Source organism: Solea senegalensis, linkage group LG4, assembly GCF_019176455.1.
Source record: "Solea senegalensis isolate Sse05_10M linkage group LG4, IFAPA_SoseM_1, whole genome shotgun sequence".
NCBI classification, from domain to species: domain Eukaryota; kingdom Metazoa; phylum Chordata; class Actinopteri; order Pleuronectiformes; family Soleidae; genus Solea; species Solea senegalensis.
Genome location: NC_058024.1, coordinates 22,913,519 through 23,033,256, shown reverse-complemented (window position 1 = coordinate 23,033,256; position 119,738 = coordinate 22,913,519). Strand labels below are relative to the sequence as shown.

At 41.6% G+C, this 119,738-nt stretch overlaps 2 protein-coding genes across 3 annotated transcripts; both read right to left on the bottom strand.

The window, feature by feature from the left end:
* Nucleotides 1–34,555: 34,555 nt before the first annotated feature.
* park7 (parkinson protein 7) lies at nt 34,556–40,609 on the bottom strand. Its single transcript, XM_044025113.1, has 6 exons — nt 40,393–40,609; nt 39,745–39,846; nt 38,129–38,188; nt 37,010–37,079; nt 35,364–35,450; nt 34,556–35,018 (listed from the first exon to the last, which is right to left on the bottom strand). Exons 1-6 carry the CDS (start codon nt 40,480–40,482, stop codon nt 34,858–34,860), a joined length of 570 nt encoding a protein of 189 aa, XP_043881048.1. The 5' UTR covers nt 40,483–40,609; the 3' UTR covers nt 34,556–34,857.
* A 20,806-nt stretch (nt 40,610–61,415) lies between these two features.
* pax7a (paired box 7a) lies at nt 61,416–107,948 on the bottom strand. Of its 2 annotated transcripts, none has more exons than XM_044024738.1 (9): nt 107,327–107,948; nt 105,956–106,191; nt 105,156–105,300; nt 104,667–104,795; nt 86,587–86,786; nt 78,634–78,799; nt 78,039–78,235; nt 65,778–66,027; nt 61,416–64,201 (listed from the first exon to the last, which is right to left on the bottom strand). In XM_044024738.1, exons 1-9 carry the CDS (start codon nt 107,412–107,414, stop codon nt 64,086–64,088), a joined length of 1,527 nt encoding a protein of 508 aa, XP_043880673.1. In that variant the 5' UTR covers nt 107,415–107,948; the 3' UTR covers nt 61,416–64,085. The 2 variants fall into 2 exon arrangements, with proteins under 2 accessions (XP_043880673.1, XP_043880674.1); XM_044024739.1 differs by having other exon boundaries at nt 105,171–105,300.
* Between the last annotated feature and the right edge of the window lie 11,790 nt (nt 107,949–119,738).

Genomic DNA, 119,738 nt, shown 5'->3' with positions numbered 1-119,738 from the left:
GTACTAGTTATTATTATTATTCTTATTATTCCCCCAAATGAATTGCCTTTTTGAGGCCTTTCCCATACCCCAAAACTCACAGATTTTTGTGACCGCATCAATCCTGGTGTAAATTTACGTCTGAAAAAGGTTCGGGGATTGTGCGTTGAAAATTGAATGTGGGAGGGGCCAATAAGTGCGGCGCCACCTGTCCAAATTCACCATGACCAACACAAATATCGCACATGCACGAAATTCGGTACACATGTGTAGTGGGTCAGGATGAAGAAAAAATTACATTATGACCATGATCAAAACCCAACAGGAATTCCGCCATCTTGGGTTGATTGGCCATTTTTTGGCGATTTTGGCGAATTCGCAGCAATGGTATTTGAACTAACTCCTCCTAGAGTTTTCGTGCGATCACCTTCAAACTTGGTGAGGTCCCTGTGGACCAGTTGAGGAGCTCACGGTATCAAAAGTTTTTTCAAATGTCACATGGTGCGCGAGATAGGGGGTGGCAAAGTTCGTGATGATTCTGATGTTTCGCATCAGAAAAACAAAACTCTTATAACTTTGCGATGGAAGGTCCGATCCAAACCAAACTTGCTATGATTGATGATGGGCCATGGCTGAAGACGTCTATGAAAAAACGGTGAAGTTTGAAAACAGCGCCTCCTTGTGGTGAAAGAAAATACACCAAAAAAAAGTTTTTTTACGATTTCGGGAATAACTTTTACACAGATAATCGTACTGCACTCAAAATTGGTGACAACAGTCAAAACACATGGTAGATGATGTGTGATCAATATGACGACGAATCGTTTAACGGTGTTGCCATGGCAACGACGCAAAGTCGGAATTTTGGGACAAAAAATCAAACTGCTACAACTTCGCGAATCCTGGTCCGATCTGAACCAAACTTGCTAGGATTGATGACAGTCCGGCCCTAAAGACGTCTATATGAAAATATTCAATTTCGAAAACAGCGCCACCTGGTGACAGCAGACAGTATGACAGCTTGTATTTCAATTATCTCCTCCTAGAGCTTTTGTGCGATCACCTTCAAACTTGGTGAGATCAATGTGGACGAGTTGAGCATCAAAAGTTATCAAAAGCTTTTTAAAATATTGTATGGCGTACGAGATAGGGGGCGCCAAAGTTGGAGATAATAATAATTTTTCACAACAGACAATGAAACTCTTATAACTTTTCGACGGAAGGTCTGATCCCAACCAAACTTGCTATAGTTGATGATGGTTAGTTGCTGAAGACGACTGTGTTGCTGAAACGGTACATTTTGAAAACAGCGCCTCCTGGTGGTGGTAGAAAATTCTAAAAAAACAAACTGTTACAACTTTGCCAATCCTGGTCCGATCTGAACCAAACTTGCAAGGATTGATGACAGTCCGGCCCTGAACACGTCTATATGAAAATATTAATTTTCAAATACAGCGCCCCCTGGTGACAGCAGACATAATTACATTTATAGTTTTTGATGCTGCTCCAACAGGGATTGTTGTATCCACTTGAAACTTAGTATGTGGGACCCCAGACCCTTCCTCAACATGTCCGTAAAAGGTCACTTCCCTACAGGAAGTGGAACGCCCGAAACAGGAAGTAAAGTCTTACATTGTCCGATTGACACGAAACTAGATATGTGAGTTACGGGACCTTCCCTGAACATGTTTACGGAGACGCCGTCGACCGAAAAGAAAGTCTGCCATTTTAAACAGGAAGTGCCCTATAACTTTGCCATACGTTGTCCAATTTGCACGAAACCTTATATGTGACACCAGGGACCTGTCCTGAGTATGTCTGTAAAAGGTCACCTCCCTACAGGAAGTGGAACGCCCGAAACAGGAAGTAAAGTCTTACATTGTCCGATTGACACAAAACTAGATATGGGAGTTACGGGACCTTCCCTGAACATGTTTCCGGAGACGAACAGGAAGTTGGCCATTTTAAACAGGAAGTGCCCGCTAACTTTGCCGTACGTTGTCCAATTTGCACGAAACCTTATATGTCACACCAGGGACCTGTCCTGAGCATGTCTGCAAAAGATGACCTCCCAACAGGAAGTGGAATGCCCGAAACAGGAAGTAAACTCTAAGATTGTCCGATCTGCACAAAACTTGATTTGTAAGACAAGGGAACTTCCCTGCACACGTTTACGGACGCGCATTTGACCGAACAGGAAGTCGGCCATTTTAAACAGGAAGTGCCCTATAACTTTGCCATACGTTGCCGATCCCCCCCGAAATTTGGATCAACATGTGCGGGGACGCCGCTGAAAATAACTAGTACTGAAAATAACTAGTACTGAAAATAACTAGTACTGAAAATAACTAGTACCGCGCGCGGTGAATGAACGGGTGAGAGCGCGAGGCGCGCGGGGAGCCGTGGCACACGGCGACTCGCGCGGGTCGGCTCGAACCCGTTCAGAACCGCGCGCGGTACTAGTTAGGGTTCGAGCAACTTGGTTGCAAGAACCCTATTGAAACTGTGATGTTTATTCTTATTATTATTATTATTTTTCCTCTAAATGAATCGCCTTTTTGAGGTCTTTCCCATACACGAAAACTCACCAACTTTTGCAAGTGCATCAAACCTGGTGTAAATTTACGTCTGAAAGTACTTCGGGGACACTGCGTACAAAATTGGAAGTGGGCGGGGCTTACGAAAATGAAAAACAGCTTTCATCAGGCCGATTTTTCTCTTGTTTCACGTACATGCACGAAAGTTGGTACACATGTTAAGCATGTCAGGACGGTCCAAAAAGTCCGTGCTGGCGCCTCTGTAAGTCCTACAGGAAGGCCGCCATTTTGGGTTGAACGGCCATTTTTGGCCTATTTTGGCCATTTCGCAGCAATGGTATGTGAACGAACTTGTCCTCGAGCTTTCATGGAATCACCTCTAAACTTGGTGAGGTCACTGTGGACAAGTTGAGGATCTTAAGTTATTAAAATGCTTCTTATAAGTATCATGGTTTTCAAGATAGGGGGCGCCAAATTTGGGGAAAATTACGAATTTCTCGCAACGCACAACAAAACTCTTATAACTTTGTGATGGAAGGTCCGATCTTAACCAAACTTGTGTCGATCGATGATGGGCCCTTGCTGAAGATGCCTATGCAAAAACTGTCAAGTTTGTAAACATCGCCTCCTGGTGGTGGCAGAAAATCTAAAAAAAAAAGTTACTTTTACAATTTCGGGAATAACTTTTACAGAAATTATTGTATCAAACTCAAAATTGGTTAAAAGACTCTAAACACAAGGTAGACTATGCGTGCTCAATATGATGGCGTATCGTTACATGATGTTGCCATGGTAATGATGCAAAGTCGGATTTTTGCGTCAAAAAAACACACTGCTACAACTTTGCGAATCCTAGTCCCATCTGAACCAAACTTGCTAGGATTGATGATAGTCCGGCCCAGAAGACGTCTATATGAAAATATTCAATTTCGGGAACACCGCCCCCTGGTGACAAAGACAATATGACCCTTGGTATTTGAATGAACTAGTCCTAGAGTTCTAGTGCGATCACCTTTAAACTTGGTCAGGTCACTGTGAACCAATTGAGGAGCTTAAGTTATCAAAAGTTTTTTAAAATGTCTCATGGTGTACGAGATAGGGGGAGCCAAAGTGGGTGTAAATTCCTATTTTTCACAACAAAAAGCAAAACTCTTATAACTTTGCGAAGGAAGATCCAATCCCAACCAAACTTCCTATGATTGATAATGGGTAGTTGCTGAAGGCGACTATATTGCTGAAAACAATACATTTTGAAAACAGCGCCTCCTGGTGGTGGTAGAAAATACAAAAAAAAAAAAACTGTTACAACTTTGCCAATCCTGGTCCAATCTGAACCAAACTTGCTGGGATTGTTGATAGTCTGGCCCTGAACAAACCTATGTGAAAATATTTCAAGTCAAAATCAGCGCCCCCTGGTGGAAGTGGACGGGCCAAAAACCTGCTCCACCCCCTAAAACTTGTGGTCCTGAGGAGCACGTTTAATGTACATGCACAAAACTTGGTACACGTGTTCCTTAGGTCGGGCCGGTCAAAAAAGTCAGCGTAGCCTATGCTCTAAAACTAACAGGAAAGCCGCCATCTTGGATTGAAAGTAAATGCTTTGCTGATTTTGGCCATTTCACACCAATGATATTTGAACAGATTTGTCCTAGATCTTTCATGGGATCACCTTCAAACTTGGTGAGGTCACTTTGGACAAGTTGAGGATCCAAAGGTATCAAAATCTTTTCAATAGGTATTATGGCGTAAGAGTAAGGGGCCGGCAAAGTTGGTAAAAATTTTAATGTTTCGCCACAGGCAACAAAACTCTTATAACTTTGCGATAGAAGGTCACATCCCAACCAAATTACCTAGGGTTGATGATGGACCATTGCTGAAGAAGTCTGTGAAAAAAACGTAAATTTTGAGCACAGTGCCTCCTTGTGGTAACAAAATATACAAAAAAAAACAATTTCGGTTATAACTTTTACAGAGTTATTCGTATCAAACTCAAAAATTGGGAAAACATTTAAAACACATGTTCGATGATGCGTGCTTAATATGATAACAAATCGTTCAACGGTGTTGCCACAGCAACACTGCAAAGTCAGATATTTGTGACAAAAAACAAACTGCTACAACTTTACGAATCCGAGTCCGATCTGAACCAAACTTGCTTGGATTGATGATAGTCTGGCCCTGAAGACGCCTATATGAAAATATTCACTTTCAAAAACAGCGCCCCCTGGTGACAGCAGACACTATGACACCTGATATTTGAATGAACTAATCCTAGAGTTTTTATGCGATCATCTTGAAAGTTGGTGAGGTCACTGTGAACAAGTTGCCGAGCATAAGTTCCTGAAAGCTTTTTAAAATGTCGCTCGGTGTACGAGATAGGGGGCGCCAAAGTTGGTGTTCATTCATATTTTTCACAACAAAAGGTGAAACTCTTACAACCCGTAAAACTTGTCCTCCTGAGGAGCACGTTGAATGTACATGCACTAAACTTGGTACTCACGCGTTCCTTAGGTCCAGACGGTCAAAAAAGTCAGTGTAGCCGAAGCTCTAAAACGAACAGGAAAGCCGCCATCTTGGATTGAAAGTACATTTTTGGCAGATTTTGGCCATTTCGCACCAATGGTATGTGAACGCACTTGTCATAGAGCTTTTATGGGATCACCTTCAAACTAGGTGAGGTCACTGTGGACAAGTTGAGGATCTAAAGTTATTAAAAGTTTTTCAAAATGTCGCATGGTTTTCGAGATAGGGGGCGCCAAAGTTGGTGTTCATTCATATTTTTCTCAACAAAAGGCTAAACTCTTATAACCCCAAAAACTTGTCCTCCTGAGGAGCACGTTGAATGTACATGCACTAAACCTGGTACTCACACGTTCCTTAGGTCGGGACGGTCAAAAAATTCAAAGCAGCCTATGCTCTAAAACTAACAGGAAAGCCGCCATCTTGGATTGAAAGTAAATGTATTGCAGATTTTGGCCATTTCGCATCAATGGTATGTGAACGCACTTGTCATAGAGCTTTAATGGGATCACCTTCAAACTTTGTGAGGTCACTGTGGACAAGTTGAGGATCCAAAGGTATCAAAATCTTTTCATTAAGTATCACGGCGAACAAGAAGAAGGGCAGCAAAGTTGGCGAAAATCACGATTCCTCGCAACACACATCAATTTCTTATAACTTTGCCATGGAAGGTCAGATATTGACCAAACTAGTGACAATCGATGATGGGCCCTTGCTAAAGATGTCTATGCAAAAACTGTAAATTTTGAAAACATCGCCTCCTGGTGGTGGCAAACAATAGGAAGTCTGGTATTTCGCAACACACAACAAACTCTTATAACTTTGCGATTGAAGGTCAGATCTTAACCAAACTTGTGATGATAGATGATGGGCTTTTGCTAAAGATGCCTAAGCAAAAACTGTAAATTTTGGAAACAGCGCCACCTGGTGGTAACAGAAAGTACAAGTTCACAATTTCCCTTATAACTTTAACAAATTTCCTTGTATCAAACTCAAAATTTGGGGAAACATTCAAAACACATGGTAGATGATGCGTGCCTAATATGATAACAAATTGTTCAACAGTGTTGCCATGACAACACTGCAAAGTCAGATATTTGCGACAAAAAACAAACTGCTCCCACTTTGCGAATACTATTCCAATCTGAACCAAACTTGCTAGGATTGATGATAGTCAATCCCTGAAGATGCCTATATAAAAATATTCACTTTCAAAAACAGTGCCCCCTGTTGACGGCAGACAATATGACGTCTGGTACTTCGCTACAACAACAAACTCTTATAACTTTGCTATGGAAGGTCAGATCTTAACCAAACTCTAGCGATCGATGATGGGATCTTGCTGAAGATGCTTATGCAAAAACTGTACATTTTGAAAACAGCGCCTTCTGGTGGTAACAGAAAATACAAGTTCACAATTTCCCTTATAACTTTAACAAATTTCATTGTATCATACTAAAAATGAATGAAAACATGTAAAACACATGGTAGATGATGCTTGCTGAATATGATAACAAATCGTTCAACGGTGTTGACATAAGAACACTGCACAGGACCCACTCTACTGAGTGGTTTGTCAGTGCAGTAACCTTTGTTCGCCACATGATGGAAGCATTTGCCTACAAATCTATCAAATCTAACATTTACAGTTTCTCATGCTGCTCTGAAAGGGAAAGATGGGGCAAAAGGTACTGCAAGAGGGGCCAAGGAAAAAAAACAGGGAAAATGGGAAGAGAGAAAAAGTAACAGAGGGAAAAAAGAGAAAATGCACCCTAAATTCTTATACCATCAGATGTTCTATCACAAAAATAACTAGTTATTTCTAAAAATCAGCTTCAATTCTGATACCATCAGTTGTTTTTCACAAAAATAACAACTTATAGACAAAATCACACTGTTGGACCTCAGACCTCAGACCGGCCCTGAACATGTCTGTAAAGGATGACCTCCTTACAGGAAGTACAACTCCCGAAACAGGAAGTAATGTCTGACATTCTCCGATCCACACGAAACTTATTATGTAAGTCAAGGTACCTTCCCTAAACATGTTTACTGACACGCCTTTCACCCAACAGGAAGACGGCCATTTTAAACGGACACGCCTGACATTGCGCGGGGATGCAGCTGAAAATAACCAGTACCACAAGCAGTGAATGAACGGAAGATGAGGAAGAGGACTCGCGCTGCAACGTGGACGCACGGGGACTCGCGAGCCGTCAAGCTCGAACCCGTTGATTACCGCTTGCGGTACTAGTTATTTTTATTATTATTATTCTTATTATTCCCCCAAATGAATCGCATTTTTGAGGCCTTTCCCATACCCCAAAACTCACAGATTTTTGTGACCGCATCAATCGTGGTGTAAATTTACGTCTGAAAAAGGTTCGGGGAATGTGCGTTGAAAATTGAATGTGGGAGGGGCCAATAAGTGCGGCGCCACCTGTCCAAATTCACCATGACCAACACAAATATCGCACATGCACGAAATTCGGTACACATGTGTAGTGGGTCAGGATGAAGAAAAAATTACATTATGACCATGATCCAAACACAACAGGAAATCCGCCATCTTGGGTTGATTGGCCATTTTTTGGCGATTTTGGCGAATTCGCAGCAATGGTATTTGAACTAACTCCTCCTAGAGTTTTCGTGCGATCACCTTCAAACTTGGTGAGGTCCCTGTGGACCAGTTGAGGAGCTCACGGTATCAAAAGTTTTTTCAAATGTCACATGGCGCGCGAGATAGGGGGCGGCAAAGTTCGTGATGATTCTGATGTTTCGCATCAGAAAAACAAAACTCTTATAACTTTGCGATGGAAGGTCCGATCCGAACCAAACTTGCTATGATTGATGATGGGCCATGGCTGAAGACGTCTATGAAAAAACGGTGAAGTTTGAAAACAGCGCCTCCTTGTGGTGAAAGAAAATACACAAAAAAAAGTTTTTTTTTACGATTTCGGGAATAACTTTTACACAGATAATCGTACCGCACTCAAAATTGGTGGCAACAGTCAAAACACATGGTAGATGATGCGTGATCAATATGACGACAAATCGTTTAACGGTGTTGCCATGGCAACGACGCAAAGTCGGATTTTTGGGACAAAAAGTCAAACTGCTACAACTTCGCAAATCCTGGTCCGATCTGAACCAAACTTGCTAGGATTGATGATAGTCCGGCCCTTAAGACGTCTATATGAAAATATTAAATTTCGAAAACAGCGCCCCCTGTTGACAGCAGACAGTATGACAGCTTGTATTTCAATTATCTCCTCCTAGAGCTTTTGTGCGATCACCTTCAAACTTGGTGAGATCAATGTGGACGAGTTGAGCATCAAAAGTTATCAAAAGCTTTTTAAAATATTGTATGGCGTACGAGATAGGGGGCGCCAAAGTTGGAGATAATAATAATTTTTCACAACAGACAATGAAACTCTTATAACTTTGCGATGGAAGGTCTGATCCCAACCAAACTTGCTATAGTTGATGATGGTTAGTTCCTGAAGACGACTGTGTTGCTGAAACGGTACATTTTGAAAACAGCGCCTCCTGGTGGTGGTAGAAAATTCTAAAAAAACAAACTGTTACAACTTTGCCAATCCTGGTCCGATCTGAACCAAACTTGCAAGGATTGATGACAGTCCGGCCCTGAACACGTCTATATGAAAATATTAATTTTCAAATACAGCGCCCCCTGGTGACAGCAGACAGAATTACATTTATAGTTTTTGATGCTGCTCCAACAGGGATTGTTGTATCCACTTGAAACTTAGTATGTGGGACCCCAGACCCTTCCTCAACATGTCCGTAAAAGGTCACCTCCCTACAGGAAGTGGAACGCCCAAAACAGGAAGTAAAGTCTTACATTGTCCGATTGACACGAAACTAGATATGTGAGTTACAGGACCTTCCCTGAACATGTTTCCGGAGACGAACAGGAAGTCGGCCATTTTAAACAGGAAGTGCCCTCTAACTTTGCCGTACGTTGTCCGATTTGCACGAAACCTTATATGTGAGTTACGGGACCTTCCCTGAACATGTTTACGGAGACGCCGTTGACCGAACAGGAAGTCGGCCATTTTAAACAGGAAGTGCCCTCTAACTTTGCAGTACATTGTCCGATCTGCACAAAACCTTATATGTGACACCAGGGACCTGTCCTGAGCATGTCTGTAAAAGGTCACCTCCCTACAGGAAGTGGAACGCCCGAAACAGGAAGTAAAGTCTTACATTGTCCGATTGACACAAAACTAGATATGTGAGTTACGGGACCTTCCCTGAACATGTTTCCGGAGACGAACAGGAAGTTGGCCATTTTAAACAGGAAGTGCCCGCTAACTTTGCCGTACGTTGTCGATCCCCCCCGAAATTTGGATCGACATGTGCGGGGACGCCGCTGAAAATAACTAGTACTGAAAATAACTAGTACTGAAAATAACTAGTACCGCGCGCGGTGAATGAACGGGTGAGAGCGCGAGGCGCGCGGGGAGCCGTGGCACACGGCGACTCGCGCGGGTCGGCTCGAACCCGTTCAGAACCGCGCGCGGTACTAGTTATTTTCAGTACTAGTTATTTTTTTTCTTTCTTCTTCTTTGAATGGGTCTTATTGTTTCTTCTCTATTTTTCTGTGTTGTTTGCATTGCTGGGTTTTTACTCATTTTTTATTGGGTGACTTTACTATTTATTCCATTTCACTGCTTCCTTTCCTTTATTTAAGCATGTAAAGCACTTTGAGGCAAAAGGGGTTGTTTTCAAATGTGCCATAAATAAATTTGACCTTGACCATGACTGTACACACTGTTCACAAGGTGATCAAACAGTAGATCACATCACAAAAATGTATTTCTGCATGGGTGTAATTAGGTAAGATTAAATGCGTGTAATTCATTGCGTCATATCATTTGAGGGCAGTTGAAATGTGAGCATGGTGAGTATGTAATGTATGGCTATTAATGACACAGTGCATGCACCCCAATGTGTGCATGATTTACACATAAGTATGGGCAATGTGAAATTGTCCATCTTCAATTGTAAAGTGTTAGAACAAATATGGATAACAAAGTAGGCATAGAATGGAAAATGTGCATGGAAATTAACAAAACCGTGTCATGTCTTTGCATAAACCATACATCCATCAACCCACCTGTAAATCATGCCAGGGGAGCCAGTCTGTCGGAGGGAGAGGCGAGCAGGGGAGTCTGTGGTAGATTCAGGATACATGGAGGCAGGAGGGAGGTGGACGTGGCCAGCCTGCCGGGGATGGTGTTCTTTGAACAGGACCACAGGTTACAGTCTGTCAATGACCAGAGGCTCTAGAAACAAACAGAGATAGGAACACATTTGTTACACAGCAAAGGGGGCTTTATTTCAGCAATAATACAACTCAAAATGTCACTGCACTTATTATACAACAGCTAGTTCCGACCAGTTGCAACCAAGTCATTTGATTGGACAAGTGGCACGAGTGTTGATATGGAGTATAACAGCACTTTTAAATGCTGTCACCACTTCACTGGTGTTCATAGTAATCACTAATTGCACCGACTGCCTACACTCTATTCCAAAATGATGGATATTTTTCCAGAAATAACATAAAATATCATAAAAGGGTCAGAGAAAACCAGAGGAGTGCAAAAGCCTTCTGTCTGCTGCCCAAGAAGGATGTAGCAGCATTGGACACCTTGTTGTAAACCAATGTCCCCCTGGGAATAAACCAGCTGTCCCAAATTTTATACGGGATGCGCATAGAGCCAAGGATACACACACACACACACACACACGTCTTAGCCCAATTACAGCCCGAGAGCCACAACGCTACAAAAACTGATGCAGGACTTGAGGCGAGGGAGATCATGGCAGTGAGCGTACACGGATGAGATACTTGATATAACACACAATGGAGCAAGATGATTCATAATGCACCGTGGTCACATAAAATAAATAAACGTTCTGTCTTGAGTGTTGGGTCAACCATTTTGAGGCACAATTATCTGCTGTGGAGGACTTTTCTGATCAGGAAGACAACATCTACACCAAGGACATCCACTGTAACACCGATGGAAGAAGCATGCTGAATAGAAAACCTTATTCGCTCAAATTCAACCATTGCATCATGGTCAGCCTATGAACCTTTCAGTCCACCCACGTAGTGTGCAGGATATGATGATCCCACGTGAGAATTACCTCATTTGAGAGAGATTACATTGTTGACAAGACTGAGGACCGCACAAACCCACGTACAGCTAAATGCAGAAGCAAGCTTGTTTTGCCACTCCCCGTTAAAATATTAAGCACATTTGATAACGATCAGCATGTCCCAGACAAGGTCAGGAGCATGAAAGAGGGTAATTAAACAGCAGCTCACTGAGCCTTTCACAAAACGGGGTGTACAGGCTCCATAATGACTAAACAACCCAGCCCATAGTCCTGGTGATAAGTTTAATGTCAAGAAGACTCACTCAAGCAAAGAGAAAAGAGGTTTTGGTAGGTAAATAGCAAGTGTTAAAAGGCAGTTCAATAACATCATAATAATAATAATAATAATAATAACAACAATAACAGATTATTATGTTTGTTTTTACTTTGTAATGTGGGAATGCTGCACCTAAACAGCAAAAGAAAAAGCAGTCAGGAGGTGAGGTGAGTTTCCTTCACATAAATTCTCCCGTGTAATCGCTGCTACATATATCTACCACTAGATGGAGTGATGTTCTCATTCTGAGACCCAGAGATGAGATGAATGAAAGAACCATCAGACCAATATAGCCTCTGTTGTTGTGTCTGCCCAAGAAACAGGCCACTGCAAGAGAGCTGGGCATCGATGAGGGTCAGGAAAAACACAGAGCAGCTGCCAATGACACCAAAGTAAAAGACCTTTAAGAGCCTTGGATGGAGGCACTGGTGGTGCCTCAGAACGGTTTACTGTATTGGATTGAATGAAATGAAATCGGCTGAGAGTGTGGCCCCCTCTCACCCTGACAAAGCTGAAAGCTGAGCAGCCCGTGCTATCCCAATTTCACCAATGGCTGCACTCATATGAGTCATGCCTCATAACTGACATGGTAGTGATAACATGAAGGTGACTTTCTCCTTCCATCAATTTCCCAGGCAGCCAGTATGGAGTGCCATGTTCCCAAGGTCCCATTTAACTCACCCTGCCTTTTCATTTCACCTATGCTACTGCTCATCCCTTTTACCAGGTGATGATGATGATGGCACGACCTCGAGAGGTGATGCATGACAGGAGATCGACAACAAATTCTCCTGGATCATTTGTCACACGTGGATCAGAGGACAATTTGCTTGTAGGATTTGATGTTAATCTGGACGGATAGAAATTGCATAGTTTCTGTGAGATTACTTTTGGCATTAGCCGGGATCTGTATGGCCTATTCAACTGTGAAAAGGTACAAATCTCAGCCAAATATGATTCCTGAATTCATGCCTCAGTATCTTTTTGCTACTCGTCTCTGTTTCATGTATTTGAACATGTTTAAAACAAAACAATAGGCTTGACTTAACAACAACCAAACAACAACTGACAGTTGTCAATTTACCACATTATATAGGGCTGCAACTAACTATTATTTTCAATATCAATAACTGTTGATTATTTTCTTGATCAATTGATTGGTTAAATTGTCCAAAAATATTGATCATTATTTACCAAAGCTTAAAATTATGTTTCAAAAAGCTTGTTTTACTTAAAAAAACACACACAAACCAATTAATTGATAAACTAAATAGTAATGGAAGATAATAATATGCGATTCACTTAAGTAATTGATGAATAATTGATGAATCAATTCATCGTTACAGCTCTAAATGACGATTCAGCTGCTTTGCCACCACTGCTGTACACCAAAGACAGAATACCAATCCAAATCAAAGGCACTGGTGACTTTAGCAAGCATCATTCAGCTTGTGACACATTGGGACAACTGCAGCAAACGTGTGGAACAACTGCTGTTTCTGATACTTTAGTTGTGAGCATGTATATAAATAATAATCATGCAAATATGCATTATATCAGGTAAACAACTTCGACTGGTCAACACCCAAAACTCTAATATATGGAAAACACGACATACCAAAAATACTACAGTGAATCACATTTGAAGAGAACAGACCTGTACTAACCACATGGTTGTATCAATTAGAAACGACACCACATGACACACAGTAGGTCTATTGAGTTCAAAGCACATGTTTACACCTGATCACTGACTGCTGTAGCATATTGTAAAGCAATGCACCAGTCTCACAGAGGTGCCTGTAGTGAGCTGCAGTTTCGGATGCTGCTGCTGCTGCTGCTGCTGCTGCTGCTGCTGCTGCAGCAATGCGGTATATTACAGACTCATCCAGGCTCAAGTTAGAGGCTCAGATTTACTGCACTAATGGGCCAAGGTGCACTTCACAGATTAAAACTGCAGACAGACAGAGAGAGAGACAGACGAAAGTGCAAAGAAAATGGAGGGAAAAGCGGTCACGTCTGAGTACAACCAGTCTGTGTCCAACCATTCGGACACAAACTACAAACTCTCAAAGAACAAAGCTCGTCATTATTACATTATAATTATTTTTTTCATGAAAAAAATGGAATTACTCGATTCTGAGATGCTTGTTGTCGTAATTGTGTAGTATTTCCTCTGACCAGTATGCTGAAGCAAGTAACAACACAACCTCTTTTGTTTAAATGTTTTTTGCCGATTTGAACATGGCCTCAATCATCAAGACTTGTAAAATGGTTATAATTCATTTTAAAATTAGTTTTGCTACATTACACCACAGTGGATATACAGGAATTATGATATAATCAGTGTGCTTAAAGAACATGCTAGGAAGATCTTTTGAACTTTTCTAAACACACAATACATGACATCCCAAGGAAAGTGACAATATAATTATAGCTATACATAGATATACATAACACAAAGTCACTTAATTGGTAGCTTGTGTAAAGCTCAGTAAATAATCATAAAACTAATACCCATAATATTTATTTTAAGGAATATGTTGCACACGGTTGGTGAAGTGGTTAGCACTCTTGCCTTTGCAGCAAGAAGAGCCGGGTTCGTGCCCCGGTCGGAACAAGGGCCTTTCTGCATGGAGTTTACATGTTCTCCCCGTGTGTTTGTGGGTTTTCTCTATGTGTGTGGCCCTGCGATGGACTGGTGAACTAAGCTCGGCACAGCACCCTCCGGTGGAGGATAAATCGGTAGATGGATGGATGGATGGATGGACGAATGGATGGACGAATGGATGGAAGGAATATGTTGCAAAAATAATATTGCATGTTCATTTCATTTGAACATTTCAAATTTGGGATATAATTACCTTCAGCTTCAAAGCATCAAAGGCGGATATAATATAATACAGCTATAATCACAGCTGGAGAGGGGCTTGATTGATTGAAAGGGAAAAATGGAGCCATGTTTTACCAGGCAAGATGAAGTCACGAAAAATTAGCATCGCTATAGCCTTTAAGCTTGTTTCATACACCATAGTCTAAAATGCTAAATTAAATCACAAAAAGCAGTTTTTCGTGCTCTCCATCCACAAATCCACCTACACACAGCCTGAGTGAATTCCCTCTTGAGACAGGGCTTACGTGATCAAGGCAGGCAGGCAGTCAGCGCTGGCCTGAAAAGCACAGCACCGTGCTGTGTAGTATGTTGGCAGCTGCAGAAAACACACACGGACTTGAGCAGATGGCTTTGGAAGAAGGGAGACAGTCTAACAGACGAGAACTGCTAGGGATATCCTACATGGGAGTTCAGTCAGGCAGAGAGAGAGAGAGAGAGAGAGACGGAAGAGCTAAGCGCGTTCTCCGTCAGGCTACAAAAAGGGAATCAGACGGAATCTCCTCGTCTTCTTCAATGACATTCATCAAAGAATGTAAGTCAGGAGGATGTACAGATGTGAATCTATGTCAGTGCATCACATTTACACTCAGACAGATTGTGATTTCAGAAATGGTTAAGCTGTGGACGGCCCCTTGATTACAGAGGCAGTGTAGGTCACTGGCTGCCAGCAGAGAAAAATAACCAACAGTAATTTACATAAATAGCCTATTTATGCAGCAAAGTTCTGATAAATCGCCCTCCCCCAGTTTAGAGCAATTAAAAGCACATCTGAGAGCTCTGCTGTCAGAAATCATTACATTCCAGAACAGTCACAGCTGATTTACACAGAGGTTCAACCATGTATTATAATCAAAGTTTAAGCTGTGCCCATCAGATCAGAATTTATCTGCAATGCGCTATAAAGTCAGGCAATATACATCAGAGAACCAACAGGATTAAGCCATAGGTCTGTACTTCATATTTTCATGTATATCATACGCTTGTACCTTAGTTGATCTGACATCAGTCAGGGCTTTAGAGTGCGACCACAAACCTTTCAAGTGTGAGTACATATTTTATTTCTTGCATTTGCATTTCATATATCTACGCCTTGGACTTTCATCCTCTGTAAGGTAATGGGAAGCCTGTGTTCTTCCAAAAACTCACACTCACACACTCAAGAATGACATTGTGGTCAAAACCAATCAAAGACAGAGAAGAGAAAAGCCTTTGCTTTTGATAGGCTCTAATCCAGATATTCCTGTACAATGCCCCCTCTGTGTGTGCGGCAGTCATGAGAACGGGGATGAACGAACGAGATGTGCAGGACGGTAATTCAAGACGAAGAGAAATAGGCCAATAGCAGAGGTGTAGTGTGCATGATACACGGGTATATGCCATTATGCAATTTGTTTTTGCAATCAAAAGGTTGGGATGTCAGTTATTTTAATTAGAAAACTAATTACATTAAATACAATTCACCACGTGCACTGTGTTTTTGTAGGTAGTTGCCCTGGTGATCTGCCAACCAATGCTGCTTTTACTGTGTGCACAGGGAAGAGTGGACTTACGCTTGACCTGCGCGACCATAGTGCTAATGCATCGCTGAATGAATGAAAAAGTTAGGTGCACCAGAGCAACCAATACAAAAATTGCTCAGGAGCCCTGTCAGTTAAGGGACATCTTTACCTTATCTGACCAATCTCCCACTTTAATAAAATAAATATAGTTGCAAGTTAAAGGGGTGACACTAGCAAGCCCACAAAACACTTCCAAATTCAACAATCCATACACGTGAGACATGGACTTAGGTGAGAACGTTCTTCCACACAGCTCTCCACCACACACCTCTGCATTCAGGCATCCTTGGTGTCTTATTATAGAAAGTACAAATAAAGAATCATTGAGTCTCAGTATCTCGATAAGCAGTACTGTATGAGATATATGGTCCTGGTCGCCTGTATCAATGACAGCATGAAGATGAATCAGCAATATGCGTGTCCTTGTTCAACATTTCCTTTAGGGCTTGTGTGCTGCTAACGTAGTGTCATTCCCCTACATTAAAACATGGTGCTACAGATGCTGCTAACAGAAACACAACCCGCTGCAGAGACAGCACCCTATGGAAATTCAAAACAAGCAAATTGAATATTACAGCTGTATAGATTGTACAGCTAATTTGGGCCTGTGGGGAGCTTTGCGAGCACTGCAGAGAGAGAACCAAGTTCCAAGTGCTGCAGTGAACCAGGAGCATGGAGCGGCACACACTGCAGCAGAAACATGAAACCATCTCACTTTTCCTTCAGCATAAAGAGAGACCCGTGTTATGTTGGGATATGTCTCTGTCTCTTTACGGTGTCACATTCTTCGATGATCTGCACCTGTCCATCAATCACGGACAAGGGCTGAGGAGCTAAATGTTGAGGCATAGTGTGTGACTTACATTTTCCTACGTGCGATAAACTAGACGTGTGTAATAAAACATTAATGCAATGTACCCCTTTAATGCTAATGCAAAGATGATCACTTACTGAAGAACATGGGGAAAGAGAAGACGGCAATATGTGCAAGGCAAGTTAACCTTGTTCTAATGCATAATTCAGGGATGTACTATCTTATAAAAAGAAGTCCTCAGATTTTGAAAAAGTACTGGAATGCCACACCTTGTTCTGCTGCCATATGCGTCACGTTTATGCAGACTCTAGTGCCTCAAAAGGCAGGGATGCTTCCATCTCTGACTACAGTTCTTTCTAAAGTATATGTACGAGTTTTAGAGAGGAACACTGTATAAATGGTTGAAAGTACCTTGTAGTGCAATGCACTTTGTGTGGCCATTAAGACTAGAAATGCATGTATACAAATGCAGTCCATTCAAAATAGGCTTTTGTTTTCCAGATGTGTCACAGAAGAAAAAGCACTTATGCTACTGATATTAAAGATGACTTTCAGTGCTGCAGTAAGACAAAACAGTATGAGACTGCATACCAGGACCAAGAAATGGAAACATCAATCAACACAATAGAATTAGCCATCCTTTATTTTATTTTTTACATCTGTGTACTAAGTTTTTGGTTCGGTCAGTGGAAACATTACTTACAGGGCAGAGAGAGAGAGGCTGAGTTTCAGGGGTAAATAATACATCTAAATCCAGTCAGACATTGGAGAGGATCAAGAGGGCAGCAATAGATTGTAAAATCATTACACCATCAGTTGTTTTACACAGCACTAAACTGTATCTCAGTCCCCCAGGAAATTGTTAAGCCCGGTGGCAAGTCACGTTTTAATTGGGGGCCGACGGCCAAGTGTCTTTTGTGAAGGGGTCCTGGCGCGAGCAAATGATGTGATAAGAGAATTATAGACGGAATCGCGAACTGCAACACAGATTGCAAAGGATACCACATAAAAATCACAACCTCCTCGTTTGCTTCCACTCTTTCACACGAGATGAAAACTAACTTTAGCCTGATTCCAGCCTCCAGTCTTCAAAAACACCTGCCGCCACCACAAGACTTCATCCCCAATCCAAATCTTGTATTTTGGTTCACTCGTTTAGCTTAAACAAAAAAGTTGACTGACTGACATAATAAATAACACTGATCTCAGACCTGCTTTTAAGTTTAGCTTTTATTTAACCACTAGAAGATGGCTGGTGAACTTCCTCACTTGAACAACTTATGAATAAATTTGTGCTGCCTTGGCCTGGCTGCGGGCCAAGTATCTGCATGTACACCCCTGATTCCTAAGTGCATCAGATACTTAACAAAACACTTAAACATTTAAGATATTTCTGCATCTACACAAAGAAGTTTTTATGGATAGAACTGTGGCTGGACATCTGATATTTTGGTACCGACTCAGTGCAACAGCCTTTCACAAAAACATAACCAGCACAAGTGGAGTAAGCTTACTCATCCCTCCACCTGACAGGAAGGGTCTGCTTCTACGGGAGGTTACTACGTTGACGCAACAGTAACCATAAACACAGACAATATAGCCGGTGGTGGCATTTAAGTCATCTGCCAGATATAGCTAAGGAGTCCGTGGTGTCTGCAGATGGCAGAGAGCCACTGCAGCATTGTGAGACTGGATATGTTGAACACTCAGCCCATGCTGCTGGTTTTTCTATTCATACAATTACACCAATAACTTAAATAGGTTGTTCAATAATTCACAAGGCTTTTTTGTCCTAATGTCTTCACTTTCAAACCACTTTTTGATAGCGTGGGTATTTCATTTACCAGCCACACAGGATTCAATCATCTCCCTCAGGGTGCTACCATGCTAATCTAACACATGCTGTCTCTAAATGACAGAGAAAACATTGCAAGTACGGTCCAGAGTTCCTAATGAAATCTGGCACGAATGCAGCAAGTGGCTGGCGGCTTTGACCAGAGGACGAGAGGCCCTGGGAGAAGCAGCCTGCAGCAGCAACTAGCAACCAAACAATTGCCTTCTAACAAGCGGGAGAGAAAGGAAAAGCAAGCAGAGGATAGAATATTTGAATGCAGTAGACATCGAGGAGAAAATGCTGAGGAGGCACTACAGAGCGGGCGGGTCCAGGGAGGACTTGCATGCAAAACTAAAGCTTTGCTATTCATCACTTTTTACAATGTAACCTCTTTTTAGTGGTCGTGTTTGAACATGACTAGAGAAAGGACGAGGCTATCAATCACCTACAAACATAGACATAGAACATCCAGTATTTTAGGCTTTTATCTGACACCATCACAGTGGCAGATAAAATGACTCTCATGTGAGGCCGGACTCTCACTGCACTGCTTGTCCCGCTTGTCCCGCTTGTCTGTCAGTCACATTTGTTCAAAACGTTGTCACGTACAATGTAGAACACAACAGTAGCTTTCACACACCACTTTTCAGATCCTTTGGTGTTATGATTGCCCGCTCAAGAGGACGGCATTATTATATTATATAATTTTTTGATTGATTTAGAGTGGATTTAAGGCCAAGCTGCACTCACAGCACCTTCTGCTAAACCTGGCAGTAATGCAAAGTCACTGATGACTGTGGAAGAAGGAAAGCAGGAACATGAGTCAGTACAGTTGTGCTGCACATTGCACAATAAAAATAAAAAAAGCAGCCCAATGTCTTAACTGTGATGTAGCCTAGCTTTTGTTTATCACGTGTTTCTATCTAAATTAACTGGTAATGGGGTGTCCTTGTGCCTGGATGTACAAGAAGCTTAGTGGGTGATCAAAAGATTTTTTTATTGTCCTCCTTCTATCACTATCCACACTTCCTTCCAGTACCTACGATGGGCCAAAAAATCCCCGACATATCCCATCACAGGGTTGATCATACCATGTTATTGCAGTATTCAAACTAGAGTAGCTACAGGAGTTGGTGTTAACTGTGTTATTTTTAAAATGGTCCATGGATTATAAAATCAATCAGTTACAGCTGCAACTGTCACACTGTATGTCAACACATCCCCCTGTTCTGGTCAGCTGTTTCCCACACAGTGGGATTGCTTAGAGATGCAGCTTTACAGCCAACCAGGAGCAACAGGCGGGGAGTCAGAGTTGGGCTGCAACTAACGATTCTTTTCATTATCTATTAATCTGTCAAATATTTTCTTGATTAAGTAATTGTTTGGAAAATGCTGATCAGTGTTTCCCAAACCTGGGAATGATGTTCTGTTTTTTGCAAACCAAAATGATTCTTAAACAACAAAATATTCACATTTAAGAAACTGAAAAATCTAGATTATAAGATCACAGTTGATGAATGAATGAATGAATGAATAAATCTTGAGGAAAGATGCAGCTACCAATAGGCACATTAAGAAACAGATCACAAGCACTGTATGCTGGTGAATTAGACAGGATTTCAAGTCACTCAGGTGGAATATTGATGTTTTTCTTCATTCATGATTAACACAATAATATAAATTCACCACAATCAATTTATTGTGAGTGCTGTGCACAGGAAATAAAACAGTCAACCTCACAAGGCTGTTGCCAAGTTTATTATAAAAGTTTTAAAGCCCCCTCAATAGAAAGGAGTCCACTGTTTAGAGTACAGCCTGCTCTCCACCACACCTCTGTCTTCAGACATCTTCAGCAACAGGTTATAAAAGCCCTTTTTTTATTAGTAACTGTCTGCACTATTAAAACCTCCTTTAGCCGTCATTGTTAACTCCATATTATATAAAATCCTCATGTATAAGCAGTTGCCATATTAGTGATTTTGTTGCTAGATTTAAATCACTTTTCAGATCCGCCTGTCTGCAAACCTGAGCTACTTTCCAAGGAGGAAAGTCACCAGTTCTGCTGCACGATTGAGCTGCATCTGGCTCTATTCACTGCGGGTGGAGAGCTGGTCTGACTGTAGACACAGAGACAGAGACAGACAGACAGAGAGAGAGAGAGACACTGACTGCACAGCGCAGATGTCACAAATATACTAATTACTGTATGACGTGTTCTGGCCACATCTAGCGACTTTTCCGGCTGGCTTTAACTACTTCCCGTTGAAAGTAGTTGGCAAACACTGGTGAGCATGAAGTGCACATGGCTTCCAGCTTCCTCCTGATCACATACATGTGTGCAGATCAGACTCACTCGTGGATGACTTGGCCGGGTCACATTCCATACATAGACATACACAACACCACCTCAGGACAATAGTGTAAAGTGCAGATTGAAAACATCCTTCACTGACCCTTTTTGACTCCAGCAACTAATCGCTTAATAAAAATAAATCTACAGCTAGTATTACTGAACAGGTCTTATAAACACGCAACTCCCTCGTTCTGATGTACAACAGGAAAAACGAAAAATCAAGTACTTAAGCAGGCATACAGTAGGATACACTGAGACTTCCATCAGAAGTAGGACAACGTAAATGGCTACGTGCAAGTGCCCACACAATGACTGTGTGGTAGTGTATGGATGCATCAAAGCATGCTTTAACATTGGGGCTTTTTGAGCATCTATGGGAAGACGGGAGGAAGATCTCCCTCTTTCTCTTTTACACAAACACACATGCATTCACATAACAACCTACACAGACCCTTAGCACATGTGTGGTCAAGCATGAGGCTAGTACCAGGTTTCCTGAGGCATTAATGTTAACAGCGTGCTATATATATATATGCAAGTGTTGGGCTTGCACATAGTCTGTGTCACATAAAATCACCGTAGAACTAATGTGGAGGTGTTTGTGTTTACAGATTGACATCCGTGTGCCCGAAGCAACAGCAGCTACGCTTTAAGAAGAGAGTGCTTCTACGAGTATTCGGGCGGTAGCGTTTGTTTTGATCCTGCATGGCGGTGCAATGCATCTACGCATTACGGTGAGTCAGTGTGCCAATCTATGCTGTTACAGTAACCGTTGTAAACTGTGATGCTAACAGCAGGCCATGTGTAAGACTGTGAAGATATGAAACACTGTGAGCAGCAGCGCTGCACCAACAATTACTATAGTAAATGTTTTGGTTTTTTTATTCTGGAATGTCTTGGAATGATTATTTTAACTAAAATATATTACTGTACTCAAGGGACGCAGCGGTTTGGGATTCGGTTTGGTTTTGACTGCCCATCGAATTTTGTTCTTTAGCATTTTATTTATGCTGATTAATAACTATTGGATACAACTCAGTGGGTGTTCTTATGTATTATGGTATTTCAATGATCCAAATGGTCCCAGCTGTGGCAGAGACTAACCTTGTAAAGGACCAGTAGTCCTCATTAGAACGTAGCCTGGTCCTAATGAGGATGAACCTCATGTACGAGGTCATGGTTGAGGTTAGACTGACCGAATGACTGAGGGTCAGTTCAGTGTCGCAGCTGCAGTGCAGGTGTGTGATTACCGAATCCTCATGTTTCACCATTTATGGCCCTGTGTGCACATTTAATTTAATTGGAACTGTATTTAAACTGTATTAAATCCCTCATAACATAATTTTAATCTTATGATTTGAACATAATACTCAATTGAGGCATCGGTTAAAAGCTGACACAATTATTTCCATTATACATTAATCTGTCAATCATTTTCTTGATTAATGGAATAGTTGTTTCATCCACAAAATGCAGATCATGGGGAAAAATATTGATCAGAATTTCAAAATCTCACTTACTCGAGCGTTTTGTTTTATCCACAAACCCAGGGTGTTGATTTTAGTGTCGCAGAGGAGCAAAAGCACCGGGGGGGGCAAGAAGAAGAAAGGTTTTCAGAGGACAAGTAGCATGCACGGTCAGTGATATAAAAACTTAAAAAACACACAGGTGTAAACACACAGGCTGAGAAGTTAAATCTCAAAGCCATGAATCATAGCAACTGTCTTGTAGACCTTACCTTTCACATTTGCCGCTATCCCTCCGCAATACATCACCCCCGACACTCATTTCCTCCCACCCCACCTTGCTTACTACTCTCTTAAACACCCAGGTATTTAAACTCAACCACTCTCACTACCTCTACTCCTTGCATCCTCGCCATTATCCCCTGACTCAGTGTCATTCACTCACACACACACACACACACACATACACACAGGTATTCTGTCTCACACACCTCCACCTCTCCAGGCTCTCTTCCACCTCCTCTCACTACAGATTACAATATCATCTGCAAACAACACAGTCCCTGGAGACTCGTGCCTGACCTCATCTATCAACCTGTCCATCACCATTGTTAAATATTCACTGTGTAATAGATGACAGATCAAAACACTGAATGACCAGTCTGGGGGATTTTGTGGCATCTAGACTTGGGGTGGAGACACATTTTCAACTTATGAAAACACCATTTTAAATATTGTATTCAAATTCTGTTGATAGAGCCTTTAAATTCACAAAATTGGCCTTTAACTATTATATACACAAATACAAACATTGAAAACTTAAAGACATGATAATAGTTTCCAACATGGATAGAACATAGAACCAACAAAAATAGAAAAAATACATTAAACCCTTTGGAATTACCGAAGTGTTGTTGTTTCAACTTCAACTAATAGTCCAACCCTAACGTCTTTTTTAGTCTACTAAATAAATAGTCTAATAATAATAATGATAATAATAATAATGTCCACCATTTGTACTAAATAAAGACATGACCCCAAATACCTGAGTCATCACAAACAGCACAATGACTCAGTCCGTGTTAAATTGTTACTCACACTTGCGATACTTGATACTACACAAATCACATCACTTAAACAGAGGCCATGAAAACAAACTAAAAAAAATGACAGGAGTAAACATAAATGTTGATAATCACACAGATGTGTGTGTGAGATCAGGGTTCATCACTGCTGCATGTCTATCTGCTCATCACCTACATGTATAATGTTAGTTTGAGGTTTGAGGGTCACGCTTCCGTTCTTGGAAGATTTTCTTGTGTTCTAAGCAGAGGTGAATCAGACACTTAACAACCTTAATGAAATAAAACATTCAGAGAAAATTTAAGTATTCTTCTTATTTACAGACTATCATTTCATGGTTAAAATGATCGCAAAGGTAAAAAGTAAGGCAGCAGCTCTTATAAAGTTTGTTTTCTTTATGGTGGATTATGAAACAGAAAATTATTTATTATTTATAATTAACTAATGTAGCTACATGGTTTTATTTTATGTATTGTCACTCATGCTGTACACATAAGCCACAGAAAATGTAACTAACTCACAGTTATTGTAGTTTAATCATTTAAAATAATAGAACAACAGTATTAATTGAATTAAAAAACATTTAAAATATGATATAGACAAAAATATTACACCAATATCTGTAAATGATAGAAGTGACCTACTAACCCATCATGATTGTTTCAAACTAATCGCACGTCATATGCTGTTCTCATCACTCAGACCAGTTAACGCTATTATCAACCAACCAGCACACTAATCAGCACAGTGTGGGAATATTTCTGTAGTAACCGTCTCCATAGCAGTGATTTAATTTATTAAGTTACGCACAATACACACACGTCATCTGCAACAGAGCAAAGGCATGACAGACCAAACAAAAACTAGATGAAATTAGCCGTTTTCACTGAAAGCTCTAGAATATGAACATACTTGTTTGCATGTTTGCATCAGCCAATAAAGTTATCACGTCTGTCATGGTTGTTATTGTGGAGATGACGAGCGGCAACGGCAGGTGGCAAAAGTCAATGACGGTGACTCGTTCAAAACATGTCTTTTTCTTTTTTTTTGCAGTTTAAAATGGTTCCACTTGCTTTACATTTCAATGCTCAAATTGCAGTCAGCTTGACATCAACACATTTGTGTTGGGGGAGAAAACGCCACTGGATGACACAGCCGGCATACAATCTGCTTTTTCATTTCCAGAAATACTGACAAACCACACTGAACCTGAGATGTCAAAAGTCCCAATATTTTGTGTGTTTACAGGGAGGAGGAGGCTGCTGTCTGCAAGAACTGTAGGGAAAAGCACCGTGGCTGTACAACATCTTAGAAGCAACTGTATTGTACATTATTTAAATAGTAGTCAGTTGAGGGTTTGCAACATTAAAATCATATATTTATGCACATACCAACTTTTGTTTGTTTTTTCCATACATGCAAACAGAAGAACACTAATATTAGAGACAAGAGACTACACAAAAGAGCTGTTACTGGTGACAACGGGGCCACAAACGCACAATATATCAATACAAGAAAGAAGATGCAGTCAAAATGTCTCTTTTCATGTGGTGATGAAAAGTATTGTTGTGATTTTGACAGTACCAGTATCTGCTTTGTTTTCCCACCACAGCTAGTATAAAGAATAACATCAAAGCCACTTCACTTCTGCACATTTAAAAAAGATTAATCGCCCTTTTCATTGGATGTCACACATTTCTTTGACTGGATTTTGTATAAAAGCAAGAGCGCAAGATAAATGCATTACTAAACAGAAAATATATTGCTTTTTATCATGCCATAAGCCTACCTGCTGACAAATTATAGGTTAGTATGACATTAAAAGCAGCGCATTCACTCAAGGACAATGTCACTGCAGACATTTCAGAAAGTCACGTTTTTCCTGCAATATTGATGCATCAGGCCAGTGAAAGGACACACCAGCACATGAATCTGCCTTTTTTTCTCTTTGCTCTTCACAGAGCATTCAACAGCTTACTGCACCAAACTGAACCCCTGCAACCTGCCTCTCCTGTGCTTTGTTCTTGGACCGAAGCCCGTGGGTAGGCAAACACTGAAGTGTGTACAAGCAAACACAGTCATGCAGAGAAACTGGCCCACAACAATCACCCACATACAAACGCATTCAAATGACTCGGTAACACATTCGGTCAAGCACAGATGACTGTCACAACCTCTCAGCGACACACAACACAACGCGGAGAGAACAGTTAAAGCCTCACTTCAGGGGGGTGTGTTGTGGTCTGTGGCAGCTGCAACAGATGGAAGTACTACTGCAGCAGGAGCAGCAGCGCCAGTAAGGTGAAAAAAGGGACCTCCTGTACGAGTATGCATGTGTACTCTGCACTCATATCTTTCACCATGGCAATTTTAACGTAGTTCTTTATATATTCTCAAAAGTATGCGGCAAGAATTCAAAAGGACGGGGCATGCATCAAACATGACGAGCATTCAGACATAGATCGGTAATGGAGAAGAGACAGAAAAACAGAGAGCAGAATACATGTCAGAATAATGGAATGCAAAGACTGTTTCTAATGCAGCAGCAGCGCTGACGGCACCAAGACCGTCAGGGAGATCTTGAGAGGTTGATATGCTACCTACTCGCTACCATATCTAGTGTGTGACAATGATGAACGCAGCTGCATACACATAGTACAGCATTTGCTCCCCAGTCGGAACAGACGAGCACAATCATCCCAACTCTCATAGACGGAGTGAAGTGAGGAGAGCGGCTGGGAGAGAGAGGGATGTGTGTGTGTGTGTGTGAGAGAGAGGGAGAGAGAGATGTAGCCTCAGACCTAGCGAAGATGCTCTTAAACACCCACCTCAGTCTGCTGCCGATTCCTGACGCAGTGAGCAGAACCAGGGACTACAAGCAGAGTACAGGGGCTGTGATGGAGGAGCGGTGGCCAAAATCCAAGAGATTGAACAAGAAAACAGAAAGAGGAGAAGGAGGTGTGGAATGATATGAGGCTGGTGAATATGGAATCCTGTGAGGCAGAGACTATGTGCCTGAGTGAGATGAACATGTATGTCTGACATGCGAACACACAGAAAGACAGGGAAAAGAAAAAAGTGACGCAAGACAAACAGAACAGGAATGGGAGCACAGGGGTGAGAAAGAAAGAGAGAGACACACACAGTGAGAGGAGATGTGTGAGCTTGGAGAGTCACTGAGCAGAGCAGATGGATTAAAGGAAATGCCCCTCCCTCTTTCCCCTACACACACACACACACTTCCCTTTGCACTGTCAGCATGCAAGAAGGTATGCATTCAGTAAAATGGTAAAAAAAAAATAAAAAAATAAGGGTGTGCCAGAGGAGGGTAAGCAAAAGGTAACTGTGTTCATTTTAAAACCAATGACATGACACTCCTTCCTCACACTAAAATCTATGGCTTCTACTTGCAGCTCAAAGTTAGTGACTGTGCAGTGCTGCCAACCTCTATGCAGATACTGAAAAAACAATGAGTAAGTCCTATTGTGCCAGAATGCAATACAGGCAAGCACAGTATGGCACCTGCAGTCTGTATCAAGCACAAGCACTTTAGATCACACCTGTGTGTTGTCAGCGGTATCAGTGTAATGTGCTGGTTCTTATAAAAGGAACCAGTTTTAGCATATTGTTCCTAATAAAGTGATCAGTATCAGTGTCATGCTCCTCATAAAGCATCTCACGTCTTCATATTACAGTAACCACGCTTAAAGTCTATAGGCCCTTTTACACAATCCATAGGGCATGGTCTAAGTGCGTGGCCAGAGTGCATTAGTGTGTGTCCGACTCCAATTTTGCTAGTTACACTGTGTCTGTGCCCTCTTAAGCGCTGTGCATAAAAGGAGGAGGAGGAGCCTTGAAGAGTGTCCCTGTGTGTAACAAGCAGTGTGTGTATGGCATTGTGAACCTGCCTATGTAGGTGCGTTTCATGTGCCTTTTATATAAGAATGAAAATACTGTGCCACTGAACTGAGACATGAATTTCACCTACTTTTAAGACCAACACAACCACAGCTGCAAGTGTGTTTGCCATCTACACAATCAGACTGCTGGGTGTGAACGTAACAACTGCTTCAGTTTGACAACTGCACTGCCCTGCGTGTCACCCTACAACCTCTCAATGCGACCAAAACTGATATGAGTCCAATCTAGTCATTTAACTCGTTAAAAAGATATTTGAACTAATGCATTTTCCACCTTGCTTTAACCAGCCATGTCAGATACAATGGCCGACATTTGCAGGCTTCACTTCCTTGTCACATGACGGTGGTGTTGGGCATCTCTCTTTCCAACATATTGCCAGCATTTACTTCAAAATTAAGCATTAGAGTTTGAAAAACTATAAAGAACAAAAAAGTAAAAACTACTTTTTTTACTTTTGACAATATATGATCCAGTGATTTTGGCCGTTCTCAGACCAATTTCCCGATATGGAGCATCAGATCAACACATCCCCATGGGTAACTGACTCATGCAGTTTAGAGGGTGAGAGTGAAACAGACTGGAAAGATGCTACATTTTACCACTATAAAAACCCCTCACATGGTGTGTGGCCCAAATATGTAGATGAGTAACATATGTCGTAAGATACAGTGATTCACACATTTATTAGACCACCACCCAAAGCCACAGCTGCCCTAAATTAACAGCACGGGTAATTATAAAAAGCATCTTTTACGTTTCCTTAATGCTTAATACCCCAGTACGAAGAAGCTTTTTTAATGCTAAAATATAATTATTATCGTTATCAATGAATTATTTCTTGATTACGATGTCAAATTATAGTTATTTACTTGCATACTTGAAGAGAAAAAATAGTTTTAGTGGTTAAATGTTATGCTTCATTTTTGACTTATCAGAGAAGAAGCCCACTGAGCCGGCTCAAATTTGTTCAAGTTTTTGAAAGATTTCTAAAATATTTTACTATTTTATTACTTACTCCCCCGAATATTTGAATTGTAACTGAGGATTTAAGATTCTAACCAATTCAAATATTCATCACGTGCATGTAATTCTAGCATAAATCTGCTGTGAAAACCACTGCTCTCAAAACGCAGATGGAAGTTTCCATGATGTTATAAATAGCATTATGAAACGGACTACTTGAATGAAGGATGCGAGCAAGAAAAAGACAGAGTGGGTGGGCAGCAATGGTGTAACTAAAGGCGGTGCAGCAGGTGCAGCCGCACCGGGGCCCATGCAGATGGGGGCCCATGGGCAGAGGCGGGCCTGGGATTTATAATTTATGCTGTGCTCCGGATTATTATAGAGGGGTGGAACACAACCACCCCTCTATAATAATGCACGGGTGAAGGGTGTGAGAGATTGGGGCACCTGTGAATGTAAATTGAACTCCATGAGTCCTCTCAGTTACATGTTGGGAGCCTGTGTGGTGTATGAACAGTGGAAACTCCACCACACCATTGATGCGCAGCTGGAGAAGGACACGAATAAAGCTGCGCTCTTTTGGAGAGAACTGATGGAGCGGATTTGTGAGTGAATGTGACACTTACACTGGCTACTTGCAACTTATCCTTTCGGGGAAGATTTCTTGCAAATTGTCGAGCAGCTGGCAGGTCTTTCCCCTGTGCTGCAAGAGCTGATCAAACGGCACAAGGGGTCAGTTAAATACCTCCGCCCCGCCATCCAGAACAAGCTCATATACATTTTGTCACAGCATGTTCAGCAGGACATCACGGCTGAAATAAACCAAGCACCTTTTTTTCCCAGTGATGATGGATTAATGGTGGTGAGCTGCTGTGCCTTGTGTTACTTGTTAGCTTTTCAAGTCACAGCCGAGCACATCATTTGTCGTTAAAGTGAGCTGGTGACCTGTGTGTATGACCAATATAAGGCAAACATGTGCTCTATGGACTTCATATTATTAAATGACTGCTTGGCTATTTATCCACTAGGAATGTGGTTATTAAGTTATTGCAAACAGTTAATTTTATTAAGTCATTAAGATCTCAGACAATCTAAACCGCCCTAATGAGACAAAGTCAGCCATGATAACAGCCATAATGGGTGGCATCCACAAAACATGTCATTCTCTATAATCCCTCCACCTCGAAGAATCTACCACTGTAGTTATTTGCTCTCGGTATGATGCTCTGATCACTTTCCTCTAACTTTATGTTAATGGCTTTGCCTTGCCCTGTGTGTGCATGCATGCATTGCAGAGAGCCTGAGGGGACAGCCTTAGCATCACTGTTGCACACCACTGTCACTGGCCTTTCCCTCCGAGCTCAGTCGCACAGCATCTCCAGCTTCTGCTTCCAGCCAGACTGCAGCTCCACAGCTCGCTCCTTCAATCGTGACACTGAGCATGGCATGGTGTCTACCAGACATAGCATAGCAAGAGATCATCATCTACATCCATGAAATATGTTGATAGCACATCCACACATACTTCTTTCAGTCCTCATTTTATGACATTTAATATATTTGTTTGGAAAATTCATGAAATTGTATGATTCTGTCCACATACACTTGTGAGCACACCATCAAACATGGCTGTCCAAACCTCCTAAACTGTCAACTTTATATTCAAAACTGTCAGGACTGGCTACATGCTGTAGGACTATGCAGTAAGCATGCTGCCTGCATGTTAAAGGGAGTATTTAGCATACTCAATATCCACTAATGTTAACTCATGTCTGCAGTTATGAATGCTTGAGCAGAAACCGTCCTTCTTTCCCCTACATGTATGTAAAACAATGCAAATGATCACATTTTATGAACTTTCTGCTTTAAAAAGGCCTGAGACATTCAGACTGACTGCAAACATCTCACCAAGTGTCTCACCAATTAGTCGTAAGCCATCCTTCTAAAATGTTATTTAAAGTCACAGGCGGTACATGCCTCAAAAAGTATTACAGACTACAAATGCATGTAAAACTGTATTCTGTTGACATCCATATAATTATCCCGTTCAGTTCAACAGTTCAACGATGACCCCTGATTAAATCTGCTGCGGAAAAGTTGTGAGGGAGAACTACAGCTTGGCACAGCATCCCCCGCGAACCATATGTGGAGGATAAAGTGGTAGAAGACGAATGGGTGGACGTCACTGTACTGTAGTTTGTGCTTTGTATATTATACAGCCAACATGTTACCAATGCTAAGTTTCCAGACCAAGGGGAAACAACCCTTCTCCCCAACTGACCATCATCAATATTCCACTACTAGGCTCAACAAAACACAGGAGCCCATACAGATATGTACATCTTGATGGGATTATTTTAGGAGTTGCAAAGTATAAGTGACTGATACTGTATGTTGCTATAGCTTTGGTGTGTTTGGTCATTATTATGTTAAGAGCAAAGGGATTTCAGTAAGAATTAATTTATCAAAACGGAGACAGCACATTATTATCACTGTATAACATAACACTTAACACAATCATTGTCATGGGGTTGGTTATTCTTTCTAACCATACTGAGTAGACCGAGGTCCTATGAGTATTGCAGAGGAGAGGACCATTAGCATTAGGCTTTTAGCATGGCACTCTCTGCACAGTCACATTGGGATTACTATGGAGAACAGAGCAAGTAACAGGCATCAAGTAAAAACAATTACATGCTCCGAGAGACATGTCTGTAACCTTATAAAAACACAGAAAGTAAAACAATCCTAAATCATCTCATGATTTGATAGATGCATGTTAAGTCATGTTAAGCCCTAACCCTAACACAGGAACAGATATTAAACTTGCCCAATTAGACATAGTGAGCCTGTAACAGTATCAGACTGACACAGAGGAGGGAGATGATACCAGTATTACACTGAGAAAATCTTAAAAAGGTATCGAAGGGAAATGCCTTGATTGATTTACACTTTATGGCTAACTTCCCATTATGTTGCAAAAATAAAACATTTATCCAGGGAAAAGTAGAAAGTACAGCATAAGTAACAACTACTGGCTGTGGGGAGTCATAAAAAAACAAAACAACAACATATGAATCCCAATTGGATCTGCTCTTGACAAGAGACTATAAATTATGTGATTACCAGTTATTCCAGGACTGAAGAGTCTTCAGCGATAGCAAATTTAATACTTAGTAACTACACTATGGGTAAATAATACTTTACTATTTATTCTGTTGTGTAATGCCAGTGACATTAACATCACATGATATAATGAAGTTATCCCTCCAAGCATAAGTAAATATTGACTACCTGCACCCATTATAGTCATCTTCACCATCTGGACATGATGACTTGATTTTACCATAGAGTAGTGATTCCCAAAGTGTGGCCATCACAGTACTGCAGGTGGGCCGTTAAAGGGTCATTCAATATAAATAAGTTTTTAATTTTCTGTTTAATTTGTTGCAATCAATTGGTGTACAATGTGTACGATATATTTTAAGAAATACTTTTAAAGGAATAAAACAAAGCCATGGTATTTAAATGATGTGATATTTTTATTTTATCTGACCTAGTATAGCAGGTAATATCTATATTGATATTCTGTCATTTTATGTGTAATTATCTAGTGCCTGCCAGCATACAGGCCTAATATTTCAGCATTTGCACTCAATGTTAATTAGTTAATTGTCATTTGTGTTGATGGATAATTACACATTTTTGAGAGTGAGCACATTGTTGTGAAGCCAAACCTTTCAAATACTACATGGAGCACAGCTGTACTAACCACATGCATGTGCTAAAGTGTGGTGGACTGATTATTAACCTGCACTTAATTTCTGTATCCCATGTACACATGAAAACAATAACATATATGGGAGTTATTGATCCTAGTCTCATGTGTTGATCAGAGTCGGGGTTCAAGGTCTGGTTGGGCCTCAGAGGATTTTCAGATTCCAAAGCAGTCCCCCCGGCACATTGGGAATGGCTGCCCTGAGGACCAGAATGTCTCAAAACTGATGATGGGTCTTCAACTGGTGATTTAAATCTTCATTTGTCAGGGGGTCAGCCTGTTGATTTGTGACAAAACCAAAGTGACTTTCAAACTGCCGATTACCTTGCTGAAGCAGTTCGGGCAAGAAAATTCAGTGTGCATTGCATGCAGGACATTGCAAGTAGGGGATTTAATCAGGGGATGCAAAGTGCAGCACTCTAATTGCATCATTAGCTAAACCAATGACTCAATCACAGTGACTACTGCCTTACATCCCCCCCCACACACACACACACACACACACACATACACACAGCACCCTCTTCTGCCCTATCCAGAAATAGGGAGTCGAGCCTCAAGCTCTTCACTGTACAGCTGCTCAAGCAGAATAATACAAACATGTTATGTGCAACAGTGCAAAATGTTAACGTTCCAGAAATATCCAATTGAAAAACATACCATGAATAGGACTGCTATACAACCGTCATTGAGACACAATGTAAACACTCATTTTAGTATTCCACGGAGCGCGAATGATTTGTGCTTTACTTTGAAACACAAATATTAGCTCTGGGACACAATGAAGTGATGTTACATCAAAAAATTAACATCTTAGGACACACAGTGAGCCCAGGCATTTACAGCTGTGCACCCAGAGGTAATAATTGAACAGGTGGGCACTCATTTGGATGATTTGGCAGTATGTCATTCTAACGGAAAGCAATATTCTCTCCTCTTTTATCGCCTCATCTCACTGAAAAAGGCCACTCTGGTTGTCCTCCTACAGAATTTGAGTGACACTAGCCATTTATTCGGCATGCTTTGCACAGAATGACTAAGAGGTGGCTTCCGAGCAACTGAAATGCTGCCGACCAGCAAAGAACTTGCACTTCATTTCCTGTCTATGTAAAATGAGAGAGGTGATGATAGCACCTCTTGTTCTCTTCCTGTTTCAAAGAACTCAAGTAAGAAAGAAGAGCATGATCTTGACAGGCCTTGAGTTAAGAGGTTATGTCTACGATTAAGCCAAAGCCATGTTGAAAATTCTGCTCCAGGGCAGTCAGGTAAACTAATATTATTATTATTATTATTTTTTTTAAACCTCTTTATGAGGTCTTTACACATCACAAGCTATTAAAAGATTTGAAAAATAAATATAGGTGATAAAATACACAAAGAAATAGACTAAAATGTAAGGACATACAGCACAGCTATAGCGAGAGTAAGGACTAATATGTATAAAAATGTAATTAATGATGTTACGTGTGTTACTATGATCTTATCTGAGTTTCTTTCCTCTGCTGTCACGGGCTAGAGGCGGAAGTAACCTGGCCTCTGCAGCACTGTATTAGCTACAGTCAGTGAATGCAGCACAGTTTGACTGCAGCTGCTGCTGAGGATGGAGAGCAGTGGGCACTGACGTCTCCGTGTCTGCGTACATCTGGAGAACGACCGCACGGCTGCTTGTATGCGTCCCGTCTCAAAAAAAAGGAAGCAACGCCAGTGTTAATGACCGTTGTATCGGGCAAACGTTGCACACCAGACCGGCGTATGCCAATACGTTTAGCCGGGAATTGCGGCGAACTTCAGGCTCAGCACTCCAGCATACAGCACCGTTAGCGTCTTCCAAACACACACACTCACTTAAACACAGTGATTAATACGTGTGTTGTCGCGTTTAAGTAGTCAATTGCGATGCCATATTTGCTAGTTACCGTGATTAACGTTGCGTAAACTGCTTAAACAGCTGACACGGCAGTGTCACAGCGCAAACACACCCAATGTACAAGCAACTCTGTCGTTGACAAATGTACAAACGTCTAAAACAGAACATTTCGACGCTCTTACCTTTGATGAAATCCGTCTCTTTCTTTCACAGTAAGCGTGTGCAGCTCTGTGGATTTTGTTGCTCTGACACAACTACCACGCGCTGCCTTAAAGCCCCGCCCACCGGGCTAGGCACGAGCCGCTACTGGTCAATCGGAATACAACTGCAGCCCGGCCGGGGCCTCTCATTAGCCAGGCTGTCTGCCAATCTATTCGGATTCCACTTCCCGCGTTCCAGGCAGCGCTCACAATACATTATACTTTGTAGCCTATATTTAGGCCTCAATAGAAGCCACTGCAGGCATGTGAAAACAAGCCACTGTGACCTCCAGTATTAATACACAGCAGACAGACGGACACATGAATGTTTTTAATGGCAAGTGTAACAAGAGAACAAGCCAGGACAATTAAGCAATTTGTGGAAAATTAAACAAAATCTATTTATCCATATTGTGTTTCAGTGACATAATGGTACGCTTTAGTGCAGACTAAGAAAAGGAAGACAACAGAATTGCCAACATTTTCCCAGGGAGAATGATTAGTCACTATAGTGCCTTTGACTTTTTGTGCCAGCTACACTGGATTTGCTGTCTCAGTAGTGGTGAGCTTGAATAGCTGGCAGTGCTGTTTGCAGGCAGGAGGCGAACACAGCAACATTCAGTCTTTCATCATAAGCGGAGCCTTGACTTGAGCTACAACCTCAGTCCCCATAAGTTCATCTACAATCGTCAGGGCAAACTCAAAGCTAGTTCCTGGCCCACGGCTGGTGATGTAATGTCCATCCTTCTGCACTCGAGCTTCTGAATATTTATAGTGGTCTAAAAAAACAACAGAAAAAAAACACAACACACACACACACACACACAGGAAGATTATCACAACATGAGAGATTCAAGTGACAAGTTGACAAACACACAAGCCCTTCCTCGTAGATTACGGCTATTTCAATTGACCCAGTTCTAGTATGTTCTGTCAAATTCCTGCATCACCTCTGAGTGGTGCACTCACCAAGACTGCACAGTGACATGATTGTCTTGAAGCAAGACAGAGCCATTACAGCGCCATCTGCTGCCCTTTACTACTAATTACAACAATGTTATGTTAAAGCGATCAGCAATGTTTCTAGTCTCATTTTTATGGTGGTGTATTTGTTTGCTTTTTACCTCCAGCCATCATCTTCTCCTTCATGGCAGGATGTGTCGTGACTGTGCTGCCGTAGCCGATGCCATGTGCCAGAAGAGCAGTGGGACCTATGAAAGGGCAAAAGCTGTTTAAGAATAGAATAGAATAGAATAGAATAGAATATACTTTATTAATCCCTTGCGGGAAATTATGGAGCAGTTTTTTTTTGTTTTTTTTTTAAATTACAAAATTAAAAACTATAAAAATAAGTATGAATAGACCGAAGAATAAAATTACACAGTTAAGGGCCTTTCAACAGCCTCCTCCTACAAAGTGACACTTCAGAATGTTCTGTTGCTTGCATCAGTCCAGGTGTTTCACCTTGTGCAGGTTTTAAAAGGGTTAGCCAAGGTCAAGGCTAACATTACTGTGTCCTCAAATCTCTCCCTTCAAGCAAAACACAAACGATAAAATCACTCAGCCAAGGAAAAACGAGCAAAAACTGTGCCATTTGCCTTTAGAGATTGTATTTAGCAACATGAAGAAATGTGTTGAGGGCAAAATATTTGATGACAACACGCTGTCCTTAAGGTGTCCTCAAGTGTTCCATTGTTTTCCAAGTATATAAACACATCCAGTATACGGTTTCAATCTCAGATCCAAAGGGAGAAGGAGAGAAAAGGAGTGGTGGAAGACACTGCTGCAGCATTAACTTTGGTAGTGTCCTAACACTGCAGTGAGCTCATACAAAAACTGTTAATAAATAGAATGATATTGATTATGCTTCTTGGCTGTCGTCCCATGCAGTCTAAAGATTACACTTTCCCCTGGCACAACAGCAGACTGCCAGTTAAAGCCAAGCTACTCTTGTTACAAATAGTCCCCACCCAAAGGACACCAGTCTGGCACAGTGAGAGCGAGAGAGACCTTCTGAGAACCAGAGTCAGACAGTCGGACAGTGAGACAAATGGAAAGAGGAGTCACTGTGAAGGTTGTCACTCATGTTATTTGAGAGGAATAAAAAAAAAATAATTCTATAGTTTTTTGTGAGCATGACCAAATTATCACATATATATAATGATTCACCTAGCCTTTTTATTATTTTTTGCACCTTATTATGAATCTGCTTTTCAATCAAATCCTTTTTGGAAAGAGGGTTTTTTTCCACATGACAAGATCATTTTCATGCTCGGGCAAAAATAATAAGTCTTGCAAGGAGCCCTCACGCTGGCAGGTTCATTAAACTATATATTCCAGAGAGGATTTCAGTCATTTTCTAGGACACCCTTCAATCCACTTTGCCGCACTGGTCCCCCGTCCTATTCAAAATGTCCTTCCAGTGTCCTTTTCTCCCGATACAGAGGTTGTCAAACAAATGTGCTTGAGAGGTCATTCAGGGACAGTTATTAATCAAACACACACACTTTTCTTTGCAAATGCCAAAGGAGGTCACTAATGACCAAAATCCCATATACAATGTCGCCCGGTTATTTTGAAAACCAAACTGTCATGTTGTTTCTAGTCAAATATGTTGTCAAACCACTTTCATTGTGTTACAGAACACATAAGGATAATTTATTGCTAAATGAGTTATCATTAAATCTACTAATTAAAAGCACAAGATGTGCATAAAAAACAGAAGCTGGCCCTGTATGCGACGACTTGGGTTTGTTTTCAAATACTGTACCTGCACAGATGGCTGCAATCAAGCCTTTTCTGCCATCTTGTTCTTTCAGCACCTCTTCAACAACAGGAGACTGGAAAGAGAGCACGGGAAGCAGATGCTGTGTGAGTCATTTGCAGGCCATGTGATCACTCTGTGTATAATTATGAAAACAAACTGACAACATTTTCAACGGAAGAGAGAATAATGTCATACATAGAAACAGTAATTCTGTTGCGCTCTCAATTCTGATTAAATGTATTTTTTTTTTTTTTTTTCTTATGAAGGTATTATCAATAACACCAGAAACAATACATGTGAATTTGAATGATGAGGACACATTTTCATCCAGTTTTTATGCTGATCTTGTTCAGGAAACATGGGCCTATGGTCTATCTCAAAACAGGAGGAAATCATTTAATAATTAACATCACTGCTCTCAGTGATGTCATCTTTCGGCCAACTTTTGAGTCAAATCCAAGTTAAGATTCCAGTCTCTCATTCCATCTGGGCTGTTAAATCTTATGAATTCAAAGCGTGTATTGTCCCATCTTCCATAAATTATAGTATTGAAATTGATCGAGAACTTTGATTTTATTGTGTGATACAGAACTGTATTCTGCTGTATTGTACCTGATCAGCAATTACGTTTTTCAGTGTTTCAGTCTGAGTGAAACATCTGTATTAAAACTGAACACACCGAATGGCTGATACTTTTCTTATTGTTATTTAATAATAATAATGTTTAACATCTCTTTCACATCACCAAATGACTGACCTATCTAGGGCTGAAATTATATTATAATTATTAATCAATTACTGAATCAACCAGTAGCTATTTTGAGAATGAATTAATCGGTTTGAGGTTTTTTAATAAATAAAACAAGCTTCTTGTTTTTTCAGTTTCTTAAATGTGAATATTTTACTTTATATTAATAACAAGGAAATCATTAAAACTGAATCATTTAGGTCTGTGGACAAAACAAGAAATTGAGAACATCATCGAGGTTGTGGGAAACATAGATCAATATTTTTCTATAGTAAGGGAAATTAACAAGGGAATGGAACACAAGCAGTTCAAGTGTAGAGAGAGACAGAGAGAGAGAGAGAAAGAGACAGACAGAGAGAGTGAGTTTTTCTCACGTCTGCCAGATTCTGGGCCCCTGGCATTCCCCCTGGCAGAAGCACCACATCATAAGGACCCTGAGGAACAGACCATAATAAATGCAAACTGAAAACCTTTGACATTGTAGGAACATTGTTATCATTTTGACAAATAAAACATACACACAATACAGAAAAATGACTTAAAATATCTAAAAATATATTTTTTTTAAAAAGCAATAAAGGCCATATCCACATGTTTTAGCCATGCACATTATATCAATATATGGTAACGTCCCCCTTTAGTAGACACATGCGGTCAGTTATTACAGTGAAAATGCTTTCTGTAGCATGTAGCCACATCAAGTATTTCTATTTTTGATTTATGAATTTTCATACACTAGTGCACTAAATCACCTCAGGTTCTGAGATATTTTTAGAACCGTTGCAGCAGCAGCAGCACACAGCATATTTAGAATCAGCCCAAAGATTTTCAGATAATGTTCATGTTAGAGGATTGTGAGGATCTTTTCAAACAGCTTGTGTTTGTTAAAGGTAGTTCATGGTGGATTTTGAGGTTTGCTTTGGATAGTCTTAAAACCTGTCTCTCTCTCTCTCTCTCTCTCTCTCTCTCTCTGTCAGTCTTGACTGCATTTGACTGCACAACATGTACATAGATTAGGCAAAAAAAAGGATTAGATTTTGGTGATAGTGGTGGTCGTTACCCTTGCAGGATCGGGGAGTGTAGTAGGGGGGGGCGGATTACTCCTAATATTGATATTGTCTATCAATACCAAAGACAGTATTATCAGATCAATACTAGCGTGATCAGATAGATACTTTTGTTACATTTTCTCCTCTCTACATTCAGTAAATAATTCAATTTCCTCAGGCGATCTGACCGAGTACAACTCCTCTTATCTTAGGCCAGAAAATGACATTGCAAAATGCTACTAACAGTGCCCTGTGTTTTACTATGTTGTTGTTTCTGAACAAAAACCTTAGACTGAAGTAAAGAGGAGTATAAGTTATAAAACAAACATATGTCATGCTTGCAAACTGTATTCATAACTATAATATTCTTTTGAGTGGATTATTCTGAGGTGTCATAGAGTGAGTTGCATAAGTTATAGCTTTGTTTATTATTGTTTTGTGAACAAGTGTTGACTTTAACAGCTGTTTTTGTGTTTAGAATTCAGTTAAATCAATGAAAGCACAAAAATTCTCCTCTCCAAAGCAATGAGGCATGTGTTGTACATAAACAAACCCATCCTGTAGCCTGCACTGTAGACGGCCCCCACTTTCTGATGAGTAGAAAGTATTGATATTGGTATCGATATCTTATTGATTTCAAATTTTGCAGTATCACACACCCCTAGCGTGTAGTGGCACTGTGTGTACCATGACTTTTAAATTTTGTTGTGCAATGCGAGTTGGACAATGACAATAACATTTTTTCTGATTAAGGTTTGTTCTCTCTGAATGCTTACTCTAATGAATCTATTTTTTTTACAGAGAAGAAATAAAAGCTCATGTTTTATTGTCTGTTGTGTAGATGTTTGTGTCACATCTATTAAATTCAAAGGATGCATTTGTTCTGGCTTTGTCAAACGTTGAAATATGCATAACACACAAATGCAGATGCAATGGCCAACCTTTTTTCTGGCATCTTCCAGACTGGCATCAGGACAGATCACCACGTTTCTGCTGCAATGGACTGGCTCTTTACCAGTAAGTCCCGCAACCGTAACTTCAATCTATAGGTTCGGTGTGTGTCAAATAAACAAACAAACAAACAAACAAACAAAACAGAATGACAGGAGGGACAGAATTAGCATACATGTGGGACATGGTGGCAACCTGTTTGCGTATGACGTTTCAGAGACTCTCTTTCTAAGCTATCAAATGGTAGAGCTGCACCGCCTTTATCTGACATTTAACCTGACCTTTGTCCACACTGGTTATGTTAGTTAACCAAAGAGCTGATTAAATTATACGAAAATAAAACCTGTGACTGGTAAAGCAGTGATTGTCATCATTAGATCAAAAGTTAGCAGGTTTATCCACGCTAACGTTAGCTCTATACGCAAATACTCAATTGTCTTCAAAAAGCTACCAATAAGATACTCCACTCATTATTATTATTATTATTATTATTATTGCTGTGACCTGAACTACAGGACTGCTCAGTTTTAACTTTAACCAGCAAATTGCCTATCCAAGCTTGTATATTGCTCTGTGTCACTAGCATTAGCTAAGCTAGCTGCTAACACACGCAGCATGTCACAGACAGAGTTACAGACCCCGGCTCTGCGCATGATGTCCACGGGAATAACCGTTTCCATCTCCTCTGCACCTTTAGACAGAATCACTAACGCTCTCTTTCCTGCCATGGCGACTGTGTGAGAGACAGCAGACGGTTACACTGAAGACGAGTGCGAGTAACTTCCAGCAGGAGTTGGCATGTTCTGGAGCGAGGATTTGACAGGAGCTGGGTTGCCAGGTCTGCGCCTGTATTCCCCTTTCACAGCCTGTGGTTCGTCCTTTTATTTGGTATGGTAATACATTGTGCAATAGCTTATAATTAGGATGTGGCACTGTTAGATTGTATTGTGAAAACCATTAACCCACATCTTTCAGTCCATCAGTTGTAACAAATACATGCTCATCTGCTGGCTCATAGCAGTTTTCAAACACAACAACTGAAACAGACGGAAACATTGAAATTAAAGGGGGTACTTTCATTAAATTGCATTTACAATGTTAATTTTGTTCAGGGTTAATGTCCTGACCAAAGTACACATCACCATTTTGACTGCCTGTGTAAGATACTTGCTGGTATAATCTTCAGAGCAATGAAAAATAAATGAAATAATTATATAAGATTGATGTGGAAAAACACAATTTCAAATCAACAGTCTTGTGATTTTGCAGGCACCTCTTGCTAACAGGACCTCAGGTTACTCTGTCCTCAAAGTTTCATACACAACACCTGAAACAGACTGAAAAAATGAAATTAAAGGGGAGATACTTTCACTAAATAGCATTTACAATGTTCATTTTGTTCAGGGTTAATATCCTGACCAAAGTGCATGTCACCATTTTGACTCCATGTGTAAGATACTGCAAGATAGACCATTTAACTATATGCACAAATAAGTAGCTCTGGAGCTATTAAACAAATGTTTCTATACCACACCGTTACAGTGTGGTCTCTACATGGCAGTACATGATGTATTCCACAAGGTGGTAGCATTAACTCAAGATTCAATAAATTAAAAAAGAAAATATCCATGCTGTGCTTTATTTTTTTATTTCTGAAAATCTATGAGATCTGCTACTTAATAACAGCTCAATCATCAGACTGATTCCCATTACATTTCAGTCAGGTAATGAATGTGGTTTTTCAAAAACAACATCAGGCAGGTGGTAAACAAAGTACATTGTTTGTGCAGGTCACCAAGTTCTTCTGAGTCTGTCTGAGAACTCCTGAAGCAAATTCTTAAGACAGTCAGGGAATCATGTATCCCAGTATAACACACAGGGTTAATGTCTGGGGCTTTGCCGTGCTCACATCTATCCCAGATAATGTGTCTGTGTACATTCTGCTGCTGAGTTCCACTCTCATATTTGTGCATCAAACTCAAGCCCCGGTGAAACAGCAGATTAGACGAAGGCGTGGGGGAGCTGGCAGCACGTTGTTTATTGCGTGCCTGAGAGTGAATCCAAGAGGCAGTGGTGATTACCAACATATGCAACTGGGGATCAACTGAACCAAACCTGCGATGGCTAATTTCCATACATTAATTCACTTATATGCGTTTACTAATTCCTTAATCACAGATCAAAGTGCATGATCACTCTGAATCACACACACATATTGTGACGCACAAGTAACATCTGACAACAAAGTAACAAGTAACAACTTGGGAAAAGATGTGTCCATTCTTGTCGTCTCAAGGGTCAAGTGGTCAAAAATGCATTTTTATACAATATAGAGTTAGTTAAAACACTTTCTGGAAATTAAATACAACACATTAAAAGAGAGGGTTGGGTTTCCATGGTTTTTATTGTAAATTAATCCTTAAGAAAGACCAAGAAACTGAACTTACACAAACCCTGATGTTGCATGTTCTCCCCGTGTGTGCATGGGTTTTCCCCAGGTTGAGTGTAATAGTGGACAGTTGTTTGTCTCTGTGTGACCCTGTGATGGACTGGCGACCTGTCCACGGTGTACCCCGCCTTTCGCCCTATGTCAGCTGGGATTGGCACCAGCGACCCTCATGTGGAGGATAAAGCAGTAGAAGATGAATGAATTGAGCTGGGGCCACACGGTGGAGCAGTGGCTATCACTGTAGCAAGAAGGTCACAAATTGACCATAGGTGTGAATGTGACAGTCAATGGTTAGATGAAACTTGTGTTTTCTTTCTATTTATTCTTTGCATTCTTCAGCCTTCCAGCTCATTGTGTCTAACCTTTTGCTCTGTGGTTATTCTTCCCACTGATCTAATGGCACTGCTGCATCCAGAAAACTGATGAATATTAAGGAGCATTTTATCTTTTACCGCCTGGGCTTTATCTCGTGTCTGTTTCACACATTGTCTGCCAATGAGTGCAGCGGGATGAGTGACAAGCATATAATCTTGATTGCATCTTGATGCCATTACCCTATGATGCCAAGTGCCCAGGTAACAGCTGGGGGACAGCGAGTTGATGGGATAAAAGGTGACATTGGATTTTACACACCTGTGTCGCCAGTCAGCAGCCGGGCACAGACACTAGATGGCGCCAGCAGAGTGATTTGAACTTTGTGTGGGGTCGTTCAAAAGCAAGGCCAACTGATTGAGAACATTTTTCAACTAGCATCTCTGCAAATAATGAAAACGAAAATGATACAAAAGTTGACTTTGTGAGGCAACAGCGAAAGGCAATCAGCTGTCATTTGTCAGAGCATCAGAAGTTTTCAGATGTGTATGAACTAAACTGATAAAGTGAACAAAGATGCGCGCGGATGTCTCAGCCTTCATTAAACCTTCTGTGTTAAACGCTTTATACGAAATGAGATTCCCACAAATCCAATGCATGACAAATGGTTTTCAACCACAGAGGCAGTATTACAAATTAAGGCAGCACATTAATGTGTTGTTTAGATTATTGAGTATGTGTAGCAACATGAAGCAGAAGTGCCTCACAGTCATTTTTGGTTGCAATAATCTGCCTATCCTCAAATTATGCCCCAGTGTGTATTTTTTTGGAGGGGGGGATGGTTTACAAAAGTGGCTCTTCTTTCTCTTTATTTCCCCTCCCTGTCTCAGTGAGCGCGATTTTGTTTTGCCCTTAGCCTGTGTCTATTAGATGCCTTAATGCTGTACAGTGTTGCCTATCTTCAAACAGGAATGCTGATGATGATATTGGGCCTGCAGCAGTGCTCCCTCCCTCTCACCCACAGCCCCAGCCCCGGCCTGCTCCTCTACATAGAGGGCAATAAAGACACAAGGAGGATTAGTGTTGTGTGCCTAACAAAGTGGCTGCCAGAGAGCGAGAGGGCCATGCCCATGGGCTCAACCACAGCCCTGCTCGGCTCCGCTCGACTCTGCTGAGGTCCCCCCCTGCTCGGGCTTCCCTAAGGTCCGCTCTCTCTCTCTCTCTCAGGGAGCTCTGTGGATGTGTGATAGACTCTGAGTGGGTGAATACATGTTGAAGCTAAAGAGGCAGAGGACACAGACAGATAATCCGTGGCTTAAGCAGTGCCGTAGTAACTTTCCCTCTTAAACAAGAGAACATATGTGCAAACAGTCAAATTGAATTCAATCACATTCTTGCGCCGTGTGCACGACTTTCCCACAGTGAACTCGGAACATTTCTCACCCTCACTCAGCCGGGCGCTTAAAAATCATCACCAATACCTACGGCCGTGTAGTGCAGCCTACACGGCCACCTGACGGTCCACTACAGTGTCTCCTTTTGTTGATTCCTCCCACTCACTGGCCAGTATAAAAAAAAAAAAAACCCACAAAGCATGCTAATGCCTGTACACTATGTTTATGGATATCTTCCTCACTGTAACCCGTGTGCTTACACAAATGGAGCACCATATAATTGTACAAGTCTGATAAACAGACTGGCTGTGTCTTGTAACTGTTGTCACATTTGATAGGAGTGTTACATCCGCGATTACTGTGGAGGAACACGTCTGCGGGCGGAGGCCTGCGAGGACAGTAGCCCCTGGTTTGATGGAGAGCCGTGTACAGGACAGGACAGGTGAACCAAACAGCTGCTATCCCCGTTTTTTCCCTTTTTAAAAACACAGCATGACAGATTAGGCCACGGCTCTCACACATAACGGCCCGCTTTTCACACGGTAGCTGTCTCAGGCCACGTTACACACATCTTTTAGATGCTCCGTCTTGTGCGTATGGGGTAATGAAATTTACGCCGGAGACCCCTGGAATATGCAGGCATATGGTGGCTATTAATGCTGCCTTTTTCTGCCGCAGCCTTCTGCCCGACAGTATATGCCCCGCCTGTCTGTTCTGGGTGCTCTTCACTCCACAAGCTGTTTGACTTTTACCTCTGTCACGCCAAACCAGGATTCACGCAGCAGCAGCAGCAGCAGCATGAACTGCTGTGTCTGGAAGAAAGGCCAAGTTCTGTTAATACTTGGCTAAGTTTACATGTTCATTCACACTTGATTATGGGGGGAAGCCCTGTGTTTCGGAATGGTTTCAGTATGGCAGCGAGGCAGAACAAGGAACGGCTGTCCTGCGATACACAGTATAATATCATTTTCAAACTGTACGGTGTTGTTCAGAGAAACACTGAAACAGAACAATCATTTTATCCCTATGTGTTATTATTATTATTACTTCTTGTATTTACAACAGAGGATACTATGTGGTGCAACAAAGCGACAGGTTTTTGCTGCTCAGGCCTCTGCAGCGATGACAGCTGTAGGCTTCATTCACCGAACAATGTACCGTAAGAGCTCAGAAAAAAAAACGATGGTAAAATATCCATTTTCTGTTCCTTTCTGTAATGGAAATGGACGCTCAATAGTCTCCATCTGCAAAGCATTATGGAGGCAAAAAGGCATGTAGGTGTACTCAATTTTTTACCTGCATAAGCCTTTATAGATTAACACAGTTTACCAGTCTCTCCTCAGCTCTTGGTTGACTATCCCAACTCTGAAATTAACTCGGACTCCACTCGCCTAATCCCCCACTTTTCATATAACAGCATTCTGCATTATTTGACTTAATGTCGGAGATGTTTCCTAACAAATTTACTCTAACACATCTCCAAATTGGTATGAAAACATTCCCGCCAAAGTGATGGTTCCTTTATTGTCGTCGGAGGGAATGCTCGCGGCTCGTCGTGTAATTTATCCGGGTTTTGGAGGAGGCAAACTATCCACAAATAAATCCCATGCAATCTCACTTATGTCTGTTTTCCTCCCCTCAGTATTCCCACACTTTTGATTTCCACTTTAAAAGCAGGGTGATATATTCCTATGATTGGAAATGTTCAATGCACTTCTGGAAGCGGGTGCACTGTCCTGTGCAGATAAGGTTGCAAATGCAAGATCTGTCTTTCTGAAATAGAAGCCTGACAAACAGCGCTGTCTCTCCCAGGCACAGTGGGAGAGGACTGTGCTTGGATGGAAGCCTTTGAGACCAGTCTCTTTAATATGGGCACTGCTGTAACATCAGTAAGGTGACATTTCGGCAGCACCATCAAGATCCAACAGTGGCCATGCTGCTTCAACAATCAATTATCCATGCATAACATCCCACCAGTGTGTGAGACATGAATCAGTCCTGGACCAGGCTTCTCCTCTGCCTTGATTCTCAAGAGAAGGGAGACCTTTCATTCGACCCTTAAGAAAGAGAGAAATGCTCTGTGTGCTGATAAGAGGGAGAATAGAGGAAAGTTATGAAAAAAAAAGGGAACAGGCAAATCAGGGCTGATATTTATTTGCATTATCTTGAAAGGAGCTCAAATTGGTTTCATTCCAGTGGCTGTGAATTGTTATCCGGGGGAGCACAATTGCCATTTCCAGGCAGAAGCCAACATTACCACCGAAGAGGCAGAATGCATTCTTTGTGTTGCTCGGTGGACGACGGGGAAGAATGCGGCATAGTATCTGTCGCCCAAGGAGAAGAAGGAAGTTACGTGATTGACATCAGTGTCCTTAGATGTGGCTTTAGATATTTAACTTTGTGTGTGTGTGTGTGTCCGTTTCTCTTTGTTCAGAATTGTCAGCCTCTAGACTTGTTCATTAATGTATTATTAGACTTATTAGTTGCTTTTATATAACTGTATTTGTCTATAGCAAATGGAACAGTGAGGGGAGTGCAACACGCTTGTGGTAAAACATGCAAATAGTTCCTTTCGTCTAGCGCAGGGGTGTCAAACTCACTTTTGTTCAGGGGCCACATACAGCACAATTTGATATCAAGTGGGCCGGACCGGTAAAAATAGTAAAATAATAGCATAATAACTATGAACAACAAGAACTCTCCTTTGTTTTACATTTAATGAAGGATATTTTTACAAAACATGAAATTTCTTGAGAAATATAAGTGCAATTTCAACAATATCGTGCCTAAATGTACTATTTACACATCACACTGGATCTAAAAAGACACAAACATTTAGTTACAGGTATCTGGAAGAGATTTAGATTGTAATCGTAGTGTGAAATTTGAACAAATTCATCCTGTGGGCCGGATTGGATCCTCTGGCGGGCCGGTTCTGGCCCCCGGGCCGTACGTTTGACACCCCTGGTCTAGCGGATGACTGTACGACACGTGTATCATGTGCTAATCGGATCTTGCTGAGTTTTTAAGTATAGTTTAAGTATAAGATTTCGGGTGCTGAAACCTCAAATTAAAGTTGATGTCCGCTTTGCAGCAGCCGCAGCAGCAGCAGCAGCCGCAGCAGCAGCAGCAGCAGTCTGCTGCTCCCTGCACCCGGGGAAGTTTCTCCAGTGTTTGACAAACAGCACCATTCCCCTCTGCTCGCCTTCATTTCCATCTGTATGCTATCACTTGGCTGTCAGTGGCTGGATTGGCCTGTAGTTCACAGGATGAAAGAGAGGGAGATCCTGTTGAGTGAATAATCTTGCCAGTTTACAGAGGAAGAGTGGATGTCAACTTGACAGACTGTGAGTAGCACACAGATTTGGGATTCATGGGCAATCCTATAGTCTCTTTAAGTCCGGACGTGTGAATGTGAAATCAATAGTACATCCATACAACAGTCTGTTTGCTGGACCCCAGAACGTTTTGTTATGAAAATAAGAGTCATGGATCGTCACCTTACGGATTGAGGACACAGTAAAGGGGACTATGAACATGGGATTGCAGCATGGAAATCCTGATCTCTCTCCCTCTTTCTGCCCTTTTCACTCGGAATAAAAGCATGTACTATTCAAAAGTAGCTATTTATCATCACAATGTCATTTCTTTGAAACACGAAAACCAATACAGATGATTGGGGAACTGTGTTCTCGTTCTCTCGTTTGTTAAATCCCTCTTCATGTTCTCTGTGAGGGCGTTTGTTTTAATTACCTGTGTTTCCTTCTTGTGGCTCCGTCTATACAAACCCACTTCAGCCTCAGACACTGTGTCAGCATGATACATATCACAGGCGACATTCAATAGACTTCAAGCAGCACCTTTACGGGCACATGCATGTGCATCACTATGTACATGTAAAATAGCTGTCTGGGTTGGCACCGCCAGCATGCCCTGCTGTTTGTTTGATATGCAAAGGAGTGCTGTGGCGCAGCTCCACGGTCTCTTCTAAAGTACTTTACTCCTCACATAACCCAAAGTGGCAGCAGCAGCATCAGGATGAGCTCCAAGAGCGAGGTGGCTCCCTCTGAGTAATTTATAATGCACTTAACTCCTCTACCCTGTTGATTGTCTGCATTACCGAGAATCAAACACAAGGCAAAACAAATAAAAAATGCCACTTTTAATTCAGGTTCAAATTGGCGAAAGCACAAGTCTTTCATTACATTCCCCGCTCATTCACATCAGGGTCTGTGTGAAACACAAACATTGGATTACAGTGGCAAAGGAAAACCACTTCAAAAACCCCGCTTCCATAAACACCATCAAAGAACAGTGAAGGCTGGGTGAAAACAAGGAAGAGAGGGACACACACACACACACACACACACACACACATGAAACGTGTCAGCTGAAAGTGCGCATCAACTGGACGAAGTTTGGAAGAATACCAAACACGTCACCATCGCTCTATCAAAATGTCTTCAGCAGACCCTCGCCGCGCCCTTCACGCCATTACGGCGCAACCCCCAGCCTTTCCCAGAATGCTATGCTGCTGCTGCTCCAAGGGTAGACCTCTACAACTGTCCACGGCTCAGGGTGGAGACCATTATTAAATGTGCTCTGTGGAGGGCCTGCAGGTAGCTCCCAGGATCAGACACAGGGAGAGCAAGAGGAGGCTGTTTGGCTTAAGTGTTTTTTATTAGGATAGATGGAGGCCTAAGCTCCGTAACAGAGCTTCAGTCCTTTTCTCCCAGACGGGGACCCACTTTCCATCCGCGCTCCACACAGGCCCATATATCAAAACACTGGCCCCCTTACAGACATGGCGCACAAAAATGGCATGTTCTCTCTCTTCTTTTTCTTTTTTTTTTTTTTCCACCTCCACTTGGCTCAGCTTTCTCCTTGTCAAAATACAAACGCTCTCTGATGGAATTCTGCAATTTCCGTCATCGTCCGCAACGAGCCCATTTTGCGACTGTTTAAAAGCCGTAATTATTCTCTCTGAAAACAAAAGTCGGCGCGGGCCAGGATTGACACGGGAGACCACACGCGTGTGCATTCAGTGTCCAATTAATGACCTACTTATAGGAGAACCTGTTCAACCCTGCAAACCTGGTTTGTGAACGAGGACAGTATAAGTGGAAGGAAGGAACGCCTCGATACCCTTATCTGATGACCAGGACTAGCTGCTGAAAGAACACATCATTTACAAGAGACATAACACATGTATTACACGTGTCGGCGTGATCAGAAGCAGAGCGTCTTTCCCGAGCTATAAACTCTAATCAAAAGTGAGTGAGGAAAGTATTTTACTGAGGAGGACATTACCTTGTCATGACCTCGCTGTTGTCATCAGAGGAATGTTGTGAATCGCCCGCCCCCCCCCGTCCCATCTGGTTTGCCCTCACTGCAACTGCTGTTACACTGCATGTGTGGGAACTACAATGGTTTTCACTGGGCACAGAAAAAGGAGGCAAAAGAAAGAAAGAGGAACCGAAGGAGAGAAGGATGGATTCAGTTGAAAGATCCAGCTGTTAGACCATCTGAGCCCTGGGAAAGTCTGATATTGTTTTTAATATATGAGCGGGCCTGACTTATAAAGCCTCCTAAAAATGCAGGGAACAGGTGGAAGGGGAAGTTTGGCAAAGGGGGGAAAAGGCCTCATGCCAGGTCAGCGCTTCACTGCCAACATTATATGACGCTTTGAACCCTGCTTTAAAACCCTCATGCAGTGCTGTAAATCACTTTTATTTAGTTAATTTCTCCCATGTTCTCCCTTTTAAAATATCTGTTATATCACAGTTATTTCTCCACCTTCACTTTTTTTAGATTTTTTTTATCACATAATATGTCATTTGTATGCAGTATAGTTTGTGTCGGTATGGGCAGGTAAATAAGAAAACAGAAGAAAACAATATATATATATATATATATATATATATATATAAAAAGATAGTTTCGATGCTTTAATGTGGTGCAGTGTGGGCGAGGACTGTACATCAGTGTGTGTATTGACTTCTCTGTTTCTGTAATGTTTCATTGAATAAAACAAACAGACAGCCCCTCAATCCACTTTTATCCATAACCTCTGAAATGAGACTTTATGTTTCATACAAACGGCATCTCGGTTACATCAATAATCCTGCAAATGAAATCGATTTCCCCTCCAGCTCTTGCAATTCTGATCACAGCTGGGTTCCCCATATGGAGTATTAATGGGGTGGAGCACCCTGAGCCTGATCTAAAGCTGGGGAATTCTGGGCACATCGCAACAACAAATCCCACTGTAATTACCTTCATGCAAACAGGGGCCCCTCTCCAGCACAATGTGTGTTGAAGAAATGGGATTTGTGTGCATTGTTTCTGACGCCGGAATTGATCTTTAAAATTGTTTGGTGCAATTTACCAAGATGCTTATAAAAATTGAAGAGCGGTGACAGTGTGTGTGTGTGTGTGTGTGTGTGTGCCATACAAATGACGAGCATGAATACCTACCTGCTTGTGACTTTCTGGTGCAACAATAGCCAAACGTTGTGTTTCCCATTCACGTAGAATTGGAACGATAGCGGCTGTCGACGATCGTGATGTCTTTTACTTCACGAGGCGTTCTCCTAATTAAAGATGAAACCAAATGTAAGTGCTTGCAGATGGCTAAGCGGCTGCTGCTTCTCAATTAGCTTACATGTGTATTTGAGCCCAGTTTTGGCTTCTTCTTTTTCTTTTTTTCACTAGATTATGCCATCTGACATAAGGCTATTGTCTTAATTCCCTTAGGCTGTGGTGTAGAGAGGGAGAAAAAAAATCACTAAACATACAGAGGGCCAGGCTATATCCTGTCTTACAGACGTCCCTATCCCATCATGCACACCCCAGCCTTCTCTTTCCAGCAGGTGGGGGTGGTCATGCACCATGCAACGCGGTTATGGGTTTAAGTCTGAAATCTACATACTGAAATGACTTCAGCTCTCTCGCACAATGCCAAACTTACTGGAACTCTGATGAGTTTATTTCATCAAGAGAGGAGGTTATCAGGACGCGCGAGAGCGGGAGGGATGGACGGAGTGAGAGAAGTCCATTTCTACGTACAATAGCCGACGTCCATTATCCTTTGAGCGTCTGTGTGTGTGTGTGGTTTTGCATACACAGATGTGTGGAGGTGAGTTTGATGTGGATCCTCTGTGCCCTCTGAGTAGCAGCACACTGACTGCTGTCCATCTGCTCCAGGGTCTCAGGTGTGTCTTATCTCTTCCCGTGCCCCTGGGAACTTTCAACAGATATGCCAGTCAGCCCGGGCTGAACTGCTCTTGTAAATTACTCACTAAACATCCCTGCCCTGGATTCTGCATTCGGGGGAAAATCAATTATTTGACCCCCCTTTACATTTCACAGTCCATTTTCAGCATGCTGGGGCCAATTACACCCAGCAGAAAGACTACTCTTTATGTCACTCCCACGATGACCTCCATCTTGCTGCTCCACATGGAGCACTGTTAATGCAGCAAACTACAAGCACTTGTGCCACGAAGGAGCGTGCTAATGCACTGGTTACCCACACTTTAGCCACACCAGGCGCACAAATACGGCGGCTGAGTGGCAGCGGCGCCGCCGCCGAGGCACAGTCGGCCGCGATGTCGCTCAACTGGGAGGCGATCATCCCTTGTCCAGTGCACTGAGCGAACACCGCTGATGGTTTGACAGGCCTAATGAAAGCTGATTACCAGGAGGCATCTATTAATTTGTCCTTAATCATGACAAAGAGAGTCTGTGGCTAACAGCTGTGAAATGGCAGCCGCCGCGCGGAAATGAGGCTCAGGGAAAGGCCGGGGACAAGGGGTTAGGTTCTGTGCTGTCATTAACTGCCTGCCATTGTGTGCGCTCGCTCAGAGCTTAGCTACAGGTAACTCAATAAGATAACACGGAGCACGCTCTGCCCTGGTCTTTGTGAAAAGCTACTGCTGTGAATCCTGGGTGGCTGAGCACAGAATAGGGGGGATATTGGTTTGCAGGAGTTCTTATGATCCAGGTGAGAAGCTGACAGTAACAGGTTTAAGCTCTGTTCCTTCATCTGCTGCAGGGGGAGCTGAGGGAAAAAAGTCAATCACCGACTGAACAGGAGCCGAGCGGCTTTTCTGAGGGGACACGGCGCGGTCCAGCCATAATTTCAGATTCTTGTGTTACGAGGAAGCGACGAACGACGAGTCTTGTCTTGTATTTGAAACTTTACCAGGAAAAAGTGCCATCATATCAAATTGGCTCGGGTTTACGCAGCCACATTGCAAAGAAATTGACTTTTTTTTTTTATTTTTACAGCAGCATCAAATCCTGCATGAATCACTGCACTGGTCTAGATGATGTGCCCATTTTTACTTTCAACACAGCATGAGTTGGTTTTACCAGTTTTATTGTGTTGTTTTTACACTTTCTGCAGTATTTTGTTGTTTTATTGTCTGTTTTTTTAGCTGAGGGGTGTCAAACGTACAGCCTGTGGGCCAGAACCGGCCCACCAGAGGCTCCAAACCGGTCCGCAGGATGAATTTGTGAACAATTACATAATATAATGTGAAATACTATATTTTACCAGTTCCAGATACCTGTGACTAAATGTTATGTGCCTTTATGTGATCTGTAGGTTTTAATGCACATGTGTAGGCATAATATTCTTGAAATTGCACTTATTTTTCTGGTTGTTCATAAAATGTTTTGTAAAACAAAGGGAAAAATGATGAGTTATTGTTGCTTTTGGTTATTGCTATTATTATTTAATGTTATTATTATTATTATTCTTTATTATTATGCTATTATTTTATTGGCCCGGCCCACTTGAGATCAAGGGTTTGAAACCCCTGTCTTATGTTTCTATATTTCATTTGTTGTACGACACTTTGTTCCAGCTGTTGTTGTTTTTAAAATGCTTTATACCATGGATAGAGTGGTCTACAGGACCCTTGGGGAAACACTGGGCGGGGAGATCATTATAGTGGCTGTCACGAGGTCTAACAACATCGCTGAGTCTTTAACAAATGCGATAATCAGTCAGGAGATATTGAATATTTCTTCTCTCAGTTAACACTTCCTCTTCCTCCTGTTATTGTAATTACTTTTCCCTCTCACACTCGCTTGACTCTGTATCAGATTCACCAGCACCCACACAAATGCATCACGATAAGTGGGCCTTTATTTTGAAATGTCAAACTGAAACTGAAACTTCTGCTGCTCATTTATCTCTGTGTGTGTGTGTGTGTGTGTGTGTGTGGACACCCGGCATCCCTAATGTTTAATAATCTGAATAATAATTTAATTTGCATGGGACCTCACAGGCAGGGATGTTACATCTGTTCTGCTCTGGAATGCCTTTAGTCTTACACTCTTTTTTCCTGTTGTTTGCTGTTGTTTCCCTTTTCCTGCATTTTAACACACCTGACAAGGTGGGTTTCATTTATCCACTGTGATGCAGCCACCGCGCGTGGTCCTCCAGAATGAGCAGCCTCTTAAAAAATATAAAGATATTTAACATGAATGAGAGTGATTTGTGTCACAGCTCTATATTAAGAGATGCATTCATTTGTCAATCAAACGATGCATTTTAATGACCTGGATCTCGGGCCTTTAACGGTGACACATGCTGTGTGTTCACGCTGCCTCTGTAAACCCACAAATGTATTTCATTTTAATGCGATTTAACAGTGAGATATATATATATATACACTAAATGTATTATTATTATTTATATGAATCCTCCTCTTTGTATTACCAGGTTGTTACTGCAAGTCCTTCTGATACGGGGGGGGAAAGACTGCGGAGCTGGGATACAACATGACAAACAAGGCAGAACATTTCGTTTGGCTTCATATGAATTAATCAGTGGAAATGGGCAGACATGTAGAGCAAACAGTCATTTAAGACTCTGCTGAGACACTGATGGAAGCTGTGATTCAATTAAACACCGAGCTCCCAAAGATGCAACAAGTCTTTTTGTAGATAGGAGGAAAAAAGCAGCAGCGAAGGAATAACATGACTCTTTCTTTTCCGAGAGACGCTAAAGAAAGCACAAAAAAATATATTCATATATGAAATGGAATGTTATGTTGTTACATTTAACATACAGTACATTTTACATGATAAAAACATTTTTTTTGACAAAGTGATGTTGAAATCGCCTCCCTTCTTTTCAGCTATTTCCGCTGATTACAGCATTTCATTAGCACATTAGCATTTTTATTAACATCTAAATATGTCAGACATTTGACTCCGCCTGGAATGAGCACTTCAAAAATGTGTTTGTCATTTGTCGGGTGTTGCTAGTTTAAGGTTTTGGGGGCAGCGGGGAGTTGAGAGGCACCATGAGCCTCACGCTGAGTTCCCCCAGCGCTTCCCCCTCTCATCTATAAGAAGAGACTCTTCTCCCCTGCTAAGTTTGCAAAGTCCAATTTTCAGCTAATATGGAGGTCGCAACAGCAGGCGCAGAGGGCGTAGTAGGACATAATGGCTATGGGATTGTAAATATTGGTTTTAGAGGGACACAATTGGAGGGCAAGCGGGGAGAAAATTTCCATAGAGTGTGCACGAGCGCCATTGGAGGCCCTCGGTGCGGCAGAATAGATTTTCCATTCTAGTGTGTCACATTAGATTTTTGGAGGTGCTCAGTGGCAGGTACATGTCATTAGTAACACTTTAGCACAGTAATGAACCTTTTTATTTATCCGGTGCTTCTCTCATGAATGAATAAGGAGCCGCTCCCCAACTGTGCCCAGCCGTGAGGAGCAGACAGAGGGAGAGAGGGAGAGGGAGAGAGGCGGGGGTGTTGGAGGGCTGCAGCAATATCAAGTCGAAAGAGGGGAACATGGAGCCCTGGGGAATGCTGAGGAGGGTTAAATGATCATTATTGTGACACTCACATGCACACACATATGTGTCAGGGAGCAAAAAAAGCACACACACACACACACACACTGCCTACCTCTGCTCCCTGGGGTCCTGATCTGACACTCTATTTACACACACATTTACACAGTCTACTCCCTCCTTTATAAAGCTGACAGGTACTTAAGCGGTACATTACTCCGAGGAGCTCAAGCCTCACGGCGGTGTAACCAAACTGTCCATTCACTGCTAGTCTTGTCTCAGTGTTCATTCAATAATGGCCTCTGAGAAATGCACCAATAATGAGCCCATGTAAGTGAGCAGGCAGGCCCGGGGAGTGTGACACCGAGCATCAGGACACTCTTAAGACGGCTCCACGGCTCACCGGCGGGAAAGGAAAACGATTGCGGGGGCCTTTTGTACGGGAGGTCAGCTCTCCACACACGTCGACAGATGGCGGCTTCTGTACGTTTCTCTGTTTCTTGTGTCGCGCGGGAAATCAATAGTGCCGCCGAGTAAGCGAAAATCAATCAGCGTGTGTCTGTTTTAGGTTCAGTGACTTTAACCATTAATATACAGGTGGCAAACTTCAAACTTGGCGCCGCCTCCTCCTCGGCTCCTGTCACATCTGAGCCTCGGTGCAGTGGAGCGGTAAGAGTGGCAATAGCTGGTGTGGTCAGGGCCCCCATGTCACCCCTCGCATCCTCAGTGTTCATTTCCCTTTCATCTTGAGTGTGAAATCGCTGCCGGTGCAGAACTGACCTCAGCATTAAGAGGTCAACTATTGAAATCTGATGTGCGCCTCTTTGGCTGAGGGACTTCAACAGATGGAGGGAAAGGGAGGAAAGGTAAGAAATGAAAAGGGGGAAAGAATCATATACATGATATGTATGTCCAAAACAGAGGCATTACTAAAAAAAAAAAAGAATCTGACATGAGTAATCAACTTTATTCTGTGTTGTTTCAGTTCTGGGAAAAATGTGTGAATAAACATGATGACAGCGTGACGGGAAAATGAAGTGAGGATGTTCTTTAACCTTCATGTACTGAAAAAGAGCCTAAAAGTCATTCAGTTTGAATATTATAATGACAATTTGAGTCAAATGTTCGACATTTGGACCCCACTTTGTTTATTTTCTACCATGTTTTCCTCCTAAAACACTCCCACTCACGCTTACCCCGCACTTCACCTGCAGTCGTTCACACTTTTAATCTCCATTTATTTGCAAGAATCGTTGTTTTTACTTGCTCACTTTCATGTTTTTTCCTCCTCGGTCGCTTGCACTTTATATTTTCCGAGCAGAGATATTCCAAAAAAACTTCAAACTTTGCAGCTTTTGGCGGCTTTCCACAGAATACATGCCAAAACTTCCTACCTCTGTGTGTTGCAAACATAAGGTTCTGCATTTAAAGTCAATTCGACACCTCATCTCAGTATGAATCCCCCCTCCGAAAGCATATGTGATATGAAGAGCAAGGAAAAGTTTGAGGTCTTGTCTCATATTTCCCATCGGCTACACTTTCATCCCTCTCTCCCTCTGCAGTAGACCACCCCTAGCAACCCTGCCCAAATAAGGTGTTCTGCCTTCAGTGCTCTCCTCTGAAGAATCTGTGGAGTTCAGAATCTGCCGAAACTTTGGATCTCAAACACAAACATCTTTTATTCAAAGGGCGTCTGTAATCACAAATAAATAGCATTTCTGGCGATTCCTGAGCACAAGGCACAAGAGAGAGAGGGTGAGAAGCCTATCTCAGGAGCAGATAACTAGTAGATATGATGCCTTAGATAAGGAGCAGTAATTTGGCTTTTAGAGATAGCTCTGGGGGCCGCTGTGCCGAGCTGCGCTGATTTGCCGGGTGTATGGGAGGCTGTTTTTTTTTATCTCTCCTGTTGAAGAGCTTTTCATCTCTGATGATTTTTTCTCACTTTTTTTTTAATGTATTTCCCCCCAGAAGGTGAGATCACAAACCCACAGAAGGCAGAGTGGCATGTTTTAAAGTGATGGACAAAATACAAATATTTGAAAATGTATTTCATGGTAATTATGTCAGGTTTCATGGCCTTGGCACAGTACTGAGGCACAGCCTGGATGCCTTAATTTGTATAGAAATTGTAATCATTTGTTCATTTCAAGGTGAAAATTGCATTTTTTAATTTAAATTGTATCCTGCGTGATAGGCTATTATCTAGAAAAATTGTCTCTGTGTATGGCAGTCTATGCCCTGCCGTCACGCCTGTTTAAAGCCCACTTCTCCTGAGAAAGGGCTTTTATATGAATCTCCTGACTGAATGCACCCAGCTTGTTCTTCACTTAGGGCCGCCACTGCACTCATTTCCATTTTTGTTATTAATATTAATTAGTTTGAGAGCACCGCTCAGATTTTTAAATGTAAATTAAGCTTTGGCTTCACAGCGATTTTTATCTCACTCAGATTTCTTAGATTAACAACTTAACTTGCACTTTTCCTCCCCCCCTTTTGTTATTTAAAAACCGCACCGACGCGTCGGTGTGTGACTCTGTGTGTGTGCGTGATGTGCATTTGCAGTACTCAACAAATAAATCAGTCAATTTCTTATAAACTCAATTTAAACCAATCACGTGCAAAATATAGGTAAAAACAAATTGGGGTAAATCTCATGACTTTAAAATACGACAATACTCTGTTTGAGCTTCTACTTTTTTACTCATGTGACAGATTGTCTAATACCTGAGAGGCCTGACCATGAAATTCAAAATGCCTAAAATGTTCTGAAAATAAGATTTTCCTCCCTATGCAAAACACGCATTCAGAGGGAAGATATATGCACACCAAGCTGTGCGTCTGTGTCAGTCGGACCCTTAAGGTGACAAGCACAAAGCTGAGGCTCAGGTACACGGCGTATGCTGGCATAATTACAGGATTTGGGGGGGATTATTATACTGTAAGTGCCTTCATGGCGACAGCTGGGAGCTTTTTTACTCCTTGTGACACATAATCTCAAAGAATAAAACCAAGACCCTCTGAACATCTCTTAATCATTTCTTAGCATACCTGCACACGGCTGCGAACTCACTCTCCGAAGACAGATTTGTGAAAATTTGAATATCATTATCATATCTGGTATAAATCAAACATATTTTTGTTTTAAAACGGGGGTAAAAGTTTGTCTATTTTCTTCACTGAAGGCCCATAGTGGCCGTTTGTGGTCCATCTTCTTTTCTTCGTGGTTTTTTTTTTTTGCTCTTCAGCAGCAGGTTATTTATCACTGCATGGTCAGGTTGGGAAGCTCGGCCCTAAGTTAGATCTAAATCAGAGCCTCTATTCCATGGCTCATATTGAAAGTGAGTATGACCAGGCTAAGGTTGTGACTTCTTTATCCCTGCTTCCTGAGCGATAGGGCCTCCTGGTCTCTCCAGCGAGGCTCAGGAGTTTCATTTCCATCCCTGTGATCTAAACAAACCTATTACCGCCACTCCATTTATGCAACGGGACAGTATGCGAGCCACAGACCTGAGGACACAGCCCAGAGCTAAGCTACCATGGCATGGAGCCACCTTCAATGGCCGCATGTCCATATACTGTAGCGGGAGGAGAGGAAGAATGGAGAGGCTTGGGCCTCTGCACTTTATCTAAACCACTCCAGAGAGGCGAGTGGAATCGGCTCTTGTGGGTTCTGTTTATCCTCTGCTCCTGTAGTCAATCAATTAGGGGATCAAAGAAGGAGATGAGGCAAGTGTCATAAAGCTCTCCCACACAGCAGCGCCTGAGCTGCCACCTTGTCCACGCTGAGTGACAGCAAACCATGAGGGAGACAGAACTCCCGGACGGGCACCTTAAGGGGACAAGCTGGAGCAAAGGGGACAACCATGGCACATGCCAAGGTCTAATGTGGACAACCAGAACCCAAACTTTTTAGAGGGAGATACGAGGGATTACATTTGGCAGGAAAAATGTCACCGAACAATGGGTATAAACATTTTTAAGATGAGGCAGTGAAAGTCCTGTCAGGCAATATGGTTTATATAATACGCAGATCCCACTCTATACAAATAACATGTGATTAGACACTGAAGATGTTTTTTGTTTTGTTTGCATCAGATCTAACTGAGCCTTGATGATATTAACATCGTGATAACAGAGCAGTTTGCATGTATTTGAATCTGTAGATCTTCTTCCTCTTTTTTTTTTTTATTATGTTGGGCTTCTCCCCTTAGGGGTCGCCACAGCGGATAATCTGTGTCCTGATTGGAATCAGTCGATCCAACGGGAAAACTAAACACTCTGCAGCTATTCACACTCGCTGAGCTCAAACACAGAACAAACTATGAAGTATGAATGATAGGTAGCTCACGATGACGCATCCTCTTTGCCATCGAATTTATCTCATACTACAGTTTTGATGTTAAAGGAAAACTTCACTGATTTGCATTCAGCTTTGTATTACGTAGTTTCCCCTGAGTCATAAAATATTCATTCTTTTTTTTTTGTTACGTGCTCACCAGTGACGCTTGGTCCGAGCCTTGAAACTGCAACGCTAAGTCCACACTTTTTAGACCCCCTCGTAGGGGTACAGGACCTCATTCCCAGGATGTAAACAGTGTCCGCCATCTTTGCTAACAGTTATGCTAACAGTTTCCCCTGAGTTGAGAAATATCTTCATTCTTTTTCTTTAGCCTAACAGTGACACTTGGTCCAAGGCTTGAAACTGCGACGCTAATTCCGCATTTTTTAGACCCACTCGAAGGGGGACGGGACCTCATTCCCAGAATGTGAACAGTGTGCGCCATCTTTGCTAACAGATACGCTAACAGGACATAGTGTCACTGGTGGGCACGTAACAAAGAAAAGAATGAAGATATTTCTCAACTCAGGAGAAACTGTTAGCATAACTGCTAGCAAAGATGGCGGACACTGTTTACATCCTGGGAATGAGGTCCTGTGCCCCTACGAGGGGGTCTAAAAAGTGTGGACTTAGCGTTGCAGTTTCAAGGCTCGGACCAAGCGTCACTGGTGAGCACGTAACAAAAAAAAGGAATGAATATTTTATGACTCAGGGGAAACTGCGTATTACAGAGTAATACAAAGCTAAATGCAAATCGGTGAAGTATTCCTTTAATGACGTTCATTCTTGTGATGAGTGATGTCATTAGTTAGTTTAATTTCATTGTAAATGAGCAGAGTTGGTGTTTATTTTGTGGTATAAAAATATATATATATATAAAAAAAGGTCTTTCACAACCTCCAACAGGTTGAGAAATGTGTATAAGATCAGGTCAGGTCTAAATGGACGTAGCTAAGATGTGTTGGACATACCTCCAACAGTGCTGAGTGGAAACGCTGAATGAGCTGCAGTGTAATATATCGTGTAATATACGGCAGAGCGGATGACTCCGTTGCACACCATGTTAGTTCCCCCGCATTCACGCCATACCACAGGGATGTGCAGACAACATTCCTCAGCCAGCAGTGGGAGAGGAGAGCGCTGCTGGTCAGAGGGCAAAATGAATGACTTCCCACAGCTGCAAACAGAAGCACACAACACACTCCCTCAAGATGTCAGAACTCTCACCACTTCCTAATCACATCACCGGCACTGAGCAGTCACCGGTGGCTCCTGCTGGCTCCACACGAACATGAGCCAGGCACTTATCTATGCATGTGATGCACTCGTATAATTAATCACATGTTCACGCAATTATCTTCATTGTGGTTTTGTTTGTTTGTTTCTCCACTATCGTTCTTTTAAATGTCGGCAAAAAAAACTCACTACTATTACTGTGTGACAGACTATAGGGATCTTAGGTGGCAGCAATCACTACAGGGTGTCGGGTCAGGACACTGTTGTACTGTTAGTACATTAGTAAGAGGCCTTTAATACAGTTCAAGCAGTTTATCGAAGTTTGTGTGAGGGTGTGTGGTTGCTGCAATACAATCACAACACAATACTGACTGATTAGAATATAAAGTACAACTTAGACATAGAAATACGCTGAGCTATCCAGATAACAACAGAAATACAGCTACATATTAACAACAGGGATTAGCAATGCAGATTAGCAATACAGCAACATAACGTTAGCCTAATAGCATAATTGCCTAAGTCATTTTTTTGGTAATTGTGATATCTGCCTAACTTAACTCTCCTACCACTGCTGCATCACCCTACCTTATTCCCTACGTCCTACGTTCAAGTATGACGTAGGCAACTATGCTATTAGGCTAACTTCTCTGATTATTGCTAGTTAGCAGCTAGCTCCATGTCACTCATTAGTGACTAATTACTCATAACACCACATAATTGATGTTAAAAAACAACTGCCAGGTCATCAAACAGACCCATGGACAAACCCAAACACCAACAAAGTGCAACACACAAGCAAAACACTGCAACTCACGGCTTCATGGACGCACTCACCACAGAGACCTTTCAGCAGATGCTCAATCTCAGCCGAGCGGCACGTCGAGGGTGCGTTCAAGGACCTCAGCAGGGTGGGAATTCCCATGTGCGGTCATTAGAGAAGCATGCAGAGATGTATGATCTTTCGTAAATTTACCCCTAAGATTCATGATTTAAATGGCTACTCTACTATCAAAATAGTTCATTACATTACTTCATACACACAACTCAAAAACACATGCAGAAAATATCAACACACACGCAGTGAAAAAGAGACAAATGGCAGAAATTTTGGACCTTTAATTGATAACAGTTACGCCAGTGTTACAGTAAACACACCAACAGGCTGAAGGTAGTAAATACCAATACAAGTTTCCCACTAGTCTAATACTTCATACAGCAGAATAAATTATACCATGATAATATATACACATGCGGAACAGAAGAAGGAGTAAAGCAAAGCACAGATGTCAGAAAGAAACTAAACAAAAAAGGGTTAAGTGTCAAATAGACAGAATGGGGATAAGGAGCGGAACGCTTTAAATATCCAAATGTTTATTCGACGCAAGTGTTAGAAAGGGGGGGGGATCGATACACTAAAGACAATTCTAAAAGTTTTCCTTTTTAAAATATACACGTGAGTGAGGCGTCTATAAGCAGAGCAGCGGACGCTGCTGCTATTCAGTGCGGCAATGGCGTTACTTTGAAATCTCCTCCTGAATCTTTATTGGTCCACAAATCAAAGCAGTTGAGGCTGACTCCATCAGCTTCATATCATCGCTGGAGTTCAGAGGAGTTGTGTTCACAGTTCAGTCTCAATCTGTCTCTGCACAATCAGTCTGTGTAAGATCAGGCAGTCAAAAACACGTTCATCCGGCCACATATTCAAATATACAGTGGTCCTGTGGTCCAGTGGAGTCCGTCTCCGTTGAGCTCAGTTTGATCCTCTTTCAAACAATTTTACTTGTAACATTTGTCATGGAATTTTCACATTATTTTTCTTTTACTAATTTATACAAATTCATTCTTGCCTGGGCCCAAAGCAAACAAAACGTTTGGTCAGTACACCAATTCAACCCATTAAATACAAGAAAACGAAAACAACAGAAAAACAAGCCCTCGATAAAACTCAAAATCAAAAAAAACTTACTTCCACAGATCCCTTGCTTACCTAATACTCAACATAGCTCTGTTTTAGTATAAAACATACTCTTTATAAACAATGCAATACACAATTTTTGCTCCACCTACTGTACATTTCTCAGCTTTTTAAAAGGCGCGACTAAAAGGACCTAAATCTGTCTTGAGATAAAGTTAAGAATTCTGTGTACATCATCAATATCACACGTACTGATGGAAACAAAAAAACAAACAAAGAAATAAACTACACGCATCTCAAGGTGATCAGCAGGTCCTGGATCGTGTCAGGTCAACTATGAGTGCTACAAAAATGTCTCATATTCACTATTCTTGAATTTTTTTCTTCATCTTCTTCTTGTTTTTGTACATTTCTGTGAGTGTGTCAGAGTCAGAGTTGGGGGGATTAGAGGTGGGCATATCAGTGGTGTTACCTGTGCCCTTTCACAACTGACTGGATTATATGGGTTTTTCCAGAGTGCGTGTGAATGGAACACAGCTTGTGTGCGCGTTCTCAAATCTCATAAGAAAAGAAAAAAAATTGCTGGAATGCTAAGTACATTTGCAAATAGAGCCGCAGGAATGTTTTGAAGGAATGATTATTTCATCTGGAAATGGAAACCGACTGAAGGTGCATTTACAGAATGTGTTAATTGGCCTATAAAGACAGGAATCCTGGCTGGTAATGAGCAGGGTCACTGTGAATTAGCTTTGACGTTATATTGGTGTGATTTAATCTGCTTTACACTGTTTAAATCACAAAGTATTCCCTAGCAGTTGAGGATTTGGGAGTAGAGGGGGGACTTGTGTTGGCTCATCTTGGCAAGGTCCATATTTCCAAACAAAATTTCCCCAATCCTTTTTTGCAAAACAATGCCCCCCTCCCCACGGACCATGGCTAAGGATGGGATGGAGGTTAGAAGGGGAAAGCTATTGGCCGCCAAAACGCTGCTTTAGTTCCCCACAGAATTGATCCAGCCAGACTTCCCACAGTGTGGCCAAGTTCTTTAGGAAACGTCAAGATGAATATGAAAGTGGGGGAAGGTCAAACCGCTCATGAACATTAGAGCTTCGGGGAACAGGCAGAGAGGAACAGCAGCTTGGAAAACTATCATCCTATTCTCGCGCACGCGTGTGTGTCTGTGCTGACACCCGAAACATGCACACCCGGCAATAACACACTCGCTTCGAAATTGTCTCATCCACTGTGTTTCACACACCGACATCGAACAGAGAAAAGAGATACGAATGGAATCAAAGAACAACAGAAATCACACTAACCATAATCATATAACAGCAACAATAATCTTAACAATATCAAAAAAGGAACAAGAATAGGTCACTCAAATGATATTGGCTTTGTTAACTACTATGAACAGCAAGGTCAAAGTACATGTTGTTGATGGCTCGAAAATGTGTCGTAGGACGAGGAGAAACCTGGTCCTAGGCAGCCCACATTTCTTGGGTCATCTGAGGTTCTGTCTGGTCCTCTGAGCAAAGCAAAACAGGGGCTGGAGTTGGGCGGGGGGTAAGAGTACAAGGAGCAGGCAGAAGTGCCCAAATATCGGGAAGAAGAGGTTGAAGAGCCGCCTGGTGGTTGACAATGGTGTGAAAAGTTAGATTTTTACTCCCAGATGATCCTTTCTCACGCCCGCTTGCCACATTCTCCGATATACAGCGAAGCTGTTTGTCTGTGCACTGATGTCAGATCAAGCAGCAGAGAGAGAGCGAGTTGGACTCCAGACTTGATGGAGCGTAGAGGGACGGTGGCAGAGAGGGTGGAGGAGAGAGAGAGGTCCAGGGTGTGTCCAGAGGGCTTCAGTAGGCCTGTCCCGTCTCCACTTGCAGGAGTCCCAGAACGGCCGAGTGGTCTCCGAGCTTCATCCTCCTCTGAGTAGACAAGCTCACGTTCTTGGCTAGGTAGTCTACAGCAGCTACATGGAAAATCACAGAGAGAAAAAGCAAAGACATGTCAGACAGGTAGTATCAGAAACAGGTGAGTCAAATAAAAAATTCCCCCAATTCACATAGGGTAAGTAAAACCAAACATTCCCCTTCCCCTTGTCTGAGGTTGGCACAGCGCTGGCACGGAGCATGTGCATCCTGGTAGAGTCTCCATGCTGTCACTCACACGGATCCCCGCGTGTGTTTGACGTGCCAGTCTTCATTACACTTGGCATCTCTGATTTCATGCCCTCCACACTCCACATGGCCGATCATTTTCGTCCTCCGACAGCAGCTCCCTCCCCTCCCCTCCCCACCCATTCATTACTCATCCACTGTGCTCAATCACCATCTTAATTAACCCCACATCAGCTCACATCCGCGCTTCCCATCAGTTTAGCGCTGCTGACAAAATGCACACGCACGCACACATGCCAAATGGGACCGTTTGGCATGCGCTCACGCGCAGGCCCATGCACCGCGACACGGAACAAATACAACAGCTCACCACCAGAACCTGCACATAAATACAAACAAATGTTGCCGATGCTGGTCGTCCTGCTGGGGATGTGTGCTTCATTTTACCTCTTATGAATGGCTGTGACAGCATCAGTCAATTATGCTAATCTAATAAAGCAAACTCTTTCCTGCCCTGTGGGTGTATGAGTGTGTGTGTGTGTGTGTGTGTGTGAGATGGAGACCAGTGAAAGGGGGAAAGGGAGAGGTGGACAAGAGGACACTGTGGCCCCTGAGGGTGTGTCGTTCTTTGAAGTGGCCCTCTCCTCTTTCCCATCCAAGTGGAGTGGGGTGTGACTAAGGCAGCTTTCTGAGAGGATGGTGGTGGTGGTGGTGCGATGGGAGGGGGGTGAGGGGTCTTTATCAAGAGCACGTGTCTGCCTCAACCAACCAGGGTGCAAAGGTCATGTGGCTCTCTTCATAGGGATTTTAAATTTGGTCAACTTTAAAAAGGACGGTAGAGACAAATGACCGCCTGGCGTTTGACGTACACAACACGCAAAAAAGTAGACAAAAGTGCTCATTGTCAGAACAAAACAGTAAACAACTCTGCTACAGCACTAATTTGATGACAACCCTCACACATAAGGGGTGTTGTAATATCTATGAATGCTGCTGATAGCTTACTCACTGGTAATGTTAACCATATATTTACTGATATTGTCTTGATGAGATTTTATTTTAGTAGCAAATGATCTGTTCTCTGTTATGAAGTCTTTAGTTGTATGGTTAAGTTTCTCGGTAAACCTCTTAGTTGAATAGAAAAGATGGAGTATCACGTTCTGGAGCTATTGAATTATGTTCTAAAACCTCTGAATTTCTCAACCCAGGCACCAGAGCTATTCTTCCCCGTCACTGAGTGGTTTAAACCTACGTCTGCCATCCCAAATTAAAATCAATTTTAGATTCCTTAGCGGCAGAATAACTTTTAATTCTCATCGATATTTAATCACAACGTTGTTTTCAATTCTGAATATTTACTTCCCTGCAAAGGTCATGTCAGTTTCAGAAATGTTCTAAATCATATGTTCAATTCCGGGGTGTACTCACTCTGGCCGTACTGGCTGTACTGGTAGCCTGCGGTGACAGGGTCCACACTGTAGCTGGTGGCACTGTATGTCGGGGGGCAGTAGGACTGGGAGGAGGCCAGGCTGTCCACGCTCTTGATGGTGTCCGAGCGCTGGCTGCAGCTGGCTGAGATGGGGTTGGAGCTCTCCAGGCTGCTGTGCAGGGGGGAAATGGAAAAGTCGTGCTGTGGCTGGGAGGGTACGGCGCTGGGGTTGCTCAGGATACTCATCACCTGGGGGAGGGGGGCAATGGGGGGAACAGAGGATGTTATACATTTGCAAAATTGAGGATCAAAGCAATGACAGAGTTGAGGGAAAGTACATCCCCCCCATGAAAATATAGCGCCATCCTTGCGCTTCACGGTGAAGATCCTGCTAGAAATAAAACCATTTCAACTTTGAAATAGGGAAAAGGCAGAAACTTCCCCATCTTTTTTTATTTTCTCTCCAAGAGCCGAGGAAAGGATATGAGAAGGGTGGTGAGGTCACAAAAAGGAGAAAGGGAACAAGAGAGACTGTTTCCATTAGCTGGCAGTGCCAGTAAGTGTTGTGCTGTGGGACAGAAGAGTCCCAGGGTGATAATAGACCCACCATCCATGCCAGACAGCCTCTGTCCTGGAGCCCGAGGCCTGAGCCTGAGCCTACAGCACAACAAGCACCAAGGGAGTCCATAATCCCTCGCCCCTAGCCTACCCATCTCATGAATAGTAATGGAGTTGGAACTGGTAAATGATCCCCTCAGATCCCCACACAAAGTGGGCTCCACAAACATTACTGAGGGGCCCGCTGATACTGCAGGTTGGGGCTCGCCTGCACATTACAGTGTGTACATTATTCATAGTGCATAAAAGCTTCCAATTCAATATTCTAGATTACTGTAATAGCATGTGACATTTGCGAGAAGACGGTTTCAAATTATGTTAAAATGGGAAAGATTACCTCTAGTGCTACTCCAGTCCGAAGAACACTGTGAAGAATTTTGTTTTCTCATGCTGCAAGTTTTTTTTTTTTAGCTGATAATGGGAAAGTGGCATGTCTGTGTGTGTGTGTGTGTGTGTGTGTGTGTGTAAGAGGGTGGTAAAAAGGGAATTGTCCCAGACATGCTCCCCTCTTATTGCAGGGAAGGCTTCCTTTCAACATCAGGTTCATGTTGAGTTTCGCTATGCTGTGCTGCCCTTTGGCCCCTTTGGCTGCTAAACCAATTAGCCCATCATGGAGGTGGTTACACAGGGGTGATGCACACATGCACACATATGTTTGCACACATGCACCCAATGCATGTTCGGGGCCAAATGGTCCGCGAACGACGCACTAAGCCAGGAGAATCCCACAGAGGGGAGAAATTAAGCGTATTCTGCAAATTAATCATATCTTTACATTAAGGCCTCCCAGGAAATGTGCAGCACTCACAGCACATCAGAAAACATACAGGCTGCTTAGTCATTTCCACATGTTAATTCTATCATCTCCTCCACATCTGCGGACAAAGCATATGACATGGATCCATAACAGGGAGAATTATGGCCCCTCTTCATGCCGGACACATGTGATGCTCCCCCTCCATATGGGCCGTGGAGACGTACACACACTGAGGCAGTTGAGGAGAACGAGAGTGTCCTGAGAGAGACCGCTGGAGGCCAGGAGTCCATTTTAGTCAGTGGTTAATTGGAGCTTGATTACATCGCTTCCCCGCGAAAAAAGAGAAGCCAACAATTTGCTCGATCATCATCCATGCTTCATTAAAGTTCTTCAAAAGAAAAAAAAAAAAGGCTTCTTCTTATCGTCGACAATGTTGCAGTTTTGCTCTTTTAGCAAATTATGATGGATCGGCCTCTTTAGTGTCTGACAAGTGTTTTAATCTGCGATGACGGTAGTTATCCTCACCCCCAAAAAGAAAAAGCGGATCCTGTCTTAATGAACAAGGCTTTGCTCAAAGGGGGGGTGGGGTGGGGGGAGAAAGGCACACACTTCTCCGGAGTATTTATGTTTTTGTCACCTGTGTGTCAGTTGTATTATAAAAAAACTAAAAACAAACCCTAATGCCATTTCAGTGAACCATCCTGACAATCTGAGCCTCTAAATGTCATCCCTATACTTTTATCTTATTCACCGGCCAGTTTTATTTGCCACTTTGATGTCTCCATGAAGATCTTCCAGTTGAACTGATACTTTGTCACATAAAGGTCATAAGACCAGCTGGACACCTTGTAAAACAACACGTTATAGATATTAAATTCTGGTAAAAATGTGCAGCTTTCCTGCTGATTAAAATCCCCCTCAAAGTCCCAGTCAGTGTTTTTACTGTCAGAGAGGAATGAAAAGCTTTTTTGTTACATTCAGCTCAGCTTAATAGACATTAAGACATGATTTGGGATTGTCAAGGTTAGCGTTGATACACTATTTGACGCATTTTCACAAAGCGAAGCCCGAGGCACCAAAATGTCACTAAGATTTTTACATAACACGTCTCAGTAGAGACACAGGTAATTTAACCAGCACTTGTGGAGTTTGAATGATTCTAATATTTTAGAGCTAAAAGAGCAAATCGCTCTTAAAGAGGACATTTCATTCTCTCCTCTCCCCCCACCCATCCTCTCTTTCCTAGCATAGCATTTCTCAGCAGCCCAGAGTTGGTGTTTTTTGTTTGACGTTGTGTGAGTGCTGGTTTGAGAGATAATGTGAGCCAGGACCTAGTTTAAAGGACAATGCTCCGGGGCGTTCCCTGCCTCTCTCACACACACACACACACACACAAGCCTCCCCTCACCCTCTCTCCGTCTATTTTCCTTGCTGCCTCTCTACAGATAGATTACTTTATAAATAATAATAAAAAAGTAATTAATTCTCCCAACTTCAGAGCCTCCAGCCTGTGGCGCAGTGAGTGGGGAAGTGCAAATTGATACAATGTGCATCCTTTCAGATAAATAAATAGTACATTTGAGACACAAAAAGGGGCCCTTTCAAACCTCCCTAATTTCTTCAACAGTCAAATTAACATTTTTTTTCTTTTTTGTTGGTTTGAATGTTTGACGAGTTGTTTCTTTGTCGGATTTCTTTTCCACAATAAAACAATGTGACAGACAAGAGCTCAGAGAAGCACTGCGAGCGAGACAAAAGGACATTTAAACTAAAAAGGGGAGAAGAGTCAGTTGAGAAAGAGAATGCAAATGTGCTGCAGGAGCATCTTCTCTGTTTGTGTTATTTGAACAATTCAATGCTAATATTTTATAGTCTTTTTTAGCAGCGTGAGACAACAATAACTGGGCACATGGACTAAAGGGACATAGATATTCACAAATGTAAAGAGAGGAACTGGAGTGGAGACAATATGAGAGCCAATAGAGAGTGGGTGGGGGCAGAAGAGAGAAGAGAAAGTGATATAGAGTGAGAGTGAGCAAAAGTGGAGGCTTTGGGAAGTACAAAGACTCCTGTAGGACTGCACTGGCCTGAGGGCTAGCCTGCCTGGAGAGCTGATAGGAGCCCCTTCTGTTCCATTCCCGGCGCCAGCGCCAACACACCCCACTCCACAAATACTCTTAATCTGCGCAAGACTGGATTAGTTCCTCTGTCACCGATAGCTCCCCGTTCTGCCCAAATCAAAATGCCCCCAAGATGTACCTTTAAGTTAGGCAGAGGTCACCGGGGCAGACAGGGAAAAATGAGCACTCCAGTGTCTGTAAGTTATCTGAGTGGTGCAGAATAGCATCTTGCACCTTAGTAGATCGGCCCGGCTGATACTCGCTTCGGCGGAATGATTAAAGATCCACAGTGATGACACTGAATTTAAGATCAATATTTGAAGGCCAGTCCTGAGGGTGTGATTACCGGGAGAAAGTGGTGTTTAATTCTGTGACCCAAGAGTCACACAGATCCAGTGACTAGAGAGAGTGGCACAGCTTCCTGGAGAGCCAAACTAGATGTTTGATAACTTCTTTAAGAACATTTTCATGAACTCAAATCTTTTTTCACAAAAATAAAATCTAACACCCCTGATAATCTGAATCAAATACAAAAATAAAGGAATCACATATAAAAAAATCAGTGGTTCTAACTCCCCAAGTCTGTCGACTCCTGCTCTGAACGTCTCTGAATGTCTCACCCCCCCCAAACCTCACATGAGTGGGCCAGCCCAGCGGGCAGCAAGGCCCCTCATCTGAGCAGACAAAATGACTATTTAAAAATAACAGTGATTGCATAAATTGAATTAAAGCGTTTTGGTCACGGTGGAGGTGGCGTGAGGGGTGGCGCGGGGCCACAGCGGAGAGCTGCGATGGTGGCAGGCACCAGATGACTGTCTCTGGCCTGCATGCCACTGCGTTAATTGGCCGCAGCACATTAATAAAAAGTGAAAAGTGTCTTCCACCAGTGCCAGAAGATGAAGAGACAGGAGCAGAATGAGAGGAAGCATGGGTGGAAGGGTGGTTTGGGGGGTTGTGTTGGTGCTGCAGGGAGAGAAATTGGCCTTTGAAGAATATGGTGCATATGGGGGGGTTACGGTAGGGTGCTAATTGTGTTCAATTAAGTGGCTGATTGGCACTGACAGAATCTGGGCATTGACAAGTCAGGCACAGATGAAGACGATTAGCGGGCACTGGAACAAGCTGTCACTCCTCACATCACGTTAGCCTCCCCGCGCCTGCATCCTTCTCCCCGTGTTTAGTTAAAACATACAGAAGAGATTCATTCACTCATCTTCTATCGCTTTATCCTCCACATGAGGGGTCGCCGGTGCCAAACCCAGCTCACAGAGGGCGAAAGGCGGGATACACACTGGACAGGTCACCAGTCCATCACAGGGCCTTTTCAAGGTTTTAAACACATCTTCTGTATATTGTCAGATTTATGCTAGAGGCCAACCATTATTGTCTGTTCCTATGGCTGATTTTTAGAGAACATGATTATCTATTCCATGAATTCCAGAAGTAAAATCCTGGAATTATCAACAGAACAAGTTGAAGGGTTGCACAAATATTTATTTATTTTTTTTTAATTTATAAAGAGAAACAAATGATAAAATATGCATTGGAAATTTGACTGGATGTTTAAATTTCGAGATGTTTAACTTATGGCTTGTTTTGTTGTTGTTAATGTAATCAAGGGTGTAGATGAGGGTGTAGCTAATAATAACTGAGAGACCATCTGATTCTTTGACTGTAAGTTAGGGGCAGACATAAATAAGAATTCTATTCTTCTCACAGCCAACCCTTCCAATCATGAAAAGTGTTGTCTCAAAAGTAATAATGGATTTGTGTAACATTGTACTGTATTGTATTGAATAATGTATAAACTTAACATTGGGTTACAAAATATACTTTTGGATAAAAAAATAAAGGGACTCAATGACATTTATTGGAGAACAAAATTGTGTAAACTTATTCAACCAACTCATTAAAAATAATCCATAAGTGACAACTAATTAATCAGTGTATATTCTACTCTACTAAATGCATATGCTAAATGATTTTCAGCCCATTTTAGTTCATTGCTGGGATCAGTGTTAAAGAAAACGCAGCTGCTCATGCAGGAGAAAGGTCTCCCCCCCTCCCTCTCCCTCCCTCCTAAACATCCCACAGTATAAGCTAGAAACTTGGCCCTGCACTAACCAGAGGTTAATATGCCGTCTATTGGACTGCAATTGGAGAACGTGTGGGGAGCAATCCTCTATTCTCTGCTAGTGATATGCTTGAGTAACTATGGGATGGATTCAGCCACTGGGAACAAGAGAGGCCCCTTCAAAGTGCACACACACACACACACACACACTTTGACTCTCCGCACCTTGCACCAACCCCTCTTCTAAATTAAACGGCAGATTTTCTGATTCCAGCAGAATGGTTTCAGCAAGGCAGGGCCTGAGTGTGCGTCTGAGGGAGCAGCCACAGAGGGAAAAGCGAGGCAGATCGAGGGAGTGAAGGAGGAAGAAAAGCAGGAGGAGGAGGGGGTTGTTTGCTAAAACAGCAGGGGCCAGGTCTAGCGAAAAATGTCAGGTCAAATTGTTCTTGACAGTGTTAATATCTCCACCTCATAGCCATAATTACATGTAAATACATAGTGAAATAGCTCTCAGCTGGAGACTGAGAGGGGCGAGTTTGTGCATGAGACAACCAGCTGAGGACCCGACCACCTCCCATACGCTCATCCTATTGTGAGGAGGAAAAAAAGAAAAAGAAAAGGCACACATGGAATAAAGCCACATATTTCCTTTTTAACATGCCAAATTGTTGGATGGCGTTGACTGGACAATCTAAATTATATACTATAGGTGTCTGTGTGAGAGTGAGTGTTTGAGTTAATGAGCAACCAGTGAGGGACATCCAGAGATGATGAGAGACGGAGGGAAGAAGGGGACAGGACGAGAAAACGAGGGTGAGAGACAAAGTCAGAGAGAGTATTAATCACAGCTTATGCACCTGTCAGAGTGGCATCTGGAACTAACGGGAACCACATGCAGCCAGACAACATCCCAAACCTCTGGCTCGTATGGGCAGGTTCACAGTGAAACTGGCCCTCTCTCTCTCTCTCCCTCAGCTGTCCCATAACCCTCTGCACCCTGACCCTTGAACCCCTCAGAGGTGGGTCACTCGGTGTACACACCACAGACACTTCACCTGCCCTGTAGCCTTGTTTTTTTTTGTGCAAGTAACCTTCAAATTATGTGTGTGTGTGTGTGTGTGTGAGGCTGATATCTCCTCAGATGAGAATGCGACACAGTGTACGTCTGTGTGTAATAGGTATTTTAGATAGGATCGATGTCTGTGCCTATACTTTAATAAAGGCAGTAGCACTCTCCACCTTATAGGCATTTCAGCTGCGTGGGACACAGCATGTGAATCAGTCGCAGTCATTTTCCTCCTTTAAATCCCCATCTTCTAGGATTTACTGAAATTCATATTGGCTGCCTCTGCAAGATAAATGTAAATCACATTCCCTTATATTTACTATTTATCAGGTTGCAGCAGCTCACTTTCAGCAGGAAATATCTCACCCGCACACAAACACCCTTGCATTTAAATAGCATTTTTATTGTCCGCCGTAGCCTTTCATCTGGGCGTAGGGAGAAGAGATGCCTCTCCAGGGGAGAGAGCTGGAGCAAGAGAGGAAGGTGGGAGAGAGAGAGAGAGAGAGAGAGAGAGAGAGAGAGAGAGAGAGAGGGAAATAGAGAGCAAAGCTACTATTGGCAAGGCATCGTAGGATGACAAAAAGCCAAATAGAGGTAAGGAACGTTGGTAGAGGAAAAATAGTTGAATACACAAAGCTCTGACCAAAAATATTTTGGAATGGAGAGAAAAATGACTGTAATTAGGTGCTCGAGAGACTAAAAGGATGCAGAGAGCGACAAATGTCACCGGTTTTTACAGGCAGCTGGTAAACTGCAGCACTGTGTCAGGTACCTGCAAACGAGGTTTGCATTTAAAGCAGTGTGGCAGTTGCGAGTACCAGCTGAACAACAGGACACCGAGCGTAATGTATATCGCAAACGACACGTTTTGCGCAAGCTCACTTTGCTTTATCGTATTTACGCAAAGGGTTTGTGCTATCAGAAAAATTCTGACGGTTTCTGAAAGCTGAGAAGTTGCCAAAAATGTCGTCAAAGCCGACATGTGGTTATTTCGGTCATTTCTCTTGTGCTGTTGTAGGAAGCTGGCGAATCAGTATCTTTGTCTTTTGGCCTGTTTTTGGACATTGAGACAAAAACTGATTTTTTTTTTATTTTAAATATGTTTTATACTCTTCAAATTTAACACACAAAATCTGGAGTTCACTACAATGTTCAGATGGAGTGTACACAATCTTTTAAATGTAAAGTGCTAACAAACCATTGACCTGTAGGTGATCCTTGAACTGCAACTGTTTAAGTAGATAAACCTGGTAGATTGGACTCAACCACTGTCACAGCCAGGGGGGCGTTATGGCAGCCTGCTACACTCCTCCTCAGGTGAAGAAGACCATCTCTCCCCTTCAATTGTCTATGGACTGGCCGGTATAGTATATAAGATCAGGCAGGGAGAAGATGTGTGTGTGTCTCTCTTGGTCAAAAGAGCTTATTTGGAAACTCTACAAAGTTTTATCACTTATTCTTGGTTTTTGTAAATATTTTGTCTAATAAAACCCCTATATTTGTCATCTTATTCTGCTCTCGTAGTTTCCTACTTAACCTCATTATCAGTGAATATAATGTATCACTCTTTGGTTCCATAAAGTGTCATAAAAGTTTGTACTGATAAGTGCTGTCAGTCATAAAAGCTATACATCTACCAAATGATCACATACAGTACAGGACGCAGGCCAGCACGACACATCGACCACAGTGTGTGCAGCCGTACTGTACATGTGCGTTTCTGAAGAATCTTTCCTCCGAGTTCAAAAGTGTTGCAAAACAACAGCAAACACTAATAATCTGTTCAGAAACAGTATAGCCAGTGGATATGATTTACAGTCCCTGGATTTTCTTGGCAGCTGCTGACAGCAGGTCCCTTTTTTCTGAAAGCCTCTTACATCTTTTTTTATACTTGCCAAATTGAAACAGTATTTGTTTTAATGGGAGTTCTAATTAACCAGTATGTATTCCCCCTCTTGCACTGCGAGTGGCTGAGCTATGAATGCGGGCTATGTGCTCATCCCCTTTGATTTGTTGTCAGTGGAGCCTGCCAGCTGACACAGTGCCCGGTGAGAGGCTTAATGCCCAAGTTTTAATAATGTGGGGGACTACATGAATCTCCCCCTCTCATTGGTATTCAGGTGCAGAATGTCTTGTTAGAAGTCAGGGAGGGAGGCGGAATGAAGCCAGAGCTCCAGATTGTTCCGTACATTTTCCCCTCTCCATTTTTTTTTGGCAACGGCAGAGCTTGCTTCTTAAAAATAATTCATCCCGCTTTTTAAAAGAAGCGTCTGCACTAGCTAATGGAAGAGGAGCAGCACAGTTTGGAGTCTCCCCTGGCTTATCTCTCTCAGACAGTTGTGGGGAGTCTCTGGTGAGCATGGTGTCAGCATGCGTGGTACGGTACAGTGCCGCGCGGGCAGGCAGGCAGGCCTGGGGACACAGATCAAAGGGAGGCAGGGGTGAGAGCCGCTCTGCCTCTGATCCCGTGTATGTGTGCGCGTGTGAATGTGTATGTGTGGAGGCCCGGCCCACTCACACAGCCCAAAGGGCCATCCTCACATACACACATACACACATCCTTGTCATTCCATAACACAACAACTTTTTCATAAAACTGCAAAACAGAACAGAAGTTCCTCACAAAACTTCGCAAACTTCCCCTCATCAAACGGGCAATGAAATCTCTTTCCACGACACCTATAGGTATCTCTGACTTCCAACTTAACCCACAGGTCCTGAATGATCTCGTAACACCAGGAAACACAGTGCATTCGCCACTTTTAGTCTACATGAGAAAAGCTTTTGGTTCTTTTAGGTCCCTGTCAGCAGCCAAACCCAAGCTCTGCCACCGAGTTCCTCTTGCTTGGCTTCAACTCTCCAGTGCACTTCAACTGTTTCCTTTCCTTTCCCAGTGTCCCTGTCATGCATCAGTGAGGATGACTGGCCAAATGCCAAATAATATATAAAAACCTGATAATTGTGTGGGCTCTTAAAGCCTGACTTTGTAATCTTAAGCGACACCATCTGCAAATATTGTTTTCTAGTCAGAATAATGCAAAATTCAATTTTGAGGCATTGCTGCAGCCGCTATAGAAGCCCATTTCTGAAGAAGAAAATATAGAAAATGAAAAAGGCCATACTGAAAAGGCCAACATAAGCTCAAATCTCCGGGTATACTTGGCTGAAAAATACTGGCATGCCTGTCCTTCATGCCCTTGCCTATCCTTCTCTCCAACACCTGCTGTGCCGCTAAATGAAACAAGCCCAACAACAAAACACACTTCTGGTTTCATACGTTTTTTTCCCAGCCATGCACAGCTTCACTCTCACAACCTCTAATACACTGTCTCCCTCGGCCTCAGTCAAACACGTTGTATACCCCCACAATGACAGCAACCAGTTTGAGTGTGGATAGCTTTTCCACCACAGTAATGGGCAAATGTGTGCTGTCGGGGTAGGTTATGGGACTGGGATGGACACGGGCTCCTGTCGGGACTGCTGAACGCTGCAGGATTCCATTACAGGCTTGGCGTCCTGCCACCACAGCCCATTTACCGGGAATCAGAGAATTTTTTTGTCAATCTCTACAGCAAGGCCATCAGCGCCAGACACATGAAGAAATAGCTCATACATAGAAATGCACAAGCATATCTCCTGCTAACAGATGCTGTCTGTAACTTACAATATCAAATTCTCATTTCCATCTCGGTAGACCGCCTGCTCAAGTTTTTTTCCGAAACGGGGAAAGGCAAAACATGCTATAAATCAGGAAAGAAATCAAATGCAAGCAGTCAAATGTGTGTTGACACTTCTCCAAAGCTGACACTGACTTATACAGATTGAACGAAATGTCTTTAAATGCAAGTTGGAAGTACAACGCAAGGTCTAACTCGGACAGGGAATACTCAGTGTTTGTTGGTGTGTGGGTCTTTCTGTGTGTGTTGATAGCTACACGTTTCAGCAGTGACACACACACACACACACACACACACACACACACACAGTGGCACAGCAGGACACTGCACCACAGAGTGAACTCTGATTTCGCTGTCAGTGGGAACATTCATCTCCATGCTGAGAGACTGATAGGAATGCCACACAGCATTCTGCATGCATTCAATACATTTCAATTCTATGCAGTGGAAACACGACGTGGCACATCAAAACACCCACACCACATGCATGTAAAAAAGAAATACACAATTTAACTCGAAAATAAATAAGTACAAATAAAAAAACAAACAACTGCATTTAATATCGGATTTTTATAGACTTTCATCAAACCCACTTGATAAAATAATTGAATACCCAAAATCCATGACGTACAGTTGCCCAAAGGCTCCTGTTCTAATCCTCACTATGACAGGAAATGTTTAATATCCCAACATTCTTGAATGCCTGTGCAGAGAGGGAGAGAAAGCACCAGAGTACCCCATGCCAGTATTAGAGAGGGCCATTAATGAAAAAAAAAAAAAAAGGAAAAAAAGACTGTTCCTGGTGTTTTGTGCAGGTTTGCAGTGAGAGCATTAGCAGTTAAAGCCCCTGTGCCACGATTAACAATCAAACACGCTGTGAGCCTCCATGTTATCCTTCGTCGCTCCAGCAGCAAAGAAAATCTCTTTTTTGTCACAAAATCCTTAATTCTTTTTTCTCCGAAGAAAGAGGGTAATACCAAGAATGTTTCCAATCTGCTTTGAGAAATATTTGAAGAAGAAGAAGAAGGAGAAAGAAAGAAAGAAAGAAAAAAAACTCCCAATAAAACACGTGTGAACGACGGGGTAATTGTGGACAAATGCAGCATTGAAATTCATTTTCAACTCTTTACACACCATTTCAATCTTATTTTCTGCCTGTTAACCACATCTTGTTGGTGAGGGTGGGCAAGAGTGGCCAGTATTGATGGGTAATTGTGCATAATTCACTATGTACACATAATGTGCATCAATAAATACCATACCATTTTCTTTCTTTCTTTTTTTTTAATTCCGTGTTACTTAAAGCCGTAGAGTTGCAGTTTAATGCCCATTACCGGAGGTTAACATGTGAGATCCAGCAGTAAAGTAGTAAAATAAACGTTCACATACAGGATTATGCTTTAAGATGGCACAAACAGTATCTATTTATCGTGACAATTATCGATGTGAGCTTGTGAGGAAATAATGCAGCAGTGAGAGGAAGAAAATCACACATAGCACTGGAGTCTTCCCACTGCTGACAATTACATGAAGAAGATTATGGGTCTACATTTATAAGCTTTAGTTAATTATTTCATCTGCATGTGTTCTGGCTGTGCTGTGCAGGATTTAGACGTCCCAGGAAAGTCGAACCCGCTGTTTGGAGCAGCTTGAGCACTTGTGGTGCTATCAAGATGAATTTTAATTTGTTGATGTTAATCCAATTGTTTTACAAATGTAGCAATTTAGGAAAGCCAGAGTAAATCCAGGGCTTTGGAAGGCGAACATAAAAGCCCACACTGGCAGTTATTTTGCTGAACATGCCGTTTCTGAATCTTAATTTCAGTCAAATTACAATTACATTTCTGAGCAGTGAACGGCGGAGGAAAGCAGAGGGATGGTAGAGCTACCTGTGGGGGGGACAATATGTGGTACAGTATAGTATAAGGTAAAGCACGGATGGACTGACCTGTGGAGAAAGCCCGTTGCCGACAGCGTTCATGTGGTTGCTGGATGCTGAGGGGCTCATGAAAGTATCAGAGTAGCTGGAGAAGCTGTGGCGATTGGATGAAAGGCCGTACGCAGAGCCGCTGTCAGCGCTCAGACCTCCCTGGTGCATGGAGGACGGAGGCAGCGGCTGAGGTCTGTGCAACGTACTGCTGCCCTCTGACACACAGGAAAAAAACAACAAAAAAGAGTGCACGAGTGAGAACAAATCAAAGACAAATCACGTTAAAGTCTGTGCAGACACATGAGGTCATAAATCCCACATTATAACGCCTGCTCATTTTTTTATCCATTACATTCATTGCTGTACATTAAAAATTAGCCTTGTAACATACAAAAATAGGTGGACAAAGCAGTGATTGTAAAGATAACTACTTGCTGCATGGCTCTTATATGCAGCACATGGTCTGTAATTACGTTAACATGAACATGAAATATGGATGGCAAACCCCCAAATAATAAATAAACCACTAATGTAATCTTTTACACCAAAATGACATTAACCTCGTACTGGGTACTGTATGTTTTCAGTGGAAGATCTTCGCTCGGACACTCACCCTGCGATAGCGCCGCGCTGGGATAGCCGGACTCTGGCAGCTGGTATGTGGGTAAAGTCGGCATGCCTGTGGGTGGGAATCCTCCAGGAAGCAAGTGGTTGAAGGCTGCTAGCTGATTAGCCCCGGCCTGTTTACGCCACCGAGCTCGCCTGTTGCTGAACCACACCTATGTCAAAAAAACAAAACAAATCATCAACAAATTGTGTATTTTTGTGTGTACAGGAAAGCTGAGTTTATACTAAGAGTGGTGGGTATGTGACTTGAGCAGACCCTCTGCAGAGTGTGCTGGCTCCTGCCACCTGTGATTAATCGGCCAGTTAGTGTGAGTGGTGGTGAGAGTCAGCAGTCCCTGTGGGAGCAGCAATAGAGGCTCAGTGGTCTGTCCCTGTTGTTCTTAAGTGGCTGGAGCTGTGATCTGTGTAAACACGCTGCCCTAAGCCTCCTTCAGAGGGAAGAAGTCATTTAAAGGTCAGACGTAGGTGAGTAGTCTCCACAACACACAGCTTGTGTGTGTGTGAGAAAGATTTGCGAGAGGCCATCATCTTCTCTCGAGATGCAGAGAAATATTAAGTGTGCTTGCGTAAAAAAATGTGCCGCTTCAGCGCGGTTTGTTTTGAGAGCTTTACAAGTCACTTTGCAGAAAGTGTTTTAACTTTAAGAGTCAAACACAAGAGTCCCGAGTCTGGAAAATAGCAAAAAAACGCTTACAAAATGAGCAGCACTGAAGCGCAGACACACAATGTCAGCTCCCTGAATGAAACGGGGGGGAAAATAGAACTCTTTTGAACCACAAAGATTTACACATTTTAAAAAGACTTCTGCTTCAACAAAACACAAACATAATCAGACGAGTCTGAAAAGAGTCGCCAACCTGTTCCATTTAACCAAGACAAGGCCCCGGCTTCACTGTGTGCTGAGGGTTGAAGGACATTGATCTATGCCTCGCACAGGCAATTCATCAGAGTTTAATACACTGTCAGAGCAGTTCATCTACTGTTGTGTTTCAAACGGCCCGGGCTATTGTGAGGACACATGAAAGGGGGGGACAAAAGCTCCTCCATACGCCACGGAGAACAGTGGACACAAAGAGGGGGCGTCCCTTTTAAACAGGTCTTAAAGAAGGACACTTTCAAGGGGACTTACCCAGTGACATACTCACTGCTTTTCAGGGGCTGCCTCTTTTTTGTACACACAAACATACATATAAACTGTTAAAAGGCCTACAAGGGATCTCAGTCCAACAGAGATCTTAATTCGAATGTGTTTTTTTTTTTCTATTCCACAAAGGCAATGCATTTTTTTTTCCTTTGTCGGGATGCAACAGGTGATGGTTGGGCTGAGCAAACCTCAACAGTGCAACTGGGAAAAACCAACAGGAAATCTCATTATCTCAGACCAAGTAGCCTCTCAGGACCCTGCTTGAGTCCCTCAATCACATATTGCTAAACAAATGTGGTGCATGGCTCCAGTGAAATGTCTGCTATTAGGATGTAGTGGAGCGTGGTCATGGTCTGAACTAAGCTGCATCTTGGCCAGACAAACAGCTGCCTAGGACAGGGGAGGGGACACGGAGGCACACCCCTTCCTTCCACACACTCCCCTTCACCCCACCCCGAATGGCCACTTCACCTCCGACCTCATCCACTCACCCAGCCCCTCTTTTATGTTCACTTTCACTTCCTTCCCCTGTTGTCATCCAAACTTTAGGAAGGAGGTGTTCCATCACGGACGACACAAAACACTTAAACGGTGAAGTCGCTAGTCTGTTGTTTTTAGTGTTTTCTTTAACTTTACAAAATACTGTTACATTACATTTGAGGCTGCGCTGCCACATTTCCTTTATCGTAATAATTTATAAATAGAAACACTTTGAATGCAAAGGTAAATATTTACACATTCTCGATCACAAAATCCTTTGTAAACACAGAGCTTGTTTCGTCTCATGAGACCAGACATTAGACAAACATTTATCAGCTATTTGTGTGTCATATGCCACTACCTCTGGCCAGTAATCATAATCCAAAAAATGATGTAAGTGTGTTAGCGCTGAAATGTTTTGCAAATTACTTGGAGATAATGGAATTAGTGCCTGGACTTCATGAAAGCTGTTCAGAAGGGCATGAGTGCAGGACACCATGAGACATGAGACCACAGCCTGAAACCCGCCTCTACGTTTAAGACTAAAATAGTTAGGAGAGATTATTGGTTTGTCTAAATTAATAGACTAAGGTTTTATATTGTGTCTTCTGCCTCAAGTCACAATGGCTTGTTTTTAATTTATGCGGCTAAATGTAAATAAGGTTAATTTTTAGGAAAGGTTAGTTGTGGATAGCAAACATTGTAAGGAAGCCACATGATATAAATCAAACACTTTTGATGTGTCTCTGTAGTCGTTTGAAACAGGAGTTGATAAGGTCCTTCACTGTGGCCTCCATAAGATGTTCTCTAAAGCAGACCATAGTTTAAGACCTAAAGAAAGAGTTGTTGCAGATTCTTGTGGATTGTTTTGATGCATAATGGTATTTTTTATGCAGAAGATACTGATGATATGAGGGGAAAACATAATCTTATGCTGACCCTAACCAGGTGCTTTTAGTGCAAACATTTGAAACACTATCACATTGATATGCATATATGTTATTAAGTAATGAAAGTAATTTAGCTTCAGAAACACAATATAATATATAATCCTTGCTATTAAACCTGTATATAGAGTCCGCTAGGTAGAAATGTTGGACAAAAAGCAACTTTACAGGAACTGGCTATAGTAGTAAAAGGGCTTTAACCTAAACTAGCAGAGGTAGAGGTTGCAGCTCTACTCAGTTATTGTGCATGAACACCAGGTGCAACGTGTCCACTTTGACAAAAGACTGTATATTAAAGTGGGACAAGAGACGAGTCACACACTCTGGGCTTTTCTCCAACAATCATCTGTCTCTCAGCACAGACTGGAGACAAGTGGCATTGTGCATGTACACAGCTGCAGTATCACATACATGCATAAATTGTGAGCGGACTCTCGGACATGAACACATACACATATCTCACAGAGTCCAACACACAGCCTGAAGCTGAGGACTTGAGGCTACACTCTGGAACCTGATCACAAAGTCACCTTGGCCCACAGATTATCCTGCACTTTCCTCAATCCGGTTTAACTCAGCACAGAGAGCAGCAGCAGCAGCAGCAGTGGCAAAGGCGCCTCCATGTTCCCTCTCAACCTACAAGTGTGCAGCCAAATTAAAGGGGCTCACTTTTGTCTTGCTGTCATGGACAAAAAGGGTTTCCCAGTACACACTGCTGTTGGACACATCTGCAGCATATCTCTGAATCATTGTGGAGAAACTATGGGAGGGAGGACAGAAACCGCCGGAGCAGTAAACCCGACTTATAGAAGTCAAGCTTAACTCTGCTTGTGAAACAAAAGGAGGAGGCTTGAAGGAGGACTCAGTTGGACAAGGACAAAAGGGAGAAGGAGGTCTTAGATGAAAACTTCAAACATACAATTGGATGAAAAACCTGGCAAAACACAGCATTCAGTATTGTGACGCGTTTTAGTCTCAAGCTTAAGTTTGGCTGCTGGCGTCTCTCCGTTGCCTTTAAGCTTCCATTTTTCCATGAATTTTGCGTTTTCTTATCAATGATCAGTGACAATTTTCCTCACACGCTAAAACCCCCGCTCTCTTGTTACTTACACGGGATGGCTCACATTTAAGAAATTCACCGTTCAGTCGATCCTCCAATTATTCATTTTGTCAAAGACAAAGTACAGAATATGTGACACCTTTCAGGAGCCAATTTGCAACATTCGGTAGATAAATACTCAGAGCCAAGATAATGACAAAACAAAATGTGCTGCTGACTTCATATCCACAATAACACAGCGGGGTGATGCAACCAGCCTCAACATACAAATCCTCTTCTGTCTCATACCACGCAATACCTCCCCCCCCGAACCCGCACACATCCCCCCTCTCCTCTCTCCTTCCTTCCCCTCTCTCTGATTCCCTCCCTGCTTGCCTTCCAGACTGGCACTATGCTAATTAAAGTAGCTAGGAGTATGAATTTGAGGGGAGAGTGGGATTAGCTTGATAAGTATCAGGAGTACAGAAGCACTGTACCCAAAGTCATTTAAATTCTAATAATAAGAAACTGTTAGAACATTCACACTGATGCATTGCAACAATTTCTCCCTTGCAATCTGCACAAATCCTATTTATTCCTTTATGAAACATAAACCCGTACTGGCGGGAATAGCGTTGCCTGTTGGGTTTGGTTGTCACCACTCAGCTCCCATTGTGATTTGCTCTCTTGCTGCTGGTACTTGACTAATATTATAACAATCAGAAAATGGCGTATTACCTCTTGATACCTTGCCGTGGGATTACATTTTTCACTTGTTACATTGAAAAGTGGTTTAAAAAGCATCAGTGTGGGTTTGGGTTTTGCTGAACTGCTCTTTCACAAAAACGCTAAGAAGGACCAGTTCAGACTCTGTGCTCATTCCATACATCAACAGGCGAGCACAAGCCACAGATAAAGAGAGAAACTTTTTACCAAATTGATTTGCACGCTTCGTAAAAAAAGCAATGCTTATACCTTATTAGATTCCACGAACTATAATAGCTACGCGCAGAATGTTTATTGGTAATGAAAGAGGATCTATGTGACAGATTTGGTAAATCGAGCCAGTGGCGGCATGCTGAGATGATGAGCCTCAGCCGAGACTCAGAAGTTGGTCTCTTAAAAACTTTGGTCTAAATAGAGGAGAATGTAATTTGGTTAATCTGTGAGTGCTGATTTACAGCGGCCTGCAGCTTATATTCTGCACCCACCCAGCCGCTCCCCCCACCTGGTCCACTCCTCAGAGGGAGCGGACACAAACGCTGCTCTCTTTCCTAATAGCTCAGAGAATGGCTTTGCCGCCAGCCTCGGTTAAAAGTGAGGGGCTATCAGATGGAAAGTGACAGTGCGCACTGCATCAGCGGAGCATATGCTGAAGGTAGACTTGGCACTATCCCCTCCCACTGAGACAGTCTGGAACTAATTGCCGAGAGATATGGATCATATCCCACAATTTGTCAGTCGGGGTGATAAAACCATTGTGGGGCCTGTGATGGTGGAGCAGCACTGGTGGCTCTGCTGAAAGGGGCAGCAGTGCTGATAAAGATGGATGGTGAAAAGGTCTTAAAATGGCAGACACAGGGGAATTAGCTCTGTTTATGAGTTTAGGTTGTGTGTCAGTGCTAAGCCAAACACTTTAGCGGTTTAATTTATAACACTTCAGCGTTGGGCTGTGATGGTTGCCGTGTTTGCACCTAAGTAATGCACCTGAGCAAACTCCACTCCACATTATCCCCATGTTTAATGACAAATGGAGAGAGATGAAGCATGACTGTGGACACAAATTCAAGTTAAATTATGAGTCTGTGAGACCCCCGCTGCCCATAGTTTCCCTCAAACAACATCTGGAAGATGCGTCATTGCAGCTGTGCTGGAGAAGCTTTGCTCACAGGCCAAAGGGTCTCCCCTCTTTTGCCCTATTTGGGCACCTATGTGAGAGCCCATTTGGTGGACACACGCATACTCCAGAAAATGATCTGCATTTATTTTATCCTCATGATCTAGATGTTTAAATGTTTGCAATCCAGCAGTTTGGGAATTTTAATTTTCTTAGGGGCGCTTTGACAAAGCAATCAGACTCGGATAAATCGGATAAATTCATAGCATATCTTGTCACAAACTCTTACCCTCACTGTGGAGCAAATTTGGGCATTGCTTTTTCTTAACCTTCCCAGAAAATTAAGTTTGAGTTGACCTTTTGAGACTTTCAAAGACTTTGAGAATTAGATTATGAGGGAAACAGCATTAACAAATTATAGCCATGACTCAAATTCCTCAGGTTTTCACATGATATCATTTAAGTCTATTATCTCACAGTAAAGAGACAACAGTCACTCCATTTTCTTTCTTCTCTTGCTTTCGTCTTTAGATATTTTTGTCAGTCTCCATAAATACACATGGAGCTAATACATGCATGGATTATTCTTTAAAATCTGAGGTGTTAATGATGACTATGAATTATATATGAATGATGCATGTAACATTTATGATAAAATACCTTTTTTTGGGTTGTGCAGTTGTGTGGCTAACACAAGCTATGGCTGTACTGTGGGAACCAAGTCAAAACAAATGCATAATTACATATCTTTTCCTAAATTATATAATTAGACTGTCTATTTTCATTAAACTTTATTGATGCAGATTTTAATTCTACACCTTTGGCTCACACAAAACACAAATATTATGCTCCATAAGAGACACGAGATAAATTTCTCTTCCCTTGAGTGAGGCATTAACTGCTCAGACGTTGGACATCCTTGCATGTTGGGGGTTTTAAGATGGACAAAGACATGTGTGGAATCAGTTACCCCCCAACTGCATGTTTCTAGTGTGATGAACAGTTAGCATGCAGCGAGGAGTTTTGGTGGGGTTCAGAGGGAGTGTGAACGACTGTGGTAAGAGGAGAGCGGTGCCCCAGACCATTTTTTTTTTTTACTAGCGGCTGATTGATTAATGTTGTTGTCGGGGTATAGGTTCCCCAGAGAGGATGAGGAACCCCGTGTGATATGTGGAAGATTTTACAAGCAGCGGCAAGCTTGAAAGTGATGGGGATGAGATCCTGGCCAAAGGCCGAAATGAGAAATCCATCAGGAATGCATTCCCTTTCTCTCCTCTGTTTTTCTCCCTCTCTCAGTATTTGAAAGAACAGCTGTTGCCATAACTCTACTGTACACATATTTATTCAATCTTACATACAACCACAGGGCAAGCGGCTGGCAGACAGATCCCCGGTCCTGAGGTGTGAAGATGGAGGAGTATCACTGTCCAAACTCTTGAACATGAAGTCTCACAGTGAGCAGCAAATTTCCATATATGCACGGCGCAATACAGAAAATGGTTTGCATCTTTCTGACAGATGAGTGCATTATTGCAGTAGGTTAAAAAAATAAGCAAACCATTTTGTAAGTGTGTGTGAATTCAGTCAGTATTTGCTGTTGATATAGTGAAAGCCTCATGGGGCTTGCACAAGGTGTTCAAGTATGAGCCTCTACAACAGTTCTGCATGCCACTGCAGAGGCCAAATACACAGCTCACAAATATTATTGGAACACTTCATTTGATTTACTCAGTTGTTCTGAATCCAGCACTCAACTGTGATTTTGGTTTCCACTGATGGATGTCACATTGTGTTGTTGTCAAATAATATTTTTATCAGTTGAAATATTTTGTTCATTAAGTTTTTATGTGCAATTATACTGTTCACTTTAATCTTTTGTGCAGTTTATTTGTCTCATCAGTGATATTCAGGATGAAGTTACTGCAGTACATCAATGTTCTTTGAGGTGAGCATAGCTACCAATTATATGTTTAAGGGATCACTTCACTCAAATAGCAAAGAACACACTGACTAAATGTGGCACAACTTACCTAGTAGGCATGCATATTGTCATCTCCATGTCCTGAAATATCCAATATCCCAAACCCAGTGCAATGGAGCTAAATGTAATTTTAGAAATCTCCATAGACATCCTGACTCTCTGTGTCGCTGTTCCTTATCACACTGTGAACAGTTTTGATTGGAGCTAATTTCCTCCAAAGATGTAGTTCCAATAAAAACTGCTGACAGCTTGCTCTGGGAGTTATCCAAAAATATCAGGTTCATTGCCTCTGGATAAAATGTGTTTCTGTTTAGTTTTTAAAATGCAAAATCCTCCTTTCTATCCCTAAGATTTCTCAGGCATGGGTTTTCTATAAACATGGACAAACTGAGGAAAAACCGTCCGGCATGGCAAGGTATTACTGGAGATATGAGAACATGTGTTTTCATGCAGGTCTGTTACAGAGCTATGTGCGTACACCAGTTCTCTGGCACTTATCAGTGAGTCTGACCTGTACTCTGGCCTCTGTGAGTTTTGTCCTCTGAGCCAGCTCCTCTCTGGTGTAGATGTCTGGGTAATGTGTCCTTTCAAAGGCCTTCTCCAGCTCCTCCAGCTGCTCAGCAGTGAAGGTGGTGCGACTGCGCCTCTGCTTCCTCTTCAGGGGCAAGTCAGGCTCCGAATCTACATCCGAACCCTCGTCTGTGCGGTTACCTGAGGTGAGAAGAAAAAGGGATAGAGGACCATCTGTATATGATTGTGGAATGACAAAAAGTTAAGGAGTCTTTTGTGAGAATTATCTGAGGGACGTTTGAGTAACGTAACATCAACATGAGGTAAAAATGATCATAAATGAGCTCTGACAGTGTTATCTGCTATTTGGAGATTCTTTTGTTGTTGAAGAAATCGAGACTGGCAACATAGAAGATTCAAATGACAGCTACTCCTCTGTCAATACACAACTGGGGGAATATTATCTTAATCTGTGGATACTTATTTAATGTAGAAGAGCCCCTGATACACAATCCTGCCGGTGAAAGGGGCCCCAGAGGCTGTGGAGGCAGAGGGCTGAGGGGGGGAGCGGGAGTGTTCGTGGGTAGTGGGGTTAATCTGCACAGGACACCTTGCTGCTCTTCACCCTGCTTTTCTCTCGCACTGGCCCTGGGCACACTGCTCATATACATCACAGTCAGAGTGTATAAAATAGAACACAATATCACACCAAAACCATTCTGCACTGTGTGTTTCCATGTGCTGTCATTAAATGAAACAGAACATAATTTTACATTACTTTTTAGGCATTCAAACTAAGCTGCGTTTCTGCTCGAGGAATTTAGATACAGCACAAAGATGTACAATCCAGGCCAACAGGGAAATTCTTGACAGCAAATAAGCATTACCACTGCACATTACCGTTATAACTGAATTTAGAAAATTGCATCATTTTCACCTCCTCTGCATGTCTATTCAAACTACATGGCCCTTTCATTTCATGTCACAAAATTCACATTTTCATAATTTCCTCATTGAGACAGTGACAAGGCGGCGTGATGTGCCAGCGTTGCTCCAGGCCCAGTTGGATTGCATCACGCACCGTCCAGAAAGTGTGGGAGAGGGTGAAAGAAAGGGAGATATTGAAGAAGAGGGTGTAAGAAGAGATTTACGCTTCTGACAGTGGTCGCTTTGCAATTCATCTCCAATGAGAACTATAATGCTCACTTGAATGTCTCACCTGAGTGAGGTCCTGCTGACTAATTTAATGTTTTATGGCTCTGATGTCTGTTTCAAGCTCTGTCCAGACGAAAGACAAAAGAATACTCAAACCTATAGCCTCCAAATAACAACTGTGAGAACAAAAGAGCAACAGAGCTGGCAGAGTCTCAAGGCCAGCTCCAGAGTTTAATTAAACAAGGAATTAGGGGATTATATGGAGACTATCATTACAGGCCACTCCATGAGTCTTCGACGAACATTTTTTGTCCCCCTGAGCTCATGCTCAGTGATTCTCTGTGGATTACATGTGGCCGCAGGACATGAGGCCGCATTCATTAAATCAATTCTCCAGTCTTATCCTTTTTAATAAAGATTGATTCTTGAAGCACAGGCTCTCTCCTCTGCAGAACACCCTTGAACATACAAAGTTGAATATGTACATACGCCACATATCCCTTTGTTGGTTTTCATGAGGATGCGTATATCCATTTGCCCGTTAACTTGCCATGACAACACTTGAGACCAGCCCAGCAGACAGCAGTGTACAGATCGCTTTCCAAAGTCACCTCTGTGTCCTATGGGGAGACCCCCTCGAGTACGAGTTCACTCCAGAGGCTGTGAGAAAGTACACCAAAGTCTTCCCCTCCTCAAATAATTTTCTTTCCCCTTGCTTTGTTTAAGGTACTTTCTCAGACTTTATTTTGCGAGTAAACCGCTGTGATAATCTGTGTCACATTTAGCATGCTATCAGGCTAATGACTGATAAACCTCAAAAGACAATAGCTTGCATTGCTGCTCTCCATTAAGCCCCACAGAACCAACACATCTGCTCTTGTACATGAACCCGGAGCACAAGGTCGACAGCATTGCCTGTAATGAGTAAGGGAAAATGGAAGATGGCACACGCTGCATGGGGCCAACTGGGATCGGGGGTTGAATGTAAAACTCATGTATATGCAGCCACACACTGGCTGCTGTCCACGTTGATCTGATGTAGCCATGTCTAAATTTAATTTAGACATTAACTTTAAAAGCAATTTAATAAAATCATTCAGATCCATTCAGTTCCAATGTTTAAATATGGGTTATGTTAGAATACAAATACATTTAAAAGAACAAGATGTTTAATGTACAACATAATATGCACAGTTGAACTGTCAGTTCATTATTTGCAGTTAAAATAATATGGTTCGTGGAGTTAACATAGTTTGTACGATATACACATGACCCACAGCCTAACTTGATAGCAGCATGACCTGTCAATCATCGGTATTCTTTACTATTATTGGAAGGTCATGACCTAGAAGCCAAGCTAATTGTCATCCCAGGTAGAGGGGCAGGATTTAGCCGTAGCACTCACAGAGCTAACGCAGGGGAGAGCTGTCATCGGGCAGCCGGAAAGTGGTTGACGGTCAGTTATGCTGTGGTTTGGACTACTGTGATTCTACTAGAGGTAAATATATATATATGCATGTGTTCTAATATGCTGTGACTAAGTGTTATAGTTTAAAAAATCGGGTGTGTCGCTAACTGCCGTTAGCATTAGCATATTCATGTTTCACATGGCTATCGGACTGCTAGCTTTACGTGTGAAAGGTGATGCTAAGATAAGCTACTGCTAGTTCTTTTTGGAATGCTGTATGTACTTACGCTCAGCTGAATAATTCGTTTCAAGACAACGGACATTTGGTGACCGTGAGTGAGAAGAAACCCTGAATGAGAGAGAGAGGACCGGGAAGGCTCCGTTGAACCCCCCAGCTCAGAGAGCCTGCTGGTCTCATAGGTGTTTACAGACTGTCTACTGCTGCGTTCTTTTCCTCCAGGTGTTGTGCCTGATGTGGTTTTCCCCGACGCCTTGCCTGCTGCCAGTGACCAGTTTGTTCGTTATATACATCCAGGATTCGTGAGTACATATTACGTTTTGCACGTGCATTGTGTTTTACTGCTTGTATAACAAGTGAAACGGTCAGCATCGTTTTCGGGCCTCCACGCTTCCAAGCTACAACTCAGGTATAGGTGTGGGCCCACATTTTATTGACGTTTACGAATTATAGGTTCATTTTAAGTTGATTCTTCAGAAGCACGAATTAAGGTTACATGAAAAGTCAAATGGGACTTAAAGAAATTAAAAGTACACTATTTTTGTTTTTCGAACAATATATATAGCCTCATTTTATTTAATTTTGTGATACCAAAACCTGTTCATTATTTATGTACAATTTGTAAATAAATTCCCAATTGTGGGTTTGTTTTTAAAGTATAATTGGCTGGTATTTCATGAGGTAATTCATATTTGGTAACCGTTAAAAAGAGGATAACAAGGGTTAAAATAAAAAACTCTTCAAATTTCATATAGAGAAGTATTTGTATTTAAAAACAAGTCATAAGTTAAAATGGGTAACAGTGCCAAGTAAAGTTAAGAAGTTCCAAAGAGCTTAGGCACCTTCTCATAGTACTACTACACCAAGCAGACTTATAGTAGCTACATATACATTGGTTTTACAGCAAAGGACAAGTCTGTCATTTGTCAGTGGGTGATTTAGTAAGTGGCTGGAAAGCACTAAGCAGATATGCAAACAAATATCCCTCCAGGACAGTCGCGGTCAGCAGCTCATTTGTCCACTCAGCACAAAAAGGTACTTTATGATTAGACCTTTGTATAATACAACTGATGTAATTTCCATTCAAAGGGGTATTGATAAACTGCTCATGCCTTGTCTCATTAGTTACCATCCAATTAGAATCTAATTATGTGCCATCCAGTGGGCATGATTACTACCATGTACTCTCCTCCAGGGGCCCCTCTGTGCTTATGCCCTGATATTGATTTAATATTGTGCCCATTATAAATGAGAATTCATCAGGGCAACATAATGCTTTGTCTGGGTAAGTGCTTGATTAAGCTTGATGATAACACTGGGTATTATTGAGGTAAAAACCATCTTAACCTAAATTGTCATAAAAATGCCATGACTTATGAAAGACATGGCTCTGGGACAGGGTTTGGGGAGGATCAGTCACTGACCTTTGATACAAATGCTCTATATTGATACACCAAACATGATTGTAAGATACCTGATAACATCTGCCAAGAAAGATAACAGTTTTTTCCCAAATGCGCACGTTTGCATATATTATAAAAAGTAATTATAGCATACATGGAGAAGAACTTAACTGCTTCATTCTAACAGATAATTTGACAAAACTAAGTAATCTCAGGTCATTGGAGCAACTTAACAGTTCACATTTACATTTAGTTTGAAATGTTTTCCAGCTATGATAACCTTTCCTTACACTACTATGCATTCTGTAAAAAATAATGTGCACAGTTATAAACGAAGGTTTTTTTTAGTCTGCCTTATGTATAGACATGCTGGATTGATTATCATTTCAGGACATGACTGATAAACAGAGTCATGTGTTTATGTGGGCATCGTTATTCTCACTCCCAGTCTTGATTGTACAGTGGTTAAACGCTTACAAGTAACATTGCCTTGTATCACCGAGGGAGGGTTTGTATTAAAAACCCCACAGATGTGGAGAACCACATTTTCCCTTCCATCCTGCTGTGCTTTCGCTTGAATGAGGCTGTAATTCCGACCAGACCTTTTCGATAAAACAGAGTCATACTCTTAAAGGACTAGTTAATAGATTTAAGGTTACTCTGAGGTTTAAAGGCTGCTCCCTGCTCTGATGCTCTGTTTCTGACCTCACACACAGACTCCTCAGACTACAGACAGATGGGATCCTCATCAACACCCTGACTCCTCAAAACCCTCTTCATATTGACCCCCTCTGCACCTCCTCCTGCACTCCTCATTTTCTTCCTTCAACCCTTCAAGCTCCTCAATCCTCCACCTTTACCCCCAAGATGCAGAGGTAATGCTGATTAAACACACAGCTGTCCATTTAAAGACAGAAATGAACTAAGTGATCTGCACAGCTCCACATTTGAGATGCAAAACAACAGTAATAAACTCTATGTCTACCAGGTTGTCAAAAAGATCCAGTGTATTCAGCAATTTAATAATAATGATAATAATAATAATAATAATAATAATCAACTTATTGGCTCTGTTCTAAAATAAAATACTTGCAATATGCATCACAAAACCAAGATGTCACATTTCAAAGCCCATGGCCTTGATATCAGCCATACCTTTGCAGAACTATCCAATGCAGAGGGACAAAAACAGACAGGGCTTTGGCAGTGCAGCATTAGCTCATAATGGCTCATTTTGAAAATCATATTAGTTCCAGCATAATTACAATCAGGCCTCATGCTCTGTGTTTTGCAAGCGTTTACAGGACCAGCCTCTGAGCACCGAGTCACACCAGTTGACTGTGATTGACAGCAGATTTAGTTCAAAATGCTGTTTTTTTCCCTCCCTCTATTTTCCCCACAGGACAAAAATAACACCGCGTCTTTTCTCCCTATTTATGTTGACTTGTTTATTTTGTGCCTACCTTTTGTCGTAGTTGATACTGCAATTATACTTTTTGTCAGTCAGAGGGGGTGAATATCAAAAGGCCTAATTATGCAAACAGGCCTGTGATAAAAGGCATCTGCCTGAGATGGGATCTGCTATCTCTGACATGCATCTGTCTCTCTGCTGTCTTTGCTGCTCCGGGCCTGCATATAAACAGCCTGTCCCCAGGACTGCATGCAATTCAACCACTAACACTGGAGTGGAGCGATGTTTTGGGGGCGGGGTGGGGGATCGCGCAGCAACATCAAATAGCTAACAACTTCCCAATTTGCATTTTTCTGAGAATGGTGTGGCATCAATGCTTAATGCACTTGCCTGTTCATCCCAAAGGGGTTTGCCAAGTAAAAGGAGGTATGTGATTCAAGGCATTTACCAAAGGATGTATCTGAGATAGGAACCTTATGTGAATACAAGATTGACGACAGCGATAACCAGAATGGTTTAAAGACAAATTCCATATGAATAATCTTTTCCTGTTGTTATCACAAAGCTAAAGAAAAACAAAACTAAACATGAGGATGTTTATTTCTGCAGTTATATTAAGATCACCATACCAAAGAATTTGTAAAAAAATACAAAAAACTGCGCAAATGTTTTTAGATCGAGTTACTTGGTAACATGTCAGAAAGCATAATCATTTTTTCCACTGGTTATCAGTGACCTTCTCCAGGCACTGGTTTGACATTTAGCCAAAATTCAATCTGGATGAGTTGTGTAACTATATACAGTTTATAAGGGTATTTAAGATCCATCTATCTAGAATAAAATAATTCTCACCTTTATGGATGGCTGCCATGTGATTCAATGTCTCATGCCTCATGTTGTTCTACTAACAGGTGAATGAGGGCCAAAATTCCAGTTACAATTGTGGACAAGTAGAAATGAACAAGAGCAACAACCTGCTCAGAAAATCCATAAAAAAAGCATCTCTTCAAAAATAGACAGCTGTTAAAAACTTCAAAAAAGCTCAACAACTATCTGATGAAAATTCTAAGAGAAGGCTGCCTTCTTTTGCCACTGTACAACCTCTCACTGGCAGTGTCAGAGTTTTAGACGCTTTTACATCAGCATTCCTCAAGAAAATTCCAACACTTTTCTTCCCTTGTCTCGTGGACAGAATCACATTCTTTAGAAAAGGAACAGAGGCACTTGGAAAAAAAGAGGGGGAAAATATGCAAAGACGGAAGAAAGATGGGAGGCTCTATCATCTTTGGCTCTCACAACAAACAATTAGCCTGCTTTTCTCTGTTTGAGGTGGGGAGAAAAGTGGCAGAGAAGAGGGCGGGGGGGAACAAGAGAAAGCAGAGGAGACAGACAGGGAGAAGCAGCGAGAGCGATGCTCTTTTATGGCTCTTGTCATATGGATGAAGGCGCAGCGCGTCCATGAGAGCGCTCACCTTCAACAACAGGGCATCCACTGGGCCTCCCGGCCTTTTCAGCCTGGAGAGACGAGCTCCTCAGGGGGCCATTAGAGCATGAATAGGGGCCTGACAGCACTGTGCAGCTCTGCAGGGCATCCATAAACGCTGACATATTGACTCCCCATGCCTCTGCACTGCCTGAGTGTGAAAGCGTGAAGGGCTTGAAGGGTGGGATTCTTTTTCTTTAATATACTACAAACTAAAACTCGCAGTTTAGTGACAGTATAATTTTTGCTTTTGGCTCCGACACAAGGGCTCTCTTTTTCTGGTGTTAAGTATTTTTCATTTTTTAATATTTATTTTTAAAGACTTATTTGTGTGCACATAATATCAGCATGTATGCACGATTATATAATGAAAAAAACTTTTTTTTTTTTTTCTTTACCAGGATAAATGTACATTTACTTGCTAATTCATCCCATGCAGTTTTCTAAAACAAAGCCAGATTACAGAGGATCTAACGGCGCCACATGGAGCCTTAAAGACTGGGATACAAAATGTGAACCTTGTTAGGAAGTATGATGCTGCCAATCACCTCCCCACCAGGTTCCTTCTTCCTCTCATATAGAGCAGAATGTCATCGCCTGAGCTTAAGTCTTTGCTAATTAAGGTCACAGCGAAAGTAATGAAATTAACAGAGCACAAGAAAGTAAAAAGAAGCCCATTGGGGGTCTTTGCCAAATGGCATTGGAGCCAGAGCTGCCGTCCCCCAGCAAAAAGCTCTGAAAACCTACACAGGAAATCAAACAGTAATGTCTCAGGGCCATGAGCTGAGGTCTCCTGGAGGAACAAATCATTTTCTCAACAAGGCCAAAGAGAGATTACTGGACACAGTATAGGAATGCACAGCGGACATTTTTATGTGCCCCAGGGAAGTTTCCCAATTTTCAGGATGAGGCTCGGCAGCAAATATTGTGTAAAAGTTTAGTGATGTAGAGGACACCACAGAGGAGAGAAGAGCTGTAAAGACTGAGAGAAAACTAATGTGAGCTTAACTAAAAAAACTATATGAACGAAACTTCTGATTTTTATTTTTCTGGTCTATGTAAATGAATGTTATTTTATCCCTACTACTGTGAGCAATGTGAATTAACCATAAATAAATACCATACAGTTCATTTAAAAAACTTACAAAGATCTGTGTTAAAATAAAACAAAAAACATACTAAACTGTGTTATAGTCCACTGACATTTAGTACATCGTAAGTAAACACATTTTTCCAAATGAGGCCTTTTTAAGTCCAAAAATGAAATTGAGTATTTCCTGTAAGGAGCAATTTTCTTTCTGGGAACAGCAGAGCATTATTTTGCTTGGCATTAATTTCAGATATTCCTCCATACTGAGGGTTGGTAATGTGGCACAGTAGCAAAGCTTTTTATACTGAGACTACATATTCCCCAAGGAGGGAATGACTGACGATGCAGAAATAAGCCCATTAGTAGAAAATAGGGAACAACATTTGAAGTTGTTTTTTTTGTCGGCTATAGGACAGGAGCTCCACCCCACTGTTTGGACAACAGTGTTCACATTTTCACTTGGTGGCAAAAAAACACATTTCTGATTTGTAACAGTGAGGGAACATGTTTATTGTCTTTTGTGGTTGTGGAAAAAAAAAAAAAACCCCGCACACAATTAAAACAAATGAATATTTCAGTGGTGAAGCACATCAAGAGCATAAAATGTGAAATGTTCTGGCGTTAAGTAGCATAGGCTAATGGCGATTTTTAAACTAGCAGACCATGGTCGGTGTCTCTCATTCATCACTGGGGGAGAACACGGACTGTGCTAAACGTAATTACTGTTGCACATTATGTGGGCTATTCCTGTATTGTAATAAAATTAGCCAGAAATGCTTTTTGTCTTTTCTAATGCCGCTCCATGGTAACCAGTGGACGGCCGTAATGCAACACACTGCACTGATCTGTGCCAGCTGTCAGAGTTTGACAACCTTAGCTGCCAAGGCAAATTGAAGGAAAGTACATTTCTTTCAATAAACTATTATGACTCTGACCTGCTCATCCATTGCAAAATTTAACATGGACATAATAAAGCTTGAGATGTTCTGATTTGCTCTACACCCGCTCATTCTACACTCCGCTTTATTATCGGGGAAATGAAACAATTGCTTATAATCACCAAGACAAAGATCTCTCCCCCCCAGTTCCTGACATGTTTTTATATTTTCTAAACCACAAAAATAAATTGTATGATTACCAGTGATTAATGCAGACAAATGGTTGACAAAAAAATATACTAACTAAATTACTATATAAGTTCAACCTGCATTAAGTGGTATTATGACATCAATAAAATTTGATATTACATGGTTTTAAAAGCACACTGAGCCAAAGATGGCAGTGATTTCTGTGCTTGACTGTTTTTGTTTTTGTTATTTTTATTTGGCTTCAATCACGGACGTGCAAACTTGTGTCTCCTGACCGATTTGTCCTGCAGAATTACTGCTGGACCTCAGAGTTTTTAAGGACTTAGTCATTATTTGACGTCAGTGAACCCGCAGCAACATTTGTTGTTTGGTGGATAACCTATCAGGCGAAATAACTTCAATTTATGAAATTACATGGTTAATTAAATCCTGATTACAGCTGAAATTACTCTGTAAACTGTCTGCCCCCCCCCTTGGCAGTTCACCTAGTCAAGACCAAACTAAATGAGGACAAGTTTGGAGTTTGAATACCCTAATGCCATAAATGTTCAGAATCATTTTATTGCCTGTTAACATTGTTATTGGTTCTTTTGCGACAACAGTTGCCATTGTGTGTTAAGGTCAAGAGGTCTGTAAATTACGCTTGTTTATTGTAGCAAATGGATGGCAGCTTATTGCCATCCATGGATTTCTGTCCATAGGTTATTTTCCCCATTAAAACCTTTGCGACTAATCTTCCCCACTGAGAACACTTGTCTCTCCTTGAGGTATTGCAAGGAATCAGCAGTGAGCGATAAATAAATGGCCTTTGGATAAAACACTGACCCTCTTGTCAAGTTACATTCCCACTCAAGAGCAGCAGCAGTCCACATGTCAACTCATTCTCTTCTCATTTCCTCTGCTCTCTTTGCTGAGACACTTGTGTCTAATGAAGTAGAGGGACTGTCGTCCCTGTGTGTTGTTTTCCCTGTGGACAGCAGGCCAGTGTCCACTACTGGGATTCATTACAGGACTAAATCTATGAATGAAGTGTCCACCGCGAAAAGCAAGCGCACATCTGCCCGGGAGAAGAAATAGGCATCCAAGGGACCCCCTCCAGACTAAATTGGATTGCCAATACAGCCCACAGACGTTTGAGAAGTCGAGAAAAAAAACAATGGAGCAGAAAATAAATACTCCAAAGCCACAGTGATGACTCCACTTTGTAAACTAACGCAGTATTGATCGCCATCTTTTTTCGTTTGTTTAGAAAAGCCTCATCCTTGCTAATAGCTGTCTGAGAGTGTAATCTCTCCCTTGTCCTCCCCCTCTTCTCCTCCCCATCCACATTCCCTATTATGTGGTTTCTTTCAGTGTGCCTCAAATAGTTTAGGTTCAGTGTCGCACTGGGGTACAGGGCATGGGACTAGGGACCAATTGTTTGCTAATGTTGACACCTGCCAGAGCAGGCTTGGTCTATTTGGGGCCCGCCAAGCTGCAAACTGGATGCTCCCCCTCTTTAGCAAGATTAAGTGTGGGTTGCTGGGGTCACAAATCACTGGACTCCCTCTGATGTTGTGAGGCACAGAGCCAGAGAGTGAGCGGACTAAAAGGGAAAGCTGCAGAGGGAGGAACAGAGGAGGGAAGGAGGATAAAGAGTGACAGTCTATTGTTTGGTGAAAAGGAGAGGAATAATGTATCTTCTTGAGTGTGCTTAAGCAGTGTGTCCCGTCCAAAGGAATCAACAGTGAGTCCACGTCCCTCTGTCTTGCTTTGGGGCGCATAAACGGTCGGGATTATTTGAAATATTTGTTTAAAATTATGCATTAAAGAGAAAACGTCAATTGAGTAACTCAGTTTGTGCACTCTCTATATTCATATATCAGCACTTTTTATTTTACTTTTGAAACGCTTCTGATTCAGACTAAATATAAGAATAAATAAACATGAAATGATATGTAATTTATATATTTTTTGACAGATGAAGTGCAAAGGCCAAGGGAAAAGCAGCAGACCAGCATGACCATGACAGACAGTGCTCAGCTCCTCCTCCTCCTCCCCTTTCTTTTTGCAGATGTACATTAATGCAGAAAAAGGCAGCGGCTCTTTGCCGCTGCAGAAGCTCCATCTCCCTTTAAAACCCGCTGCTGTCCAGCCTGATCGTGTCAGTTTGAAGGCCCCTATTCAAAAGTATTCATGCATCTGCCTTTGAGGCACAATAGCAGCTAGTTTATAAACTGTCTGCCCGGGCACCCAAAGGCTTTAGTTCTTATTGTTTTCGGCCCCTTAATAAACTTTTTGGAGGAGTTCATCAACCTGCCTGAATAGCCCATGCAGCAAGTCTCAAAAACAGAAAATAACAGAAGGGCCTTTTCTCCTCCCTCTTCTTTCTCTCGTCCTTTTCTAGTGGCTGTTCTTTTAACAATGGTGAGAGTAGGCTGTCACAGAGCAGGCAGACATCACAAGGCCTTTTTTGTGCCAATACAAGGAAAAAAAAGAAGAAGAGAGTGCAAGTGAATCTGCATTGAAAAAAAAGTATATATAAAAAGTTGTATTTTTCACATTTGCATGGAAGATAAAGGCCATGCACTCAGGCAGCATAATATATTTTCATAAAATGAAATGTGTGTGTGTATAAGATTTATAATCATGTTTAAAAAAATGTAATTAATGTTTCTTGTAAAGACCAATTTTCGACTTCAGATATGTGTTTGTGATGTGGCCACAGTAAAGTAAACGCTTTTACACTGTGCCACATAAGTCAAAAACTGAATTATATGAAATTATTGGTTTTTCTGCTTCGTTGAAAAATTGCCTGACACCTGTTAGACGAGCTGCAGAGAAGAAGTGACGGGATGCAATAAAATGTCACTTTGGCTGTAAGCCATTAATCCACTGTCATACCTTTAAACTCTGTGGGGGGAGAAAAAAAATTAGCTAAACTTAAAACTCTTTAATAGATGTCTGCTCTAATTAATTTCATACCCAATTAAAACAAGGCTACATGGGGCAGACCTGCCTCTTTAGCCCGCTGCATGCAACTTAGAAATAAAAGCCCGCATGCAGTCCAATTCAACAGAAAACATCATCCAACCAGGCTGCACTCTCCCCTCCACCACCACCACCACCACCATCTGACCCAGAAAGGACTCATTGGCTGCCCCCGCTGCAACCACCTACTGTTTCCCACCAATGCACTCGGTGTGTTCTAACACCCTAATTAGATGTGACAAGTTCAACGAGCTGGTTTCAGGGGAGGAAAAGCTGGTCAGGTTATGATTTCCGAGTCAGACTCACAGGGGAATCCGTGGACAGCTGATTCCTGTCAGCCTCATTCATCTTCTTCCAGCCAATTAACCATCAGCAGCGCCAACAGCGCGCATGCAGGGAGGCGTCATTTTAAAAGTGGGGGAACGTGAATGTTTGAGGCTGACCCCACCCCCACCACCACCACCACCACCACAACAACAACAATAAAATATAAACATCATTGTATACTATTATTAGTCACAACTTAGTTTAAATATTACAGGTTTAATATGGTCCTAAAACGTATGATAGGGGCAGCATTTTCTGGATTAATCTGCATTCCCCCCCTCAAAAAATAACTCTGTTTGAACAACCACGAAATGTAGAATTATAGGTTATTAATGTGATCCATGGAACGTGATATTTAGATTAAAATCTTTTTAGATAAACTCCACCAAGAAAAAAAAGCTAAATCAGCCACATATGCTTTTACCAGTGAACCCACACCTGTTGGCATGAACCTGAGAGAGGAAGACTGTGACTTCTATATTTATTTACTTATGTTGGACTTCAGTGGTGCAGACAGAGCGCGGGATCCCGGAGCCCCAGAGTGAAAATTGGCGAAATAAAACGCAGACAGAGACGCAGACGCGCTGAAGAAAACCCTACTGTTGTGACAGGATACCTGGAGGGCAACACTTCCTCTTTAATTTGTCTCGTATGGTTTGAGACCCCCAACCAGACATCCAGTCCTTGGAGTTTACATAAGCCTTTTAATTCTCGATGCCTGAATTATATGCTATAATTAAATATCATATCATATGTATTTTTTTTTTTTTGGTTGTAGAGGCATCTGTTGTTATCACATTAATATTTACATCATCTAAAATGGGCATTTGTGAGGAGGATAACGTGCACGCGAAACAAAGGGCACCTATGGGTTTACAGCTTATATTCTGATGTTTCGAGCAGGAAATGTTAACCTTGAAATGCTACTATCTGCGTGTAACAATGTGTGATCATAACCCCATAAATGGGGTGGAGGAGCGAGGGGGGGGGGGAGAAATTGAATCCTTTTAAGTTATTAAGCAGGAAAGGATTATAAACTCGTCTTTATAAATGAGCTAGAAATCCCCATGTCTTCCTCTGTACACTTTTTAAATTTCCCACAAGAAGCTGGAGAGGAAAGATTGCTCCTTTTCAAGAGCCCCACAAGAGATGGAAAAAGCCTTTTTTTTTTTTGCGCCCAGATAGGGAGTCGTCCCACATGCTAAGCGCCACTTTAATTAATAGACAGCCTTGAGAGGTATCACTGTCAGCCGGGATAATGGCGGCACAGCCACTGTTTGTGCTTCCATGAATATTTTCTGATGTGATCAAAGTCAAAAATGCCAGCACAAAATGAATTTAAGCCTACACCATTTTTTATTTTTGTTGGGGAGGGGGTGGATTTTATTTAGCCTAATGCTGTCGACACTGACACCTCTCTCCATAAGACTACACAAGCTTTAAGTGCTCTCCTTTAAAACTTGATGTGCTCTTCATTACTCCTGAACAGCGGGTTTCGTGTTGTCCCGCTGCACAGTTCGCTCGTGTTACCTGCGAATTTGTCACACGGATCGAATATTGCGATTAATGGCGCCATTAAATTTGATTTATAAAACATATTTTATTTCATTTTTTTTTAAGGGAATTGCTGCAGTATTGCTGACCATCATCTCCTTTTTCTTACAAATAATAGAAACACAAAGCGTGTTGCAATAAGCTATATAAAGATATACTTATTTAATTAAAATATAGTCACGCGGGGAAACAAAAAAAGTAGCCTAACAGAGAAATAAATGATAATTTTATTTATTTTGAATTTAGTGTGTCAAAAAACCCCAAACCCTACAGTTCTGCTCAATTACTTAACTAAAATTGGAATTTGTCACAGCATTTTAGACGTATGTAGGCCTCTAACAGAGAGAGCGTTTAATCAAGTTAGTCGTTACCAAGCAACAGCCATAGTAGGCTGTATACTGGATTACCTGCTATTGATGTTAATGGGACTTATGTCGGAGTGTACACTGTAATCTGACATAACTCACTTTGATTAGATTGACACCATTTTTACTGTTTAATGCCCGGGTCAGAGTTGGCTAATAGTGTGATTAACGAACGGATTTAGTGTTTATTTTTGAGCATTTTTTTATATGTATATATATATATTAATCTGAAACGTTGCATTTGATTTTTAAATCTTTACTAAACTGTTACCATATCGAACCATAAAATTATGAGACCTATATTTATTTTTTGTTATTATTTTAATGTATCGATCATGTCCTGCATCCTGTCCCCTTCATATTAATATATATAGATATATATATAAAAAAAATGCCTCCCGATATAAATTCCAGTGAAATATGGCTTGAGTGGCTGCGGGGACAGGAGGAGGTTAATCCGAGTTTAATGCAGTGAAGCACAGCGCAGGGTCTGGTCTATGATGGGTATGTTATCTCTGCCCAACATTTGGGTCTCCCTCAATTTCCACCCCGCCAAATAGCTGCGAGAAAGTGCAGATGGAGTCACTCTCAATGCCCGAGGAAAAAACGTTATTAATAGCTAAATAACTTGCCCATACTTTCACTGAATCTCTCGCACACACACTGTTCCAGATGGATTTGTTTGAAGTGGTCTCTCGCTTCATTCCCCTGTCCTTCTCATTCAGCACGGATTTAGACCCGAAATATAGTTACATTGTATTACCATACACTTAAAGTGCGCGTGCGTGCGCGTGTGTGTGTGTGTCCGTTAGTGAGGGCCCACGTGTGTTTGTGACGTTGAAAAGATGGAGGGGCGCATTTCTGTCCTTACCTTTAATCACTTAATATTAATTAAAATAATTGGCAATATGAGCAATAAACTTATGATATGAACGCGTCATTTCTTGTATAAATTTGAAAACATTCGCAGATAAACAATACACCGATGCATAAAGTGATTCATATTTTCTCCAAATATTTCTGAAACAATTAAGTATATAGCTAATAATTTATTAACCTAACAGTAACCTCATCCTCTTCTCCTCTCTTCCTCCTGACCGGAGTCCCCTGGTTTGTCTGTCACACGTCTCCATCGTTCTGTCACTTTCCCTCCCCTGGTGCTCGGGAATAATCCCACGTGGCATCTGTTTAATTAGGGTTGAAGAACTCAGGTAAGACTGCGATTTGCTCAAGTGTCCATCTCCTGTCTCATGTCTGTGTCTGTCCCGTGTCTCATCTGCCGCTCAGGTTGAAAGCATCCATGTGGCAGCTCAGCTCGTCGCGGAACAGCTGCTTCAAATTCTCCCTCTTCGAGTGTGGCGCAAAACAAAAGGATGTCCAAGTTTGTCCAAGAAGCCTTTCCCCGATTCTTTGCGCGTATAAAAACTTTGGCACAGAGTGTTTGGGTGGAGCAGGATGTGCGCGCGGTGATCACCAACGATTACCCAACAATATCAAAAGATAAACTATTTTCAGCGCATTAACCCTGGGTTTGCGTCACCTCCCACTGCATCCTTCTTGAGAAATTACAGTTCAAAATAAATTTGACAAATCTGCATTAATAAAGCCAGAGCTGGGATAAATCCGTCGTGTACACGCACTGAGAAAATACACAGACCTAATAAACAAACAGATAAATATATAAAATCTTAAAAGCTGGATAAGTAAACGAAAAAAAATCTCATGAATTTAGTGCCCAGGGCGAACCCACTGTGAGCTGCGCTCTGAGATGAAAGTGGAAAAAAGAGAAAGAAATAAAAGGCTCTGTTTAATCTGTTTTAAAAGCCTTCTCCACATAAGAGCTGCGCCTCAGACGCGCAGAGTGAGCGGCTGATTGGGGATAAATACATTTCTCACTGTGCCTGCGAGCTATTACACCCGGCACGAACACAGCCACCTATTCAGCAGCCATCGTCCCCACTTTCATTTAAGTATTAACCTTATTAAAATGCCAACCGGATGCAGGTAAAACTGTCAACTGCAGTAATACTCCCACATAATTCCGTCCCGACTTAAACATAAATAGCAGAGAGAAAAACGTTGTGGGGATTTATTTGCACCAACAAAATAATAATAATAATAATAATGTCATATTTTATATTATAAGTCATTTATCCAGTACAATATTTTACTGAGCGGCTCAAAAAACACCATGTTGTTCATTTGTCACCAGCGCGCTTCACTAACTGCGTGCAACACTGGCGCTATTTGCGACAAAAAAAAGGTGAACTTTTTCTCCAAACACAAAAGTGTGGTGTGACAGAAAAAAGGGGAGACCGTTTTCACGCTATCAAGCGATTCTTCTCAGACGCCATTATCCAAAATTACAAAACTATCTACCAGCGGGGCGCACTGAATAATTCATCTTCTTTTATGTCTCCTCTTGCCCTTTGTCCAAACTTTTCTCTCTCTCTCTTTTTGACCCGCTTTTTTTCAACGTGAATGGACGCGTCCACATTCTCCTCTTTTCGGTTGCCATTTTTTCCCCTCTCTCTCTCTGGGATTTACTTTTGTACCTCGGACTCTGAACTTTAGAAAAGCGTCAAAGAAGGGGAGTTTTTTTTTTGTTTGTTTTTGCCTGTGAAGTCCAAATTCAAGTTTGAATTTTTTGGGGGGGCAGTCTCCTTTTGAAGGTGTGTGCGTGTGTGTGTGCGCGCGCGCGCGCGAGCGCGTGTGTGTGGACTATCTCTAAACACATCTATGATAATCCGAATATTTGAATGTCTGTAAGGATGTGCGCACTTTTCACTCCACATGACCAAAAAAAAACCATCCAAATAGTCTAAATAATAACAACAATAAAACAATAAACACATGTTTCTCCGCTTTTAAATAAATGCAGAATAAAAAAAAAATCGTCCTATAATGTCAAAAACATCAATTATGTTCCACTCATTTATAGTCAAATAATAATAAAAGAAAGAACATGCCGCAGAATGTGAAAGCCACATGACACAACGAAAAGCATCTTATGGATTTTGTTTTGTTTTTTTAGATATAAAAGCTCGTGAAATCATCACTGACAGCGAATACCTGCGTCAAAAAGGCTTTATTCCCCCCTCCTCGCAGCATCGCTAATACATCCAATAATAATATGGACATTGATTTCCTCTTAAACTGACAAGTGGTGAAATGTCAGCGCCCTGACATCGATTGTGAAATGGGTCAAACTGTCAGCTGTCGTTTAGGGCTCGTTAAAGGGAGTGAATGGATGAGGAAGGAATTCGCTACACAAATTAATTTTCTGCAGTTAAATACCTTCTGCCAAAGGCTCATAAATAATTGAGTAAATGATCAACTGCTGGCTCGGAGTTAAAAAACAAAACAAAAAAAGAGGCAGGAATAAATTCTCCATTTAGCTTTTTTCCCCAAGAGGAACGTGAAGAAGGAATTAAGCATTTCCCTGCTGAAGTTTACTTTATAATATAATAACAATCTGCGATGCTCATAATGAGTTACTTTCAGACATATACATATATATAGATATATATATATATATATAGGCCTATATATAAATACAAAAGGGCCATATTACTATCTGTTAACTTACATTTATCACCGAGGATGCCATCGATGCTATGCTTTGTTTTCTTTTCTCCATCTTCATCCTTCTTATCACAGTCATCCTCGTCATCTTTTTTGCCAAATCGGGCCCTCAATACGCGGCTGATGGAGCTCACTAATGGCAACAAAGAGGTAAATGGGTGATTAGCCCCTTAAAACCCATAGAAATAAACCTCACAACAAAGATAGTAGCACAGGTAAAGCTTTACATGAGTTCAGCTGCGTTGAAATAATAATAAATAAAATAAATTATAGAACAAAATGAGCAATATTTATGTATCAATACAACAACATAGAGAGAACCACACTTCTTGCTTCTTGCTCCACTGACACATTAATTATACTAATAATAATTATTATTATGATCAGTAATTGGGGTTTAAAACAGGTTGGATTGACAGTGAAGTTCATTCATGGCTGACGCTGCAGTGTTCGCTGGTAATAATGGGGGGGGGAAGGAAAAAGTGCAGCTTACCAGATGAAGCCTCACCTGAAGGAACTGTGCTTCTGTCGCACACCCCGTCCTTCAGCAGCTTATCCCGGATCTCCCAGCTGAACATACCCGGGTTCTCTCTCTTGTACTCCTCGATCCGCTTCTCCACGTCAGGAGTTGCCACCTGCTTTAGGTTCGAAAAGGTGTGAAGGAGGGGAGTGAGAAAAAGGGGGTGAAGAGAGGAAGAAAATGCACTTTTAATTAAAAAGGATTGGCAAAACAAGACGGTAATATAAAACAAATCTGCAGAATAAATGTAATAGTTGTGTAAAATTGTTACATAGGAATATTGCCACGATCACTTTAGTGGAGGCACAATGAACACCAGTGGAAAAGCATGTGGAATATTATATTATAATATATATATATATATTATATAATATTATTTATCGTTGCACGCTGTAAATGAAAATCAATTATTACTGGCTCTGACCTATCAATGTCTTTTAATGTATTATTATGATTATTATTAGTTTTATCAATTCTGTAATATGATGGATATTGAAACATTTTTTAATAACTAAAATGTGTTATTATGGAAACTAGATGGGTCTTATAACAATAATAATAGTTATTATAACAATAAAAAAGAAAAAGAAAAAATATGAATGATTATTATTATTATTCTTGTTGAGGAGCTTTAACACGTTTTTGTGTGTGTATTTTTTTCTCGCACCATCAGACTGATGGTTCGAGTTCCTCAGGTGTCATGTGCCTCACCCTCGCGCTGCTGTGACCCTATGACACTGTGTCACACTCGCTCGTGCAGGGCCGCCACTCACCCTGGGTTTGCTGCCTCCTATGGCTCCCGGACGGATGGATCCAGTCTCCTGGTACCGGCACAGGATCTTGGACACGCATCCGTGGGAAACTCGCAGCTGTCGCGAGATCACGCAGGGTCGGATGCCGTGGTGGGCCATCTCCACTATCTTGTGTCGGATGTGATTTGGCAGCGGCCTCCCGTTGATGAACACTCCGCCAAGCTGGTTCACTCGTCCCTGGCCCAGAGGCGTAGAGACTGCGCCACAACAGACAACAACAACAAAAAAACAACCACACATCATGATCATCTTTATTCACGTGGAGCTGTCACGTTGTCTCATGTGTGATGTTTTGCGACAGACTTCTAGCAGGACGCGTGAGAGCAACGAGAGCCAAATTCATCCAGCGTCAGTCTGGAGGACGAGATGAATCCGAGGACACTCCAGGACGCAGTTTCACATTCGAGAGACACTAAACACGCTGACACTTCCCACCTTGATTATTCCTAGTCATGCTGTACAAATATTGATGTGATCCTTTGAGCCGTCTCTCTGCTCTGTGTGTTATTGCCATTTGCAGCAACAGGACACTTGAGCAAATCCCGCAGCTCGAGTCACTTGCGAGCTACGTGGTTTTTGCGCGTTTCGCTCCAGAGCACTTGAGCACGAACGAGGCGTAATGGGAAAACTGCTCCCATAAATGCATGCAAATACAAAGTGATCTTTTTTACGCCCATATGTCCAGACGTCTTGAGTGCGGTGGGTATACAAGTTTATTTAAAAAAGAAAGAAAATTACCAATTAAATCGCTTCTGTGCGCGCGCGCGTGTTCGTGTGTGCGTATGAATAACAATCGAGGCAGCAAAAGAGCCCCTTAAACTATAAAGTAGGTCTTATATTATCATATCATCAAAATTATAATAATGGTAAATCATTGATGGGTGGTGTCTAATAACATTTTAAAATAAATGAGAAAAGGCCCTGCATTTAGTAAATCAATTATTCTGCCATTTAAAAAAAATTGCATCAATTATTAAAGATATAAATACAAATATTACATATTACTATTATATAAAAACAGGGATTATTGAGACAATCGGTTAAATACAAGATTTGATTATTTATTTATTTATTTATGAGACTGAAACATAAATAAATAAATTGCAAAAACCTGTAAGATGCTGCCTTTTTTTGGAAAAATAAAATAAAAATTAAAGTTGTAAAGTTAAATCATCGCTGACTGGAGGTCGTGTTGGTTCACTGCATGTCGCCGGAAACAAAGTGACCTCGAACACAAACACACGGTGACACACGAGTTCTGTCACACACACACACACACACGATCGCGCGCGCGCAGGACAAGTTCAAACATCATACTGTCATGTGTCTTACCTTCCAGTGGGAACCCGGTTCGGGGGTAGTTCTGTCCCGGCGCAGGGCGCATCATCCGAGGCATCGTTCCTGGCAAAGTAGCCATCATGTAGCTACACACACACACACACACACACACACACACAAACACCACTCTGTCCAAACAATGTCCAAGTCAAAACACGGGGTGTCTTCAAAATGCGCTCAAAAGAAAAAAAGAAGAAGAAAAAAAGAGACGCTCTGTTTTCTGTCAAATCCCAATCCCAGGCGGAGACACTGGATAAACCCTTCTTCCACCGGGGGGAAATAAAAGTGTTGCTCTCCTCCGGTGCGATGAATGTACCAAGAAAAAAATTAAATAAATCAAGATATTTGAAAAAAGCCTTCTGCGCAAAAGAAGCTGCACAATGTGGAGGAGTTGCACCAAAAGTTGTGAGTCTGAATTTGGAAAGATTGCAATGTTATTCTTTTCTCTGGATGTGGATGGGGTTCAGTGTAATGTCTGACGGCGGAGGACAAGTAGTTTAAGTGGCCAACTTTTCCTGCATGTCGTAGGAGGAGACAGGCGCGCGCTCCCATAGGCTCACTGGCCTTTCTTTTATGGATGAAAGAGAGTGGGTTTAGCCAGGAGCGCGCGGACCAATCACAGCCGCGCATTCCACTTTTAATTCACTGCTGCCTCCCTAATAAGACCCTTCACTCACACACACACACACAGGGCACGCGCACACGCACGCGCGCGCACACACACATCACAACCTGTTCAAAATGTTACATCTAAATATTAATGCATTTTTCAAAATGTGGAGTTCATACCTGTGGAAACCTGTGCTTTTAGGATGTTAGGTTTTCTTTCTTTTCTTTTTTTTTCTTTCTTTTCTTTCTTTCTTTCTTTCTTTCTACCTACTTAAAGTAAATAATTGTTCAATGTAATTATAAAAGCGAAAACAGATAAAAATGAAATTGTATTTAGGCAAATAATAAATTGAAATGTCGTGGTTTTCTTTAACAAATAATAGAATAAATGAACGAAAATCCACACATTTTCTGTCAAACCTGACCACATGCACGTGCAGCCACTTCGCGTGGAAAAACAAAACAAAACAAAAAAAATCACACCATCTATAATCGGAGGCAGGAATTTATGGCGTCGTGTGTGAATGGACAAAGCAGTGTGGTGAAAGTTACAGACTGTTGCCTTGTTAACCTTTTCAATTAAGTAAATGTGCGCAGCGTGAGCATCTTAATCGCTCCCACAGCTTTTGTGCCATAATTACAACAGTGGATCGACCCGCTGCTGATGACAACAGGTCGACTTGCCCCGGAGAACACACGAGTAATTGCTGAAAGGTAATTGTTAAAAAACGACGCGCCACCATTAGGCTGGAGTAAAAAAAGAGCACATATGGCAGAAAAGAAGAGGTGCATGTGTCAACTCTGTGGGCCCACCGTGCATATAAAATTGTCACAATTGCCGTGGAAAACACTCCTGGTGGAAGGCAATTTCACAAATAATTTTAGCAACAATTAGGGAGTGTGGAGGGGTGAAATGGCGATTTCACATGCAGATGTGCCGGTGGGAAGGATCTAGTGCCCTGCCGAATAGCTGTGACCCTCACTCTCCCGCTTTGCTTTGCTTCACATGGGACAGAGAAGCACAAAGAGAGCGGCTCACCCTCCTGGGAAGACGCAGACAGCACTGGATTAAGTCAAGCATCAATCATGTGAGGGGCAGACAATGGCGAATTTCTCTTATACTGAATGCAAGTGCCCCACATCTCCGTCTGAGAGCTTCAACAGGTATATGTTGTTTTTAAAAAACTAACTAAAATAAAAATAAAGTAGGACAGGTCCTGCTTTCGGATATAACCCAGAATACTGCTGTCATGCAGCTGCTGATAATTACACCCATGGGGAAAAGTGTCATGTGTAGTATGTATATATTGGTATATCATCGGTATCGGTCTAATACTGGTCAAAAAGGTAAAATATCGCATGCTTCACTCTGCACAGCTCTGAAGAAAATGTAAATTAAAAATCAGCAAAAGCATTTTAGCTGAGTCATGTTATTTCTTTTTATTGGGAGAACAATATTTGTGACACAGTTGGAGAATTACATCTTTGTTCACAGCGTTCATAAATTGGCCTAAAATGACTGAGTCATAATATCGGTATGGAGTTTGTGATATTGGTCAAGTCAAGTCAACTTAATTTAAAACCAAGGTTCTACAGATTTAAAGGCACAGCAACATAAAATCAATAAAAATAGAAGCAAAACCGTAAAAAATAGTAGAAAATAGTAAAATGGTAAAAACTACAGAGAGGTGTCCGGGTTGACTATTTTTATCCTGAGGTGAAGGCCAAGGAGAAGAGAAGATGATTTAAAATGTTAAATGGTGGTACACAAAAACACAAAAAAGTGGTATGTCCCGTCTATATATGTATATAAACACAGTGTGAAACTCCACCGAACCATGTCCACTAGTGGGCGACTCCTGCTTCATGTGTTGTTCAGTTGATATATTGCCTCAGATGGCACATAACTCATGCCTGGGCACCTTCTGCTGCCCTTAAACACCAGCTTTGTAGACCCAGCATGTGCATGAATGTGTGTGTGTTATGTTTCTGTGCCGTCTGACCACAAACAGCATCTGCATCACACACACACACCCGTCCTCGTCACAACAGCACCCTGATGTTTACGCCGTTTATCCTGGTCGTTTCTGCAGGGTTCAGCTCAGTGCCTGGTTCACGTAAGTACGTCTCTGCTGCAGCACACACACACACACACACACACACAGCCTCATGATACTGTGTCTCCAATCTTATCTTGATCACAGTGATCTTCAAACACTTTCCCCCCATAGCCTCTCATTATTTGTGTTATGGCAATTACCAAAGTTTCTTTTCAGCTTATAGGTGAACCTCCCCTCTTCATCTACATGTATTTTTCCTTCTTCTTTTTTTTCTACACCCAATGTTTTCGCCGTTCACGTTATGAAGCACAAAAGACAAAAAAAACACCTTTGTTGAGAGGCCTCAGTTTACACTTTATCTTTTTTCTCAGAGCTGAACGAAGGAGATAAGTAGAGACATTAAGTGCATGCAAACATTTTCATTTGAATAGTTCTGGGGTTGTTTTTTCTTTTTTTACAGGGTCTTGTATTGAATCCAAACAAACAACACTTTTGTCTATATACCTAGCAAATGGTATATTAACCATGAAAAGGGGAAATGCTTGAGGGATTACAATTTTAAATGGAGAGGAGACACATTCACACATATAAAACTAGTTTAGATTAAGAAATAAATGACTCAAATTACACTAAAAAGTTCAGACAAATACGTCACTAAAAAAAACGTTTTGACGCTTTTTATGTTCATATGAACGTAGTATTACATCTGTGTGTAGTGTCTGTTGAAGTTGAAGTGAACTGCACACAAAAGGTGTCTGCATGTAATTAAACAGTGGTCATAATGAATATCTTCCTACAATTAAAAGTGGGGGAAGTTGGTGACAGTGGACACAGATAAAAAAAACAGAGGAACTGTCATTCAGTGACACAACAGGGACAAGGCCTGATGTGAGACAAGACATTCTCACATCTGCTCAGGATTATCTAAAAAGTGTAATCACTTCCTCGTGGGAATTGTTTGATCACGACGGCGACGGCGGGGAACGTCTCGGGAGGAGAAGAGCTTGTTTTGTGTTATACCTTTTAATTAAAGAAAGCTGATTCGAGATACACATGGCGTCATGTGTGGCACTGAACAGCCCTGTATGTAAGGGTCTGACAAGGTGATGTTTGGTTAATCCATGAGAGGAAGGGCCCAGGAATTCCTCACACTCATTTGGAACACGTTAGCCCGATGTGTGAACCTTGTCTGAACTCACACTGCTGCAGTCTCCATCTGTAGAGAACATGCAGGAAATAAACAAGTATAACATGGGGATAACGTCAGACAGAAATAAAGATTTAATTGAACCATCTCCAGTTTTTTTAAATAACCCTTCAGAGATGCAATCAGAGTGGGAAAATGCTACTCTTTTTTTTTGGTTACATACAGAACGATTTCATCCCTCGGCACATCTACAAATCCATCAGATTAATTATCAGAGGAGAGAAAATCACTGTTTGAATTCATGTCATGTCAAATCTTGTCACAAAGAACAAGTTCACGTTGTTGTAATTTTGACATTTCAAAGGCAACGATTGGTTGGGAACAGCTGCTTCAGATCACAAGACTTCACACAACAACAACCTCAAACATCGTATGTTTACACACAGACACACACACGTGTGTGTGGCAGAGGAGCGGGAAAGCAACATGTGTTATGTCGTTATGTTGACATCTGAGGCTGGTGTCTGAGTTATGAGTCACAGCGACATCTATAACTCAGCGAGTGATCAAACACAGAGGTGGAATGTAATGAATTATATTTACTCGCGTTACTGTCATTGAGTTGTTTTTTTTGGAAGTGCTGTACTTTCGCTTTAAATCACATCCATTACTGAGTTGGCCTGAATTTAAAAAAAAAAAAATAAAAAATTCATGTTACCGGAAACTTTGTCAGTGAATGACAAGGACAGGTGAACGATGAGGACACGTGAACAATGATGATGACAGGGGAATGATGAGGACAAGTGAATGTTTAGGACAGGTTAACGATGATGACAGGTGAACGGTGATGAGGACAGATGAACGATGATGAGGACAGGTGAATGATGAAGACAGTTGAACGAGGACGGTTGAACAATGATGAGGACAGGTGAATGTTTAGGACAGGTTAACGATGATGACAGGTGAATGAATGTTAATTAAGTTAGTGAGAAACTGAAAGCATTTGTGACCTTTGACCCATTTTGACTGACACATGAAAGAACCACAACCTTGTTAAAAAAGTACAGTATACATTTTAAACAAGCTACTTTTTTACTTTAACATGAGTACATTTTTAGACCAGTACTTTTACTTGTACTTTAGTATAAATGTATCAAAATAGTGGTACTTTTACTTGAGTAGAATAATTCAATACTGTTTCTTCAATGAGAAGGCAGCACAGTTATACTCCAGCTCTGGAGGAGAGAGTGAACGTCGCCTCTTCAGGAAGATCAATTCTGCACAAACTAGTGTGCGGGTGACGTCACTCACACACTGGCAGCCTCAGCTGGATGAGTGCAGGTGGGTGCAGCAGTGGGCCCGAGAGTTGATCGATGGCAAAGTGGGTGACATCCTGTCACTGCTCATTATAGTGTGAATTCCGTTCCCTCAGTAACACCTTTGCTTGGCGTGAGCAGCACAAACTAGTGACGTGACACCGGAGCGAGAGGTCTGGGGAAAGGAGCAAATCAGAGAGTGCAAATCCAATTTGATCCCTGAGGAACAGGTGGAAGACATTGGAGATGGTAGACAGTGAAGCGCACAAAGGGGTTGGGTTAGTCTGGAAATGGGAGCCCATCTCATGCTTTGAAGCTAGGAAGAAACTGGGGAACAAACAAGTAGAAAATACAAGGCACATGACAAAGCCCTGCTGATGGCTGTTGTCTCCCGAGCGTCTGACGGTGTTCAACACTGCTCCTTTATCCCACTTAAACAATAGGATAAGGAAACCTCTTATCACCGCACAGCAGAGCTCACCTGTCCACTTCTGTTTAATGGGAAAAGAAACCCAATAAATCGGCTCCTTCTGTTTTACTGTCACATCACACTTCAAAAGCACCAACCAGCCTGTTAAACGTTGGTTTATATAAGGATGGTCACGAGAGTTTAACACGCTTCCTGCTACTCTGACTCGCGCATAAACAAGGTACCGCGTCACGGCCAACCGCCGATCTCTGGTCTTTGATGATTCGCCTCAGACTGGCACAAACTCGTTGAGATAATGCAACATTTTAAATGGTGTATAACCTGTCATAGCCGCCTACAATATCCCCCGAGATAAGGCTGCTTTTGGTTTAATGTCAGTCTCCTCGTGAAAAAAAAGGGAGTAATCTCAGTGTCGCTATTGGGTATTCAGGTTATAATAACACCCGAATGTGGAAGATCACAGATGAACAGATTTCCCTGAAGCGTGTGTGAACATCTCTGAGACCGAATCAGCGAACAAGCAAATCAGAAGAATTTGACTTTGATGACATTTGTTGCTCTTCTAAAGATTTCCTTCAAAGGTTTTTCTAAAACAACCAGAGGCATCAGATTATAAAGTTATATATAATACAATAATATATATGTACATGTACGTGAATGTTCCTCGAATTTAAAATAACTTGCACCTGCAGTCAGAGGGAGAAGCACATATTTAAACATTTGGCCAGTAAAGGAATACTATGGGATGCTGCTATCGTTTCATTCCAGTGGCCAGTGTTACAATCCATTTTACACAACCAAAAATGCTTGTGTGTGTGTGTGTGTGTGAGAGTGTGTGTGGGGCATGTGATACAACCAAGATGCTCGGGTATCACGCTCTGATGTGCATGCCAAATCCACTTGTCCTCTCACACAACCCACCAGTGTGGCTCTGCAGCTTCAGCTCCGCCAGCAGAGGTCTGTGGAGAGCAGCAGCAGCAGCAGCAGCAGCAGCAGCAGCAGCAGCAGCAGCAGCAGCAGCAGCAGCAGCAGCAGCAGCAGCAGCAGCAGCAGCAGCAGCACAGAGAGCAGGTCACAACCCCACAGCGCGGAAATCACAATGGAACGTGGTGCACTGACGGAATTTGAGGACATATGAAATATGTTGAAAAAGGTGTTTTGGGCTCCCACGGTCCACAGGAATGTGGGAAATCTTAAGCACCAAGCGGCAATTACATTGTTGAATAGTTGAATGATGAATTGGTTAACCTTAATTCAGTTTTCTGTAATTTAACTCTGAACTCTCCAGCGTTTACACTCTTTCTTTTGTAACAGTGCTTTTATGTGGAGTCAAAGACATTTTTCGATAATGACAATAACAGAGCTGTGCACCCTCAGTAAATTGCTGTTGTAATAATACACAACTCCTTATATGGACATCCTGGCGGTGTGTGTTTATAGGTCACATATTCAGGCTTTAAACTTCTTATGTGTTGTTGAGTCAAAGTAATGATTCATTCTACATTTATACATTTTGCATTTTTAGTAGTGATATAAAGTAGCTATACTTGGGCAGAAGTCACAAAAGAGACCGTTTTTCTTTTCTTTTTGTTCATAAAAACGAGCCAAGTGAACTTTGAACTGTGACGTATTTACAAATTTCACAAATTCAATCTGATTTTAAACATTTTGAGTACTTTTTGCTCCGGTGTCTTTATATAGTTGGTGGTGAAAATGAAAAAAAGTGTTTTATCTGATTGTTATGCTGAAAAATGGATATAAGTCACTCTGTATTGCACATTCTTATAGCCTCTGTATATACTGTATGTTTAAACATAGTGATGGGAAAAAGCAGCTGAAATGCTCTGTGTTCTAAGGGTTAAGATTATAATCAACACCATTATTATTTAAGAAATATAATGTTGCACAAATACTATATGTATGAGCCTAACCCAACCCAACTCCTTTTGTTTTCTTGCTGGACTTGAACTGTAGAAGAAGTCCTTACGTAATAACCCTATGTCAGACATCTCATAGTGTGTTATCAACAACATTTGCTTTAGTGTAATTACTGGATTATTATTACAGATGCATAAATACATAAGTTGTAGCAGGTTGAGAGAGACATCATAATACGGTATTGGGTATTTTGTCCAACAATGATGTGTCTTCATCTTTGAAGTAGCCACATATATTCAGTAAATTAACTTTTACTTACATTAACCACCTCTGTATGTCTGAACCTTGGCAGTGGTTATATGCATCCCATCTTTCTTTTCTCTGTTTTCATCTTGCTATTCTTATTAAATGATTATTGTCCATCTAATACGATTTAGAATAGCACAAATTATCTGATACTGGCAACAACTTTCATGATTTAGGAAATCCCTCAACTAAATGTGGATTTAAAAACCTAATTTAGTTTGTATAATGCCAACATACAACACGTATGAGGGAATTCCCTCTTCCTATACACAAAAGTGGCAGAAATAACAATATTAGTGACTTAAAATCAATGACAGATTAAACATTTGTGTAGCTCTATTACCCATAATATTCACTTTTTTTTGTGGCCCGAGGCGATCAACCACATGTCTCTCAATTCCAAAGAAGTCGGAACATTTTTTGCTTGAATCAGTGGCTGCAAAAGTAGACAAATCGTGGAAAAACAAAAAGTCTCTCTGTTAATGAAGATAAAAGTACTGCCTCCATTTTTCATGCTATCACAATTAGTCTCAGCCACAGCCATCTGCAAGATCTTTCCACAGCAGAGAGATCACTTGACCCCCCTATCTGTGACTGTCCTGATCCTGTCTTTTCCATGAGGTTCTCGCTGCAACCATAACGGCCGCCTCTCTGGCCGCTCTACCCTGGACAGAGACGCTTAGAAAAGCACAGGGCATCACAAAGACCTCACAGACAAGAGGTCATATGGTGCCTGTGACTGAAAAGGTCTATTATTCTGACTAACAAAATAATTATAATATATATATATGTACCCAAAACCCTAAAAGATGAGGCATAAACTTAGAAAAATCAACATGAAGAACTATTCTCCTAATAGTTTGTATAAACATGAATGGTTGCTTTGTATGCAGATGGAAACAGACAGTGCTTCACAATAAAACACAAAAATAAAATGTAAAAGGCAAATACAACAGTAAAACACAACACGGTGAAAAAAAATAGGAGCTAGTTGAAGGTAAAGTAAAAAGACAAGTTTTAAGTCTTGTTTGCCTCTTAGTCAAAGAAAGTGGTACATGCAAACACATAAAAACATTAACACAATACTAAACGTTTATATATAATATAAATTACCATGGGACCATCAGGGAGATTTTGGTTGTCATTCCACCGACTGTACACACAGGCACCCTCTGTTAATCTACCTTAGAAAATGTATTATTTTGTGCAAAAATGGTGGTTAGAAATAAGACTTTTTAGCTCATGGGCTTAAAATGGCTCCAACGTTGAAATAAGAAGGTAGTAAAACATCCTGCAAGATGTAAAATGTAACATTAAACTGTATCTGTCCATCCTTTTTTTTTTTAAAACTGATGTTTTTCAAGTCTTTAAACATACAAACGGACACAATTCAATTCAGTCCAAGTCCCCTGTTTAGTTTACAGTCAATCTTTAGGGTTATATATGTTATTTGACTGTACAAGTATTGAGGGCACAGATAACTCACTATCTGCTGACTTTCATGGAATCCTGCTTTCGAGCAACAACATCAAATCATTTTTTCTGAGAACATTTTAGATATGCATGCTCTTACTAAAATAAAATATTCCATCCAGTGAACGAGTGAAACGACTCTTTGTCTTTGGTGTTTAAAGAAAGCTTATTATTATTTGCATTGTCCTTGCCCAGAGACAGATAAGAAATCTATATTTTTGTATTCATATCGGCCTTTTGTCGTCGTGATGACCACATAAAGGAACGCCTGATTCTATACGGGAGCGTGTAACTGCCACATCAGCAAAATCACAACAGATCAGTATCACGTTTATAAATGTATAGAAACGTGATAAGTTCAGCAGCAAGACACATTTGTACGATTCAAACGAGTTGGCCGTTATCAGACCTTTGCAGGAGAATGACCCAAACACATGAGGAACCAGAACACTCAGAGGAAACCCATATTCACACGGACAGAACATGCAAACTTGACACACTAAGGACCTGGGATGAACCCAGGACCTTCTTGCTGTGTGGCAACAATGAACAATACTTCATAACCAGCTTGGAACAGCCAAACATCTGCATTACACGTCATGTTTACCCCATAATAATTAAGATTACAAGACCAACAATGTGTATATCTGGTCATTTATCTGCATGCATTCACATCCAAAGAAACTTTTTTTCAATTTTTAAACTTAAATAGGTGAATAAAGGAAGAATTTAAGTACAAGTACAAACAAACTGTTATTAAAAATGTAGACAATGTTTCTTTCAGCTCACAAAGGTGATATTCCTGACATCTTCCACATAATCAAATTAAGTTTTTTCTCTTAAAGCGGACCCCCTCTTGCCTTTTTTTCAAGGAAAAATATCTGGTCATCTGAGCGTCTCTAACTGAACTGTCACAGGCGATTAGAGGAGGAACAACTCGTCTTGGTATCCCAAAGAGCATGGGGTCCTCACGAGAGAGTTATCCACGACTAGAATCAATGTCACTGTTCAGATAATCATGCATTGCTGATTCGCCATGTAAGATGCATTTTGTTTGCTGCCTCACTGTGTAAAGCCTCTATTCATTTTCACATTTTCTACGCGGAAGAAAACGTGGTCAACTCGATCGCGGCGCTTTCCTCTCTAAAAGATCTCAGCCCTGCTTGTCTGGACAAAAAAGTCTCGTATTGTCTTGTGTGTGTCAACACTGCCAACACTTTTTTAGATATTTTTGACCTAACATGTAAGACAGCAGTACAGTATTCTACTTTTGATTCCGATGATTCAATCATCCGATAATTCAGTTAGTCCGTGGTGTTTCTCTTCACAATGGGTAGATTAATCTGCACTAACATCACAACTACAGTGTTGTATATTGATGCTACATCATTCTGTGGATGTGTCAGAGAAGAATCCAGAAGAAGGAGCAGGAATGCAACATTATGCACGCCAGCTGCTACCGACCAACCACGCAAGATGTTGCAATGCATTGAGTGGCAGCCTAGCTACTATCCTTCACAGCATATTTAAATGTGATTGCGATAGAAAATAGGTTGTTTGTTATGAGTTAAAAAGTCAGTGATTTGTGTATGAGACGTCATGGAGGGACATTAGGATACTTTCGGTTCTACAAACAAGGGCCCATCTCTTCAGTGACCTCTCCACACACACACACACACACACACACACACACATGCATGTGCACACAAACACACAGAGTGTGTCGGAGAAAGAGAAAAACAAGCTTTACACAACAGGAGTGTGAAATCACCATGTTCCAAGACTGTGGGTTGAGGGGGTGAGAGGAGGGGAGGAGGAGGCAGAGCAGTGACCCCAGAATTCATTCAGGAAGTCAGCATCTCATTTCATCTGGGGTCACTGGTGGAAACTGATTTGAAACCCCGTGCTACCGATACACGTGGAATAAAAAAACTACACACACACAACAATGTGCAGGATTATACGACCGACACCAGAGAGCCTTACGTTCACTATAGATGATATTAATCTCAGTTATAAAACCAAACAACCGTTTCATTTCAGTCCCATTAGCCCCATTAATGCTAGAAAGCATTACATGAGGTGCAGATTATTGTTAAATTCACACATGCATCTTAGGTATTTGGCTGCATTATCCACAGAGATATGTACTGTTTGCTACTATAAACATTCATTTCTTAATTAAGTCAATGTAAAATTGGCACAAATTTGCAAAATAAATGTACTAATGTAATGTGATTTTATATTATTGGACTATTTTATTGTACACTCTGCCACACACAATAATCCAGTATAGCACTGTGTAGTTGTTTTACCTAACAGATATTGAGATATTTGAGAGCAATGTTTACTCGTTAATTTAACAATTTCACCAACATAATAAACAGCTATGTAAAGTGGTTACGTTTATCCTCATTTCAAATTCATATATGTTAAATGTAATAATTTAATAGTAGGATAAAGCTGCTACATATTTACTTTTGGTATTTGCGCTTGCAGCGTTTAAACAATAAATATCAAAGTACTGCTTTGTCAGATATTTTCAATATGTTTTATAACTGTGAAGTCTATATTTTTGCAGAAAACCACTGCCTTGTGAAGCTTGTTGAAGCTTGTTGAACAGGCCAGATGTGTGGTATTGAAAATTTTTTGTTTGTCCATCAGTAGTGACAGAAGACTGTGGAATAGTCTGATCAGTGAACTTCAAAAATGTCCAAATCCATCTGAAAATTAGATTTAAAGAAAGATTTTCACAAAATACATTACTGTGAAATGATGTGACTGAAAGTTGGCTTTATAGATTAGCAAACTTCTATATGAGCAAGTTTAACTCATACAACAAATGTTCAAAAGCATGTCTTTAATAAATAGAAATAGATGTATTTCACAGCAGGTATTTGCTGATGTGAAACAGTAGGACAAACACAGCTTTTACCTCTAACATTATTTAGGATTCTAGCCCCGGTTTAAGGGTTACAGAGTGGGTCACAGTAAATACTGTATAAACAGTTGAAGCTGGAAAATGTGTTATTGGATATCTGGATGTGTTCCAGTTTCTCAATCAAATAGTGATTGGGAAATAAGATAAGACAAAAATCAAAAGACTGTTCTAGAACCACCTACTTAGTATGTAGACTTATTACTATAACTAATTTTTTTGTTTTGTTTTGTTTTACAATCACGTTTC

Bases quoted from the DNA above. Each gene is read 5' to 3' on its own strand.
- pax7a (XM_044024738.1), bottom strand. From the start codon at position 107,414: ATGATGGCTACTTTGCCAGGAACGATGCCTCGGATGATGCGCCCTGCG. The intron at 104,796-105,155 runs GTAAGCTGCACT...TGTTGCCATTAG, and splicing joins TTCAGGTGAGGCTTCATCTG to TGAGCTCCATCAGCCGCGTA. The intron at 66,028-78,038 runs GTCAGTCCATCC...CCCCTCCCCCAG, and splicing joins GCAACGGGCTTTCTCCACAG to GTGATGAGTATCCTGAGCAA.
- park7 (XM_044025113.1), bottom strand. From the start codon at position 40,482: ATGGCAGGAAAGAGAGCGTTAGTGATTCTGTCTAAAGGTGCAGAGGAG. The intron at 39,847-40,392 runs GTCTGTAACTCT...CCGAACCTATAG, and splicing joins ACATCATGCGCAGAGCCGGG to ATTGAAGTTACGGTTGCGGG. The intron at 35,451-37,009 runs GTACAGTATTTG...GCCCTTTCATAG, and splicing joins GATTGCAGCCATCTGTGCAG to GTCCCACTGCTCTTCTGGCA.